Below are 121,896 nucleotides of genomic sequence, written 5' to 3' on the forward strand. Positions count from 1 at the left end.
CGGTGCCAGCTGGGGCTGCTCCTGGGAATATCAGCAGCCCAGGGATGAGGGTGCAGGGGAAGCAGTGAGACCATCCAAGACAGGCAAACAGCACAGGATTTCGATGTGGGAGAAGAAAAGTGCCTGTGTTTAATCACTTGGCTGTGCACAGTGGACACCAGCAAGCCTGGGTGCTTTTGAGGCAGCTGAGACCTGCACCCCTCCATGTGTCCCCCGCCCCGCACAGGAGGCTCTATTGACATAACTCCAGGGCTGCACCTATTTATGTTTGCGAAGCCTTTGAAGTCCTTGGGGAGAAGAGCAGGGCCTTCGGATGTGCCTGTGACTCAGGAAAATCCACCCCCTCTATGAGCAATAATTATCTCGAGCAGGAGCCAGGAGGCCGGGGGGGGCGGCGGGTGTCCCCCCACCCACGGGCAGCCCTGGGTGGCAGGAGGGACATGGACGGGCTTCCCCCAGCACGGGGAGGGGGGGGCTGGGAAAAGTCCGTGGGTTTGGGAAGCAGTGTTTCTCTTTGAACATGTTCCCTGTCAACTTTCACCAGATGTCAGAAATACAAATGGGAAGTGAAATCCCGCTTTTATAAAAATATTTGCTGTGAGCTGTAAGGAGGCTTATTAAGGGAAAGGGCTGGTTTGAGTTTCTTTTCAGTGTGATGCTCCCCAGGGCCACATGCTGGTGGCCGTGTCCCACCTGTGTCCCCACACTTCTACAAAATCCATCTGAGCCTGGGTGGGTGGCTGTGGGGGTCCTGAGAAGTGATCCCAGGACACCTCAGGGCAAGCTGTCGCTCGCAGGGGGTGAACGGTGCTTTTCTGCCCTGCAAAGCCCAGCCGGCTGCTCGGGGGTGTGGGGAGGTGCCCCCCGTCCCGCATCCAGCTTCCTCCAAGGAGAGCCGTCCCGCGGCGCCGGTGCCTCTGTCTGTGCCGTATCCTGCTGAGTAACGCCGGTCCACATCCATACATGGGGAAGAGCCGGGCGAGAGGCTTTCTCCTCTGTCAGACCTCTCCCTCGCTCAGTAAATAACATTCCTGCTAACACTGGTATGTAGAAAGCTTTCCAGCTCTCCGGCTAACGTCAGCGTCGCGGCTCCATCGCCTGCCCCCCCTGTCAGCAGGGTCTGTGCTCCCCTCGGGGCGAGGGCTGCACCCCACCCAGACCGTGGGGTGCAGCGGGGGTCCCTGCTCGCCCGCTGCTCCCGGCTCCACCTGCATGGGTGGCATTTTGTTTTGGGGGAAATGCAAATCTCTCAGACGATTTGTGGTTCCCTGTGCCCCATCGGGGGTTGATGAGGGGATGCCTGTGAAGTGATGAGTTTTCCAAGTGACTCATGCACCAGCAGAAAGCCTCAGCTTGCGTTAGCTCCCCCAGCCCAGGCTGTGCAGCCACCTCCTGCTGAACCCTGTCTCCCCTGCTCCTGCCACAGCAGCTCCCAGGGTTATTCACGGGGTGAGAAGGAGCCAGATAGAAGAGGCAGCGGATGCAGGCGTGGAGCCGAGCGCCGGCACAGGGCGACCCGCGTGTCCCTGCCCAGCCCTGCTTTGTGCAGCTCGTGGGTGACTCAGGAATGATTCCCTCCCTCCTGCCCTGCTTGAGCTCAGGCTCATTCACAAATCCTCTCCCTTTGTGTCTGGGCAGAGGGGGCTTCTCCATGTGCCCCTGGCCTCTGCCTGCCACCAGCTGTGACACACACCTGTGCTGCTGCCCTGTCCTGGAGTAAAGCATTGGTGTGGGCACCCGCAGTGCTCTGCAGGAGTGGCCCACTGTCACTTTGCTGCTCTATGCTTCAACATCTGCAGTAAACAACATCCATCTAACACAGGGCTCATGCAGCACCATCTCGGGTTACCCCGCAATGCTCTTTACACCAAGTTATGGCACTGGGTTGGTGCTGAGGTGTGATTTTGATTGCTAATTGAGGCAGCAACCTCTACACTCTCACAAAAAGAGGTTTTAGATTTGCCCAAGAATTACTTGGGACAATTAGCAGTGTTAACTGAAAGTGTGATCCATTCTGCAAGGCTGTCTTGAGGATCTGACAAGACCCAGCTCAGGTCTGGCACGCAGAGCGGCTTGGGGTTGCTCACCCTGTGCATCAACTAACCTAAACTGACCCCAGGCCTGTGGTGGTCTTAGCAGGTGGAGCTGGGCTGCAAAGCCCACACAGGATTCATCCATGAGCATCCTCAAAGCTTTTGGGTTTTGGTTCCAGGTTGACCCCTGCCTGGGATGCAAACATGCTTAGAAGCAAAGCTTTGGGCTGTCTCCAAATGCCCGGCACTGAGCATCCAGGCTGGGCTGGTCCCTGGGAGCAGGTGCCAGGACTTCCCTCCTCACCACTGGCAAGTATGGCCCCAGCCTTCCCTGACACCTCCCCGAGTCACTGCCACATGCCAGGGCCACCTCATAGACTTATAGAATGGTTTGGGTTGGAAGGGACCTTAGAGATCATCTTATTCCAACCCCCTGCCATGGGCAGGGACACCTTCCACTAGCCCAGGTTGCTCAAAGCCCCGTCCAACCTGGCCTTGAACACTTCCAGGGAGGGGGCAGCCACAACCTCTCTGGGCAACCTGTTCCAGTGTCTCACCACCCTCACAGTAAAGAATTTCTTCATTACATCTAATCTAAATCTGCCCTCTTTCAGTTTAAAGCCATTACCCCTTGTCCTATCGCTACATGCCCTTGTAAAAAGTCCCTCTCCAGCTTTCTTGTAGGCTCCCTTTAGGTACACCTTGGCTACGGAGCCAGTGCCTTTGGCAATTTGGGAAAGTCCCAGCCATGGGCAGGATGCCTCCTGCGGCTCAGTCCCACCTCATGTACTCCCATGGTTCTGCTTCCCTATGCTGCTTCGCTGTGCTGCCTCCCTCAGCACCCTCCTGCTGGGAGCCAGGAGAGGAATTTTTGCTCTTGTTCCTCAGCAGCCATGCGTTCCCCTAAGAGGGCACGGCATGCCAGCCACCTCCCCGCTCACCGGGCTGCTGGCACATGCTGCCTGGGAAAATCACACCGTCTTCCCAAACTGATGCAATGAGGCTCCCATCTCATTTTATGACCTCAAAGGGAACTCCAGGCTGCAAAGAGCTGGGGGATGAGTTCGTGTACAGTTGTATCACAGCCCCTCTTCCTTGAAGGAGGGTCCTGCCTGGTTATTCCCACTACAGATCCAGGCAGAGACTGTAAAAGGGGTGCTGGCAGCCCTTGGGGGCTGTGGTGCTTCGTGCACCTCCATGTGCCAAGGTGTGATGTCTGTGCTGGAAAACAGGAGTAGGAGCCAGAGTGCTGGGAATCAGCATGGAGACAGCCCTGCCATCCACCTGAGCTCTTCCCAGCCACTTGGCAGAGGAAATGTGTGCTGAGGGATGCTGGGGATGGGCCGTTTCCCCCGCCTGGGTTTTTCCTTCTCTTTCTTTAGAAAGATCAGTGGAGGAAAGCTTGGCTGGCATGGGGCAGGGGCCGTGCGGAGCCCTGGGTCCTGGTGTGGGACTGGCAGGGCTGTCCTCCACGCGTGGGGCCACCCTGCCCGCCCTCCTCTCTCTCCCTTCAGCCAGAGATGCTGCAATGCATCCGCGCAGCAGGTCCAACCCTGCACCAGCCCCAGAGCTGTGGAGCATCCCTGGCTCTGCACTTCCAGTTTGCTTCACATTTCCCGTGACAGAAAGAGGCCAGATCCTGGCATGGCGGTCGGGCTGCGCTCCCTCCTGATAGGCCTGTGCAAAGTCAGTAGTGCTTTAGCAGTGGGGATCTGGCCCTCTCCATGCGCCTCCCTGCCAGCTTCTCCATGAGTAATGACACAAACGTGCTTCTCACCCCGTCCCCAGCGCTGGGCTGCTCACTGGGACATTTGCAGGCTTCCTTCTCTCTTCCCCATCTCTGTTTTACATCAGAGCAGCTCCCACCCAACTGTCCTTTTCTCCCCCTGACGCAGCTTCCAGACGGTGTTAAATGCCCAAAAGGAGAAGCGAGCCAGGCAGGCAGGCTGTAGGCAGATCTGGGGTCAGGCAGCCCCCTGGCACTGCACCCCAAGTGCCAGGCTGGCCCTGCATCCCCACCAAGGTGACAATAAGGACATTTGTTAGTTGGCAAGTGCTGAGAGCTAATCCTGTCCCCAAGTGTCAGGAAGCCACCTGAGAACTCACCAAGAGGGTGAAAAGTATCGATGGGCTCCCCTGAATGTGGGGGGCACTGAGGGGCACCAGAGCAGCCTGCAGTTCAGTGGCACCCACTGTCACCTCCACCACTGTCAGCATCCTGCCCTGGCTGTGCTGGAGATGGACTGGCTCTGCTCGCAGTGATCCCGACAGTGCAGCCCCAACTGGGCAGCTGGTGGATAACACTTGGCCTGAAATTGGATGGAGGAAGGATACACTTGGACGAGAGAAAAGGGCTTCTCCCAGAAGGATGGGACTGCAGGTGAGAGCCCCATGCTGTCCTGAGTGCCACCTGCCCCCGCCACTGCCAGGTGTTAGAGGACAGATGTTACAGCTATGGGCATGACAGACTGACACATGGGTGGTGGGATCCCAGAAACTTTGCACTGGCAGCCTAATTGCTCGTTTGCTGTGGGTGTTCACAGTGAAATATTTGTCTTGAAAGCAGCCCCTGGAGCTGTAGGGTTGTTCTGAGACACACTTGGCTGTTCACACTTGAGAGGTGGGAGAGGCGCTGGGTTTCCATTGCCCCCAGCAATAGAATAGTTTGGACAGAGCAATGCAGCTGGTGAGGGGTGGCTGTGGGTGCTGTGGACCCCGCTGTGGCACTGCCCACATGGGGAGGCTTCACAGCTGGGAAGCGGGTTCATGTCGAGCTGTAGCTACGATGAAGGAAAATGAAAATAAAAGCGTGGTATTTCCAACCATCTCCTAACGTGCCCAGAAATGTGGTGGGATGGCTGTCTCCATCAGCACGCCTACAGAGCCTGCCCCACTCCTGAGCCCAGCCCAGAGAGGGAGGAAAATGGAGTGTTACAGGCAGGGAGGTATTAGAAGAGCTCAGAGATGAGGGGAGGTGGTGGAAAATGCCCTGCTTGTTTGGGGTCCCAGACCTGCAGAGCCTCGTGTTAGTGGTCAGTGCAACATGAGTAGCCCACAGTGCTGAAAAACAGCTCAAAGAATTTGGGGGGTGGGGGGGTGCAAAGAGGGACCCCAGAGCCTGGGCAGCCATGTAACCCAGAGCCATCCCTCTCCCCCAGACTGACTGGCACATTTTGGGATAGATGTTGAAGATGGGCTGCCACAGCCCTGAACACCAGACACCTCCTCCCTGAACCCCTCTGCGGGATGAGATTGGCGGGAGCTGAGCTTTGGACCCACAGCCTGAGGATTCCATCCTGGATCCTCCACTCTTGCCCCGGGGGCATCACAGGATCTGTGCAAGGTTCACCCTGTCTGGAAGGGGCATGTCATGGCTTATCCATACCCCGTGGGGACAATCCGGACAATGGGGCCAGTTCAGGGATGGTTTCACTGCTTCTGTAGCACTGGGTCCCCCATTGAGCTGAGAGTGAGTGCGACAGCACCCCGAGAAAGTATTTGTGCATTCACATCTTCAGCTGCCTGGGAAAGACCCCCCCACCCCATCCCTGGGAGCATACAGGTCCTCTCCCCAAGTCCCTCTTGCAGAGGGTGATGCTCAGCACCCCCAGGGAGCGGTGGTGGGGATCAGCCAGCCGGTGTCCACCCAGCACGGCGGTGCCAGTGGTCCCCGGCACAAGCAGCCCTTTCAGGGCCAGCAAGTCAGAACCAGGGAGGATTGAGGCACGCAACCTGTCGGGGCCACAGGCACCTGCGCCAGACCTGAGGTCATTTCCAAAGGTGGTATTTCTCTCCAGCCCTCCCTCTTAGAAAAATCAAACCCTTCCTGGCAGAAATGGAGGTGCTGAGCAGAAGCCTGCAAGAGGTGATGGTCAACAGCGCCCGCTGAGACGAGGATGTGGGACACTGGACATGGGACATAAGGACCCTTCTTTCCAACAGACCCTTTCGGATGCTGGAATGGCTGATGATGCTTATTAGGCCTAATAAGTATTAATCATTAATAACAATAATGCTTTGACAGCCTTTGTGTAAGATGCTTTTTTTCCCCAGCTTTAAACTGCGAAGCTCTTTAGAAAAAAACAGTCAGGTTCACTAAGGCTGTACTATAGATGGGGAAGCTGAGGCAAGGAGGGGACTGAGGCCGACACCGTGTCTGCCTGGCCAGCCCATAGCACCGGGAGAGGGCTGGCCTGCGGGGACAAGGCTCAGGGGCTCTCCTGGTGGCAGCAGAAGCCCCAGGGCTCTCACCCTGCAGTGGGACTAGCACTAAGCTCAGCTCACAGCCTCTTCTCCTAAGCCCTGGATCAGGCTGCATTTCAAAAATGCTCTTAAGTGCTGCTGCAGCCCAGCTAGCAGGACGAGGACTTGGGGGGAAGATGTGGCCCGGACCTGGCTGCAATCCCTGCAGGAGCCCAGGGATGCCAGCGAGATAATGAGAGGGGATGTTAAACATTACTACAGTCACAGGGCTATTTATCTGACACGAACAGAGGCAGCCAGGAATCCTCCAGGGTGCACAGCTCAACTTAGACCCCATTAAAGTTCCTTTTATTCCCTGTGTTTTGGCTGATGTTAAAACAGCGCCTGAATTGCTCCTGCGGGAGCCGGCTTCCACGCCTGGCGTCAGGTCTGCTGCTCACTCCGGCCAGTGGCCATGGGGCTGGTCTGCCACCGCTTTGCCCATCTCCCCTGCACCCCCAGGCAGCCCCAGCACCCAGCCGGGAGCAGGTGCCGTTGGGGCTTAGCGAGACCGGGATGGGCAGCTCCGAAGGGCAGGGGTCCGCAGGTGCATGCAGAGCACGCAGGAGAGGAGCCGATGGTCCCCTTTGACGCAGCCATCCCAGGACTTGGAGGGCTTCCAGCTCTGGCAGGGCTCTGGGGGACAGGGAAAAGAGCCCGAGCTAGAAGGGAGAAGCCAAAGAGGCCATTTTTGTGAGAGCCAGGCTTGGGCTGCCTGTATGCAGCCATCTTCCCAGTGACGGCACTGCCAGGAAATGATCCTCCTGTGCTCTGAGATTTTCTGGGGGATTTTTATTTTTTTTCTATTCTGAAACAGGAAAAAACCCGAAAAACCTCACAGAGATCATGATGTACCTGGGCAGGAGCACAGCAGACTAAGCAGAGCCTCCCACTAAAGAACTTACATTTCCAAGCAAAGTGTGTTGTGAATTAGAAACATGTTTAGTTTTGGAGAAGAACATGCCAAAATGAGACAATTCGGAAACTTTCCAAACATTTTTTGGACCCCTGAGCTCCTGCCCTATGCCTCCCCACCAGCTGCTCCTGGATGTGGCTTTGGAGCTAAAAAATGACCATGGTCAGGGACAGAGGTGACATGGAGCTGCCTTATACAGCCACGCTTTATATGGCCAAGCTGGCTGCCCACAGCAGTGCCGAGGAGATGCCCAGCGAGTTCAAGGTGCCACCACACCACCATCACCCACCGCTGCCCGCTGCCCACATAGGTGAGCAGGAGCCAGGAGCCATTCTCTGAGGCAGGGCAAGGCAGGAGGGCAGTGAGGCAGGCAGACGCTGGGGAATTCAGATCCAGAAGTGGAACAGACAATTTCCAAGCCGTCGTGTCGGTGCGTGGTGATGAGCCGGGGCTGCTTCAAAAGGAACCAGCTTTAAATGGATCAAGCCTCGAGCCAAAAGCATAAACACTAGGAGGAAGTTTGGCTAAAGTTAAATCATGTTTTATTTAAAAATCTCCCTCTCCCTGTTGTAAGATGGAAACTCTCCATCTGAAAAGTGAAACTAAGATTGGAAACAGTCTGCAGTCATTAAGTTTATGCTGCTTTTTTTTTTTCTCTCCAGCTTCTCAAGTAAAATATCAACTGGCTCCACTGTCAGGGACAGGAAACATTAGTAATAAGTTCATAGATTTACATTTTCCCCAGGGAAATACAGGAATATCAGAGATCAAAAGTTGGAGAAAGGAGTTATTTTTATACAGAGTGATTTGCAACCAGCATTCATTGGGGGGAGTAAATAAATTACAGGCCCTTCACTTTGGGGTTGCTTAAGTTCTTTTTCTTTAATGCTGACCCTTTTAACTACTGTAGAGAGTCTGTCAGGACTTACACAGAGCAGAGAGACTTCCCTGCCTGTGAAAAGGGCTGTTTTCCAGCAAAAAAACTTAGTCACTGCAATTAGTTGTCATAGGCTAACATCATGTACTGGCCTGTGGGTGGGTGGGCATCGGGGTGGCTCGGGGCAGGACAGGGGATGGGCCAGCCCAGCATGTGGGGACATGGGGTGATGGCTCTGCTGGCCAAAAAGGTGCGTTTTGGGGCTGTTAGACCCAGTAAGGTGTATCTGCAGGAGGTGACACTGCCGCTGATGCTGGGTGCAGTGGGATGCACAGCACTGGGGCTGTGTGGACCTCTCTGTCTCCGCCTGCCCGCCACGGGCAATAAGAGGTCCTGGTCAGGGCTGATTCGATCAGGGCAGGGCGATGGCCACGGGTGCCCTGCTCTCCGGGTGGGCAGGGCTGGCTCCATGGGCTTTGCTGCCACCCAGGCTTGTCCTTGTGCATCTTGACATGTGGCTTGCGGCATCACTGGCACCTCAAGGTGTCAGCTCTCTCCTAAGGGTTTCTGCACCAAGCTGGTGCCCCAGCCCGGGTACAGCCACTGCTCCGTGCAGGGACCGCTGCAGCAGCCCCTGCTCCCCTGGGAGCTGCACCACGGGGGAGCGGCGGCCATGTCCCCCTCAACCTCCCGGTCACCCACTGGGGCTGAACTGTGCTGGCAGGGTCTGGGGTGGCAGGGAGCCAGTCCCAGTTGTGGTGGAGACACTGGAAACTTTGACCAGGCATTTCGTCTGGTGTCATCAATTAAAGGTGAGGCACTCGCTGGCTGGGCAGGATAATGAATGATGGTTTTAAGTACAACTGGAAAAACAATAAAATACTCTATTAGGGTGACACAGCTGTGAACAATGAACATTAAACAACTTCACGGCTAGCAGAGCTGCCGCAGCAACACTTAGCCCTGGCGTTTGATGGATTCCTGTTTGGAGTGCGCCTCGCAAAGCGACTCTCCATCCACCCCAGGCACAGAGGGCTGGGAACTGCTCTTTCCTTCTCCTGCTTAAAAATACATCCACATAAAACGTGCTTTAAGAATCCCTTAAGGTTCATTAATGTCACAAGCAGGGGAGGAGAAAAGAGTTGGAAGGCCTTGAAGTACATGTCGGAAACACTCCAGAGAAAACTGTAAATGCTGCTGGGATGAACTGCAGGCTCTGGAGGATCAGTTGTGCTGGAAGACTATTTATTTTCCAGTCTATTTTAAACACTGGACTGTTTCAGATAAGAGTTGCCTGTGGTGGCAGACAGGATCGTGGGACTGGTGTGCAGGAACTCATGCCAGATTCATTTCTGGGGAGTATTTCCTCCCTGCCTTGATAAATCTGCCTTGTCTGCTGTACCAGGTTACTTCCTTTGGAGTTCTCTCTCCTTATTATTACTTATTAAAATTGCCTGCAAATAGCATTTGGGCTTCATGCAACATCCTGTACAAACAATTCATCCTTCTCGTTATCTTGAAGCTGACAATTCCCAACAGGGACACAGAGGGTAGGTGGAAAAATGCCTTGAGAAGAAACAGAAATGGCCATCCCTTATTGCTAGGCGGGAGAAACCGCACTGGGGAGACTGGCGAGGGCAGAAGATAAGTGTGGACTTCCCCCCTTCAGAGACAAAACCATGAAAGGGAAGAAAACGAGAAGAAACTAAGCCAGCAACACTGATGAGCATCTTCCCTTGCCCACTGGTGCTGGGGTCCTGAGCCGGTGTTCAGAGGGGTCAGCAAGCCCCCTGCAACCTGACCTTGCAAACTTCCCCCCCCCCCCTCCTTTGCCTAGATCTTATCTAGAAAATTGCTATCAGGTTACATGGCTTGTTGGTGAGGGCTTTTGACTGCAGACAGCAAACCCGTGTCTTCCCTCTGCAACTCCCAACACGGCTGTGCAGGAGAGGCCCGGCTCGGGTCACTGGCCCCTGGACTTTGAAACTCCGCTGCATCCCTTTCTGCAGGGAAGAGATACAGCATTTCAGTGACCTGAGGCCATGTGGAGGGGGAAGGTCTGGGGAGTCGAGCTGCTGGCTGGACTCTTTGGAGATGCTTGTTCCTCCAAGCCGGCTGCCAATGGCGTTAGTGCTGGGGATGCTGTGCTGGACTTGCACTGGGAACAGCTCTCCTTGCCCTCCTGGCCTTCAGGGCTTCATTCCTGGCAGCACAAGCCATCAAGGTGCAGCTCCCCAGCCATCATCTCACACAGTCCTCTTGGCCTGATGGAGCCACAAAGTTCAGCTTGGCTCCCACAGGCATGGCACATTGCCATCAGGGGAGCTGCACTTGTAGGAGACCATTTCCACCCTGAGCATCACTCATGGGGGACACAGAAGCAGTTTCCCTGGCTCCCTCCTGCCAGCCCACCCCAGCCCAGGCTGGCAGCAGCCAGGTTGCATCCAGTCCCTCCACTGAATCCCAGCCCAAGCCATCCCTGCCCAAAGCAGCCTTTGGTCCAGCATGTGCCCTCCTTCCCCTGGCCTGGGCACTGCAGGACGATGCTACCCTGTGCATGTGGGCTTAATCATAGAGCATCTGCTTCCCATTGCGGCCGCCCAGGGCAGGTTTCCCCTCACAGCCTCCTGCGAGGGTGCTAATTTTATATACGCAGGCTGCCTTCAGCGCGGCCGTCAGGAGAGCTGTGGGGCTGGGCAGCAGCGACGGGACAGGGGCTCTGCCCTGGGCAGGGGGAGAGGGGCAGAGCGGGGCCAAGGCAGTGGGGAGGGAGAGAGGCTCCTCTTCCCACTGGGGCTATTGGGAAGCTGGAAGCAAGTCTCAGAGATGCTTGGCCTGGCCCGGCAGTGTGGAGGGATGCCAGGGACTATTTTCAGAAACCTCGCTCGTGGTAAGATCCCAAGCCCAGTATCGCTGGCACAGGCTGACCCATCCGAAAGCTGGAGGGTTTTGTGAGACGACTCCTTGCTACTCGGTGATGGGCAGCCCCTGAGCCAGGCAGGCATCTTAACTAGCAGTTCCCGGCCACAGCTTGCAGAAATGGTAAAGGCTGCTGGTGCCAAACGATGGATATACTCCTCCAGACATTTTGGAGAAGCCTCTGGAAAACAGCCTCTTGAAGGGAGCTCAATTTTGGCTTTCTAAATTGAGGCTCCCCAAATTACTTTTGGAAGCATTAGCCATTATTATTTTCTTCTTTCTGTTTAATCACAGTATTCTCCCCAACAGTTGATGATAACAGGCGTCCAAGACCTTCATGCCCCCCAGGAGGGGCTGCACACCATCACCCTCTCCAGCTCCCACGCTGTGGTGGTCACCACTACTGTGCCAAGTGCTGGCATCACTCTCCATCCATGGGCAAGCACAGGCGATGCCGAGCAAGAGAGCCGGCAGTGCCTTAGTGAGGGGCAGGGCAGCGCTGCAAACCCCGGTACCGCGGTGGGCAGCCAGTGCGGGAGCTCGATGCTGAGGGTCTGCAGACCTGACCAAGTGCCTGCCCGCCTGCCCACGGGAGGAGCAGTGAGAAGGAGGTGGTTGTGACGGGATGGGGACAATCCCGTCCCCACAGCCAGGGGCTGTTGACAGCAGCATGTCACCCTCTGAGAGCACTTCAAGCTGCACAAGGGAAACCTCAGAGCACTTTGATCTGCGCTGGGGCTCCTTGATGTAAAGCAGGGACAGGGTGAAGGCGGTTGTGGGATGAGGCCTTTGGCTGTCGCCTCTCCCAGGCGAGAAGTAGCGGGGCTGGCTGCCCCAGCGGCACCGAGCAGCGAGGCAGCGCTGCCCTGGCCAGCGGGGACTGAGTGGGGACCTGAAATGAGTGTGCATGACTGGGCAGGGCTGGGCTGCACAGGGATCAAAGGTCCTGGTGTCGTCTGCTTTAGGGGATGCTTTGCATCTGTCTCTGCCCTCCCTCACAGAGCCACCAAAGGCCATGGCAGACCTTCGTGCTATGGGGCTGGGGCCAGATCCTGCTTGGCAGCAGACCCCAGGACCAGCACTAGGAGCCTGGCTGCAGGCTGACAGACCTTGCAGTGTCTGCACCCCATTTAATGGGGGAAAATGGGGCACGGGAAGCAAAGCAGCCAAGCCTGGTGCAGCTGAAAAAGCTCGAGTCTCTGCCTTAGCTAGAATGAGACCATGTTGGCAAGAGCCCATGCAGCCCAACAGCACATCAGGCCCTTGCAAAGAGTCCTTCATGGTGCACTGGAAATCCTCCCCCAGCATTGCACCCAGAGACTGGTTTAAATACCTGCTGGTAGCAGTTCCCTGGGTTACCAACCAGCTCTCTTCTCCATCCTCCACCAAGAGCCAGCTAAACCCTGGGTGAAAACACACCCGGCAAGCATGTGTGCAAAGCTTCGTCTGCAAACCTTCGGGCACTGCAAACCACCCCCTAGAAAGTTTTCATACCGGAGCAGAGCCTGGTGTGCAGGGCAGGCGGGCCACGCCACTGGCTTGGGGTGAGGCTGAGAACTGCGAATGAGAGCATCTTTGTGCGGCGCCTCTGACCGGCGTGGTGCATATGGTCCCTATTTATTTGACTTTTTGCTGCTGGATCACTTTCAGAATAGTTTTCTGCAATTACTTTAAGTTTCCCCAGTGCAGATTGGGAGTGAAGCTTGTGCTTCAGGAGATAAACTGCAGACCGTTTGGCATCAAGGGAAGCTGTTAATTTGCCAGCAGCAGAGACAGAGGGAAAATGAAAATGAAGAGAGATAATTCATTCCCATCGCAGCTTGGTTTTGAAAGAAAATAAGGTCTGCGGGCTGGAGAGACACAACTAGAGCTGGTTATTAATGGCTCAGTGCTGAGGCCAGGCCAGCAAAGAGAAACCCACAGCCATCAGAGCCCTCACCCGCAGGTATGCAGGGCCAATGGGTCCTGGGCCTCAACATGGGGCTGCTGGTGAGGATACTCTGGGAAGGTGCTGGTCCTGGTGCCCCTTCTCATGTCTTGGCTTGTCTGCTGGGTATGCCTCTGGGCTCAGAGAACTCCTTATGGCTGCAACTGCGGTGTGATATTTCCCACTGTGCGTGGAAAAGAGTGCATGTGGAGATTATGTGCCATGACCAAGGATGCAGAGTCAGTGTCAGAGCCAGGATGCAACACCCGCACCTGCCTGGCTGTTCCCTGTGCTGCTGACCTGCTCTCGCTCAGTGCCACAAGGTGGTTTTGCAGGTCCCTCCCATCCAAGGCTCCTGCTGAGGTGGGGAAACATCTCTGGGTGCCCAGGAGCCCCGACTTGTGTGTGGGACTCACCATGGGGACTGCTCTCAGCACACGCTGCCACGCTGGGCCGTCCAGGAGGATGCTCACTGGGACGATGCTCAGAGGGTGACAAGGAGAGGTCTGGGTGTGCCCCAGGCATGGCCATGTGTGAGCAGCTCCTTGGCATGGGTGTGTGCCACGGACCCTCGCTGCTCTTCCGTTTATTGATGTTATCCTCTGGCCATGAGCTGGAGCATGCCACGGAAAGCTTTCTGCATCTGCCTTGCCTGTGCTCGCAACCTCCCCCATGCTCCCTCCCACCTTCCTTTATTTATGGGACAGCTATTTCCTTTCAGAAAGAAGTAGCCAGTATTATGAAATGGCGAAAGGTTTTGAATGAAAACAAGGTGTTTGCTTAAATCCAAAAGATCTGGGCTTTCTGATGGGTGTTGGTGTGTGACACACCAGCCTTCCCTTCCTCCCTTGCAGCCAGTGAGGACCACAGTCCCTGTCCCTCAGGCACATGCCAGCTGTTTTTTTGGCTCCTGGGATGCTCTGAACACTGTTTGAGAGAAACTAGTTGCCAGTTACCATGCTGTCTGCATTTAAAACCCAGCCTTCGGGTCCTCGCCTGTGTCACAAGTACTAATAACTATTAATTTTTCCAGCAAATGGGGGCCCCATGTTGCTGCCCCCCCCCCCCCCCCCCCCCCCCCCCAGGTTTTGTGGGGGGGGAAATTTGGATGATATTGATCACAGATGGCAGCTGCTGTAACCAGGGCAGTAAACTTTCCTACCTCAGTACTTCTTTTGACCTAAAATAACTTCTGTGCTTAGGCTGCATCTTTCTGAAGTCTGAGCAATGGTTATTTTTTATGGGGGAGAGAAAACCCCCAAGCCCAGCTCGTCCCGTGGCAGCACAGCATGAAGGAGGCACCTGACTGATGGACACACTGGGGAAGGAGGACATGGGGTGAGAGAGGTGCCTGCGGGCTGGTTGATGAGGCCCCAAGCACCAGCCATGCAGCAGCCTCACACAGGGCTGTAGCTGAGGATGCTCTGTCGTGGTGGGGGGATTTGGGGGACCAGGTGTCTGGGGGGCACAGGACCCCACTGGCTTTGAAGCCAACAGGGTGGGCAGGACATGGGGAACACTTCCCAGCCCCGTGGTGCTGACCTGGCTGGGCACCTCTGCACTGGCTGGGAGCTCCCTGCACCTCCAGGTTTGCTCTATCATTGCCTCAAATAGAAGCAGATACCTTTATTTGTAGAGGAAGGGCACCATTTCGCTTTCTGCCCCTCTCATCGGTGAGTTGCCGACAAGGCGGGGGTAGCTCCCGTACCGGCTGTTGGCCTCTCGGTCCCACCACCGGCGCTGACATCCTTTCCTGACACACATCAGTTTCCTGCATGCGGCTCTCGTGCCACTTCCTACCCCGCTTCGGTTTCCACTGAGCACTGCATGTCACAGAGCGGAGGAGGAGGGGGGGAAAAAAGAGAAAAAAGAAAAAAAAAAGAGTAGCTTTTCGTTCTGCCCCCACCATGGACTGAAGCGAGGTGCAGGTTAGGCAGGTGGCTCCTGTCCCCGCAGACAGTCCCCCAGGAGCATCCCTGGCACCAGCTCACCCATCGCATCCGGCCGGGTGAGGAGGGGTCACGTGCCCAGCTGCGGTTGCCTATGGTTTAACACCAAAATTCTTTTGTTTCCTGGTTAACAGCCTGATTTCTGAGGTCAGTGAGAAGGGCAGGTGCACTGCATCCCCACACATCCCCGAGCTGCTGGGGCTGGGTGCTGCCACCCCTGTCTTGGTTTTAGGGTGGCGGGGGGCTGCCCCAGCCATGGCGGTGGGATCGCTCCCCCCACCCCGCCTGCTGCGGGGCCACTCAACAAACCCGCTTTCTGCCTCGTCGGGAAAGCGGGAAAAGCGATCAATGGCTCCAGCCCTGTCTTTAGAAAGTGGATTAGGGCCAGTGAATAGGAACTGTCTCTCTAATGAAGTGCTATTACCAACAGGCTAATTGAGTAATGACATAATGCAGGCCCTTGAAGCTCTTTATAACGGGCCATGACTCTGTGCCGCGACACGCCGCCACTTCCTCGCCTTGCCCCGCTCTGCCTCCAGCGCATCGCCAGCAAAGGAGGCTTAATGTGCAGCACCGTCCTCCCCGGAGCGGCCACAGACAAAGTGTCGCCAGCATAACCCTGCGTGGAAAATGCGGAGGTGGAGGGGAACCCGGATTAATTAGCTCAGGAGACGCCAATCTCCTCGCATGTGAAATGTGAGCCTTTTTATTGAGAAAAGTAAAACAGGCCTCGCATTGCTTTCAGGGAGCCCAGTAAAACAGAAGGTGATCCATAAATATGTATGTTATGCTGGATTTAAAATACTTTCTGATGATTTTCTAGGCAGATCTCCAATAAGTTACAGCACAGCATTGCTATTGTAAAGCTGTCGGCACAAGCTGGTAACTCCTGAACTTCTTATTGTGGGGAGGACGTGGGTCGCTGCCGTGCATGTGCTTGTGTCCCTTGTGCCAAAGTGTTCATCCTCAGGTGAAGAAATGAAATATAATGCTTTATGGCGTTCATTTTTAACCCATTGCTGGTAACGGAGTGGGTTGTAAAGTGCTTGGGGCTCTGTCGACGGTGTCTCTGCAGAGAGGGTCCATGGCTGCTCCGGGCTCTTTGCTCAGTGTTACCCATCTGCCTGCCCCAGCTGGGGGACAGAGACCTGCTCTCACCCCCCACAAGCTTGCACCCACCGCGGGGGCAGTGCTGGCAGCCCCCAAAGCTTTCACCATCATTGGGACCGGCTGAAGCGAGAGAGAAGAAACAACCACATCGGGCTTGTCCATCCCTCTGCAGTCTCCCAACCCCCCCCAGCTCAGCCAGGCGCTGCCTGTCCTCCCACCAGTGACAACATTGGTGTAGGGGACCTAAATAGTTGGAGAGTGAGACAGGAAGGGTGTTTCTCAACCCTGTGGGGTGAGTGGAGCTGCCCTGCCTGCTCAGGATGAGGAGTTTGTGCTCGCTTCGCCCTGGAGAAAGCCAGCCTCTGCCAGGAGGATTTACAGCCTGGTTTTGGCTGTTTTGGCAGGTGGCTGATGCTCCTCGGAGGCATGGTGCAGCCCTGGAGCATCGGCCCTCACCCCACCAGCGCAGGGGCAGGCAGGGAGGGACTCGCAGGCAGCGTGGCCAGAGAGAGGCAGTGCCCTCGGAAAGGCAAGTGCAGCTGGTAGCGAAACCACAGTGATGCTGCAACCCAGACCACCTGCATCCGCAGGGAGAAATCATCTTTATTTTAATCCTCCAGCCTCATGTCCCTTCCCCAGGTCTCCCCGGCTCCCTCTCTCCACATTTGCCACGTTCTTTGTCTCCATGGGAAGACTCACACCTCCCCAGCCCCACGCTATCAGTTCATCATCCGATTAAAGATTAATTTGAGATTATTGCTCATGTCAATAGCCCAGAGTCGGAAAAACAATAGCTACACCTGCAGCTTGTTTGTGAACCCCAGTCCTTATGGCGAGCTGTTAATGGATGGAGGCTTTCACCAGGACTGCCTGTTGACAGGGGCTCACAGAGCCCTGCACTGGCACCTGCTGCCCTTCTTGTCCAGCCAAAAATGAATGCACACATCTTCCAAGGCCTCCTGCAGTCCCAGGAATCTCAAGTGGGAAACCTGTGTTGTCTCTGCTGATCGCCCCGCAAGCCATCCCAGCTTGTGCCACAGAGCCCTGGTCATTCCCTTCCCCAAATCAGAAACAGCCCTCCAGTGATTGACTTTAATAACGGGCCTTCCCTTGGATCCTGCCTGGTTTCTGTTTGTTTATTCAGCTTTTTCTAGGTAAGGTAAGAGCCAAAAGAAGAATTAGGCTGCTACACTTTGTATGGGCTGAGCTTTGGCTGCCTTCTCCCAGGGCTGCACACTCGGATGCTGGAACTCTCCTCCGGAGGCTGCGGGGGATCCAGGAGATCACAAAGAGAACATTTCTATCAGACAGTTTTCCAATGACAGGAGAAGAAAGTGGAATATTTCTTCCTTCCTACTGCCCTGGAGGTGGGTGGGAGGCATTTTGGGAGGCAGTGGCAGGGCTGTCCCCCACCAGCTCCCTGCCTTGAGGTGAGCTCTGCAGGGAGCCCCCAGCTCAGCTGAGCGTGAGGCAGGCTTGGCACATTCCTTGTGTTTAAACACTTTCCAGCCCTTCTTCTTTTTCCTGTTCCTCTTCCCAATGCCTGGATGCCCCATGGGGGGTTTGCCAAGGACTTGTGTGTGCAGAGTGACCCTGGAGCTGCTCTTTGCCCTCACTGCACCAGGGCCAGGTGTGCCTCATGCCCATCCCCAAGAGAGATGGGGACAGAAAGGGGTGAAAGAGGTAGTTTTGGGAACTGCAGCCCCCAAATGACCAAGCAGATGAAGCTTAACCTTTGCAAAGGTGGCTGTAATCCACCCACTTCCCTTTTCATCCCCTCTGGGATGCTCTGGATGCCCACAGAGACAGTACAATTTCAAACAGTGGTGTGGAAACCTTAAAGCCCTTTTTAACGTGGTATCTCTGCATGGGTCTGCCCCAGCTCTCTGCCCCGCAGGACATCCCACGGCAGGGTGGGTTTCCAAATACCCTTAATTCTGCATCGGATCAGGGCGGGGGGAAAAAAACTAGTCCTCTCTGGGAAGAAAAGGCACTTTGTGGTTTCCCTGTGCCTTTGAAAGGGCTCCAGGAGCGGAGGGAACGTACGTGCTTGTTTAAAGGTCCTGTGGAGGTCCGTGGAAATTAAACGGCGGAGTTCAAACACTCGACGCCGTGGCCATGCTGCCGCCCGGGGAGCGCGGCAGCCCGGAGCCGGCACAGCCTGCACCCCGGCACCACGGCCCCTGCCAGCGGGGCCCCCCCGCTACCTGCCGGGCGCTTGATTGAATCCCGGCTTTTACGAGCACTGACACCGTAATCTGTTACAGATGGTCACACAAGGTGGTCACCAAATGGTTCCTCCCGTTAATCACCGGCTCCCGCCCCCGCTGCCCCCACCACTGAAACTGCAGCCTGCGCTACCTGGATGAAACAGCCCGGCTGTGGGCAGTGGCTTTACGGTGTGTTTAGTTCCTGTGGCATTAAAACAGAGAGGGGGAAAAAACAGGGAAAAAAACGCTGAGGTTTCACCATGAACCCTCTGGCTTTGCCGTGCAGCACTTGCTGCCCGGGCAAGCGCAGGGGACTGAGGGCAGGGGACCACGGCACTGCTGCCAGCTGCCCTTGCTGCCAGGGATGCTGCTCTGGGGCGCATCCTTCTGAAAATGAAATGAAAAAGCAATGGCATCCTCAGGTCCAGCTCCTGGGTGGAATTCTCCACCACAGAGCCCCAAAGGTGTATGGGGGCAGAGAAAGGACAGAGGGAGTTGCCCACATCTGCAGCAGGTTTGAGCTGGAAGCAAGGGTGTTCTTGTCATGGGCCCCAGTCCTCTGCCCACCCCAACAGCCCTCAGGGTAGAACTAAGAAATAGTTTTGCTGTAGGAAAATGAGCAGCCAGTCAGAAGAGGAAGGATCTGGGCTGTGTCCATCACCCTGCGACAGGGCAGCAGCTGGTCCAGACCTGAGCATAACTCAGGGAGGTCAGAGGCACTGCCCCAAGCTGCAGGACAGTATCTGAGCGACTGTGGGTCCTCAGGACGCAGGGTGCTTGGGCAGGGCAGGGAAGGAAGCAGATGCAGCAGTAGCCCAAGTGCCAGTGGGCTGTGCTTTTTGTGATTCAGAACAGGCAGCATTTCTTTTTTCCAGTGTTTTAAGGCTGCATTTGTGTTTGAATGCCAGCGGGATTTGTCAGTCGGAGCCTAGGCTGTCCTCCACCCATTTTATACCTTCTCTCTAAAAGCCTTGCGTTCCAGCCAGGCTCTGGACAAAGCCAGGAACACAACTGAGAGCAGGAAAGATTGCTAAGGAGGAGGTTTCTCACAACTCTCATCGCCTGCCTAACCAATATTAGTTGAAGCCCATTGAGAGGGAGCTGGCAGGGTTCCCCGGTGGGTGCCAGTGCAGGGACGAAGCAACAGCCTGAATGACGCGGGAAAGGGTCCCCCTCCGAATCGGTGACAGCCGTGACACGCATGGATGGGGTAAGGCTCAGCCTGTGTGGTGCGGTTGGATGCCCGCTGCAGGGCCCTAACGCTAAGCAGTAACCGAGGGCTCTTGTGTGTCAGAGCCACAAAGCCAACACCAACCCGGGCCAGTGGGACAGCCTGTGCCACCACCCCGACGGGCACAGCTCGGCCAGCTTCTGCTCCCCGCTTACCTACTCCTCGACCCTCCTTTCCAGCTCCTGCAGGTGGTCCGTTCTCAAAATTGGTCTTTTTTTAACTATTTAGCTGCTTTTGCGGCTCCAGGATTTTATGGATGGAAAGCTGAAAGTAATTAGTGCCCCTCCCCCGCTTCCTGTTGGGAAAAGGAAGAAAAAAGCACACACAAGAGCAAACCCAAAACTTCCTGCCCTGCTTAATAATCAAGTAATGAGTCCAACTCGGCTGGGAAAGTCAGTTTATACTGGGTGAGCTCTTAATTAAAGAAGGGCCTAGCAGCAGCTCTGCTCCCTTTTACAGCCACACACATCTTCCTGCTCCGTAACAGCCCCTGGGAGAGGCGCAGGGAGCCGGACGCCAGCGAACTGGAGGGGGGATGAGTGCTGGGGGGCACACGCTCTTATTCCCTGGTTAAAAGCGATGTCCTGGAGATGGCACTGAGGAAATGCAGGGGGAGAAGGACAAAATCCCAGGTCCTGGGGGAGGCAGGTAGCAAGACTGGCTGCACTGTCCCTGAAGCACCCCAGATTCAGACAGGGCTGGGAAGGTGCAAGGCAGGTGGTTTGGGGCATTGGGACAGTTTCATTATGGGAATCCTAGATGCAGGTACCTGGGGTATCCCGGAGCACCTGCCCCTCGGTCCCCTCCTGGCTGTAGGCATGCAGGGGACAGCCCCACCTGCGCTTGCTGAAGGGCTCTGCTGTGACAACAGGATGTGTCACCTCTGCTGCCACCCACCCACAGCGGGTCACCCACCCCAAGGCTCAGCTCAGTGAGGTGCCTGGTGCTTTAGCCATCCCCAGGGAGGCTCAGGAGCCTGCCAAGAGCCAGAGGCAGCCCCACCACCACAGCGGGGCCATCCCCCATGCTGTGGCACAGACCTGCTCCCCACGGAGCACTGAGGGACACAGCCAGGCCACGGGTGCTCCAGTAGCCCCTTGAGGAAGCCAGCACCCACCCAGGCAGGCTGGGAGGGACAGGGCAAGCCCCTGTGCTTTCCCATGGGGAGCCAAGGCGATGCACTGCACCCCCAGCAGCCTGATGCCCCCCCAGCCCGCATCACTGCACAGCTGCCCCAGCCCTTTGGCAGGAACTGACTCAGCCTGCCTTTTCCTCCCCTGAGAGGCAACTGCTCTGCAGATCCCCTGGTGTGAATGCCACTTGCCATTCACCTGCAGGCAGAGGCCCCGAGTGCAGGGTGGGAGCAGGAGAGCTGAGTCCAGCACCCTCACCCCAGCCCTCCAGTCCCCACAGCAGTCCCCACCGCACCGACTGCTGCATAAAACCCCATTATAAATTAAACATTTTATTGAATATCAATAAACTGTATATAATTATATAAAAAGTTTCATCAGTACAAAATTGTGGCACAAAAATATAAATACCAGTGTACCTTTGAAATGTAAACATCCTCTTTGTAATGATTCCATGAAAACAATGTCCAAAGAAAGATGCATTCAGGAGGCACCTGTCAATACCCATAAATAGGGCTTTTGGCACACACCTGTCGATGGGCAGCCCTGGGACAGGCCACCATTGTATCGGCTGACAAGTGCCTGCTATTAGTCACAGTTCTCTTGAAAAGCAGTTGTTAAGAGTCATATTAACAGGTGCTTGAGTGCATAGCTGCTCTGTAAACAGGGTTGGTGTTTGAAATGGCTACCCATGCCTTTTATGGACACTGTTAATCTCGCAGGCATTGCAAATTGTCATTGTGCTGGGGAGAAGCAGCTGCTTCACAACTACTGGGATACTGTATTATTGCATAGTTACACCTTCTACAGGCGGCATATATACACTCAGGGCAGGGGGGGTAATATTTTGTCCTTCATTAAAAAAATATTGGTTCTTAAAAGTTACCAAGTGGTTACAGTAAAAAAAAAAAAAAAAAAGAACACAAAAAACCAAGCTACATGGTCACAATTGTTTGATACCGGCGGTGGGGCCAGGGTGCAGGTCCAACCCTGCAAGGTGCCGAGTGCCTCCGGCAAGCGGGGGCACCTGCTGAGGGGCTGCGCCAGCAGCGGGTCGGGCTCAGGGCTCTGCCCCCCGAGTTTCACGCGCTCGCTTTGCACCAGAGTCCAATCCTGCACCCTCAGCCGCCGGGATGGGAGAAGGATCAGGCCTTCGCATTGCACAGGAGGCACCGAGCGAGGAGTGTGAGGGTCTCGAGGGCCAGAGGAGCTGCGTCCAGCCCGGCACACACTGCGATGGCGACGGAGGAAACTAACTCCTACAGAAACTAGTTATAATATAGGTTTTTGCGTGGTGAGAGGCCTGGGGGAGCGGAGTCCTCAGCGAGAGCCAGAGCAGCCCGTCTCCTCATGCTTGTGGAGCAGCGACATACGGGAGAAAGTCCGGGAGCAGGTTTTGCATTGGTACTTCTTTACATCTGAATGGGTCTGCAGGTGGGCTCGGAGATTAGAGCGGTCAGCGAAGGCCCGGTTGCAGTGTGTACAGGAAAAGGGCTTTTCACCTATGGGACAAAGAGAAACGCTCCCAATTAACCAGTGCATCAACACATGGGGAATATCAAAGAAGGAGCCATTCATTAGCCAAAGTTTGTGAAGAGTACAGTGAAAAGAAGTGCTGGCTGTTATTGTTTGGAGGGAAAGCCCAGCGAGGTATGTACAGCATTCACTTCAGGGAAAGCCACGGACTTGGGAATTTCCTACTCCCAGAAAAACCTCTCCTATGAACCACGGAAAATTAATGCTGGAAACATCTGCAAGCAGCTAGGCAGTTGCACATACAAACGAAGACACGATATTCATCTCCTGCCTGGAGCCAAGCGAAGCGTTTGCAGAGAGGCAGGAAAGCCAAGCACTATGTGTTAATTATATCATAGCAGGCAGCGGCTGAAAGGCGCCAGCGCCAGGGCGAGTATAGCTATTTCCTCCGCTGAACCCCGCGCTCCCCCTTCTCCCGCCCGGCTCGCATTGAAAAGCCTGGCCAGGGCGAATTCCTCCCAGAAAGACTCTTTTGGAGGAAACAAATGCGTATGCTCAATTTGGAAAGCACAATTAAGTCTTCCCAGCTTCCTTCAGCCATCATCTTTAGTACGTTAAGAGGGTGTGAAATCAGTGCCAAGTAACAATTACCCTATCCCCGCAGCCCCACAAAGGATGCTCGGGAGACGCATTGTGCGGGCGGCCGTGGCGGCGGGGTGGGCTGCAGCTGCAGCACCCGGACCCGCACCAACAGGTGCCCCCAGCACCTGCCCGCAGGCCTCGCCGAGGTGCATCTCGGCAGCGGGTGCGCTTTGGGCCGAGCCCACCGCTGGCGAGCGGGGCGGCGGGTTGGAGGCCACGGTGGTGGGCAGCCGGGTGCGGGGTGCTGCCCTCGGCGTGGGCAGGGAGGGATGCTTCGGGCATGGCGGCGCACGGGGCAGGAGCGCTCCAGAAGTCTCATCACCCCCTTTATGAAATTGGGCTGAAGCGTTTGCCATCACGCCACGGCCGACGGGGCTGGCTCGCGGGCAGGCGCGGCACTAACAGCAGCACACAGATTTACGAGCCGAGCCTTGACCCTGCGCTCGGTTCCAGCCAAGAGGATATTTAAAGGACATTTGAGAGAGAGATGTGCCAAGGGGGTTTGGGAAGCCCTTATCTTCCCAGATAACACCTGGCCCGCCGATTCGCTGGGGGCCGGGGAGCTGGGAAGCGGGAGGCGATAAGGGAGGGAGGGAGGGAGAGGGGCGAGCGCCGGCGTTACCGGTGTGCGTCCGGATGTGGCCCTGCAGCAGCCAGGGCCGGGAGAAGGCCTTGCCGCACATCTTGCAGACACAGGGCAGCGTGTGGCTCCGGATGTGCATCTTGAGAGCCCCCAGGCTCACGTACTCCTTCTCGCAGTACTTGCAGCTGAAGGATTTCCTGGCCTGGGCGTCGCAGTGCAATTGCTTGTGCTTGGAGAGCCCGGCGAAGGTGGAGTAAGCCTTGGCACACTGGGCGCAGCGGAAGCGCTCGGCTGCAGCGGGGGCTGAAGCTGGGCTGGGGGGCCCCGAGCTCTTGCCTTCATCCTCCTCACTGGAGAGCGCCGTCAGGTCCAGGGCGGGGGCCGTGCTGCCCGCCGCCTCGCTGCCCGGGCCGCCCGGGAAGAGACTGGAGAGCAGCCCCGCGTCCCACACCAGCGGCGGGTAGTAGGCACCGGGGCCGAGCACCTCGGGCGGGGGGATGACGGGCAGCGGGCACGTCTCGTAGAGCAGCGGGGCTGCCAGCACTGCGGGAGGCGGCAGCGCTCAGCGGGGGCCCGATGCTCCCCGTGGGAACGGGGGGCGAGGGGGGCCCCGACCCACCCCCGCGGGGCTCCACAGCCAGGGGAGCGGGGTGCCCAACCCACCCTCCCCCGGCGGGGCTCCGCACCACCCCCGGGGCAATGGGACCCGACCCCCATTTATCCCGTGGGAGCCCCGCGCCCCACCCCGAAGCCGGAGGGGCAAAGGGACCCCCAGCCCACCCCACGGGGGCCCAGAGCTCCAGCCCACCCCGGAGCAAAGGAGATCCGACCCACCCCACGCGGGCTCGGGCCACTGCCCGCCCTGCTGCGAGGGATGGGGCGAAGGGGACCCCGCGTCCCTGCCCACCCCCAGCATGGGGAGCTCCCCGCGCCCACCCCATGGGGGACCCCACCCCGGGAAACCAAGGGGCGGCTCCACATCCCGGGACACGGGGGATCCCGCGCCGCATCCCACTCGAGACGTACGAAAATGGAAAAATAAAAAACCCACCCCCACACCCCTGTAAAAAGTCAGTCACCCACCCGCTCCCGTGTGGGGACATAAGGAGCCCCCGCACCACCCCACGTGCGTGGCCCGTCCCGCCCCGTCCACGCACCGGCCTGGCTCTCCAGCTCGCTGTAGTTGGGCTTCTTGCTGGCCGAGAAGTGCTTCTTCACCAGGAAGGACCGCGGCATCTTGCAGCCCCGGTGCCGCCGCCCGCTGCGGGGCCGCCGCGCCGCCGCTCCCGTTAATATGGGCCCGGGGGGCGGCGCGGGGCTGGGAGGGAGGAGCGGGGCCGCCCCCGGGCCCCGGGGCGGGGCGGGGCGGGGCGGGGCGGGCGCCCGGCAGGTGTCGGCCCCGGGGCCCGGGCCAAGCCGAGCCGAGCCGGGCCGAGCCGTGGGGCTTGTCCACGGGGCTCCTCTCCCGCGGGACGACCGCGCTGCCTGCCTGGGCTCTGGCGTGGAAACCGCCGCCGCTGCTGACGATGAACGAGACATTTGTGGCTTCTTTTCGGACTGTTTCCCAGTGCCGCGGTCCCCGCGGGGACCAGACGATGCTCCGGGGGGAGCAGGGCGAGGAGCCATGCGACAGAGCCACGGCCTCTGTGCCCGAGCCGGGGACACCTGCAGCGGCGGGGCTGGAGGAAGGCGCTGGGCCGGGAGGGTGATGCCCGGGCCCCCACGCGTGGCGGTCCTTGCCCCTGCCCCACCTCGGGGGACTGCGGTGCAGATTAGGACAAGCCTCCACCTGCCCCGCTCACCGAAGCGCTGCTGGGACACACTTTGCCGCATGTTATTAATCCTCTGAGAAGAGGCAATGGCTTGTGGAGGAGCGGGATGGATCAAGCACAGCCCTTGCTGCCTCCCTCCCCCAGGCAGGGGTCAGGAGCACCTGCCCGGACATGCTTCTCCCTTCTGCTGCGCAGGTTTCAGGCAGCGCAGCCTCCCCTAGCACGCTGCTCCCTGGTTTTCTTCCCTTCTGCCTTCTCCTGACTCCTTCCCCACGGGCATGGCAGTGTGGGTCAAACAGCCCCAGTGAGGCACACACTCCTGTTGGCTTTCCGCTCCCCAGGGGACACGTGCCCACGGGAAGGTGCCCAGGCCTTGCTAGTGGGTGATGGAGCAGTGGTGAGCAGGACTGGAGCAGTCCCCCCAACCTGGCAGTTAAAAGGCCCAGCCCCAGCTTCCAGCTTGCCCCGTCCCTCTGGCTCATGTGGGGATTTTCCCGCTGGAAGGGCTCAGGGCACGGGTCCAGCCACCTGCTGTGGGAGCCACGCTCAGCTCCAGGCCAAGACAGCTGCTGGCAGCGGGTGGCTGCAGGAGAAGGAGAAATGAGACCTGCTGGGAATGCCTCCTCGCTCCCGGCCAGTGCCCAGCCCTGCCACTCGGAAAAGGGCCCGTGGTGCTGGACCACTCATGATTCACCCATCACACACCACTCTGCCAGCCCCCTCTGACCACACGTTACTGTTTAGCCACAACAATGCAGAAGTAGGGAGCAAAGCTTTCCGCTGGCATGGCTGCAGTGCAGGGGGCTGAGCTCACTGTCAGTGTTTCCTTGGGGCAGGAGCAGCTTGGAAAGCTTGTCTGGCCAGCTACGCGCAGTCCTGCAGAGACGAGATGCATTTGCAAACTCCTCCCCTGCAGCCACATGCTCTGGAGCTGGATCCATCCCTCCTTTGCTGCAGAATTACCCGTGTTTATCTGCACAACTCATCCCTGGATCAGCCTGAAGTTCAGGGCAAGACGTGCCCCCCAAAAGCCTTGGGGGATGCAAATCCCAGAGGCTAGACCCACTCCATTTCTCACGGGGGTCTGGAGGTGCAGCACCCCGCAGTGGGGGGGGGCAGTGGCCCGGGTGCTGCTGCAGGTGCCTCCCCCAGAACCTCACCAGTGCCCGCCTCGTGCTCCTCCACCTGCCGCGGATGTGGTTACACTGGGGACACTTGTACGAGGAACCCAACTAGGTGGTTTTCTTTCAAGAAGCAAAGCCTGCTCCTCTGTTCTTTCTGAAATGTTAGTAATCAGATTTGTTCCAACCACTGTGCACGGAAAAACTTGCATGTGCTAGAGGAAAAATCGAGACCAAGGGAGAGAGTGACCTGACCTGCCTGTGCCCATGAGCCAACAAGCTACAGGACGAGAGCAGGAGACCAGAGGGGAGGAGAAGCTCTGCAATGATTCACAGGCTGGAAATGGCAGTGGTTTCTCAGCCGTCCCACCCTGCACCACAGCACTGGGCTCTGGCAGCTGCTGAGCCCCAGGGTGGCCAGAGCAGCGCTGCCACCAGCCCATGGCATGGCTCCAGTCCCAGACCCACATGGGCTGACCCAAGGAGCTCACAGGCACACGCTAACCACCTCCAGGGTGCCAAGTCTGCTGCAAATTCTTCTTTTTACCTTCTTTGGCCCCATGGCTACATGAAGCATCTCAAACATCCTGCAGAACAAAGCTCCTGTTGCCAAGGGAGAGTGTGATGAGGCAAAGGGAAGGTCTGGCCATGAGGTGTGGGGAGGAGGTGTGCACCCTCACTGCAAGACCCGTGAAGCTCCACGAAACCCACCACAGGCCCCTGAGCTGGCTGGAGGATGACGGGGACCAGCACAGGGCCGGGAGGTGCGAGCCCCATTCTCTCCAAAATGCAAGACCTCCCTCTGCTGTCGGCGCATGCCGTGCCGGCCACCGCTCCAGCTGCTGCAGCACCCAGGGCGCGTTTATTCCCCCTGCGCTCAGGTTATGGAAGGGAAGCTCCAGAAGCTCCACTGTAATATTTTTTCAAAGCCCAGTGTCTGAGTACTAGGTAAAGACAGAACAAATGTGAGAAGAACTAGAAGACAGACCCAAGCCTGTAGCAACACTACTTATTTTCACTAAGTCCTGAGTATTTTCTGGAGTTTTGGGGAAGGAGTGGGGAAGGAAAAGTGGTTTCAACAGTCCTTGTTTGTATCACCTGGAGAATAATGTGGTTTACTCATAAAAAGTGAGTTACTTCTGAAGAATGAAGCACAGACCAATGCAACCGTGACATGAAGCTCTGCATTAGAAAAACAAACAAAAACCCACCCCCAAAATAGGCAAATGCCCCATTGTCATTTTAAGTATATTTAAATGAAAGAAAACCTTTAGGACCACGAGCACATCCCTCATTTGCTTTTCCGTGACTTAACATAGCCTTGATATTGTGTGAGAGGTTAATCCTTCTTACGCTGGTCTTACCAGTGACCATCCAGTACAGCTGGCCAAAGGCCTCGAAGCAAATGTGCTGTGCCTTTGCCAACCAGGTGACACGAGGACCCAGAATATACTGTTAATGCTTTGTTATAGATGGGATCCTTTACAAGATCTCATCCCCCCAGGGCAAGGAGACCAGGGGCATTTATTACTGTAATTCCAGATGAACCGATGCCTTTGTGTTAGGCAATTAATGCTGACAACAATTTATCAGACCTATTAAGGCCAATCTTTGACTGGAGACAGACTCATTTAAAAAAATAGCTCAATTGCAGGCTTGTCTCTTCCCATTTTGCCCCTCTCCTTCTGCACTAATCGTCCTTCTAAGGTTGACTCCTGTGCCAGACACAGGGAATTTCACCGGTCCGAGGGGGCCGATTGCATTATCACCAACAATGGGCACTTGGGATTTGCTGCAGCTATAAGATCAGCTGCTGATGAGGTGAGAGCAGCTCTGGCAGACTACTTCACTCTTCTGCAGTAACACCCCACTGGATTTAGAAGCCCAAACTAGTTTATTCTAACAAGACTTTTTTTCATCACAAGTTTCTGCACACAAATGAGATGAATCAAGGCTATACACAGAACACACATGCCTCTCAACAGAATGTCTTTTTAAATCGACCAGCAAATATCAGAAAGACATACCCCATGTAAACATGCTTGTGAAGTTGAAGAAGTCAGCAGCATAGAGACACAAAGCTCTTCAGCAGCTGGAGTAAGCAGAAGTCCATGGCCAGGTTTATCCATCTCTGTGGATGCTCGTGGCAGCACAGAAAGCAGTGCTGGGAATTCTGCTGTTAGCCAGCTGGCAGGTGCCAGGACATTGCTTCCGATTCACACACAAACGCAGTCAAAGTTAAAGCAGAACGAGCATGCATTTCCCAGTCAACATTTCTGGTCTGTACCTTCTGTGAAATAATTCCCAATTGATGCAAATCAAACCTAAGTTGTATAGTCAAGGAGTGGGTTGGCAGACAGTTAGGGTACAATCACTCCACATGAGCAGTTTCTGACCAGTCTGCTCCAAGCCAGCCTTCACCTCCTCATTTGGAGCTACCTGAACTTGAGGGCAACACAAGGAGGTAAACATCACACACCTGACAGCCAGAGGAGTTAAAGCTATAGCTTAGAGCCCTGCTGGACAGTTACACATTCCCCACTTCACGAGAAAAACAGCGGGGTTGTTCCTATGGCCTATAGGAGCATTCCCGTACAAGACTGCCCCTGCAGCATTCTGGCCAGCTCTAGCACAACTTGAGACAAACTATTTTTCATAACCTGCATGGGTCTACTGTTCAAAAGATTATAAACAAAGTTGCAACTAATCAGCACAAAATATTTAATGGAAGCCAAAAGCTGAAGTCTCTGTGTTTCTCAAGGTCTGCTGTGCTCCCTGCAGCCTTACACAGCCGACAAGAAGTGTTTTTAGGGAGGTGCTGAAATGAAACGTATGGCCCACGAGGAAGAAATGACAAGAGTGGACATGAAGATAGGATTTTATAAATTAAATGTCCTTTATTTGTAACTTGTCTTCAAAAGTCAATAACATGACAAAGTAATTGCTCGGAAGCTTCTAACTGCTCCTTAAACATTTTATCAGAATTGCATGGAAGTGCACTTAGAATAGTAGCAGAAATCTAGATTCTGGTCAATGGGTATCACCAAACTGCATTCTAGCCAGAACCCAGAAATCCCCATCCAACCACTAATATATTGTAATCTCTTTGCAGATCAAGCATTAAAAATAACCAACACCAAACACAGTACTTTTCCCACAGTACCATGAGATTAATATTTCCCTCCCCCCAAGACTGAGCTTCCAGTCACCAAGCAGATACTTAAGGATGAGTCTATAATAGCCCATACCAAGTTGGGGAAAACCTACTAAAACCAAGTTCAACGTAAATATGTTAGAGGTCTGGCTAGACACAATGCTTAATCAAGGTTTTAGCTGGGGTGCGTTTCATTGTTTCAAGGGTGAGGCTATGCTGCAGTCTGCAGAGTGTGATGATACTAAGTTCACTGGGCAAATAAATTAATTAGTACTCAATTCTGTGGTGGTGCAGGTCCACTGCTCCAATTAAGCATGCTTAAATTAGACTAGACATCTCAACACTAGTGTGATTTACAAGTTCGGGTCAGGTGTCTTAAATCATTATATCTCAGCATCTTGACCGTGCAGTTAATAAAAATGTTAAACTAAAAAGGAATCTCTATAGTAAAAGTGTAGACTTGAACACAGAGTATCCATTTACCATGTGCTGGAATTGCCATCTTGCTTTCCGGGTTATACTTTACTTTTTTCTTTGAAAGCTATACCTGCATACTATACATGTAATATTATATGGAAAACAATCTACGTACAGCTTCAGCTACTTCAGCAACATGAAGAACAGGAATTCAAAATACCTGTTAAAATCTGTAATGCAGAAAGGTAGTGCTATGAATTACTGGTAAGTTTTGCTACCAGCTTGCCTTGAGAGATGGAAAAACTAGGAATATATATGAGAACTTTAAATAGAAAGCAGAGGTATTGAAAAAAACCTTTTGAATTCCCCTATCATCATAATGCTTAAAATCACTAGAAAACCAGTTTCAAAACCACCAATTTAATCATAAAGCCAGCAAATACGATTAATATTTGCTAAGATAGTTAAAAAAATGATGCATTTTAACTAAGACCAACAGTAAAGTTTATTTTTTTATGGTCAAAGTATGGGAGAAAGTAATAATCATGCATAGAACTAAAATATTTTGAACTAGTTGTTTACACAGGTGCAAAGATTTGATAAGGAAGTTTGTAGTTTGAAGACTCATACTGAAGACGTTTTCCATATAGCTGAGAGGCTGCCTATAAGAATTTAAACACTGGGAAACATTATGAAATCACAGGCATCATAGGTCACTTTAAATGAGCGCTGGTCTGACAAGTACAGTTAGCACCTAGAGGTCTCACTAAAGGAAGAGAGAGCTACAAATACACCTCTCATACTATCATTTAAGATATGTAAATGAGATTGGGAAGAGATGTTTATTAACTAGTTCAGGCCATTCCATTTGGAATGTTTTTGGTTTTAGACAGTCAAATGAACACAATTGCAAAAGAAACCAAGAAATAGGCATTGGTAAAGGAAAGCAGATTTGTCTCCTCCATGTTGAACTACATGTAATTAAGCTTAGTATGAAACAAGTAAGAAAATTAGGCTGACAGGGTTGGATGGCATAGACTGTTAACAAGGGACTGAGTGGTACAGAAATATCAAACCAGAGTTTGAAACCAAGATAGGGATTAAAGTCTTCTGTATTTCTGGATGCCTGAGTTCATCTTGGGATGTACAGGGAGAAGTGCGAGGATGCTGGGCATTTCCCCCTCATGGAAGCTTGGTTTTACAGTTAAGTCTTCTAGTTGGTTCATTTATCCCGCAAAGAACGCATCAAAACCTGTGCCATCATATCATCTTCATCAGCATCATAATCCTATGAACAAAGGGTACAGAAATTCTTTTACTGCAACAGCCATGCTGGTTGATACAATCCCAAATAAGAACAGGCAAAAAGCTGTCTTTTCCTCTGACTTGGCAGTAACCCAATCTCTCTAATGATACCACCTGCATGGATGAGATTTCACAGTAGCGGCTATGTAAAAAATCTGGGGTTTTAGAGTCATCAGGCTGTATTCCAAGGGTGAGGAAACACATACCACAAAAGTATCATACGAAAAGCGGTGTCGTCTTTGAAGATGCTCCATGAAGTTAGCACTCCTGTAATTTGGATCTCCCCATGGCATTGAGGCACAAATTGGGCAAACCTTCAAGAAAAACCCAAAAAAGCCAATTAAGGCCCAAAGGTTAAGTGCTTTAACATTTACAATAGGAAGGGCAGGACAGACACAGCACAAAGACTGAAGTTCAAGGTTTGTGACAATCGCTATTCTATATGCAAAGTGATGTCAAATAGTTTGCTGGGACATTTAATACAAAAGCCTCGGATAAGCCTGAATAATTTTAATTCATGTCTTAGGTCTCTGAAATGGAATGGCTTACTCTTCTCCCTGTATTCTGAAAACCAGAATTCACTACAGCTGTTTGCTTTAGAAGATTTCAGCCTTTATTTCTCAGTAACAGAAAAGTTTTCTTGATCTCCTTTTAAAGATCACTTCTCTCCAAGAGAAAAAGAGAACCTTTTTTCTAAATAATTTGGAATTTAAAAAACCTTCCAAAAAAAGGAAAGTTTCAAATTCAGTTCCACGTTTTGCAATTCCTCTTATATGAGAGGGGGTATCAGCAGATAAAGATTACTAGAATGATATACTAGTTTTTGCAAGCATTTTCCCCAATAGTTTATAATATCTTCTTGCTGAAAATAGCAGAGGGGAAAGTTCAATGTCTGACTTTTTTGGAAATTACATTTTATTAATTTGATGTTTGGTACTGTGCCTAATTAACTTTGAATGTCTGCCATTTTTCAAATAGGAAAGGAGGATGTGACCTAGCTGCAACAGGAACAGAGACTAGTCACTTCCAGAGAATGTACTGAAAACCAACATCAAAATTATGTCAAAGTTAAATGCATGAACAGCATACCCACATTTGACTTTAACAGGAATAATTATAAATATGTACTTAACTTCAAGAGTAAGTCTCTAATTCATTGTTTCAAAGGGATTTAAGACTAGACTTCATTGCAATTCTTGCACCAAGACTTTTTATTACCACTTGTTTTGCATCCATGCTGTGCAATGTTTTGCAGTGTTCAACTAGTCCTTCTTGATCAAAGTTTTTCTCGCTGCAATATGGACAAGGAAACGTAAAGCGATTTGGGAAGTTCCTGGTTGGGGGGAGAAAAAGAGATTTTTTATCATTGAAGAAAGTTAAAAGTAAAAACTTTGGATTCAATACTCAAAAGCTGTTTTATCAGCTCTTAAGAATACAAATTATTCAAAGCAGTAATCTTATTCTATGCAATGAAGACAAGCTAGTTTTAAACAATCAGTTTGTAAATTCCTAACAATAGCTCAAGGAACTCTTAATATCATCCTTACTTACACAGAGGATAGTTCTTCTACAAATGCTATAAATGCCATTTATCAACTTTTTTTTTTTTTAAATGCACAGGGTACCCAGTATGCTACAATGCAGATGAGTGCACTGCAGTTAATTTTGACTTCCCTTCATTATAAGTTATTACAATCAAGAGACAGAAAGATAAAACCTTTATTTAAAAAATAGCTACTTTTACTGAGTACTCTGATCTTAAAGATCTGCTTTCTACTTAGTCCATGCACAAGAGAACAGCTTGCCTGTGCACAGTCAGTTGCAGGATTAAGGTTTAGCTTTTAACTATGTGAAAGGATTAAAACAATTGACACCCAAACTGGCCAAAGACATAAAGTCTGCTTTTACTTCAAAATTTGTTTTGTGACAAAAAAGACAAATATTTCCAGCAAAGAGCTAGTTACCTGGTGTTGTGAAGTGGTTCCTTAGTTACAGCCTTCACGCCTTCCATTATATAATTCTGGTACTTTGAACAAGAAGCTGCATGGCTACGCATCTTTGAGAGATACATCTGTGCAGGCAGGAATTGCATAGCAAGGTTAATTTAAACTACTTGCAGCTACTTTTACACTTTTAAGCAGAAGCAGTAAACATGTAAAACAAAGCAGCTTTCTGCAGACAGTGTTAAAGCAGGAAAACCCAAACACTTCAGCTGGCGAGGCAGAAAGCTTTGAGATTACAGATTAGTTAACCTGTAACTCTGCTGCCTGTAATATTTCACAAATACAACACTGTTCAGGACAGTTAACTTTTCTTAACCTATTCTACAGTATTAGAAAAAAAAGCTTCATATAAAGCCAGTTTACCTGATCACTGAGAAGAAGAGAGAGTATGGAAAATAATTTGGCTTTTAGATCTTGGTGTAGCTTGATTGCTAATTGTTCAATCCCATTAATGAAAATTTAAATTTACAATAAGGAAATTCAAGGCACTACAGTTTTCTGTCAGCTGGAATGAAGATACTACAGAGAAATAAGTGAAATTAACTGAACTGTCACCTTCACCTCAGTGTGTCTAATTGTCCTTTTCTTGCTGTTTTGCCATCTGCTAAGACATCTTCTTATACATTCAATTAACGCTAAGAAGCCCAACTTTACAAAGAGGAAGGATGCTAACATACAGGACACTAACTAACAATAAGTCTATGGAATACATCACCCATATAAGACAACTTTGACTCATAACTAATTCAAACGAAGCAAAAAAAGTTATGTTTAAGAGCCAAAGAGATCACTATCTAAACCCCACATCCACTGTTTCATTACAGCATTCCTCCCACAGAGACATGCTCACAGAAGCAACTTCAGAAGCAATATTTTACTGTCATTTTAAAATCAGTATCTTTCATTTGAAATTCACTTCCTGAAGAGGTAACAATAAAAAACTGTGGAAAGAATGTTAACATTTGGGTGCTGCCTATATAAAACATCTTTAGCACTTATCAGAACAAACATTTTGACCTGATTCTGCAGAAAACTGAAGAGGAAGCACTTTATTCCCCTCTAAGCAGTATGGCTGAGCAAGCACACCTCATACACTTAATCTGCAAATACTTTCATACTTTTTTATTGCAGCCATTACAAGTGGTTTCTGTCGTTTCAATTTGCTTTTCCAAGTCCAGAGCTCTGCTACCAGGCGACAGGGTGCTGCGGCAGACACCACAAAGTGGCTTTTTCGGCTTAAGACATTCCTGCAGGCACGGAGTACAAAAGCTAGGGTGGGAGAAAAACAGCAGGTGGTGAGAACAGCCCTCCTGGACAGGCAGCATGAATATCCAGAGCTCTTCCCTGTCTTTTGCCCTAAGTGTTAACAGAGTTTGAAGAAATTATATCTAATAAAACAACAGCCTGTTGATATTTGTGCACGGAGGAAGGAGTACGATTCCCGTTGGTCATGCTCAGCGTTATCAGCGTTTGGACAGTGCCCTGCTTCCTCAATTTATGGCATCTTTCAGGAGCAAAAGAAACCGAAAGTGAAAGAAGATTAGCTTTTTTCTCTGCTAGGTTATTTTCCCCCCTTTCATGGAAGCCCCAGGCCACCCATAATTCGCTGCTGAAGAGCAGAGCTGCCCACGGAGCCCCCTCGTCCTCAGGCTGCGCTGCCTGACCCCATCGCCCCCCAACCGGGCGCAGCCTGCGCCGCGCAGGCGGCGGCCTTGCCCACCGCGGCCCGCCCCGCTCCCGAGGGAGCGAAAGGGGAGGGCTACTAGCAATCGAGCCGTGGCTCCCTCCCAAGGCCTCGCAGCCCCCGGCCGAGGCGAGCGCCGGCGGGCCCAGAGCCAGCTCCCAGCTCCCCCTCCCGCCGAGGGCTGAGAGGGCCCCAACCGCCGCCGCCTCCGGCCCCCGCGCCGCGCCGCCAGCAGCCGCTCACACGTGTCCGCAGGGCACGCGCACCGGGCTCTCGTACACCTCCAGGCACACGGGGCAGGTGAAACGCGACAGCAGGTCGTGCCGCCGCTCCGGGGAACGGGAGGAGGAGGAGGAGCCGCCGCCACCGGCCACCGCCATCTTCCCGCCGCCGCGCCCCGCCCCGCCAGCCAACGGCGGCGCGGCCCGCGAGCAGGCGCAGCCCCGCCCCTACCGCCGAGACACGGCCCCGGGGGCGTGGGCAACGGCGGGGGCGTGGGCAACAGCGAGGGGGGCGTGGACCACGGCGGGGGGGCGTGGGCAACGGCGAAGGGGCGTGGGCAACGGCGGGGGGAGGTGGGCAACCGCGGGGGGCGTGGCCCGGCGCTACCCCGCCCCCGGGGCGCCGGTCCCTGCCCGGCGGCGCCTCCGCGTGTCGGTGCCGGCGGGAGGGGCTGCTCTCGGCGGGGAGAACGGGCAGCGCGCCTGCACCGCGCCTGGGAAACGAACGATTTCAACAGCAGCCCAGCGCCGCGGGGGAGAGGCCGCGGCCAGCGGCAGGAGGGTGGGTGTCCCACCGCGGGCTGACGGCCGCGCCCGCTCCGTGTTTCCCCGTTACACCGGTAGCGGCGCGCGGGTGTTCGCATGGGCGAGCAGCTGGGCGCGATGGCGCTGCCTCCATCCTTTACCGGTGAGGCTGTTCTGGCTCTCAGGGGAGGGGCAGCGCAGCTCTTCTCTGCGATTCCCAAGCCGAGGCAACACACAAACCGTTTATAAAAGAACGATTTAACAATCGAGCGTTGTTACCGCGAGCGCGCAAACGCATCCCGCGGAAGTTAAATGGCCGCTTCATCTCCTGGTGGCGTCCCCTCTCTCCGCCTTAGCCCGGGGACAGGCCCGAGGGCCGGCTGTCCGTGCATCGTGCTCCCGCGCACTGCAGCAGGTGGCGGCGCCTTCCCGGCGCTGGGGCCGAGACCGGCCCCGGCCCCGGCCCCGCGTGTGCGCGGCTGCCCGCGGCCAGCACCGCGCAGGAACCGGCCAAACTTCCCACCGACCAAATTCACCGCCGCGCTCTCGGGCAGACCCGCCCGCAGCCCAGCGCAGGGCCGGGAGGGGCCGCAGGCGCTGCCCGCCCTGGCTGCTCTCCCCCCGGGCCGACCCTGGCCTGCGCCTCCTCCCCGCGGGCCCAACCGGCGCCCGCCCCCCCGGCGGGCCCGGAGGCGATGGCCCCGCCCTTCGCCCCCGCCCGCTGACGTCACGCGGCGGAAGTACTCCCCGGCAGGAGGCGGTGCCCCGCCCCTCCCCGCCATCCACTTCCGGGGCGCCGCTGTCAGCCGCCCCCTCCCGCTGGCCGCCGGCAGCCCCCGGGCCGGTGCCGGGAGGTCGAGCCGTGAGGGTGGGTGTGCCCCGCCGCCGGCCGCCGGCAGCCCTTCCAGGGGCCTGGCCTCTACGGGGACGGCGCGGGAGCCTGTGAGGGGCCGAGGGGTCCGCAGTCCGCATCCGGGTCACCGGGCGCTTCCGGCTGAGTGGCGGCGGGTCCCGGGCGGCAGGTGCGGCCCGGCGCGGAGCGGTGAGGGACGGGCCCAGCTCCGCAGAGCGGGGGGCTCTGCCCGCGCAGGCTGCGGGCCCTCGGCGCGGGGCTGGCTGCTGAGGGGGGGGGGTGGCGGGTTTGACGTGGGCGGCGGGGTGGGTTGCGGCGGCCCGGCGGGTGCTGCGCCCCTTTACCAGTGAGAGGCGGGAGGAAACCCCCCGCGGGGCCGGCCCGGGGGCTCGGCGGTCAGCGAGTGCCGCTCACGCAGGGCAGGCGGGGGCGGTGTCCTGGGGCCGCGCCCGCGGCTCCTCACCGCCGCCAGCCCTGTCCCGCTCTCCCGGCTGGGCTGGGCGTCTCAGCAACAAGTGTCTCTGTGAGAATCAAGGAGCGAAACAGCTTCAAGCGAGTGTTAATTTATGTGTTGTTCCCTCTTTCTCCTGTGTTTTAGGGCCTGAAATTCCTCAGCGATGAGATGTGCTCTTGTGCTGTTAAATAGTCTTTGTATTCGGGATAATTTCCTTTTCAAATGTTCCGTGAAGGCCCTGGCGTTTCTAGTCTCCCTTAGTGTGGGTTAGAAGGTTGTACCTGTCCTGTGTTTCTCCCCTGCTGCTGTAAAGGTTTTTGTGTGACTGTGCCCTGCCTAGCTGTCCAGGGCAGGCAGAGTGGTTGGTTCCCTTGGCTGAGGTTTTGACCCAGGAGATGGATAGAAACGTTTTCATGTCTTGCCAGCAGAAACTAGACTCTGATCAGAACTTATTATTCATGCATCTCCATGAAATCTTGAGGGTTTGGGGCAATAATTTGCAGCAAAATGGCCTTGTTACCTTATCTGTTCTATCAGCCAGTGTGCTTGTTAAAACTATATTTATCTGTGCCTGCTCACACTGAGGTTTCTATCGAGCCTTGTAACCATGGTTGTTAGCTGTTCAGAGCCTGCCTGGCACTGGGTGGGCTGCCTGGGACAGGGATGTTTTGCTTCTGGAAGCTCTGTGCAGAGGAGCAGCTCTGCAAAGGCTTGCTGGGGTCTTTGGTTCGTTGTGTTTTGCTTTTTGGCCATGCAAATTCTGACCTGTGTACAAAGTGCAAGTCAAAATCGGAGCTGGCAGTGACTTTGAGTGTCACAGTCTGCAGGACCTTGATGAAGGACTTTGCTTTCACTTGGGGACTTCAGTAATCGTGATGTCCTCTACTTGTAACCAAGTGCTTTTGTTTAGTAGTTATTAATATTGGAGGTGGAAGAACGGTAACACTTAATCCAGCTCCTTGTCAGCACAGAATTATTCTTTGTCCTGGGGGTGCATTACTGATGTGCCAGACAAAGATCTTTCCCTGAAATTCTCTTGTGGAGCTCTTCTTGCTAAGGAACAGACATTCAGTTGTCTTTGTCCACAGACTTCATCTTGCACAACTTAAGGAGGAAGGATCTTGGGGAGAGAGAAGGGTTTACTCCTGTCCCTTATGCTCGGATGTTAATTTAGAACTCCACATTTCCTGTGATTCACAGCTTGTCTCTTGACATCAGTGCAATTTCTGAGTGTGTCTTTGAGCAGAAATTGAACTGCTAGTTAACTTTTCCCACACGGTGTTGTCATTAAGCACAGCCTTTCATCAAGTAATATTAACTGCTAGGCTATTGATGTTTTTGTTTGTTTGTTTTCCTGGCCTCTTGGGTGTTGGTTTGTGGTTTCCCCACCATGTATTTTGTGTTATGGCTCCTTTCATTCAGTTAATTTTGCTCTTAACAGTGATTTTCATTTTAACAGGAGTGTGTGGGGGCATTGATCAGTATTCTAGCAGCTGCAATTAATATTGGGTGGAAAGCCTTTTCTAAAGTGCTGTTTCAGACTGACTACAACTGAAACAGTGCATTGATTTCGCCTGCCTCCCCTCCCTTTGGTTCACAGTTGGGAAGTCCGTAAGGGTTGGATTGTGTTTTTATTTAAAAAATGAAGCCTGTGGTCTGCTTTTTGATTGCAAGTTCCTCAGGCAGTCGGGATAGAGTTTGTTGGCCTGTTAATTACCTTGGATTTGGTAAAGTAGCATTAGGAAGCTTCTTTTGTCACTAGCTTTTTCTGTGCAGTATGTGAGCTCAGTGAGGTGAAAATGCAGATCAGTATATACATAAAAGCAGCTATCCCTGGAAATAAAAGTGTACATGATGTAAAACCAGAAATGATTTTGCCCTGTTCTAATAAAGCAGCTAAAAATGGCAGGTGTAGCTTTTTTGCTGAAAAGATTACAATCTTCTTTGCAGCTGCCAGCATTCAGCTGAAACTTTGGCTGTAGTTTGCAGCAATCAGGGGAGGGTGTTCTCTGTAGGATGGCTGCAGAGCTCTCCCAGCACAGGGATGGCCTGGGTGTGCCATCAGGTGGAATGTGAGTGGCAGTCAAAAGCCTAGAAAATGTTAGAAATAGAAAGGCAAAGTTAATTAATCTGCTCAGTCTAGGGACAGTCCTGTGCCACTAGAGGGGAGAAAAAAAGAAAAAGATGCTTTCCCAGGTTGAGCAAAATTAAACCTCTTTTGGGGATTTTTTAATCTTTATATCACTGTAGAAAAGGGGGGAAAAAAAAACCCAGTGACTGATTAAAGTAATGTTTAAGGTTTTTTTTGAACTGAGAGGACAAAATAAGATGCAGAGAAGAGACCCTAAAAACTCATACTTCTCCTTTTTTTGCTGTGATTTACTTTTGCCTTGGTGTTCCCTAAGCCAAGGAACCCTCAGTCTGGGGTTGAGCCTAACCAGCTTTATTGTATCAGATTCTCAGTGCCTTGATGTAGGTTTGTTGTGCTGTTTTAGGCGGACAACTGGAAGAGGAGTAGAGAATGACAGTGAAAAGCAGGACAGCAGCATTTCTGTAGACTCTTGCGCTTTTTCAGAAACCTAAAGAGGCTGTTCTGGGAGCTGCTGCTTTGTGAACCATTTTATAGAATCCTCTGAAGCAGATAGATGCTGTGGACATCTGGGATTTATGCAACTGTGATGACTTGTCTTTGTTTTGAATTTTTATTCCAGAAGAGTTGTCATTACTGAAGATTCTTAATGCCAGATAATCAACCTACTGCTGAATAACCATGAAAGAGACGAGGTAGCTGCCCAAGTGTGAGATAAAAACTGATTTCAATGGATACAAAATATAAAGACGATTTATTTAGGAAGTATGTACAGTTCCATGAATGCAAACTGAATGCCTCTGACAACAAGCAGCGTCCTATTAATGATGAGTATTTGCGAGTGGCAGCGGCAGCCCTACTTTGCCTTCCCAAAATTGATCCCTTTTATAGATTCCGGCTGATAAAATTTTACGACATGGCTGAAAACTCACTGAGATCTGTGAAATCCTCAAGTTTACATTCTCTCCATAACGCATTCGGCATGCTTGAGACAGTTGGAATTAATCTCTTTCTTTACCCCTGGAAAAAGGAGTTCAAAAATATTAAGGTAAGACATTTTGTGTGGCCATAGTGAGAATATGATTTGGTTTTCTTTCTTTTAACACATTTCATGCATTTCCTTTACAGACTTACTTTTTTCAACTATTAGCATGATGTATGTATTTATCTCTATACAACTGGTAAACAGAAGTCATAGGAAAGTTCCTATGTAAAATAAGTGAAGTTTGTGCTAGTGAGAGTATCCCGAGAGCAGAAGTACAAGTCCTGTCTGCATTTATAATATTATAAAGTAGGAGGAAGAGCTTATTTAAGGTTTTTGTTCAGCCTACCCTGCTACAGTGTCTTAATTTCTACTTGGAGATGCTTTCACTAGGGTGAGCAGTCAAATTGTGTTTAAGCTCACTCAAAGTTTGATTTATTTTTTGTCTTGCAACAGCTATTAATGGAGCACAAGTACTAACCAATGCATGCTTTTGAGTGAATGCTTTGCTGAGGTTCCTACAAGTTTTATGATAATGATAAAGGAATTTCTCTGGAAGAATTGTTACCAGAATATGTTTTATCTGCTTGTCAGTTCTCAATTCATGAAGTTTTGATTCTAATGTACTTCCAAATTATGTACCTATGCCAGGATCTCAGAGGGAAAAGTAGGAACTTGTATATTGCTCATCTTGGGTGCTGGAAGTCAGATAGTGAGTTCTCTGCTGTTGATTTTTCTATTTTGTCTTTTACTTGTTCTTATATGCTTATTCAAAACTGCTGCAGCATTTCAGTCATGAATGCTGCAGGTGACTTACAAGAACAATTTTGAGACTTGAAAGCTGGACAAAACCGCTGCTGGTATAGGTGTCTAAAGTCATTTGCAGGTTGTGTGCACTAGTGATGGGTCTTTTTGTTTGTTTTTCTTAAAGACACTATTTCACTATTTAGTGGAGAATGTAAACATTATTAGAACGTTTGAGAGTTCTCCGTTTCCCCAAGGGGAAACTACCTTTCTTCAAGAACTCTCCATAAATATTCATCATCATTATGCTTCAGTTCTGGCCTTTGAAATGTTGGCTGGTCCATTGAGGATATCTCTTGATGCACTGCCGATACTGACTTTGGTTGTGCACTGTGGATCCAGTACCTGTTCTATACAAAGATGTGATGGGCAGGCTACTCTTGCCTGCAATCCAAACCATTTTGAACTGGGTTAAGAACATACCTCGGGTACGCCAGGTGCTAGAGGATATTTCAACTTGCACAGACTCGTATCTTTGGTTTTAGGTCTTTTTAGTGAAGTTCTTGACCTAATATAAAATTAAATAAAACGGACATTTGAAACTGCATAGTAATAGTACACAAAAAAGCATGCACCTCAAGTATATTTAAAGCTGAATTGAAGAGGACTTTGTTATTCCCACAGTAATTCTGAGTTCCTGTTGTTTCTAGCTAGCTCCTGTCCAGGGGCAATACGTGAAATCTCTGCCTTTTTACCTTTCGCAGTAGACTTGCTTGTAAATGCAAACATGTCCGGTATGCATAAAAGTTAATGTCAGTGTATAGCATAGTGATTTAAATCAACAAGGAGGACATTATGCTAATCAGGATTCAATTTGAATGAAAACTCTCCTACTTTGAATTTGCCTCATGTGGAATTTCCATCTGCTGAACAGGAGGGATGCAGAAATGGAGTTCATCTTGCCATGGGAGTTGCATGTGTTCACTGTCGTTATTATTCTATTTAATTATATAGTATCTGTCACTGAATTATCTGAACATCTAGTCCACCACTGAATTTATAACCTAGTTTTCCTTTTATTTCCCCCCCACCCCGCTTAGACCTACACTGGACCCTTTGTTTATTATGTAAAGTCTGCTCTAACTGAAGATGATGTAAGGCAGATTTTGAACTACATGGGCTATGTCCAAGAACTGGGAACAATGTATAAGCTCAAAGAGCAGGTTGATGCCATTCAAGTGAAAATGGTTTCATTTGAGCTCTTTTTGGCCAAAGTGGAATGTGAGCAGCTTCTTGAAATTCACTTGCAAGTGAAGGATAAAGGTTATTCAGAGATTGATGTCATAAATGAACGAAAAAATAGCAATGAAGATGTTAGAGGCTGCTCAGAAGCCATGAAACGGCGTGTAGAGTGCAAAGAAAACTTAAACACTTCCATGGCACGAATGGTACTCCAGAAATCAGCGAGTGAACGGGCCTCTAAAGATTATTTCAAGCCAAAGGTGAGCAAGCCTTCTAAATCAGTGGACACATACGATAATTATTGGGAAAGTAAGAAACCACCTCTGATGAGCTCACTGAGTCTCAGGAAAGAACCCATCTTAGTTGATGCAGAAGATGACATTAAAGATGAAATTATCCGTCCATCACCCTCTCTTCTGACAATGTCAAGCTCCCCACACGGGTGTTCAGATGAATTCTTGCCAAGTTCATCTCATCACAATGGCATGCTAAGAACAAATGTCCCTTACAGCTCCTATTTTTCTGCTCAAGAGGACTTAGATTTATATACTGATCCAGATTCTAGAAGTATGTTGAATTTTAAAAGACAAGAAGCTATTAAGCCTGATGTATGGGTGTTAAAAAATGATGCCAACCCTGTTTACCACAAACGCACCCACCTATCCAAAGAGACAGCTTCCCTCAAGTGCCAAAACTGTGGTGTACCTTGTGGCACTTCTGTTTGCCAAAAGTGTGACAATCTGTTCAACTCTAGGCAGGAATATCCAGCAATGAAACAGAGCACCTATTCAATCAAACCACTTCCAAGTGAAGGCTTGTCTCCTGCATCTGCTTTGAGGGAGAAATCTCAGTACACGTCACAGACTCAAAGTCAAGAGAGAGCTGCTCAATTCAGTTCAAAATCCAAATCTTCAGGCACCTCGCGCTGTGGCTTTTGTAACCGATCTGGAGCTGCAAACACTTGCACGTTTTGCTCAAAAGTCTCATGTGACACTTGCCTCAATGCTTACTATTATGATCCCTGCTGTAGAAAAAGCGAGCTTCACAGATTCATGCCTAACAATCAGTTAAACTATAAATCATCCCAGCTGTCCCATGTAGTTTATAGATAGACTTGATTAGTCGGTTTTGGAGGGGAAGGAAAGGGGGAGGGGAAAGGGCTATCCTAACTAATGTTCTGACTCCACTGATAAGAAAATACACTGACCTCTTACCAAAATGACATGTCCAAATATTTGGAACCGTGGTTCAGTGATCAGGTGCCAGTTCTTGATTTTTGTGGCTTCACAGATGCTGCAGATACATTAGATTTCATGCTGCTATAATTTAGGTAACTCCTAAATGATCATTACTTTTCAATTTAAATGGGGGAGAAGAGCACATTTTTCTTTAAAACTTGGCAGCTGTTGTATTTTAGAAAAGTGACATCACACCTTTCTATTACATTGCAGTCATCTCCTTGCCCAAATAAAACCATGCAAGGCTTGAAAATAAAGTCTAAAAATTAAGATTCTTATTTTTTATGAGTGGTGAATCTACTGCCGGTTTTTGATAAAGTATGACTTCAAAATGTGCAAGAAATATGTGAATGGCTTGTTTTGCCAACAAGGACTATTTTTTGAAGTGTGTCTGCATTTCTTGATCTCCAAAATGCAAACACCACAGCATCTCTTCCTTTTGTCTTTATGTTTCTTCCTTCTCCCCTTATCTTCCGGTTGTTTATCTCAAGCTTATATAATCTGAATCTGGACAATACGTGCTTTATTTTCTGGTGTTGCCAATATCATCCTACTGGTTTTTACTGTATGGTATTTTAAAAAGGTGAACCTGTATTCATGTCACTTAAATTATGCCTAGAGTGTTGTCCTTCCAGATGAGTACTGATTTTCTTTACTTTCTGTTGCACATGTATTAAGTACTGTTCTTTGTACTGTAAATAGGTAATTTGGAAACAGTTTATTTTTAATAAATATTTAATATGTTGAGTTCTTAAAAGTGGTAGAATCATTATAACTATGAAGTCTCTCTGGGTTATTTGTTCAGGTGACTTTTTGTTTTTCCTTGTACTGTATTTCATAGCTTCGTATAGTCACTGTGGCAGACTGATGTTTTTGGCTCTGATCAATTTTTGGTTTTTAATCTGACAATTTTTTTCCCTCTGATAAGGCTACCACTAGCTTAAGTGGAGTCTTGTCTAAGAATTGCAGGATTTTGGTTCTCGGTGCACGCTTTTCCTTTGTGGTTATGGAAATTGTAAGTATAAATGTTATGCTTGCTTCCAAATTCACTGCAAAGTCTGTAGTGTAGTCCAGCAAGTAAAGCACTGGCCTGGTTAAAAATCAGAGCTCATTTGTGACTCCTGTTAAAGTAAACCCATCACTTATGGATGTGAATCAGATAATAATATTTATCTGTATTACTGTAGCACATAGGAACCCTAGCCGAGGACCAGGACTCCGTTGTGCTAGGCTCTGTACAGTTTCACCCCCAAACAACACCTGATTATGAATAGACTTTAGTTTTTTATTAAAAGGAAACCCACAAGAATCCTTCTAACTTCCTTATTCCAACTAGCTAGTTAGAACAAAGTATCAGGCAACCTAATCTGATGTGCAGAATTAAATGTGTTTAAAATATCTGTAAAGAACTCTAGCTGAGATGTAAACTATGTAGTCCACTTTGCACTAAAATTATTCACTTAGGGTTTTTTTTTTAAACACTGTTAGAGTCTAGGCTTCTAAACTTAAATGTCCATTGATCCCTGTGTGACAGAAATATGCATGAATGATTGTTTGTCTTACATTTTTTGGGTGGGGGGAGGGCTTGAGGTAGGTAGAGGGGGAAACTATATAGGCTAACGTTGTAAAATAGCTAAAATAATTTTAGCCATAAATGGGTGTCAGAAGTATTATGGAAATAAGATGAAACCCGAGTCTTACAGAGGGCTGAGAACAATAAGTTACTGTACAGTTTGCACTAAGAAACAAAGCAAATGGTGTGTTTAGCAATCAGGGAAATTTCTGAATCAAGTGACTGCAACTGAACATAATGTTATAGGCATAATGCCTTGCTGACCCTGAAGGTTGGGGTGACTATTGTTTAGGTGAATGATTTTAAGGTTTTCAAAATCTTGTATGGTTTTTTTATAAATATATATATATATATATAAATATGACACAAATGTAGATACATTATGTATATAGTGAAGAATTTAAAAACGATTTTGCTATTAAAATACAGTCTAAGGGTGGTTTTCATTTCGGTGGTTATTTTGTTTTTGTTCATCTTCTGAAGTGTCATGCCTGTTTGGCTGCTCTACAGTGTATCTTCTAGTTCACTAGTTCAATTTCCATATGGCTACTCACACTACAGTGAATAACTAAAACTGTGATGCCACGTAATTTTTACGGTGAACATAGCAGGGACTATACTTGCTTTGAAAAAGAAAAGTCCTGTGTATATATGTCATGGAATACTGTAGTACAAAACTGTGTTGAATTGAAGTGATACCATGCTCTATTTTTGTGTATCTTACTGTATGAGGTTGCTGTGATTGATACAGTAAAATATATGCTAATTTAAAATGCAGGTGTTTTGCATCTGATTTGTTTAAATTTATGTTTTGAAGGAATTTAAAAATAAAGAGGCCTTTAAGAAAAGGCTTAAACTCTTTTCTTAAAGTTGAGTGCATGTAGCTGTCTGTTTCACAACTGCGTTTTGCATGCAGAAATGAGTTGGTGCACAAAGGTAATCTTGGGGGCAAAATGGGCAAGAGTGTATGTATCCGATCCTCGGCTTTATGAAATTGAATGTGCTGCCTGCAGAATGCAGAGCTTTTTTAAAAACGTTTATTTTCAAGTCTTAGCAGCATGACTCAGTTTGTTCCATAAGAGCATGTAAGCCAATATGTCAGCAGTCTGCAGCAGACAGACTAACGTGGGGTAGAGAGCAGGTTTCATGTGCGATGTGAAGCTAACCTACGTTGATTTCCAGCCTTGACTCTCGATGTCATACGCACTTTCTCTAACTAGCTTCCTGATGTAAGCTGCATCTCACAGAAGATGTGTGATACTACTGATGTACTTTTTGGCACTTGAGTTAGGCCTTCTGGCTCCTTTTTCATCCTGCTAGGTCTGGAGCAGGATAATTTCTCAAGTTCCAAACTAGATTATTTTTTTCGTTTGTTCTTTGTGTTAAAGCATGTCAGGTGAATGCTTAAATGCCTGAAGTGCCATTTCTACAAGTCCTCTAATCTTACGATCTGTTGAGCTTTCTGGAAGTATCAGGGGTGATTATAAAAATCAGGCTCAAGGTAACTAAAATATTCTTGCAGGAAATCTTATTTTACACCACTGTGCTTCTTGTACGGATGTATTTCTGGTGCATATAAAGCAAGACCTTATGCAGTTTTACTGTCTGACATTTCTGATTACAGGCCTATATGTGTGTCTGCTGTGTCTTTTGCTCTCAACAGAAGTTTAAAGGTTCAGTACGCTGTCAAGTAGTTTAGGTCTGATGGTTTAAACTGACAGCTCTTTAAATTTATTTTTTCTGGAAGATGACTGTGGATTAGAAGCATTTAATACATGTTGCTAATTACGCTGTAGAATCTTTTGAGGGGAAAAGATTCACCTTTCCAGTATTTGTTTAGAAACAGGAGCTAATCTGAGTGTGGTGATAAATGATATGTTGCCAGAGTGACTGAGAGAAAAGCAGGAGGTGACTGCAAGTTAAGGTAACATGTTAATGTACCTGTTTTGGCTCTAATTTAGTTACTTCTCTGAAATCGTGGGAGTTTATTAGGCCTTTTAGCATGGCCATTACTGTGGTATCTAAGCATCAACTAAGTTGGGCTACAAATGTTCCTGACTGTTATTTGTGAAGGATATTCCATGCTTCCTTCTGAAAAATCATGGGATGTGGTCATGTTTGTCTAAAGATTTTAAGTATGTAAATGTCTTAGAGCCCTTGTATAAAATTAAGTCAAATTGGACATTGCAGTTACTTTTACTTTGTTTCTACGGTTGATGATATTTCACTAGAAAGTATTTTCTATAACTTGTCTTGCCAGTCTGAAAATGTAGGGGCAGGGAATCAGTAATTAAGTAGCTTTCTGGTTTTGTACTCCTACACCCCTGCTGTGAAAAACAAACTCTGAGGGCAACCTTTTGCATTGAGCCACCATATGGAAATGAACAGACTAGTGCATCAGATCTTCTTATGCAGTGCCTAGGGGAAGGCAAAAGGTTAAAGTATGTGATATGGCAGCAGCTCTTAACGCTAAAATACTGCAGACGTGCCACATAATTGAAGCTCTTCTATCTGAGGAGAGGTGTAGGAGAGCCAGAGAGCAGCTGCTTTGTTTGACAGGCTTGCTGTACAGATTTCAATGTGCTAATGTGTGGAAAGCAAGGCTGTTCCTTACAGCATTGAAAGTTCTCTGCATTGAAAATATCTTAGCATATTTTATACTGTGTAGTTGGTCCTTGGTTCAGACTGGAATCTGGAGCCCCGTGACAAGGTAACCCGTGTGGCACTAGAGGTGGGCAGTGTGCTGGTGGGCAGCTACCTGCAGCCAGACTCTGTGCCAAAGTCAGAAGAGGCAGTTGTAATACCTGGCTGTCTGTGTAGAGCTGTGGGGATGATTGACCTGTAACCAGGAATTCAGGGTACATAGCAGTGCCAAAAGTGGAGCAATCCTTAATTCCTTTTTTTTCCCATCCTGTACTACTTTTGCTGCTTTTACAGTGTAAGACAGGGTATGGGAGCTCTGGCATTGCTACGAGTTGTTGCTTTTTTGGGACCAGCTGCTTTGCTGCCCTGACCTCTGCAAAAAGGATCTCATCTCCTTAGGAGTCCCTGCAGGAAGGGGAGACACTGCCTTGCTCAGGGACAGTGGGGTGCTGCCAGATGGTTTCTGCCATTTTGGAAGGCAGAGGTGCTCCAAGCTTTTTCAAGTGCAGGCAAAATGCTTCCCCTGTGTGGGCCATGCTGCCACAGATGCCTTCTCAGAGAGCTGGGTTTGCAGTTTCCTTCCCCTGAGGAGCAGCAGGGTCAGAGGCTATGGTTGCTGTTGGTCCACCGCTACAATGAGCTGCCCCTACTCCCGATCCTCTCTGGCAGCAGTGGGTCTGGCTTTCCACTGTGGTAAGAGAGGCAAAGGGGCTATGGAAATCTTCCTGACACCCAGCAGCTTCCTATGTTGCCTGTGCTTAAAGCCAAGCATGGACTTCCACTGAACTTGGAAAGGCTTTGTGCAGAAAAGAGGTGGGCAGGTGGAAATGTTCCAGATAAAAATGAAACAACCTGCTCTGATTTTTTTTTTTTTTTCTCCTTAGCATCAAGAAGAAATTTCTCTTCCAGCATTCAGAATCTGGGAGGCACTGAAGTCATATTGCAGGGAACTTCAGATGAGGTTACAGATTGCTTTAATTACTGGTATTTCTTGATGGGATCCTTTCAGTGCTGCAGATCCTGAGTGTAAGTGGTGGTGGTCCTGGTACGTCTGTTCAGGCTGGGCTCTGTCATAGCAGATCCTGCTTTGAGATGAGGATGTGAAATACCTTCTGACTTGAGTAATACCACTCTTATACTGGGCTTTTAGTTAGTTCTGCATCATGCAGTTCACTGTGTTGAAGACTGTGTCAAAGCTCCAAGTAGCTTTAGGTAGTGCAGGATCAGACCTGCAGTGTGTGGCTGACAACTTGCATGTGGCAGCTGCTTCTGCTGTTGTGGGTGTGGGGCTGTCATGCTTCCTGCTTTAGAAATCATTCTCATGATAGTCATACTGTTCTGAGATTTTTTTCATCATCAACCTGCTTTAAAAAAAGAAAAAGAAAAATCAACCCACAACTGCTCATCATCTCCTTAGTGAAAAATGTTGCTTTCCCCCAGAGTAAGTGAAATCTCTTTTGTAGCCTTGTGTGCAACATGCTCTAGTGTAACTGCCTTACCTGAAATTTTCACAGACCAACTTTCTAAAGCATGGCAAGTACTGGTGAACTGTCTTCACCAGAGTTAGGGGGGTCTGCGTGTCTCTCCATCATTGCACATGTGTGAACTCTGCTCTGCACTTTACCTTCCAGTTAGGCAAGACTGAGCTCCTGTAGTGACCCAGTTGTGGATCCTTGCCAGTGGCATATGTAAACCCCAAACCCTAATAAATGAACTGTTAATCAAAATAGATGCTACCAACCAGCAAGTCTAAAAAGGAGCAGCCTGTTTACATGTCTTAGTGTGTTTATGTGAACTAGTATATTCATGGTGAACCTTCCCACAAGGCAGCTCTGTGATGGAGAGGAGAGGCCTCTTCCTCTCCTGTGTGGTCTGTGTGTGTGTCCCTCGCACCACTGACAGTGGTGGGTGTGCATGTGGTCCCACAGCAAGGCCACAGAGGCTGGTAGAAGCTCACTGGATAATAACAAGAGTCTGTGTGGTCCCTTAAATGGCACAGAGGAACCCTGTTAGATACCCACATTAGCACAGGGTCGGAGGATGTCCTGAAGAGCTGAGTCCTGGCATGAAGATTCCCTCCGCGTTCGTAGGTGGAGCATGGCTGGGTGTCAGTACTGAATGCAACCCCTGGAAATAGCTGCATAACTCTTCCTTGGCAGTTTCTGACACTAGAAGCCAGCAGACACCTGACAGCGCTTTGCTGGCTTGGCTGGGACGTGTAGGTGGGGTTGTCTAGCTCTGAAGTGATGGGGTTTTTGTTTGGATAGGTTTTTGGGACACATTCTCCACTACAGCCAAGCATGCGGTGGAGCCAGTAATTACTCACGTAGAGAGGGTTGTGTTACGACCCCAAAGGGATGGTGGAGGGGATCGGCAGGGTGCCACTGACAGCTCTCTCTGTGCCTGGCAGCACCAGTGCTTGGGTGTGCCCAAGGAGGAGGGTGGTTGTATGGGTTTACTGGCCGTGGCTAGCACAGGCTGACTCAGTGGCAGAAGCAGAAGGGGACAAGGATGCCATCTGCCACATCACCTGTTCAAAACGTGTTTCCTCAGGCTGCGTTGCTGGGGTTAGCAATAAGCCTTTCTGTCTGGAGGGGTCAGCTCAGCACTGCTGTGTTCCTCCAGGAACTCACTTTCCCTTGGAAAGAGCTGGTGGTGGTGTCTCGTTTATTGGTCCTGGGATGTGGACTGGGGGGAGAATGCCATTTCCATCTCTTTTTGCTTTATGCTTGGTTCCTGGCCCTAAAAATACAAACCTGTTCTAGCATCTTTTTGCACAGTATTAAATGTGAAGATGTATTCTTATAGCTGTAACAAGCCTGTTTTATAAGCTGGCTTTGGGCCACCTCGGCAGAAATCAGTGGGCTGTATGCATATGCTCTGCATCTCCTTTTTAGGGGAGAGTGGAGAGAGGGGCTTTATTCCCCATGCTCTGCATCTCGCTCTGGGAGAAGTAAAGCCCCTCTTACAGCAGCTACTGTTACATCTATTTCTATGATTAAATTCTCTTATTCTTCAGACCTTAATGACAGAAGTTTCTCTGAGAGGCATTCCTAATGCCGGGAAGGGGAATGAGCATGCGTGTGCATTTTCTACTCTGCTGTGAAGTCATGTGAAATAGCTATAGATGGCACTCTGGTATTGGTTACTGCTTGTGCCTAGCTGTTTTCGTGCTGGGAGGACAGAGCACAATGAGACTCTGTCTTGGGAGAGAGTAAGATCAATTTGGCAAGCTTCTGAGAGAAGATTTATCTATAGCTTCCGCAGCAAACGTGCGGTGCGAGCAAGGGTATAGTTATGGATAGGAAGGGTAGAAATTAAATTTAAGGGATAAGATGAAGCCTAGTGGCAGAACAGCATCATATTATAGGAGTACTGTTTCCTGCCATACAGATTTTTATAGACTGCTTCCATGTAGGTGATCTGGCATTTTGGGTCTTGTGTTGATAAGGATTTAAGGAAACTTTGTACCTAGTTTAAGGGGATGTTTTCTTCAGTGTCTGACCAAGCTTTCCATGCCCTAAGAAACTGGTGCCGTGCAGTACCAAAGGGATGGACTGCAGTGCCTGTGATGCGCAGGGGGTTTGACTGTCCTGGTGCTGCTCCAGGACAGAAGTGGGGAGACGTTAGGTGAGCAGAGGATGCTGTTAGGCTCCATCTCCTGCTCCTAGGTCTCCAGGGGAGAATTTCAGCCTGAGAGCACAAAACATCTTTGTGTAAATCAGTAACAGAAATAAGATTTAGAATGGGTGAGTACTTGAGGGTAGAAGGGGGTGTTTGCTCTGTGTGTGGCCCTTGTCCTGCTGCAGAGGGTTTTTACATCTTCCGAGTTTGTTCAAACTTGAAAGGTGCTTTATGTGCACAGTCAGTCTCAGGGATCCCTTTCTTCCCCTTTCTTACTCCTGCATTTCAATATTCAGGTAGAGAAGCACTGATTCATTTGAAATGCACTTTACTCCACAGATCACTGCCAGGCTTTGTGAAGAGTCTGCCATGTCTAGGTTTTCAAAACTGCCTTTCGCTTGGACTATTTCAGTGACTTCTGACTGTTTCAGGAATCAGTCTGATTCACTTTCCATTGCGACTTGTAAAGTCTTGGACTACTTAGAGGCATATCAAAAATTAAAAGAATCTCTTCTGGCAGCATTGAAGCCTATGGTGTTTGATTCTTTGATATGAAGATTTCATCTTGGAGAACAGTTAATTTTAATGCTGTGGAATAGAGCATCATATCTGTGCTGCTGTATATACTACAGTGAGCATTATGTGTTGCTTAATAAAATGATGTTCCTGTCCAAGAACTTGTTTTCATAATGGGAGAGGGAAGGTGCAGTATTCAGATACCAGTAACTCACACCTAAAACTTTTGGCACAAATTCGTCTTTAGTATAGTTCTACTGCCTGCAGCTGGAGTTAAATTCTTTCTTCCTGGTTCAGAACTCGCTGCTTAAAATACAGCCTGGTAAATGTTGCAATGGTCTAAATACCTTTGGAACCAAGCGTCTGTCTCATCTTGCTCTGCAGGGAATTTGGTAAACAGAAGCAGGATTGAGACATGAAGATGTGTGTAGCCATCGTTCTACTTGCATTTGGCTGCAATACAATGGAAAGCTGAGGAAGAAAACAACTTGTTTTCTGTAAAGTCATTTTTGAGATGTCTTAAAACACTGTGAGGTCTATAAACATGATTTGGGGGAAAGAAAGATGAGAGATCCCAGGAAGCAGCGTACAGCTGCGGAAGTGCAAATCCTACGGGACTTTGCCACCAAGAACTCTACTTGCTAGCAATGATCAAAGTCAAATGTTCCTTGTTGTAGTACAAGCCTAGGGTATAATCACTGAATTTTGCTTCTTGGCTGTTCCTGAGTTTGTAGTCTTAGGGCAGGTTGTAGGCATCTTCTGGTACATTTCAGTTCTTGATTTAAAAATCCTCTTTTTCATTTCATTGTACTTTGTACTTCTTTTCAACAGGCTCAAAGCCTGTTGGCAAGATGACTTTTACTGAGCTCAAGTAAGATGCTCACATGTCTTGGGAGTGAATGTAAGTTTGACACTGATTTGATTCTGCTTTTTCTGCCTGCAGCTTATCACTCAAGCTCTCCAGTGAAGGACTTTATTTCCTCAGTCAAATATTTTCCACATGACTAGATAGTAGCTAGAGGCAGTGATTTTTCTGTCAATGCTCGGCGCTGTGGATTTTCTGTTCAGAAATCATATGGCCTTCTGAAAAGTAGTCTTCAAAACAAACACTGCATTTGTTCAGAGTGACAGGATAAAATGAAGTGATGGGGTATTTTTATTTCAATGGCACTTAAAATTTGTCTTTTTTCCCCAACAAAGCTTGAAGTCACAGGGAGGTTCATTCATTGTCAGCAGATACCTTCCCTGTCAAACTGAAAGTCATGTCCCAGTTTCTCGTTTTGTACTCCTTGGAATGTGGTGCTTGTGAAAAGCACCAGCTTGGCTGCTGGGGATGTCTGGCTTTCACCCACCTCCCCGATAGGCTAGAGCTGAAGAGTTTTTTCCCTCATGCACTGATGTCATGACACCCAACAGCTTTGCCCCAGAAGCAGCTTCGTGAAGGGGAGCCTGTTTTCCAGCTCTGTTCAGTCAACAGCTCTCTCATCGCCAGCAAACAAAGAGGTTTTTAAGTGGGTTTGTGATTAGGGAAAATTGTCTGCAAGAAACACTGAACTAGCTTATGCACCAGTCGCCAAGGCACTGTCTTTTAATCATGACTGACACAGTTTTATATTGAAAACAAAGCCTGGCACCGTAATCTGTGTGCCAGTTTTATGCTAGTGGAGGACCAGTGATTACAATGTGGTTAAGCCTGATCTGTACAACAGGGAGAGGAACTGAATGTACAGAATTAATAGCAGATAAAACTACAGGTGTGAAAGGCTCATTAAAAACTATCAAGCCATGGAGTAAAGAAATGTGGGAAATTATACCAGTGCCAAAGAGCAGTATGTGTAGGAAGATAAGGGGAGAAAGTTATTGGCCTGACAGTCCTTCAGAGAGGAGGAGAAAAAATTGGCTTAAAAATTGAGCCAGATAACGAAGTGGTATCTAATGACTCTGCATGCAAAAGTGACTTTTCCTTGAAATACTAGTTTTATATTCTAATGCAGAAAAGCTAGGTAGTAGCAAAGGAAGTTGATAGATTTCAAATTGAATGTTAATTAGGAACAATTTGAAAGTCCAGCCAAAATCTATTTAAATTGATGCATTTCTAATGGAAATTAATCCATCATGTGCTTTCCTAAAATAAAACAACATGATAAGATACTAAGTCTGCACGTGTTCAAAGTAGACTTCGAACATTAGAAAAGAAGAAAACAAAAATTAAAGGAATTCACTCCAGAGTGTGAAATGGCTGGTCTGCACCGCTGCCTGGTGCGGGGCTGGGTGGCTGCTTCTGTGCCAGGGTGCTGGGCGCACAGCCCTTCCCAGCAGTGCTGCTCTCGGGGCCAGGAAACATGCAGAGCTGGGAAACACGCACGAGGGGTTGATGCAAGTTCTTGTGTCTTTCCACGGAGTTTTCAGCAACAAGATACGGATTTTTTTGTAGCTTGTTCAGATACAAGTGAGCACAAGCTGTATGCTAAGGAGAATAGTACCTTGCAGTGTTTTTGTCAAACTGGTAGCTAACTTTCAGTTCCTGTGGAAGGAGCAGGTAGGGCTGGGAAGAACACAAGTATGTGACTTTTAGAGAAGAGAGGAGATGGTATTAGAGGCATCTGTGTGTGTGATACGGGGCTGGGAAGGAAGGATATTGAACAATAACCAGTTTTCTGGTTACATGTTTGCCTCTTTCTTTGATTTCATGTTATAACCCTTTGTCAGCTGCTATATATTATTCCTTTGGTGTTGATTAGAGCTATGTTTGATTTATGCCAGTTGAGAACCTAGTCCATAATTCCTAAGTATGAAGCCTTATTCACCACTACAGAGGTTATATTTCTTGTCAGGTCATTTCACACATGTGGAGCCTTCTACAAAACCACAGCACACAGGTCTCCGTGCACTTCCATTTGTGTATGTTGGAATGTGCTTGATTTGTCTTACAGCCATGTGGCATTTGCAAACTGAAGCATGATGTGCAGCATCCCTGTGCAACTGAGACCCATGTTCCCTTGCTGACCTCTGGAAGAGATAAAAGTTATTGAGAAAATCAGCCTTTGGAGTTGTTAACAAAACAGCCTTGCAGAATAGTTTAGTGAAGTGGCAGACCTAATTGGATTTTAAAATGCTAAATTTTTCCTTTCCTGGACCAAACCCAAATTCTTGGCACTGATACACCTTAGTGCCAGTAGGATTCTGTTCCTGTGTGCGTGTTGAAGGCCTTGAGACATGCACTGGTCTGCCAGTGCTGGGTGCACCAGTTCTACTTTGCAATGCAAATGTAATACATGGTGAATGTTAATGGATCTGTCTGCACACTTGCAGAGATTTTGCAGAAAATGAGTCTTATAGGCCTAAGGTGTTCAGTGTATCATAGGAGTCTAAAAGTGTGCCAATCTTTTCAGTTTTGTTGGGAAAAGCAGGCAGGTATGTGGCATAAAGGAGGTACCACAGTTGAAGGACACAAGGAATGGCTGAGCTGAAAGTGCTCTTTATTCGCAGCACGTCTGTTCCTTTGAGATAATTTCATGAAGCACATAGACCCTTCGCACCATCCCCACAGCTCAGCCCTTATCATTGCTATGAAATAGCTGTGAGCTGGAAGAGTTTTCTCTGTAGTGATGTTTAAAGATGACTGTCAGGTATCCCCCGCTGTGACCGGGATAACTACAATCTCTGTGGATGGTTCTTAGCTGGTCTGAGTGCTCTTTACTTATATTTGGGTTTTATGCCCTTTGCTTTTCAGGCTTTTGTGTGATCCTAGGAAAGTAACCCCAAGGCGTGTGCTAACCCTTGACTCGCAGCATCAGAGCCTGCTTCAGGACCTTCAGCTTGTTGCTCCACAGATGTCTGCCCCGCTCCCCTCTGCTTCGGTCTCTTCACTGAAGTTTGACTGCTGAGAAATGATGGCAAGGGGTGAGATGAGCTCTCTGTGGCAGGGCAAGGTGGAGAGGGAGCACCCTCGTTGCTGTGCTGGCTGTTCCCTCCTGGCAGTGCTGGCACAGGGTGGGATCCAGCCCTCAGAGTGCTCCTGGGGATGCTTTGCAGTATCCTGTCTGGGGCTGTGCAGCTGAACAGGGCTGATTTAACGAGAGCCTGGGAGAGGATCTTGAAAGTTAAGGGTTAAACTCTGGCCAGCTGGACTTTAAGTAGCAGGCAGCATTCAAAGCACAGCGGACAAGTGGGATGTGAGAAGCCAGAATATGCAGGCACTGGGAATTGTGGGTGGCATTGAAAAGCCAAATACAAGAACAGAAACATGTATTTTAATATATATTTCCATTACAGTCACAAGCACAAATTGTGAGGGGGGGAAGTGCATCTCAAGAGCAACATATGTGTTATCTCATGCCTCCATCTAAGTATACAAGCATGGGATTAATGTCTATTTAACATAAAACTGAAAGTTTGGTGTACAGATGGTAGGAAGTTGGGCAACAGCATGTGTAGCTTGTAGCATAGATCTGTCTTAAATGAATGCCATCACCTAGCGTTGTTTCTTGCAAAATGTTACCCTTCAAATCCATCCCTAACCCACTTGCAAAGATGCTGAGCTGCCTCTTCAGCACAGACGTACTCAGGAAATTATAGGCCAGTGAGTCTGACCTCAGTCAGGCTAGGTAAGAATCTAGTGATGATAAAAAGAAATGAGAACACAAAGCGGTGGGAGAAATATGAGCTGATAAAAATCAGCCAGGGTGGCTAAATCTTGTCAGACAAATGTAGTGGGGTTTCTCCCCCCCCACCTTTTAAGGTGATGATGCAGTGAGCAGTGTTACACACAGGCGGCGATGGACACAGACATCTGTAAGACACTTGACAGACCGAGGCACAACAGACTGATGGGTAGGATTAGTAGGTACAAAATGTGCCTGGGAGATACCAAAGGAGAAAATGTGACTGGCATGCTGAAGAACTCATTGCATGCAGTTTTTGGAGCCATCCACAGACAGGTAATAAGCAGAATCTCATACCATACTGTGTGCAAAATAAATACTATTAATGCTGTTTGCAGGTGGGGATACAGAGGCCCAGTGAGATGACGTGATTCACTAAAAGGGAGAGCAATGGAACTGGAAATAATGCTTTCCAAATTAATTTCATTAGTATGATGTACTGTGACTGTTTTGATACATCCCTGCTCTAGCCAAATAATTGTGGGGTACTGAGAGAGGGGATAAGGCTTTACAGAAAAAACTCACTTATGTTCTGGCAATTTTGCTTCAGAATTTTCTTCTGTGCCTATTTATGATGATTTTCTTTGTCTTTATGAATCTGACCAAGAGTATCTTGAAAGAGAACTTACCTTTCAATCTGCTGAGGTCAAATGTTAGGAGCATGCTTATAGGGAAATCTCTTTGACCTTGTTGATTATGTTGTAGCTCTGTCTTTTCTAAAGCTTAGGACACTGCTTTATGAAGGCAATTGAAATCAGCATGTTTATTCTCTGCTCTCCATTCGCTCTCTAAAATTAAATGCCCTTGTGGTCTGAGTGGAAGCCAAGAGTGGTAGTATGCAACACTTTAGCTGCAGCTGGCTGGCTTGGAGACCTCTTCACAAATTTTCTGCCAAGTGGGGACGATAATGCTTCACTAAGACACCCTGCTCATGCATGGCAGTGGAGCTGGGAAGGGACTTAGAGAGTATCTGCTGTGTTTAGTCCCTTTGAGCAGCTGCTTGAGCAGATGCAAAAGCTCTCTCTTCAGTTCCACATGTTTTATTTAGTGGATCAGTTCTGTGTTTTTCATTGTATTTAAAATTAATCTACTTGTAGATCCCTGGTTTTAGTTGAAATAGTCCCCAAGTTTTGTCCTTCATGGGCTCTATTTCTTCACAAATGATCCTCTTAACTCATCACTGCTTATTTTTATAGACCTTTCCTTATGCTTGGTAATTCTGTGAGATATTGGTCTGTCACTTACTGACAACTATAAATTTCTTTCAAAATAATTTTGTTGATTGTCCTGAATGAATTTTGCCTGGCAACTGCTGATATTCCTTTAAAATTTCCTGTGGCAGACCTGACTAAAACATCAGCGTGCCAGTAGCTTTGGGGTTTGGTATTCCTGGGCCAGTCATGGCTGCAGACAAGTCATGTCAGTTATCCATCCTGTTGAGTGCTTACCAGGAAAAGAGTTTAATAGCAGGGCTTTCACAAGGAGTTAAATACCAGCTCTGTCAGTGAAAGGTTTTATCTCTAAAGTAAGGAAGCACAAATGAGGATTTGTACTGACTTAACTCTTCATCTTAATTGTGACCACCAAAGCTTCGTATCACCCCAAGAGCTGCAAAAGGTGCATTGTTGGTGTTGCATGATGGAGGTAACAAGACAGAGTTTCAGTCGCTTGCCTGAAGTTACAGAGCAGTTCAGAAGCAGAGCTTGGAGCTGTTCCTGTGGATGTGAGTAGCGAAGTCTGTAGCTTGCTGCACAATGGGCAGGACAATACAAAGGCTGGAAGAAGGTGGCTGGGATAAATGTCTTTGTTCAGGAAAATGAGTTCCCAACACAGGCTGAGGAATGCTGGAAAAAGGGGATTGTCCAGTAGTTATGTGGAGGTGATAAATGTTAGTGGGAACTTGATGTAGTGCAACCTCTAACTCAGAGAATTATGAGGGAGATCAATGTCCAGACAATATTTTCTGTGCTTGTATAGCTTCAGAAATGAAGGCTCCACCTTGGCTTTGTCTGGTGGGTGGTGTTGCCCACCATCTGATCTCTGTGGACCTCTGTGCTTTGAAAAATAAAAAAGTTTTTCACTGTTCTTTGAGACAGGATGTTTTAAGGATGCAATTTGTCTAGAGACTGGAAGAGGCACCTAGGACCAGGGACTGTCAGAGGTCTAAGCCAGCTGTCTCATGGTGGGGAGGTCATTAGCCCACTGCCAGCCACATTTTCTTTGTGTACAGGCATTGACTTTGGTTACACCACAGGAACAGTATGTGAGTAGGTAAGTAATTGTTTAGAATGGCTTGTTTGGTCTCACGTAGCCTTTTTTGCTCATACAAAGTGCTGACAAAGGAGCAAGTCCTCCTAAGGGTTACTGTTTCCTTCAGCTTCCACCTGGAGCTTCTCCATTAGCCCAAACAGGTTTGGGCTGCAGTTGCACTGATGCCCATGTATGGAGAATGTCAAACAAGGGCAGAAGTGAATCCCTCGCAAGGATGTCGTGCAAGATTCACCCTTTGGTTCTGACACTGCGCAGCATTGTGCTCTATACGCGACTGGCAAAGTGGGTAAGTGTGTCCATCTGCACATCAAGACCTTTCTACCCCACCCATGACCATTTGGTTGCTGCCCCTCATGCTCAAAATAGAGCTGTCTCTTAGGGAACTCCCCTTCCTCCAGCCACTAGCACTGGCCTGCACGGTGGAGATAGTGTTTGCATCTGGTACTGAGCCTTTTGCTGCCTGCAGATAGCCCTGGTATCGGACACAGCTGTTTGGACAGTTCTATGAGTCATTAATCCAGGAGAGTATTGAGATAGTTTCCTCCCAATTGTCTCTGCGCTCCCTTGTCCCATGAATACATCCACGGACTAATTTTTCATTCGACTGAAGGACAAGGCTCCTTTCAGCTCCCTGACAATGCAGGATGCAGCAGCATTTGGCTTGGGCAGCGCAGTGCAGCTGGCGGACTCGTAGTCTTCGTGACCGCCCCTGTCCTGGCGGTGAGACCCTTTCATGGGGCTGTGCTATTTCTAGTCACTCTCAGATTCGTGACTCTGTCTCCTTTTGCACAGGAGTTTGAATTTCCATCTCCTGCTGACGTGCTGTAGTGGGCTGCCTGCTCCTGCACACGTTTGCTCTGCCTCCTCATGCTGTCTCCCCGAGCCTCCCGCTTCACAGGTGAGCGACTGTGGGGCATAACAGCTCTAATTCCTCCTCTCCATCCCATTACCCTGCTGCTCACCTGCTTGGGAGATGATGGAAAGGACTCATGTCTGAAACACCATGAAGGGCAAGGCCACCCCCAGAGGCTCCGTCTTCCCCGACCAACACAAAGTGATTATTCAAGCCTCTCTCTCTCACGAATAGTTTTGATATCATGGTTTTTGAGCACAACATCCTCAGAGCTTTTTTGCCACTTGAGCCCTGGATCCCTGCTCCCTGTCACTTTATTTTTGCCTCTCCTGGCTTGATTATTGATGAGAGCAATTTGCAATATGTGCTACTCTATTCAGCAGGAACAAACTAGGTGTATAAGAGAGAAAAATTCTCATCCTCTTTGTAGGAGATTGAGCAATGTGCTTCCAAATCTCTGCACACATGTACTGTCATTGATTCATGTTTCTGTGGACAACTCTGTCATTTGCATATGAACGATCGTGGTTCTTCCAGGCTTCACTACACCTCAGGCTGTGGCTGGTCTTCGTGTTCATGCTATGGAACATGTTCCCAATCTGTATCTGTCACTGCTACTTAATGAAAAAGCTAAACATCGCTTCTCTTGCAGCCTCCTCTAATGGTTCAATTTTAATCTGCGTGTTGCTGACTGATTTTCTGTTCAGGCTATGATAAATAAAAATTAAACATTCAGAACAGATCTCTAGCTAGTGATGTCAACACATTTTGCAAATTTAAATTATGCCTCACAACATCCCTGCAATCTGTTTTCTTCTGAGAGGGAAGCTGAGGCAACCAGAGGTGACCAAGGAAACTGAGAGTCCTAATGCTGGAAGCAAATCTGTTGCTGCTAGCACAGGGTCACTGGGCATGGTCCAGGTAACATCTCTGTGCCAGCCAGGGGCTGGTCTGAGTTACCAAGGGCATCTACTGAAAGCTCTGGAAAATCTAGTTGTAGTGGTCTGAGGCAATCCCATCCATGACTGTCTTCTCTGTTCCTCTGCTGGACACAAATGGACTGCAGCAGAGACTGCAGGAAGCAGCGTACTCCTGTACATCAGCCTCTCCAGTCTGAGCCTCATGTTTCATTATAAACCTTCTAGCTGAAATGGTCGACTTTGCAAAGAAATTATTCAAGTGTGGGAGAATGTCGTCTTTCCTGGCTTTGTGCTGAGGGTCTTCTCAATTGAGAGGTTTCTGTAAGACTGTTCCTGGAAGTCACTGGGATGGAAATGAAATGTTTCACTGGACATTTAGATGTGTCACTGCTGCCGTGGTGTGTGCAGGTGATGCATATGCACAGTTATCTTCTACTGACATCAATGTTCAGTCTGTTAAAATTATGTTAATGTTCAAACTCAAGAATTTTATGCTGAAGGGGAATGATATTTTCATGTGCTGCTGAATACCTGAGTTTCTAACATTCCCAGATGTTAGTAAGTGTTATATAAGTGTTGTTTCCTTACAGTTTTCTAATAGTGTCATTTCCTTACAATTTTTCTAAATGCCTGTCCCTTTTTAAAACTGAAATGTGTGATTAGAAGAGTCGTATGGGTTTAAGTTCAAGGTGTAGGCTGCACCTTTCATTGCCCTTAAAGGTCACTCACATAAGTAGGAATAGCTATTTGTAAGCAACATTATATGCCAACAATACAGGTTTCATGGATGTTTTGCCTGAATAATAACCTGTGTTGATACTGTGTTCTCTGCCATTGCCAGAGACCTTTAAAATGGCTGTAAGCATGTCTGTTTTCATAAAAAGGAAGAGAAACACCATGGTTTAAGACTAAGGGCAGAATATTGGGATTCAAGACTCAACTTAAGCCAAGGAGATCATTAGAGTTGAATTAAATGCTGTTACTAATCAGGAACAGGCCACTTACAAAATTGCTCAGACCCTGGAAGTCCATGGATTTCAGGATGGTCTCAGTCTCGTGATTGACCATAACAATTCTGCCTCTTAGTCCATCAGTGCTTTTATCAATGATGGAAACGCTCACTGGATACGCTTACTGAAACACTTACTGGATAACCTAATCTAATTTTAAAATAAAACATTTGTACCACCAAAGCACTGAAATACAATAAATTCACAAATGACCTCCCAGCTCTACTGCTGTAAAAATCCTAAATGGAAATCTGAACTTCATCAGGGCTTAAAAACTACTTAGAAACAAAACGGATAAATACATTGAAAGAACTAATAACAGTTTGGGAACGTAGGAGGTCTGTGTGATAAAACTGGCACTTGCTGCCTTGGCAATGGATCAGTAACAAGGAAAAGTCTGATAGCATTTTTATATCGCTGAAGCAGCTTGTGGATGCATGTAGCACATCCACAGAGCTTTCTGTTCAAAAGGCAGAGGCCAAAATCTCAGCCTTGGTCATTAAAGCAACTGTCACAGACTGGAAGGGCTGCTTGATTCACTCTCCGAGCAGCACAGCCTGTAAAGGAGCCTGTCTACCTACAGCTCACCCTCAAACCTGTCACGGGTGCCAACAGGCCCATCCTGCCATGGGACGCAGGCCGGCTTGGCTGCTGAACGGCAGAAGTTCACGCTCACCAGCAGCATCCTCCCAAGAGACCGACTGGGGGCTCCTGAGCCTGGGCTGAATTCCAGGCTGAGGTTGGAGAATTGCTATGGGTTGCGCTCTGAAAATGGCAAGGGTGAGGCCCTAGGGGCACTTGGTGGGGGTGTAACTCAGGTCTGGTTGAAGGCATCATCCCTGGGTGACAGTGACTCCATTTTACTTTGTTTGCATGGCCTTTGATGGAGGAAGAGCAAGATAGGAATACGGGTATAAAAATTTCAGCTTTAGGTGCAAGGTGCATAGTTCATGCTGCCTTCTTAGGAATGCTGGTTTAGTTAGACCTGTCTGCGGTCATGGCAGGTCTAGACTTTTGGTTATTGAGGAAATTAATGGGTAATTAAAAATTCTTTAGTTAGATTAGTACCAGATGTTTCACAAAGCACTGTTATAAACATCTGTCCAGCTGCATTAGTAAAATCCAGTTTGATAATGCGGAGTCCTACTGATCTTCAGTTTGAGGAAATACACTTGACAAAAGTTTTCATTTTTGGATCAAGTTTATGTAAATATTTAAAGATATATCGGATTAATAGGACTTTACAATAACTCGAAGTATTTTTACACTTCACGAATACAAGTAGTGTCTTTCTATACACAGCAGCAGCCTCTGAAGATGGATGACAGCTCTCAGTTTGATTGTCAATTACGTGTTTATACTCAGTTTGACAGATAATTTTTTCGTGGTGATTTACTCTTCCTCATAATTAGATGTAGCAATTAGGATATCTTATATATTATGCTGGAATTTTCTTCTAATGATGCTGTAGCTAGATGGTCTCTCAGACACCTGTTTCACAGCAGAGCAAGCATGGGAATTAACTCTCCACCACACCAATCTATTTTGGGGTTTTTTTTCCCTTTGAATCATTTTAATCTCCTGGTATTGGGGAACTTCCACTGTTTTCCCAGGATATTCCCTATCCCTAGTTGATGTTTGTTTCTCTTATCTTTATCTAAGTTACTTGCTTACAGATCTGATCAGCTGGCTTGCCATCTTTTGCTGAGCAGCAGCATCCCTCCTCCTTTGTCTTGGAAAACAGATGCTCTGCCATGTCCCTTTGGTACCTCAAGGAATGCTTTTTCATTTCACCATCAGTGCAAAAAAAATAGCCAGAGATGGAAAAAACATACAGAGAACTGAGCACCTGGCAACACTGGCAGTACTGCCCGCAGCCATGTATCCTCTTGTCCTTGGCCTCTTAAAACCAGCTTTCCCTGCTCACTATCACAAAGCACGTACTGCAGTAAGGAGGAGAGTTCCCAGCCAGAAATTGCTGCTGGGGCAGTATTCAGTGTTGGGGTTGATATGCAGAAGAGAGGCATGGCTGTGTGTCTATTTTCCATGTACAATTATTACACAAGTAAATTAACTGCAAACACACATCTCCATAATGAATGCTTGTGTGTTGAAATGCCCACTTTGCATGGAAAAGATTGTAGATTTTGCACATACAAATTAGGTGCAAAATTATGTAGTTTAAATGACTGAACGCACTGGTAGCTTATGAGTTCCTGCAGTCAGTGTCTCCCAGCACAGAGGCAGAACCGCAGGGAAGGAAGTCCAAATGCAGCCAGACTGGTGGTTCTGTCTCATCTCCTCCTTACCTCCAGCACTATCAGCATTGTGCTGCCAGCATTTTAATGGGGGGCTCCCAGGAAAGGGTCCTGTATCTGGTGGCGAGCTGGTAGTTTCTAAAAGGCAGAGGGATACGAGTTTCAGGTTACTTCCCACCATCTGGACTTCAGGAATGCTAAGCTGAGGCTGGGCAAGGACACAGCGCTGCAAAGCACCTCTGATGGGTAGCAGCTGGGCTGCACTGTCCCTTCTTCACCCTGCACAAAAGTGATACCAGCATCCTCGCCGGGCCAGCTGGGTAGCAGGAGAGCCGGCCCCACGGGGGAGAGCAGCCACGACCTGCCCTGAAAGGCTGAAAGCCTGAGCAAGCAGCCGTGAATATAACGTTTCATTGGCGCAGCTGCAAAACAAGGCAACTTCTGTAGATTTGTGTCACTGTGTGTAGAGCTGGTTGAAAGTTTTAGGAGGTGAGCCACGCTGTTGTTTGGCTATAACGTGCCTTGTTAGGTTCCTCTGGGCAGGAAGATGTAGCATGTGCACTGCATGTGCATTTTCTTCCCCTACCAGCTTCCCTTGGCTGAAGGAGAACCCAGATACCCATTTTGAAGAGCCATAGTAATTTGATTTTGTTTGTTTCATTTTCAAGTTCTCTGAAGGAAAAAGAGCCCATAAGCTTTATTTCAAAGGTGAAACCTGGAACGCTTGCTCCTGGGTCCGGAGGCTGGCATTAAAGGGAAGGTCCTGCCAGCTGCTGCAATGTCCTTCTGGATCACTGGTGAGCAGGAGAGCTCCCCTGTCCCAGTGCTCACTGCCATTCCCCTCAGTTTTCTGCAATTGCGCTGTAATTTCTGTGGTTGTATGCTTAAAAACTTCATGTATAATTATATGAAAGAGCTTGTTTGATTTGATTAGCACAGACTTACAAAAGCATCTAGAGAAAGTATCTTCCCACAGGGAAGCTGTTCTTGACAGAAGAACAGGATTAAACTGGCATTTAGAGAGTTAAACCCTGGTCTTTTTTTGAGGTATAGCTGGAACAGAGACCTTAGACCAACAGGATCTGCTGTACAAAGCCACCTCAGCTGTGCAAAGGGGCTCTGGTGGATTAGGAGCAAAACCAAGTACTTACAGTCTCGAGATTTAACACAGACAATGTAGACGTCTTCAGGATGTGACCAACAAGGAATCAAAAACTTCTGGTTAGCCTTTGCCTGTGGCCCATGGGGCAGAGAGGGACAGAGAAAAATGAAACAGGATTACAGTCCCAATGCTGTGATTAATGTTGGTGTTGAAAGGGGAACAGGACTCTCCGAGTTGCCTGCCTAATCACAGGCTGGAACCTGCTTGGCAAGTCGTCTCCACTTGAGACTCTTCTGGCTGGCAGCCAGAAATATTGTCTGGGACAGGTGACATTGTGTAGGTTTGACATACCTCTTCTGTTGTCCTTGTAATGCTGCCAGCATCCTGTGGTCATTTTTTGTCGATTAGGCTCCTGTTCCTTTGGGGAATTGATAGCTTGAATATTTATTCTTTCTTTCTGGTTGTTTGGGGGGGGGGGGGGGGGGGAGGGAGGAAAAAGAAGGGAGAGCTTAAAAAACAAAATTAGATGGTTGAGGTAACACAGGCTATACTGAAATCTTTAGGATTCACAGCAAAGAATTATGCTTCAGGTCAATTTTGATTTCTAGAAATCAACTTGTTGGTTAAATCCCTGTAGAAAAGTGCTCCTTTAAAGACTCGCTCTGTGCCATGACCATTGCCATAAAAAGGCAGTGTTGAGAGAGTGTCGTAGGTCTGGTGTAAGCACGGCTCGCCATGTGCTTAGGCTTTAAGAAAAAAGCTGCTCCATGAACAGCTGACCTTATGAAGTCTAGTTTCCTGCAGGTTTGGTTTTCTCTCTCGTAAGCCCTGGCTCCTCCATCTCTCTCAAGAAATCTCTTGCAGACAAGAAGGGAGGCAGCAAACGGGGTCTGTGGGTGCTGCTCAATCAGCTGCCTCTCCATGGCGTCCTTGCTGAGCTTTCTCACCTTCTCAGCCAGCTCCTTTGGGTCTTCCCCCACTGCACAAACCAAGCGGGAACTAAATTATCTCAAATACATCAATCCCTCTTCCAAATCTGGGTGAGAATGGCTGATGAATGAAGTGCTATTGGGGAGCAGCAGTGTTGCTGAGGAAAGACAGACTGAGATGGAAGTCTGTTTCCCAAGGAAACTATGCTAAAAAAAATAATGCAATTGTGCAAACATACCCACAAAGTTTAGTAACTATTTGCAGTCCCTGCGTACAGCGTGGTGTGAAGTGGAAAGTGCTGCTGCTCCTGTCTGAGCTTGTGACTCTGCTGAGGACTCTCTGGGTCCCTTGGCATGTCACTGAATGTCGTGCCTCTGGTCCATCCCAGGTGAAAGGGAGGAAATGGGGCATGTTCCCTGATGGATGTCGGGCTCTTTGGGTTAACTCTGGCCATGTGGAGGGGACTGCACAACGGGGCCTCAAACTTGGCCGAGGCCTTTGCGTTTCTGGAACACAAACAACTCAGTTTATAATAATCTCAGTATGTATCTATTTACATAGCTGTTTAGTCCATAAATGTTTCTCGTGAAGGCTCTTTCCAAAGCACATAGAGTACATAAGGCTATTGCTGTGCATTTCTCCAGCTTCAGGGTTCCTTTCTGAAACAAATTTAAGCACTGGAATCCAAGCTGACCAGCAGTCCTGACAATATTTGGAGCTCTAAAAATGAAAACTAGGATTTTTGATACTGTTCCCATTTCTAACTGGCAACCAAGGGAAAGCTCTTGGTGTGGAGAGAATTAACAAGACGCACGGTTAAGTGATGGTCGTGACTCGTGTTTTGCCAAGCAGAGACAGGTCAAATGATTTGGGCGGAAAACAAAACCCAGCTCCGATTGGCAACAGGCTCAGCACAGCGATCCCCACCTCCTCGTCTCCTCTGTCACTCCGAGCATGTCCTTGGAGCACCTCTCAGCGCAGCATGGGGTCGTGCCGGGTGGCCAGCCGGACCTGCAGGGAGAGGTGAGTGAATTACCAGCCTGGTCCCCTTGAGGGGGCATGAGAGGAGGTGACCAAGGGGAGGGAAAAGTGAGCCTGGGGATGCTGAGGCCACGGGCTCCAGCTTTAAACCACGCTCTCCGTGCCTCAGTTTCTCTCGCTCTGCAAAGAGCGGCCCCGAGGCCGGTTAGTGGGGATGTGGGGCTGGGGAGGGGGTTCCTGGGCTGCGTGCCCGCTGGGCAGCGGAGTGCGGGGGGAGGCGGGTGCCCGGGCTGAGCTGGCCGTGCCAGCCCCGCAGCACAAGAGCTGCCCCGGCCGTGGGGACGGCGTCCCGCAGCCTCCCCAGCCCGGGGGCTGTGCCCGGCGCGGCGGGAGCGGAGCTGTCCGCGGGAGCGGAGCTGTCCGCGGAGCGGAGCTGTCCGCGGCCGCCGGTGCTGAGCCGCGCTGGCAGCCGCCGAGCTCCCGCGGGCGCGGAACCTGCGCCCCTCCCGCCGCTACCGCCGCCCCCCCCCCCCGCCCCGCGGAGCTGCCGCGGGAGCCCCGGCAAGTTTCTGGCGGCGGAGAGCGGAGCGGGCTGCGCCGGGGGGGCTCCTTCGGGAAAGGTAAGGGGGGGCCCGGCCGCGGGGGAGACGCTGCCCCGGGCATCCCCGGGAGGGATACGGTGTCCCCGAGCAGCCCCGGCCCTGGGTGTGGGGAGGACACGGTCCCCGTGGTGTCCCCAGCCCCAGTAGCTGTGTCCCCGGCGGGGGGTGGAGCGCAGCGCCGGGGCAGTGCGTGTCCCGGGGTGGGCATGGGGGACCGGCAGCGCCAGCCCCGGGGCGACCTCAGCGCCCGCCTGGGCAACCTTGGGCGCTGGTGCGTGGGGGTGAGCGACACGTCTCCCTGAGAGCTTTGGGGTGCACGGGGGGCATGGGGTTGCACCCCCACAAAGGGACTTGCAGGAGTCCGGGGTGGCTGACAGCGGGAGGCGAAAGCAGACTTGGTTTGTCTGTACCCGGTGGGGATGGGCAGCCCTGGCACAGGAAAACTCAGTCATCTACAAAGTGATTTCGGGTAGCGGACCAAGGGCTGCCTTTCCCTACGCTGCAACCTGTCCTTTAGATACCGAGCAGTCACTCAGCTACGCTCTTTCACTCTTCTATGACTTTTTAAGGCTTGCTTTATTTGCTAGGCAGGCAGCAGTGTCTAAGCTTCCCCTGGGTTAGGAATGCCAGAAATCGATTCCTGCTATTTACTATTGAAAGAGACTGGAGGTCAGCTGAGTTTCCAGGCTCATCAGGTTTCCTCCTCCTCTCCAAGAAAGGCTTTGTGGCACGTTGGCTGAAGAAAAGCAACTGTCCAGGTCTGGAGACAAGAAAGGCAAAACCGACAGTCACACAAAATAAAAAGTATAGTTTTTCAGGTTGACAGAATGCATGTGATCAGGCCAGTCCAGCCAGGCCAGTGTCCTCCCAGGTGCCAGACAGGGACATGGGATGTAGGTTTAGGTTTGATTCTTCCTGTGAACACAAGAGTAGGGTTTGGGATGCAGAGTACAAGGGTTTCCTGGTAATGTACCTGTGGCAGCAGCTGCTTGGAAAACTTCATCTCATTTTGAAGTCTGATTAAATTGAGGGGAAAGTAGCTTTTACAGTCTGTCTCTTCTCAGAACAGAGTCTGAGCGATGGAGCTTAAATCAAATTCAACAGCAGCTTTGTATGCCCAAAGACTACGTGGCCAAGCAGTTTGATTTTAAAGGGCTGCATTGTGCTGGCGGGGTAGCCCCTGATGAGACATTCTCATGTGAAGTCCCTCCCAGAGGAGTTACAGATTTAGTCTTGATTGAACATAGTCATGTTTTTGAAATGTTTTTGAGCTGGAAGAAAATCCAGCAGCTGTTTCTGTCAGAAATTAGTGTGAATGTGTTTAGTACCTGCACTGATATTTCTACAGCTTGTGACTCTCCACTACACGTGACAGCAGAGGGAGAGGCTTGTGCAAGCTTCCCCCTCTGTCGCACGCTCACCTGAGAGCAGCTCGGAGAGAGGGAGGCCTTTGGGCAGGTTTCCAGCAGGCAAGCAGAACCAGAACAGGTTTGTGAATTGGCAGGGAAGCAGGTTACTCACTGTCTTGTTTCCACAAAGGTAAAGATGATGTAAGCACCTCCTGGGGCCAGGTGTGGAGAGGTCCCAGCATCCCCCTCACAGAGATGCTCAGACAAGCGCACCACCTTCTAATTCATCTTGGGGGGGGAAAAGCTTTACAGGCCCCCAGTGAAAGCAGCAGGGCAAAGTCTGAGGTTTCTGCAATAGTTTTTGTACTGATCCTAGCTCCGCTTGCCTGTACTCTGCACATAGCTACAGTAAGTTTACAGGATCTAGTTTGTGATTTACTTTCAGACACAAAAATGATAGCTCTCCCTATTTCTGTAAAACTGATTTATTGTCCATGTGTCAATGACATCAGCATATCTATCAGTGCAAGAGATGCATTTTTATCATTTTCTGTAGTACAATGAGAGATGTGTGCTTTACAGATAGCTCAAGCACAACCATAAAAATAAGGCCTATCCCCAGTAATGTGTCAGAAATAGAAGTTCCTCGCCCCTGGATTATTGTTACTTTTTGCCAGCTTGATCTCACAGGACACTTGCAGCTCCCCTAATCTATTGCAGGATGGAGACCTGCCAGGGATCTGAAGGAAATAAAGTCCTGTAAGCTTTGCCAGTTCTCTCCTTTTGCTGCGTGTGTGCGTGCACGCTGAGGAGCAGGAACAATTCCTTCCAGACTGTTTATGCTGGGCCTTGCCCTGTCTCGTCACCAGTGCAGCTGTGTGACCACAGTCCCTCCTTTTTCCCAGGCTCCACGTTCTTAATACACATATGCTTTGCTAAAGCATCTCAGAGAGGTGGTGTGCATGTGCTGTGTTCAGCATGTCTTGAGGAAGAATGAAAGTTGGCCTAGGGGGGGACTATGAATTATGAGAATTTCAGGACTGATTTGCTCAGCCCTAAATGAAGGTTGTTTCCAATTAGGTTAATGAAGGACGTCATTCTCATGGCCAGAGTCACTCAGTCTGGTACAGGGAGGTATAAATCACCTGTCCCTGTACATGGACACTCTTTACCCTCTGAAGAGCACAGGAGAGTAAGGGAGGTTATTCTCACTGGGCTGTGAAGCATTTAGCATCCAGGGTGCTCTGTGGAGATGAAGCCAGCAGCTCCCTTTCACCACCAGCGCCGTGTCCTCCTGCCCACCCACAGCACAAGGGGCGGCACCTCCACATCCTCCGCTCCTGCTGGATTCACTCTCCTCTGCACCAGCTTTGCTCCTGAGGCGAGTGACTCCCTGTCCCATCCGCGGGTGCCACTCTGCAGCCTGGGACATCGCTCCAGCACTCTGACCCCTCGGCTGGGTCTTGCCCAGCCTGCACCGTCGCAGGGCTCTCGTCACCAGAAACTGCTCGTCCCTTCCTTGCAGTCTGTTGCATATAGGGACGGTCAGAGCAACAAGCAACACTGAAGGCACTTGTGTGGACAAGTGCTGTAACTCGGTGCCCCAGACAGAGCTATAACTGCCCGACAGTGTGTGCATTTATCTCAGTGCACACATCCAAAATGTGCCTGTGGGAGCTCTGCCCATTTTTTATCTGTTTGTGGTTAAGGAGAAAGAGTCACTTTCTCAAGAAATTCTGAAGACAAACTTAAAAGCTGATGAATATGTAGCAAAACCACCTCCCTCCTTCCCTTTTCACAGCCACAGTTTCATACTGTGGGTCTAATAACTTAGTGGTTTTCTAATAAATTTAACCTTAGCATCAATTAAAATGATTTGGCACACAAGGAAGGGAGAGGTGGGCTCCTAACAACATTCATCATAGAAAGCACATTGAGATTAGATTTTCGTTAGCTGTGAAATTAAATACTCTGAAGCAGCTTTTTCACCCTGACAATTATGAATATGCATCAGAGTGATGTTCGCACCCTGCCCTGTCTGCTCCTGCATGTGCTGGTGAGGAGGAAGGCCCATTTCCTCACAAACCTTTGAGAGGGTGTCCTGAAGAATGGAAAATTTGGGCTCCAACCTTTTCTGCTCCCTTGTGATGGAGAAATCTCATCAGAGAACTTTTCTGCAGTGTCCCATCAGTTTTGCCTGCTCTCTTCAGTTAAAGCCTGAGATCCCCTAGTTGTCTGTCTTGCAGCCTGATAACTGTTTTCCACTAAAGCCCGGATTTGCCACTGCTGCTTTTTCCTAAGATAAAATGACTCACAAGATTTTAAATAAAACCTGAACACAAGCCCCATTTATTTTACTATTCATTATGAGTCAATGCGTAGTATGGTGAGGATTTGAGGCTACGGACAAGACTGGCACAGGGCAGGTAAAGAAAGGTTGGGAAATATTTCCCTTTTCCTCCTAGGGATTTCCAGCACTCGTGTCCAGCAAGTCGGGATTGTCGGTGAAAATCTCAAGGGAGAAACTAAGTCTCCACTGAACAGTCAATAAAGGGAGAGATTCAGCTTGAATCCTGGGTGTGAAGCACTTGGAGTGCTTGCAAGGGGCTCACATCACAGGGTCAGTACCAGGTATCCAGGAACATCCCTTTATTGAAATGATTGATCATGTAAAGTGAGAAAACAATCATCGCCCACCCCTGGAGCTGCTGTGCTCCCCTCCTAAGTGATTTTGTAGTTTCTCTGCAATCAAACAGTGTGTACTCGATGCCCAGACCTTGGCTTGCGCTGATGTGGAACCTCACAGGAGCGCAGCCGTTGGGCTGCTTTCCGCAGGCTGCCCTTGCAGGGGGAGCACACTGAAGTCACAGGGCCTGGGGCTACCCAGCTCCCAGAACAGGTAACGACAGTTTTGCTATTGCTTTAATATCTGCTGAAAGATGGGTCCTGCACAGACCAGACCAGGAGGGACAGCTTAAAGCTGCCTGGCATCACCTCTGTTCTGGTGCCTCTGCCTGGCATTCGTGGGCCCTGCTCAGGATTCCTGTTGATTCGATTCCCCAAGCTCCTAGGGAGCAAACGGGAAAGGCCACCCCAGCTGGACACCAGCACGTCCCAGTGCCTTGGCTGGGCAGGCGGGGAGGAGCTTCCCAGAGCTGCAGGTGCCATCAGTCATGCTGAGGACACAGAGAGGGGACAGTCACCTTCAGCATAAACCTGTAAGTGAAAGCCTGCGAGCAGGTGACGAGCTGAGCAAACCGAATTACTCTGGGATGATTTTAGTGTGGTGTGAGTGCAGAAAGATCAGGCAGTGAATTGCTTCCCTGGGTATCCAGCGCAGGCAGAGGACTGGCGGACAGCTTCCCATGTTAATATCAGCTGGGATAATTTTCTGCCTAAACCCTTTTCCCTCTAAGCAGAGCTCAGGTTGGATCTTGGCCCATTGCTGCTCAGACTCCAACCTTGTGTGCCCTATAATTACGTTGTGTAGACATTTACAGGGACAGCCAGGGAGTTTCCACTCTGCCCAGAGCAGCTGGAAAGCCCAAGCGAGTGGATGGCGGTTACAGTGACTTCTCATGAGCAGCATCTGCTGCTGTGCTCTGCACTGCTCTGCACTGTGACCCAGCAAGATGAATAGGGAGAGGGTAGGAGGGGTGTAAAGCAAGCATCTTGTGAATGATGTTGGTTAAGAAAAGCAAACTGATGCAGCTGAACTATATCATGCAAATGAGGTCATTCAAATATGTTAGAGTGGCCCAAGGCTACCCCAGTGCCAAGGCAGAACTGAGAGAGCAGTGTCCACCAGCCAGGAAAGCATAAGGAAAAGCAGAGCAGGGGAGTGTGCACCTGCAAAGTGTGTGCTGGGCTGGCAAGGAGAAGTCCTCCAAGTCAAGTTGCTGCTGTGACACCAACACTATATTATTTAAAGTAGGAAGCCTCTAAGATGCAAATGTTAATATTTTCCTTACATATTTTAGCAGGCGATTATTAAAAGGTAATGAATTTTTAAGACTGAACATCAAAACTGCATGTACATAAATACAAGTAATGATGTATGAGAAGCTGCCATACTGTATTTGTACGTACTGGTAACAAGACAGGGGACATTTGGTATGTTCAAGTAACAACTGACTGTGTGGCAGTCAGCCTGCCTGGGCACTGCTTGGTGCTTTTTCCTATAGGTGACTTGCATATCAAACCCTAAGGGCTAGCAGCCTCTTCCAAGCCAGCAGATAATAGCTGGGGCTTAGTTTCTTGGCAAAGCACATGCTGTTGTTCAATGTGCCTTGTTTTGCACAACAGAAGATTGGAAAAATCCCAGGTGTGGTGGTCATTTCCCTGAAGTGAAAGATTGGAAACCCAAGCAGAAGTGGTTAGACCTCCTGGCTGTCCATGTTTGCCTTCATGATGTCCATGCAGTGCCACAGACCAGACTTTCCAGACCCAAGCAGGAGAATGGGATGTTTCAAAACAGAACAGTACCTCTTTCTCATCACCAAAAGCCAATAAATGAGTTGGGGAAGGAGGCAAGCATGCTCCTGAGAGCCTCTGTCAGTTTAGCAGGAAGATGTAAATGGAGCTTAATTTAAAGTCATATTTGCATCAAGCTGTCAAACTAGTAACTTGGGCAAAACATGTCTCAGGGATGTGGGAGTCTGCCAGCAGCACAAGGGCTTTGGCCATGTCTACCAGGGTGAGCGAGCCAAAACCTGGCTTGCTGTTGCTCCTTCTGTCCTCAGTGCATGACATCTCTTTCTGTGCAGCACACACTTGCTGGGACTGTTTTGCACAGACCAATTCTCTTGCTTTCTACCGTCTTTGTTCATGAGGGTATCAGGAACCATCCAGAGAGGCCAGAAGTTCAACAGAGTGAATTAAGAACTGTGGATGAGCATTGCTGCTCCCATTAACTAAATTAACCAGCATCCTGCCTGGCCTGCAGAGGCAACTCCATCATACTCATGGTATGTAGGCACCAGCCATAAAAATATTTGATTGATTAACATCAGATGCTTGAGATACTCCCACTTACTACTTTTCAGTGAGCCTATGTAAGCTGTAAACATTCCACAGGCTGTGTACCCACCTAACCCAAGAAAGCCATGAAGTAGGCCAGAGGAACCATGGTCCATCAGTATTTGGCTGTATGGGCCAGTAACACAGAGAATGAAGAACTATTGGCAGGATCTCCTGGCAGTTTAACACCAATTAGTGTCTTAAATGTATTCATTTACACTCAAAGCTAATTTACTCATTACTTCAAGTAATTAGCTCCATCTGTCTGAATGCAGCCTTGGGTGTGAGGCAGGCATTTTCACCTGGGTGCGGATAACAAGGGTAGTTGCTCTGTTTGTGAAGCCTATGTCAGCAAAACTCATGAAAAGACAGGCTCCCTCCCCCACGGCTCCTGGCCCATGCGGCTGTAGCTCCCAAGCCGCCTCATGGCAGTTAGAGGTCAGGTAGGGATATGTGCTGGGGATGTTATTGTTATTCACCTCCTCCCCATAAGGCCAAATCTGTTCCCTGTTCTGGCTCGCAGCATGGCCCTGTGAAGACTTGGCTATGGGGCAGGAATAAGCAGCCCCTTGCTGGCCCCAGCTGCCTTCCCCTCCCCAGCCCCTGCTTCCTGGCAGGGCACTGGTGCAGTTCTCCCACAGCATGCAGGTAGGGACCTTGGGGAAGGAGGCAGGACTACTGCATGCATTAAACATCCCAGCAAGCAAGCTAACAGCTATCGAAACATATAATTAAACCATTATTTTCTCTCGCCCCCTCTCTTTTTTTTTTTTTTCCTTCACCTGAACAAAATATTTTTCCATTTATTTGTTATCAGTGAAGGGAGTGAATATACTGAAATGCGTCTGCTGTTCTGCTCTACTACCCTCTATTAACTTCCTAAGCACTTGGGAACCTTTGCCTCAGCTGCGTGAAATAACAGGGAAACTAATTAGGCCGATAAAACTCAATGATTGAGTCAGGCACCCCGAGAAAGGGGATGACTTTTTACTACCTTTTTTTTTTGTTGTTGTTAATACATGTGTTCACCCTCAAGTTCTTCACTGCCTGCACTGCTGGCAGCACAGATCAGATTTAGTTACAACTGAAGAAGGAAGGTCCTAGCCAGGAGCAGTGATGATTGGGGTGACAATTCCTTTCTGTCCCCAGTTGTGGGGTTTCCTGGGCCAGGGTTTGATGAACAGCTTGTTGCAAGTCCCCTTGTCTGCATGGGCCCTTCTCAGCACACACAGCGCACGTCTCGCAGTAGAGGCAATTAATCTGCTGCTGGGATGGCATGTGAACAGGTCTCAGCCACATTGCAAAGAGAGTTTGGACAAAGTCTCTCTCCTGATGTGGACACAGGGACAGGTGGAGGCACGTGAAGGATGGGGCAAGCCTGGAGGAGGTGGAGGACTTTGCAAAACTCAAAGCCTCCAGCTCTGAGCAGCTGATCCCCACGTCCAAACGCACAGCGCCTGCACCAGTCAGCACATGGCCGAGACTTGCAAAGAAAATTTAGATCCAAAGGCTAATGCTAATCAGTAGAATCTAATTGAAGAAGTGGTAATCAAGTGAGATTACCAGCCTGATCCTATTATGGGCCCCCTGCCCAGCCGTTAGGTCAGTGCTGCAGGCAGTGTTCACAAAGCCACCTCCCGTAGTGCTGGGGCCGGGGGTTGCTGGCTGATGGCTTGGTTGTTGCGCGGTGCCGGGAGCGTGTCGCAGAGGTGTCCTCCCTGCGAGCCGAGCGAGCAGAGCGCTCCTTCGTTAGCCAGAATTCGCTCTCACTTGTATTTGTATCTTGCTTTGCAGATGGGAAATGTGTCCAACACCTCAGTGTTCATCTCCACCTTATCGGAGAGAGAAGACCTGATTTTTGGCACGCTCTACTTAGTCTTTGGTAAGGAAAGACAGCCAGTTATACCTCTCTCCCTGCTGCGGGCAGTCCAGGTGCCTGCCTGCCAGAGACGTTCAGGCCTTGTGCAGTCACTGATGCTTCCAGAAGCGTTCAGTCATTAGCAGAATAATCAGACTGGGCCCTTCCCATGTTAGCCCTCCCCACATTACTCAAAAGGATGATCTGGACAAAGCTTGGTGATTGCATTCCCTTCTCAGGGGAACTGCAAGTACCAGTTATGTTTTTAAATATTTGGAAAGTTGAAGAACAACCTTTGAGGAATGTGCTGTAACTTCTTCTGCAGCCACCTGATGTGAGATGGATAGAGACTCTCTGTTATCATTGCCAGTTTCATGACTATTGAAGGTGATTTCGATGTCCAGCTGGCCCTTGCTTTCAGCAGAAGATTCTGATCAATGTCCTGTGATTTAGAGTTAGTGGCACTGAAAAGCCAGCAGGCAGAACTGAGGGGCTGGGATGTGCTCTGAGGTGGCCTAGACCTGGTTGGTGTGGGCCAGAAGTGAACGATGGGCAAAGAAAAGCCTGCCAATGTGCTGAGCCCTGAGTAAGTTGTCTCCCAAATGCTAGAAGAGTTTTTCACGCCTGCGAGGAGGGGGAACCCAAGGGATGCTCACGCCTCTGGGACTATCAGCAATCCTATAGGCACCTACAGATCCTAGGAGTTAGTAAAGCTACTAAAATGTACTTAGTACAGATGTGAGATTAGATTGGTGGGAAAAATGCCTCATGATGCTGGGAAGATGGACAGACATCTCAGTACTCTACCCTTCAGCAACTCCAGAGCCTCCAAATCTCTGGATTTGGCCAGGTCCTGAGTGGGAATCCTGTTCCTGAGGGGAACTTTAGTGTTGGCCATTCAGCGGCTTTGGAAGGTGGTTCTTACCATGGTAGTTCATTTACAGCCTAATCCTTTAGGGAGAAACTCTCAGACTACCCAACCTGCCCCGAGAGCGGCAAAGATTCCCCTTCTGAGGATACTGAAACCTCTTTTCAATGAAAGCACTATTACGTAACAAAAAAAAAAAGAGAGAAAGCCCTTGTTATAAAATTTGAATCACTACTGTTGTTTTAAATACACTAATAGCAAACAAAGAGTGGTCTTTTGTTTAGTCTGGATTTTCCTTGATCTTCATAAATCCTTTCTTCTTGTTTATTTTGTTACCGTGGTATTGGACAACACAGACTCACAGGAGTGACATTGCCAGGAAGAAATTAAAAAGGCAAAGGGGCCCAGGTCCTTGGACTCACATCAGAAGAGCAATCGCACAAAGCTCCTGTTATTTATCTAGCTGGAAGGAAGTGCCCCCCTTGCTCCTTCCAGCTGGAAGTGGTGACTCTGGCCAGATACTGCACCCGGAGCCCATTGCAGTCTCATCCCATCACTGCCCTCCTACCAAACGCCTCTGTAGGATCTCAGGAAGGGAAAGGGATCAAATTCAATGTAAAGCAGCTCCAGATGTGCTCACAGAGCTCTGCAGGTCCCATGGGCTCCCCTGCTCAGCTCGCTCCGGAGGGGGAAGCCTGGAACCCTTTCCACCCTCTGTGGACATCTCCGGTGTTTGCTTCCAAACATCTCAAGATGATCCTGGCTCCTTTCCCGACTGTTTCATACAGCACTGTTCCTCTGCCTTCTCCGCAGGCATCGTGTCTCTCTCTGGGAACTCGCTGCTGCTGCTGGTGGCCTATCAGAAGAGGTCCATGCTGAAGCCTGCCGAGTTCTTCATCGTCAACCTGGCCATCAGTGACCTGAGCATGACAGTGACGCTCTTCCCCCTGGCCACCTCATCCTTCTTTGCACACAGGTACCTTGTGGAAGCGGTTCTGCACTGGCCGACAGCCCTGGCTGCAGTTTGCAAACCTTGTCTTGAAACGGGGAGATCCCTGACAGGAGCTGCAGAGGGGCCCAAGGGGTCAGTCTGGTGGCACTGGGGCACTGTGTAACCTCACAGACATCCATCCTGCAGCAGGGTGCTTTTGCTGTTCCCTGTCCCTCCAGTTTATCACACAGACGTGCTGTAAAAGGGGTTTGGTGGTGGGTTTCTGAGCTGGCACTCTCGTGGCGTGGGCGCTGCAGTGGTGTGCAGTGGTGTGGGTCTGGGCAGCTCCCACACCTGTGGCTCCATCTGTGCTTGTCACTGGGATGCTCAGGGAACAAATTAGGGGTAAGATCATGCCCATGTTTTCTTGGGTAATCAGGTGCTGCAGCCTGTTGCAACCACCCCATGCATGGCCAGCTTTGCTTCTGGTGTGGCACCAGCAGCTGAGGCCCCATCGCCAGGAGAGCAGCTGGGAAATACCCAGCCTTCCCCCAGAGCAGGAATCATGGAGAAAATGCCCATCCAGCCGCCTGGCAGGGGTGTCAGGCAGCTTCCCGGGGCAGAGGGGAAGGGCTGGGTTTACCTGCAGGCTTTCCCTTGCAGGTGGCTGTTCAACCAGGCGGTGTGCACCCTCTACGCCTTCTGTGGGGTCTTGTTCGGGCTCTGCAGCCTCACCAGCCTGACGGTGCTCAGCACGGTTTGCTGCCTGAAGGTCTGTTACCCAGCATATGGTACGTGCTGGGATGCGTTATCTGAGCTATGCTCACACCCCTCTCTGTTTACATAACCCTTTGTTTTTCGGGCCAGATCCACCTTTTCTGGGAAAGCTTTGCCGCAGGGCAAAGTATTCCCAGGTGCAGCAGACTCTGAAGGCTTTTACCGCTTGTGTATTCACCTTTATACTGAAGTCTTAGAAAATTAGGGAGTTTTAGATTTGATGGGGATTGGGACAAAAAGGAGAAAACCCGCCTCCCCCAGTGCTTCAGTCTGCCAGAGAGGAAAAGGTCCTTCACATGACAGTGTCTGGGGTGGCTTTGAGCAGTCCCTGCCCCATGCCCAGGCTGTTGCAGCCGGGCAACCTCCCTGCCGGCCCCATGGGCCGTGGGTGCAGCCACGTCCCCACGGGGCTGTGGGTGCAACGTCCCCCCCCATGCCACCAGCAGCCACACGACCTCCCAGCAACTCCCCCAAAGCCGAGAGAGGCTGCACCACCGATCCTGCCACTTGCTGCGTGGATTGTGGCAAACCCTTACGTTTCTCTTGGCTCCTTGCTCTGGCCGCCTGCCTGAGGGGACAGGAGGATACCCGTGCACCCTGGGGCCCTGGGGTGAGCGCTGGTGTGGCTCTACCCACTGCCGTGCTGTGATCAGCAGCTCCTGCCCTGTGCGGGTGACCCCAGCTGTGTCCCAGGGTGGCTGGCCTCGTCCCCGGTGCCTGGAGGTGTGGGGAGCTTGGGGTCACAGCCCCTCTCTCTGCTCCCCCTTGCCTATGGGAAACCATCCTCACCCCAATCCCTTTGCCACAGGCAACAAGTTCTCGCCCTGCCACGCCGGAGTGCTGCTGCTGTGCGTCTGGGCATACGCCCTGATGTTCGCCACGGCCCCCTTGGCCGAGTGGGGCAGCTATGGCCCCGAGCCCTACGGGACAGCCTGCTGCATCACGTGGAAAGCCTCGAGCAGGGAGGCCACACTCTACATCCTTGCCCTCTTCATCTTCTGCTACCTTCTCCCCTGCCTCCTCATCCTCATCTCCTACTCGCTGATCCTCTGGACAGTGCGGGTGTCCCGAAGAGCCGTCAGGCAGCACACGTCCCCCCAGCGCAGAGCCCGCAGCGTGCACAGCCTGATCGTGAAGGTAGGGGAGGCCTTGGGTCGCTGTGGGGTCTTGGGGTGCCCCCTGACCCAGCCCACCGCCCCATGGGCAGGCGAATGCGGCAGGACCCCTTCTGCCAGGGCGTCTGCTGCTCCCGATGAATTCTCCAGGTGTCTGAATCAGTGTGGGTAATAACACATGTCTCCTCGTTTAAAGCCATCAGGTGGAGGAGTTTTAATTTTAAATTACATTGGAAAAGATCATAAAAGGAGCTTGCATGAGTCATTGTTCCCCAGACTACAAGCTAATACTATACTTTACCAAGGATATGTCAAAAAAAAAAAAAGTGGATACCCTTTAAAAAAAAAAACCAAACACAAAAGAAAACAGCTTGCAAGCCTGGTGTAGAAGGAAACATTCATGTCTGCTTAGAGGAGGGGGGGTCTGAGCATGGCCCGTTTCCAGAGCCTCCCGGTCGGTCTGCGTGCCGGCACACAGATTGCTGGAGAGATTTTGAGTGCTGCCAAAACGCTGTTGGAGTCCAATGCTGGCCTGGTCCCAGCCAGGTCGCTGGGTGCTTTGTTCCCATCTGCCGTGGTGGACTGAGGCAATTCCCGAGTTTCCCAGGTGGGACGGGGTGTGAGACGCTTGACGGTTTATGCGCCCACGCTGGGACATGCTGAGTCGCTGCCCTGATGTCTGACACCCTGATGCTCCAGTGTGATGGGTCTGGAAGGCTGAGCACCTTTCCCTGGGGATGTGACCGACTGCTCGGGGTCTCATTGCACATGGCTGAGATTTGGGGGGTGGGTCAGCATCCTGCCTGTGCTGCAGGAAGCTCACAGCACCACCATGTCCATCTGCTTCTCTTCCAGCTGAGCATTGCTGTGTGCCTGGGGTTTCTGGGTGCCTGGACCCCTTACGCTGTCATTGCCCTGTGGGCAGTCCTTGGCGACGCCAGCCAGGTGCCAGCACTGGCCTTTGTGCTGTCAGCCGTCTTTGCCAAGTCCTCGACACTCTACAACCCGCTGGTGTACCTGCTCTTCAAGCCCAACTTCCAGAAGTTTCTCTCCAAGGACATGGTGCTCCTCCAGGCCATCCGCACCCTCCTCTGCTGTGGCTGCCCGAGCGCTGCGCTCCCGCCCTTCCCATCCCCGGGCTTCGGTGACCACCCTGGGGCTTGCAGAAACTGCAACGACACTTTTGAGTGTTTCAGTAACTACCCCAAGTGCTACAAACTCCCCCAGGTGCCCGGCAGCTCGCCCCGGCATGCTCCCCTGGCTATGCTGGCCGATGGAGCTGCTTGTCAGCCAGGGCTGAAGAGGACGGTGCAGGTGATGGTGCTTGTCACACGGAAAAGGTCAGGCCTGGGCACTGCGAATGTGGCGGGGGAAGCTCTGCCATCAGATTTCATGAAAGACCTTCTCTGAGCCCAGCCATGCCTGGCTGTGTCCTACCAGCGCACTGGAAGACAAACCCAAACGCACCATTTCTCTCACCTACATATCTGATGGACCCCCAGCATGTTCTGCAGATGAAGTGACATGAAAACTTAAGACCAGCCTTGTGTCCCCCTCTGGTTTGCCTCTTGCAACTCTGAGCCTAGTCTTTGTACTTGCAAAAAACCCCAAATGTAATAGACCCCCAGTGCCTGAAACCTGCCCAGGGTGCAAGTCCAGGGTGAAGTTTCTCCTGCAGCTTGCTCGCTGGGCCCTTGGCCTTTGGTTTCCATCCTGGTGCTCTGATGACCAAGTAGGAACTTGGTTGTCTTAAGAAACTGTGCCTCGCAGGGAGGGCTGGGGGCCAGGAGGCCCCGAGAGGCATCCCACCTCCAGCGCCAGCTCCTACAGCCCCCACTGACCATGTCCTTTCCTGTGGGGAGCAGGACCACGCCGCTCAGCTACCTCACTTGGGATTATGAAGCATCTTTATATACCTCTCAAGAGACTACTCTCTGCGCGGGCTGGGTTACCCCACTCCCTTGATTTGAATGCAAACCCAGCACCATCCTATAGATCGAAATGGGAGCTTGTCTTTAGAGTAAGGATTTGGGGTTAAAATAATCCCAGTGTGAGTAATAGCAGTCCCAGGTCGTGCTCTCCAGGCAGGGAATGGCAAATCTGTGGCCGAGCACCATCCTGGCAGCGGGGCTGTGGCTGTAGGGTGTCTCCCAGCAGCTGGGACGAGGGGGCAGCTCATGCCATCTGCGCTGCTGCGCAGGGGAGCAGCTGCCTGGGCAACAGCATCCCGCGGGCTCGTAGTCAGCGTTTGGAGACCAGTGTGGGCAGTTCTGTGGGCAGTTCACCCACAGGAAGAGCGGGATGAAAAGGACCAAGAAGCTGTGAAAGGGCCCGATGCAAAGCCATCAATAGAAACGTCCCCACGTTCTCCACCGTGGCAGGCGCAGGGCAGGCTTGCAGCCATCTCTCTCCCGTAGCCTGCTGGTAGCCCCGTTGTGAAGCTCCCCTGGGGCTGAGCTCGGGGGCTCCCCGTCCCACCCCAGCACCAAGCTGCCTGTGTGCCCAGCCTTGGGCACGGCGGGAGCTGGTTCTGCTTTGCAGGGCCTGAATAACAGAGCCAGGGTGCCCAGAGAGGTTGGTTATGCCCCAAAAAATTAAAAGATGCATTCAAGGTGACGAGAAGAGTCAGTAGCAGAGGTGGGAAATGTGCTGCCCTTCGGCACCCAGCCAGCTCGTGGGAGCACTTTATGTTGTCACTGGTTAACGAACAAAACCACGCCACAACCCATCGCCAGAGCTGCAGCATTAAATCATGGCTGTGCTAAACAGGAATAGGGAACCGTTTTCTGCACCGAGTGCTGGGAAACAGCCGCTGCCCTCGATGCCGTCGCCGCCTGCCAGCTCTGCCTGCCAGCTCTGCCTGCCAGCCGCTCTGCCTGTAAGCTGACCCTGAGCTCTCCCTCCTCCCTCCGCTCTCCAGATACAGATATTGCTATTTTTAGCAGTTGCTCCCAGAACCGGGATGTATCACTGCCTTTTCTTAGCATGGATAGAGCAGCCTCCTCTCTTCGGAGGACACACAGCACTTCTTCACAAAAGACCCGCCAGCTGCAGGGGTGTGCAGAAATACAGAGGGGTGGGTGTGCTCCCCGGGGGCAGACGGCCCATCCCCACCACCAGTCATTTAAGCTACTAACTTGATACCACTGAGCCTAGGCATTAAAAATATCGAGGTTTTTGGCCTCAGTGTTACGGCCCAATTCCAGCATAGGTGGCAACATGGCCAGTGTGGGCTCTGCGGTGGGGAAAGAGGCACCCAGCAAAGCAGCTCAGGGTGCTGGGGCACAGGCAGTCCTGCTCTTGCTTTCCCTGTCTGTGCCATCGTTACTGGCTGCTGCTGCACAGCTCTAATTAGCACACGACAGCATGGCAGTCGTGGCACTTGCTTTTGTCCCTTGGTCATTTCCACTTAGCCACTTTAACTAGCAGTATCCCCGTGACAGGAGAGGACCTGTGACAAGAGAGGATCGTTGATGCCTCTGGGGTGCACTTGCATCTTCCTGGGATGGTTTTGCCCAGGTGTGTGTGATACCTACAGGTGCAGACAGTTGGGGCAGGGCAGGGTTTATGCACAAGAGCCAAGTAATAACTGAAAGGCCACGCAGGGAGCGACGCTCCTGCCTTCGCTTCCTACTCCTGCTATGCAAAAAACCCCACCCAACCCAAAGATGTCCAATATTTGCAAAATGCTGCAAACAAACAAAAATCAGGGCAGCCAGTGAAGAGAGAGGACAAAGTTTCCAAGCTGGGTGCAGGTTTCTAGGAGGGCCAGTCACCACCCGGCCCGGGGCATGGCTGCTCAGCCCCTTTGCACCCCGCAGCTTGGGGTGCTGCTCCCCATGCCCTGTCCCAGGCACCCCAGTACACGAGGGAATCACAAGCACTTGGTGTCTCTGCTGACTAGTCATCGTGTTCCAGAAACTCTACATTTTTAAAGTAAATTCACTCATGCACAACCGGTGTTTGACTTGGTTCAATTATGTGTTCGCGGCCGCGCTCTGGGATGAAGGGGAGTACTGGTGCTGTGCCTGCCGCTGCGCGTGGCCGGGGCGGGAGCGTGGGCAGCTCCGTGCTGTGGGTGAGCGGGGCACAGACCAGGCATGGCCCATGGGCCCTGGGGCAAGCAAACCTCTCCTGCCCCAGCAGCTGAGCCTTCCTCCTGCCGGGGTGAGGCAGGGCCCTGCCGCACCGCTGCGTGCTGGGGCAGCCGGGCCCATGGGCTGCACCCCTGAGCTGCCACCTCGGCCAAGCGCCGGCTGTACCCGCTGCCCATCGCTGCCCTGGGAGGAGAGGAGCGCCCAGAGAGGTGGCCAAGGGCCCATTTCCCACCGGAGGGCATGAACACGAAGGGCTGCTGCCATCTCCTGGGGACTCTCAGGGCATGGCCACCCTGGGATGGCTCAGGGGGCTGAGGACATGACCCCGGCCGGGCTGGGCCTTCGGGCTGTTACGGGCTCAGGGACATGGTGTGGTCCAGCCACTGATGCAGCGTTGGGTCCCCGCTTTGCTGACCAGCCCCCCTGGCCTGCCCCTTTGTCCCCTGGTAGCTAAAAAATACTGTGGTCCAGAAATCACCTAAAGGAGACAGGAAAAAAAAATTTGCAAATCCCCCGGGTCCATTATTACTCCAGGAAAACCCCAGATCAGCACCTTCATCTTTAGTTTGGTGTGAAAATGCGTAACATTGGGACCATGTAATACTGAGTATACTTTAATCTACATTCATGCAAGACAGTCACGCTGCTGGCGAGTCCCGGCAGCGACACTGCAGCCACTTAGCAAAATTAAAATCAATTTAATTAACTCCCTGCACTGTGGCCAGGCCAAACAGCAGGTCCAGGCTCCCTCCCCCAACACAGCCCGGGGCTGCCATGACCCAGGTACCTGCCAGGCCGGACCCAACCCCTGGGGCCTGGCCCAGCTGGTGCCGATTTAATCGGTGTCCCCAGCTGGGAATGGTGCCATCAGCTGCCACCAATTACCCGAGGACAAGAGCCCTCCCTTCAAGGGCAGCTCCTGGGGCTGTGAGGAGGATGGTGGCTTCACCCCCGGGGCTGCGGTAGGGTCTGCGCTAGCTGCTGCGGTTGGGCAGCGCTTGGGAGGTGGTTGCTGGTTGTGAGAACTGATTTCTTTAGCTTTTGGTGCTGCCTCTGCCTGGTCCTCAGTCCTGAGTCGGATGGGGAGGAGGGGTTGGGGGCTGCAGTGCTGTGGTGCTGCTCTGTCAGAGTCTGGTCCTGGTGCAGGGAAGAGGCCAGGGCTGCCTCGCGTTGGGTTTGGGGCCTGGGCAGGCGTGCTGTGGTCCCTGTGCTTCCCACTCGGTGCTGGCTGAGTGAGAGCACTTGTGCCTTTTACCAAGCTCAGTCAACCTCTTGAGGCTGAAGATGCTGAGGCAAGTGCAGACGTGTATGCTCCACTGATCTGCACATAAGCAGTATATAGTCACCAAAAGCCCAGCCTGAACCAGAAAACCTGCAGCAAGAAATCATTCTCAAGGAGACTCCTTCCCAAAGGCAAGCTGGCAGAGGCCAGTTACAACCATAAGGCAGATCCAAAAGCTCTATTTTGGGGATTATTTTCTGCCCAAATCTCCCATGATTTCACACCCATCACTGTCATAAAATCACTTGGGTACCAACCTGATTGTATAGGGCAATAACCCTTGGCATTTCTGTGTTCCACCCCGGCAGTACCGCAGGGCTCTGGGCTATGCAGTTTGCTCACTGTGACTCCATTAATAACCTGCAAAGCAGCAGCATTTCCAGGACACCTTCTCCTTTGCTGCCTTACCTTGAAAGGTAAGCAGGTGACTCATGCACTCCTGCTCCTCTCAGGAGAGCCCCAGCCTGGCGGGGGTTTAGGTTTGAAGAGAATTTAAGGGTGAACTAAAGCAGCCAGTGTGTGTCCACACAGCCTTCCCACTCATCCTGGGGACACAGGCACACTGCTCAAATCATAGAATCAGTCACAGAATACCAGGTTGGAAGGGATCTCAAGGATCATCTGGTCCGACCATTCTTGGCAAAAGCACGGTCTAGACAAGATGGCCCAAGCACCCTGTCCAGCTGAATATTAAAAATGTCCAGTGTTGGGGAATCCACCACTTCCCTGTGGACATTATTCCAGTGGCTGATTGTTTTCGTTGTGAAAAATCTTCCTCTTGTGTCCGATTGGAATCTCCTCAGGAGTAACTTGTACCCATTACCCCTTGTCTTTTCCATGTGACCCCTTGTAAAAAGGGAGTCTCCACCTTCTTTGTAGCCACCCTTTAAATACTGGAACACGGTGACAAGGTCTCCCCTAAGCCTTCTCTTCTCAAGGCTGAACAAACCCAGTTCTCTCAGTCTTTCCTCACACTGGGCTGACTGCCCAGTCCCTTCATCATCTTTGTGGCTTTTCTCTGGACCCTCTCCAGCCTGTCCATATCTTCTTGTATAGCGGGGAACAAAACTGAACACCGTATTCCAGGAGTGGCCTGACAAGTGCTGAGAGTGGGATAATGACTTTATCTCTGCTGGCAATGCCCTTGTTGATGCAACCCAGCATCCCATTGACTTCCTTTGCAGCTGCAGCCCACTCTCCTATTGAGCTTGTTGTCCACCAGGACCCCCAGGTCCCTTTCCACAGAGCTGCTCCCCAGCCGGGTAGATCCCAGCCTGTGCTGCACTCCTGGATTATGTTTTCCCAGGTGCAAGACCTTACACTCGTCCTTGTTGAACTTCATAAGGTTCTTGTTAGCCCACTCTTCCAGACTATCCAGGTCTTCCTGCACAGCAGCTGTCCCGTCCAAAGTGTCCACTTCCCCACTCAGTTTAGTATCATCAGCAAACTTCATCAGGGTACACTTGATCCCATCATCCAGATCACTTATGAAGATATTAAACAGCACTTGGACCAGTACTGATCCCTGGGGACCCCCACTTGTGACAGGTTGCCAGTTTGAACTCACAATAACTGGAGGTGCCCCATAGCCAGGGTACATCAACCCAAATGTCTGCAGAGCCCACTGTGAGCTGTGTTCCACCAAAATGGGATCACTTGGGGGGTCTGAGGGCACAACAGCACACTCCAAGGTGGCAGGGGGAATCCATGTGTCCTAGGAAAGGAAAAACGGGGAATAAGATGACTGGGAGACAGCACTGGGAGCAGGACCAGCTTCCCCAGCACTCTGCACTCTGGCAGGTCCCGCACAAGCTTGTCCAACTCCTGCTCAAATTCAAAGTGGGAATCACTGATGAAGAATCCCAGCAGCTCAAATCAGAGCTGCCCTCACCTTGCACCACTATTCCAAGAAATGGCCAGCGACCCCTCGCACCCAGACCCTTCGTACCTCCAAAATCAGCGGTTACACAAAGTTGACGGTGCACATTCCCCTCTGGTATCTGTGCTTGAGCTGTGTCACCTCCTGGGGCTCTGTTCTTCTCGATGGTTGGGCAGTCCTCAGCCACAGTCTGTGCCATCGACCTTTAAATGCAGCCCCATGGGTGGAAACATTCTCTGCAGGGTTGGTGACCTCACCTACAGACTGCACAGTCACTGGGAAAAGGTGAAGGGTATTTAAGAAGCAAAGCTCAGAGCCCTGGTCTTTTTTTCCAAAAGTTAAGCTCCTGAAGAGCAGATAATGACTATTGCTTTCTGTCTTTTTATGGCAGCTTTTAGATTAGGCTGTAGAAACAGCCTGTAGGTGCTTTAATGTTTAAAATAAATGAGCGTCTCTTGGTGTGGTTGAGTTAAAAATAACATCATCATGATGAAACCAAGGCAGGGAAAGCTGGAGGTGTTTGCTTGCATTTGGCTGGTGAGTCACGAGCAAGCTGGGGCCGGGGTCCGGCTTTTGGGCACCCAGGGCAGAAGTGGGGCTAAAAGATGGTGCAGGTTGGATGCAAACCAGACCCTGTGGTAACGATCACCTCATCTGTGGCTGTCACACAGCTGTCTTGGGACGCAGGGTGCCCCCAGACATGTCCCTGTGGGGGACAGGAGTGGTGGTGGTGTGTCTGCAGGGAGGACGCGCTGGAGGCCCATCGTGTGCTCCGTCATGTCTCAGGGGTGAGACCTGGGAGCTCTCCCCGGCTGAGCGGAGCTGGACGCCACCTGGCACAGGGCTGCTGTCAGGCTGGCCAGTCTGAGCGTAGTTTTAGTAGCCCCAAAAACCAAGCGGCTCAGAGGCAGCTTTGCAAGGGAGATTTTGGCTAGTGGGGAAACTGAGGCATGGAGCAGGCACATGAGCTGGCAGCGGTGGCAAGGCAGCACAGGTTTGCTGTGGAGTGAAACCTGGCAAAAGCCCCCGCTGTCCTGGGGAAGAGGCTCTGCTCCCTGCAGCCCCCGCCGTGGACCAGCCTGTCACAGCCACCCCTGGGGGACTTGCCTGCCGTGCGCTGACCGATGGAGGAGAGCTGCTGCTGACAACACCTTTTTCTTGTTTTCTGTTGCATCCCTCATCACGCAGGGCCGCTGAGCTTGGGGAAAGGGCAGCTCTGTGCCAGCACCCCAGGGGCAGCTGGGGAGTTTCAGGGACTCCCCTCGCTCCTGGGTGAACACCGTGGAACTGGGGCTGGGCTCAGCTCTGCCTGGCAGTGGGAGCTTCTGGGAGCCGTTGCTGTTCCCACTGCGGATGGTGGGTTTTGCCACGAACAGCCAAGGCACCTTGTCACAGGCTGACACAGGGCTGTGGGACAGGCTGGAAGAGGGGAAAAAAAACCCCAACTTCTGGGAGTCTCTGAGCTGCCAAAAGCTGTGCTCCAGGTTCCCTCTGCCTCTCCTTTGCACGGCTCCTTAGCTGTCAAGAGAAACAGCCACTGGGTTAGTGCCCTGGCAGAAATTCGGGGCTCTGTAATTAGGAACATTGTACTTCCTGGTGGTTCCACATTTAAAAGAGCAGAAAAAAAAATCACATTTACACTTCCACAAACTTGCAGATGACACCAAGTTAGGATGGAGCTGCTAGTACTTGTGGAAAGAGGATTAGAGTTTAATATTGGCCTAATAAAGTAGGAAATGATCTAAAGTAACTGCAAAGCAAGTCAATAAGGAGACAGGTAATTTTTCTTTTCTAAGCATATTAATTTAAGTGAAGAAATCCAAACTGTGAAATGACTGTCACAGAAAAGTCAACATATTGATAAATTAATATGAAAATTGGTCACTGAAATAGTGGTAAAAACTTTTCTACTGGTTCCAAAATAAGGAAGTTAGTGCGTATTTTGAGGGAGAACAAAGCTGTTTTAATTCCAAGTTTTGACAAATGTAATATTTTCTTAAGCTTTAGAATGGTTGCTTTTAAATTAAACCATCCAAATTTTTTTCAATTTAATTGCTTCAAAGTGATTTCATTAGTTCTAGCTATATCAGTTAATTGCTTCGATTTCATGTGTAAAATTATTCCCAGCAAATGGCTCATTAGCTGTCGGAGCGCTATCACTAATTGCCAGCAGAGGGCAGGAAACGATCAATTTACCTTGATGAAGTTACCAAAGAGCTGATCTAGTGGTACAGACCTCTCTGTACTCCGCAGGTGACCTATTCCACTGGAATAACAATAGAAATAAGAGGCTATTTTGTATTTCAGCACGACTGTCGCATAACACTAAGCCCAGTGTAATAGCATCTCGATCAATGTACACCTTCCAGTGACAGGAGAAGCATCCAGAGACCTTCCAGCCAGCTTAAAATGTGCAAGTAAAGAAACCCAGTAAAATGAATGGGTAACTAAAATGTAATTAAGTCTACCATTGTCTATAAGGGTGAAGAAAAAGTCTGATTTTTATACAGGTTCTCTCCTAAGGATAAAACAAGCACCGACTGCTTTCTGGTCAGCACCAGAAGCTGAGTTCATGCCCCATTCAGGCTCCCTCCCGTGCACGTTTCAGCTCTGGGAGTAGCAGAGAGATCTCTTTGAACCAACAGGGAAAGGGAAAAAGAGGAGAAGGGAGTCCTGCAGCAAGATGTGTTATTTTGGAGAAACTGCTCAGACAACACAGGTTCACGATTCTAAATACATTCTTAAACCTTTATTCCTCCCAGCAGGTAAGCAGATTAAAAACCTTAGTAGCAAAACCAGACCAAAAATATCTCACACTTTCAGAAACAAGCATGTGCACTTGCACGTCCGATTTACGTGCAGAACTACAATCCACATTTCAACAGTGAATATGCAAATGATCAATGAGGAATTTGGGTTGGCAGCAAGAGCAAACTGCTGCATGTGTAACCATGGCAAAAATGCAACAAACACTGCGTGTTTGTTTAGGTGTACGCAGTTTTGAGCAAACTGACTAGGCCATGTAGACAATGAAGTGAAATGATACTGCTGATTTTGAAACAGTGTAAGGAGAAGAGAAAACCCCTATTAACAAACAGGACAGCTTAATGAAAGCTGTTTGGCACTTCCCATCTGAGGCTGCTTCAGCAATGTGCAATATTAACCCTTCTGTAACCAGATTAGATTTTGTAGACTCTTCTTCCTGATGTACACACTGCTTTTGCTTCCACTAGAGCTTAAAAATTCCACTAGTGAATTCTGGAGTGTTAGGGACACTTCATGAATTAGGCAAAACAAAAGCTGCTGTTTTCTAAGATTTGAAGCCAAAGCGCCAGCAAGGAGCAACTGCCAATTACAGAAACCCAACTGCAACTGGCTTTAGCCAAAGAAAAAACCACATTAAAACTAGAATTTCAAATGCAGTTCTGTACTGTGTCACACAATCCCCCACTCGACCAAACCATGCTATAATCAGTACTGTGGATTAGATACCTCAGTATAAAAAAAAAATCCCATAAAATAGAAATCAAGAATTTCTTAAAATGACAAAACCACCAGTTTTCAGGAGTGCTTCCTTGTATGTGCAACATCTGCTTTTTGTCAAGGTATGCATCTTTTCTGGATTCATAATGTGCAAATCCCATAAATTATACATTTATTCCAGTCAGATTCCCTTACTAGTGCTGAAACAAATTCACAGTATAAACTGTCAAGACTTCCCATGCTGTGAATGAATACATATATATATATTTTTTTTAAAAAAAGTAAAGTGCAATTCATTCTGTTTTGCAGAGTCACACAATGGCTCTGTACTTCAGCATGTTTACAGCAGATTTCAAAATAGGAAGAAGAACCCCCATTAAACAATGTCATAATTTCGTGGCAGGTGTTTTTGCTCTTCAATATGAAAACTTGCTATGCTGTAAAACCTGAATGAAAGGTTCTTCATTCAGTCCAGTGTCTGACTTAGGGGCTTCCATCGCTGACTTGTACTATCAAGCACAGCAGATCTGTGGTTTTATACCTAAACGTGTAGCACAAGACATGTCTGAAATCAGAAAGGTCATTCTTAGCTTTCCAGCTTTTGTGCAGTCAGACTCCTGATACTTAAATCCTCCTTCTAATGCTCCAATGATAAATTCTCTGCGCTCCTGCCCAGGTCTGCTATAGCAGCTCCTGCTCATCATCTTCAGATCCTGAGGGTCCTTGTCGTACCTCTTCATACCATTTGTTTGTGAGGGTTTTCATCTGTATGCGCCCATTATGCAAGTCCTAAGGCAAGAGCAAACCAGAACAGTTTGTTACTTAGCTACAACACCACTTGCATTACAGCAAAAGAGAAAGTCTAGTTTAACATATTCCTTAGGAAATAATCCACTTCTGGTCTCTAAGCATGCAAAGCAATTCTGTTTCCTACCAGAAAATATTTATCAAGTGTTCAGTCAGTAATTATTTCCACGGACAGCATTTTCAATGACAGGTATTTCTACCTGTGTTTTCTAGACAGTCCCGCTCTCTGGGTTTCAGCAATCTTAATGCTGTCTGGACAGCCTGGCTTTGAATCCTCTCTACACCTTCCCAGGGACAGTGGGAAGTTTGTGGCCTGCTTTGGTGATTCGCATACTACTTCTTCTAGCCTTTGGTTGCAATGTGGATGGCAGTCGGTGCTTTTGGCTACCAACTATGAATCAGATGCTTACTCTGGTTTTTGATTTCTTTTTGGTTTTGGAAAAAAAGGCCTTTAGCTTTTGTTGGAAAGTGCTGAAAGCATTCTTTTGAAAAGAAAAGCACAAAACAAGAGGAGAAACAGTACGTTTGTGCAGGCTAGCAAGATGGAATGCGCACACTTTACACAAAACTACCAACCCCACAGCAAAAATGCTTCATTCTATGGCAAACTGGTAAAACAGTGAATTATGTGGCTAAGGAGTCTCAGGCTTCTGAGGCATGGGAGTGAAAATAGCATAGTATTTGCACCTCTTGGAGCCACTCAAGTGTTAAGTTACATGTTCAGTCAGGTGTCATTTTGCATTTACAGCTTCAAAGCCTCGGTCTCCCAGTGAAGAAGTCTTGAAAGTGAAAGTTACAGGGCTGGTGCATATTTCCAAGATAAAAACTGCACTCTGCAGAAAAATGGCAGGTCCAGAATTCACAGGACCATATACTTAAAAGGCAGGAACTTTGTGTGATAGCGCTTTAAAAACTCTGCATGAGGGGCAGCAGCTTCTTCTAGCAACAGTAGTAACTCCTGATACTCTTCATGGTACTCTGCAAGATTAAAGGCAAGTTCAATAAATCCATACACCTTTTAAAGTTTAATTGTGGTAGCCCTGAGAGATGCTCATTTAATTCAACCTGCAATTTTGCAGTGCAGCTTTTCATTACAGCTGCTCTACATATGCACAAGTATTATATGAGATGGCTCACTCTTCCTAATGTAGCAGTTCCATGGCCACACTCTGAGCCTTGAATGGTACAGCGTGAAATAACAACCAACTCTACCACGGTTTCTTTTCATCAAGAAAACAAGAAAGACTTACTTCTTGTGTGAGTCTTCTGGTGAAGAAGGGATTCAAATACTTGGCATCAAACCACATAAACCCTTTGAGGTCCTGGCGTTTTATGTACTGGGCTTCATATTCCTCCTCTGTGAGCTCTGATAAATGTTCCGATTCTATGGTATTTCCCTAGAGAGATCACAAATATTGGAATAACCTGAGAAATGTGGCAGGCATCTCTCCAGCTTGCTTCAGCCCCTTGCTCTCTGCTCTCTCTTCTAACAGCCAATTCCCATGCTGGAACAATATGGAAACTACCACTCCAGCCTGCCAGGGCTTGTGGCTGTATGAATCTGTCCAGGTGTGGATTCCCAGAGCCACTTAGCTTCCATTTTCATGCTGAAAGGTAAAAGACCTCAGATGTCCCATATTTTGTAGTGTTACTATCGCTGAGAATGGTTCTAGTGTGCAGGTTTTCTCTTGTGAGCTGGACAATGATTTTATCCAGCAACACTAATGTGATTGTCTCACTGAAAACAAGCCCTGTATCGGAACACACCCTGTCCTCATGCTCTTCCTATACACACCTCCCTGCGCGGACAGAGTAAGATAATTCTGAAGACTGCAAGCTTTTTCAAACCTCACGCCAAGAGGAGCTGTTTTTCAGATCCTACAGAACAATACTCCGCATGTATTGCTCAGTGGTTTAGGGAAAAACAGGCAAATACTGGGATACTTTATGTACTCCAGCCTCTTGCACATGAAGTTTCAGCCTGGCTGTTAGTTTTCTTCAGTGCTCTTGCTTAGCCAGAAATTGCTTTAAAATAAAACCCAGTCAGAGGGGTGCTGTTGTTACCACCTTCTCACGGCCTTTGCTTTGACTTTTTCAAAATAATTCCCATCTGCCTTTTATGATTAATTCATGACTCACACTGTACTAGCTACTTTCCCTCTCTATATGACTCAACCCTGTATCATCTGCTTTATGCTTTTGCAGGGTTTACTTTAATTTGTATGGATCAATTTATAATTAGATTGAGTTAAGAGACTATTTCTCCTCCCTTTGTCCAGTTATTTTGTGTGAACACTAACCAAGTTCTGTCTTTGGGATATTTTAAAATTATATTGCTTGGCTTTTTCCTACCACCTCGGCTTTTTTCATTGCTTTCATTTCACTTTTTAGTAAAAATAACTTTTTAGTAAAAAATAACATACTAGTCTTGGAAAATGTAAAAATTACCCCCCCTGCCCAAACAAAACCGTGATCCTCTGAATAAAAAAATCCAAACAAACCATCTTCTCTGTCTTGCTAAGATTAATGTCCTTCTTGTTCCTCTTGCGTGCTTTGGAGTCCTCAATGTCAATCAGTCTGATGAGGGGCATGGTTCCTCCTCCCAGCAGCAAAATTGTGAAGAGTACTATGATGATTGTTGTTGTCCCAATGAGCTGCCGCTTCTCTATTGGTTCCAAGCCCAAATGGAGGCTGAGGGCATAGGGAATTGCACCACGTAAACCTTATCAGAGAGAACAGTAAATTAATGAAGAGAATCAACAGCTACATTGGTCCTCAGCACCCTGATAACTCAACAGGAATTCTCCATCTTTAAAAGATTTTTACAATCCTATACCATGTCCACTTATCTATCATTTAGTTACCGCCTAAAATGAATCCGAGCTCTTCAGATACTGTTGTTCAAATTGTGAAGTTGCTAGACCTAGAAAGAAAAGTAGACTCTTTGCAGAAAAGCTTTAGTGGGCATCACCACTGCGCAGTTCTCTAGCACCAAGGGGAAAGAGAACATATCTACTGCACTTGAGTTTGTGCAAATGTTGAGTTTTGCTCCACAGATGGAAAACCAGTTCTTCCCAGAGTAGCCCACACAATGAAAAAACTAAAACACTTTTCCAGTTCTCCATACTTTAAGCTTTAACTTACCACTAAACCACATGATAAACATCATTTTGGGGGTGATTTTATGATCACGGAAAAAGTTGAGTAGGTAAGAAAGTGGGAAAATATTCACTGCTCTACCAAACAGAACAAGCACCTGGAAAACAGAAATAAAAGCAAAAGACCATTTGATGTGTTACGCTCACGCAGGCTGCAGTTGCAGGGTACAGGGTAAGATGAACACACTCTTCTCCCTCACAAGTCTTACAAGTAGGTGTGCTGCTAAACTAACACAAAGAAATCTCTCAGCATAGGTCAGTGTGGAATGTAACTTTTTGAAACATTTTGTCTGCTTAACTGAAACTAAACCAGACTTGTCACTGACAGAGACCAGACACTACTTTACTTAAAATAAATAAATGAAACCCAAGAGGCACTCCAGGGAGATCAAGAATTACTTTGGGTAAAAGATCTCCTCAGTTCAGTCAGTTCAGCTCCTTTAATCATTCCCTTGGTGCAGCAGCTAAGAGGCAGTAAGATATTTCTATGGTCTCCCCATGGATCAGTTCCTCAGAGAAAAAGGCCAGAAGCCAAACAAATAGCGTGTAATTTGGTTCCTCAACACTTCCCTCTGTATGGTTATAAAATATACCATACACTGAAGCAACATTCGGGGGCGGGGGGGAGCGAAACCAGTACTATTGATTTAATGGCAGACATTAACAAATACAGTGAAAACTTTTAACTCAGAAAAACATAGGTTTTCACAATGTCATTGCTTTTAAGCTCCACCACAAACAGACCTTGATAAGGTAAATATCCTAGAATTAGTCAGCAGGATCCTTGAAGGGCTGTGCTGTTTTCTTTTATGAATCACCCCAAAATTACACAATTTGCATTACACCTGTGAGGGCAATGCTACATAGAAGGAAGTGTCACACCTTAGATATATATTAGATAAGGAAGTTGGGTGTAATGCAGTGAGAGCAGTTCCCCATGCTGATAGCACTATCTGTAAATTGTAGATAATTCTTCCCTTGAACCACGGAATAAAATGTGCTAGTATACACTGCTGTACGCAACTGGAAATGGATTCACATTTCCCTCTTTTGACTCATACTTTGAACATACTTTTCATGTCTATATTAAACAATTGCAATAGCAATAGATGTGGGTAACCCCCATGTGAAATGTAATTCAAAGTGCCACTACATAAAGCTACAGTGAAATACAGAGTGAAAGAAAAAGAAAAGAATTAAGAATGGAGTCAAAGAGTGAGTACACACTGGAGAAGGTTTGAGTAAGGACTTCCTCTGAAGAAGGTGAGCTCAGAGTGAGCAAGTCATGTACGGGCTAAATTGGTTTGTGTAAACAAACTGCAATGATATATGAGAGAGAGACTCAAAAGCTTTAGTCCTGGAGAGATGAAATAGAGCAGAGTTTGATCCGAGTTTGCACTGTAGCTTCTACAAACTGCTCATTCATATAAATTGTTTATATGAGGCTAAAGATACATGAAAACTCAGGATTGTTTTCTGGTAAAGTAACTTCTGGAATAATGTGGCGTGTATAATAATCTCAACATGTTTTGAGATTTATTTTAATAAATCTAATAGGGTCAAAACAAGCAAGGCTCTTTTCCTTGTTTTTAATAATCTTATACAGAAGGGCTTCAAAATAACAGCAAACTGGAATTCCTTAAAGAATACACCAAAGTGCTGAGAACAAGAATAATAATTTCATGCTATTAGTGAGAGTTAATTTTGTCCAATATGAAAAATATAAAAGTATTTTAATAAAAACCTATAAAACATAATTATTCTAAAATATTTTAACTGTAAGGTGTTTTCCTCCTTCCCAATACCAAAAACACACCTAAACAAGTATGTAAGAAAGTAAATACCTACTATGCACCAGATGACAAAGGACATTTCAAACTTGTGAGGAAAACTAAAAATTGACAGGCCAAGAAATGCAAAAACACATGTTTCTGAAAAAGAGAAATCACATTTTAAATAAACAGTTCTATAAAATCTTTTCTTCTCTTATTATAAGTTACTACATACGGTACATAAAATAATATTTCCTGACTTCTGAATGCACAAAACAGGCACAAATGCCATTACGCAAAAGGCCAGATTCTTTCACTCTCGCTGTCAGTGGACAGCGCCTTACTCTGACTGTGTAGGCCGTAAATTACTCATGAGTATGAACAAAGCTAGCAAAACTTTGTCCTAAAGACTGGGGAATTTTTTACTTAATTTATATAGGACAAGCTACAGGAGCGACTACTAACGACTTCTGTAGCTTTGAATCAGATTCTATATAAAACTGAAATGTCAGGCACAATCTCACATACTGCAAGTTGAGCACTATTACAAAGTATTTAATTCATTAAATTCTTATAAACAGCAGCAGTTCATAGCTTCCTTTGCAATAAAATACTGCACTGTATGATCTAACAACCCTTGTATATTCTAATGACCTCTAGAAGTGATGTTGGCAAATCTGAAATAGCACCACCAACGCACAATGACTACAGCAATCCAAACATTTTATTTCGACAGCACCAGCCCATTACCATCAGAGAACTGAAGAGTCAAGATGTTTCACCAGTTCACTGCTGTCCTAGCAAGGTACATTCCTTATCATAAAGGCAGTTAAAAACAGGACAGTTTTGGACCCAGTAGCAAACCTGAGTTACTGCAGCACAGGACATTGTTTGGTCAGGCTTTGGGTACTGGATACTTATATTTGCATGTTCAAAACCTGCTGCAAACGTGTACAAAATTGCACGGTATCTTAAACAAACTCCTTTACAGTGACCTGAATGAAGATGTGCTTTTTTGGCATTTATCATAGATTAAGACCAAATCCTGATGGTGCTCAGGTAATGAGTGGTTAAGTTCAGTTTGCAGCAAGGCCACTCCCTGACCATGTTCCAAATGTATCTTCCTGCAAAAAATACCCAACACTTTCATGTCATCCCCAAAAAATCAGGGATATATTTGTAATACAGAAGCATGTAACTTCTTCAAAAGTTTGGCTTGTAAAAGGAAATGGAGAGACTATGGGACTCTGAGCTCCTTGTATCACTACTTCCAAAAACTTCTCAATTTGTGAAGCTATTGTTTTTGCAAGTAGCTTTTTATATCCAAAACCATTTAAAAAAATACCACTAAAAATCCATCTCCTAAAACTAAAAATAGACCAGAGTCTAATAGGAGTCAGAGATCTCTATTCAGTTATCAATCTTGTGGCACATCTTAGCAGGAGCCTGCAGGATGGGAGAGAGATTTACTGTATGTTTTATCCAGTATGGCAGGAAAGGTGACTTTTGACTGCATTCCAGCCTCCACTATTAGGAATTCTTCTCTCAAAGATATGTACTACTGACATACAAACGGCTAGAAGAAAATTCACACCTCTGCTGCTCCCATCAGAATCACCATTTCAGGCAAATAACATTTTAAATTATTAACATTATATATTAATACTAGGTAGCACCTACCACACATGAAAGCAACAGTTCTCAGTGTCTGCTGCATTAAAATCTGTGTAACTGGGGACAAGTTATGGTGTGTATAGTGAGACATCACGATGCCAGAGAAGAGGATTGCCATGATACCTGTAGATAAAAATGTGGCAGTCAACAGAAGAAGAATAGCTTGCCCTCTGCAAATATTTGTGTTTATAGCCCTTACTAACGCAAAAGCTTTTGAAGCAGTAAGAGGGGTTTCTATTACCATTCTTGTTCATACTGGTCTCACTCCACTGGTCTTATTAAATACTAGGTCTAGTATAGGTCACTTGCAAGCTAGAATAAATCCCTGTTATGTCATGTTTTCCCATTGCAGTGAGGGAAATAAAAAGGCAGTTCTTGAGTGTCTTCCCTGGTTTTCACTCTCCTAATAGGTAGAGAGGTGAGATCAAAAGAATAAAAACAATTTGAGAATAGCAGGGCTACAGAAATGTATGATTCACTTCTCCCAGAGAGTGTGTCATTCTTTCCGACCTGCTGATCTGCCAGGCCCAATCACACTACCAGAAGTAGAATGAGACCAAAAGGGCACGGGTGTGAATCCACTCCAGTATGGTGCACCACCTCTAATACCATAAAAAATTATGAACAAATAGCACACCCTGGTGTATCCCCAATTTTCTATCAATCTGAGAATCAGGAAAGCTATTAAGACTTGAGAATTCAGGGAAAAAATTACCTTTGTAGGAATCACAGAATCACTTAGGTTGGAAAAGATCTTCAAGATCATCGAGTCCAACTGTAAGGAAGGTACAGCCTGATATGTAGGGCCTGCAAGGAATGCTACTGTGCAGACTGTCCCTTGCCTCCAGCAGAAAGGGTCACCACACCATCTGCTCTAAGTTACTACAGAGATTAATCTCAGCTATCATCTATGGAAAAGCCACCAAATTTTCCATTATAGAGTTCAGTTGCCCTAATGACATGCACGATTTGGACCGAAGTACAGCAACTGATATCACAGGCCAGAACAGCTACCTCAGATTTCACTATATTTCACAAATCTTTGATTTGTGTTAGGGATTTTTTCCATCTTCCCAGCTCTTTGTTATTTATGGGAAGAATCTGAATTTTAACCTATTTTGCTAACTGCTCAAGACGTATCACAGACACTGTCACTTGTTCATAGGGAGCTGGGTGTCTTAAAGGAAGTCAAGCCTTTCCACAGCTGCTGCACAGACTTACACCTGCGAAGGATGTTACCTGAAATGATGGTTAGGATTGTGAAAAAGCTTAGCAGTCCACTTGAAGAACAACTACAGTACTACTTGTGAGAAAATAACTGACCAAAATTGACACTATAACCCGAAAGAAATCAATTGCAATGCAGATCTTGAGAGGACAGGATGACATGTGGGAGTGTGCCTGCTTTGTCCAGAACAAAGGAAGTTTAAAAGATCAGAAATCTTTGGCTGGAGCTACGTGCCCAGGAGTGGCCCAGATGAACACAACTGAAAGGATCACAATAGCTGAGGTACAGTCAAAAGAATCCTTTGTCTGAAACACAGAGGTGACCTGACTAAGGTCATTCAAAGTTTATGTTTCTTAAGAAGTCATTCTTGAAGGCTCTTGAGCAAATTAGAGAGGTTGTTACAAATAAAATGACAAAGAACCTCTATCATCCTGAGAGTAACTAACAAGGAATCTTACTGCAAATTCTTTTTCATTGTATACCAACGTACAGATGCATTGATTATATAATGCAATGGCACTGTAATTCTGTAATGTATTATAATTTTATATTAATAAGCAATATAAATTAGAAATAGAAAAGGCCACATGCTGAGACCCTCCAGAATAATATTCTCACAAGGCAAAACTTGTTTTTACAGCAATACAAATATTTTAACGTATCAAACTGTGTGCTCAGGTTTCATACAATTTCATTCCCCTACATATGTGTTGGCCTATACACACATACAGAGTAGTTCTGGATGCGAGTGGGCAGAATTGAATGTTTGCATTAGGATTATACATCTTGATTGTGTAACTACCATGAATATAGGCCACTTCTTCATACATATAAAAAATACAACTCCACTGACATCAGTGAAGGTATGTTGATATACACTGCTACAGATCCATTCCCAAATATTCACTTTAGCTCACATGTACATTTCCAGGAAGTCTGATTTCATACCTGCAGCTCATCTACAAGAAATCTAGTCCTGCTGCTACTCCTCACAAACTTGTAACATTCTTATATAGTTCAAATTGTAGAGCAAATATATCATTTAATGCACTTAAAATTTAAAAAAAAAAAAAAAAAACCAAAAACCAACACCCACCCCCCCCGCCCCCCAAAACCCAAGCAGATTCCCCAGCTATTTGAATTATACTGTTTCATCCCTTCCCACTTTCCTTTGAGAAATGAGAAAGGAAGCTGATTGGCTTAAAAAAAACACTTAAATCAGCAAAGGTCAGAGATATTGGGCATCCAGCAGAACGGGACCCTGTCTTTGTACTTGATTCTACATAATGATGGAAGAAGGCCACCTGTAAGCCTCCCCTCGTGGCCTTCAGCAAAACTTCTACCACGTATTCAGAGATACATACAACACTTGGTGGTCTCAGCTGATTTCCCCAATGGCACTGAGGACAGGCAGAAAAACAGCTACAGGGTAGGAGGCTGGACATTATTTAAGTTAGCTGACATGGCTGAGATCGACAGCATGCAGCTGAAATTTTAATTCTGTGTTAGGCAGAGGTAACTGGGGAGAATACTAATATTTACATTGGCTAACTAATGCTTTTGAAAATGCAGTTACCTTTTCTATACTTTTATAACATGAAGTAGAGAATAACTGTTTCTTTACAGTAAGTCAAAACTAAAAGCAAGAGCATAGGTTAAATGAGAAAACACGTAAAAAACCAGAGGCCCTCTTAGACACAAATAATACCCACTCCCTAAATTTATCAAAGAAACTTGCACATGCTCATTTTGCTACTCACCTGAAAGTGAGATACCTTCTGCAAGTCCATAAGGAAGGTAAGCAAAGATAATCATCATCCCAAACTCTAAGGAGGGTGTCTTCCTTAAATCAATTTGCTTTAGCACGTACACACAAAAATGTTATGGAAAAGTAAATTTTAAAAAATTCAAAGAAAAAATTCAATCTGGGTCATTCCATTACAAGACGATGATTATGCTTAATGTACTTATCTACTGAATAGTAATAAAGTCTACACATTGGCCTTTGACTCAAGTATGGAAAGATGAATAATTTCTTATGAGGAGTGTTTCTTATAGAAGCTACTGCTGGTAGAAGTCTATCAGAATGGACAGACCTAGAGACAGAAAAGATCTGCTACTGATGTACCTATACAGTATGGATAATAACACGCTAAATTGTTTGTTTGGATCTAGCAGGGCCATTTCCCTACATGTTCAGTCTTTGAAATCTCTGCTCCAAAACGATTCCAGAAAATCCACAGAGAATCATTAAATAGTAAAGGCTTTTCTAAAAATAGGGGAGAGCTATGAAACAGCAAATTAAAATAGATCTCATTTGTGTTTTAACAAGAATAACGTCCTTCAGATACCCAAGATATTTAAACTTAATTTACATTTGTAGTCATAAAAGTAGACATTTGTCAGGGGCTGCAAGTTCTGCTTTGCATCTCATGCACAGTTCTGCAACACAGCTGCCAAGTACAAGTAGATTTTGCCTCAAACATTGTTATTTGCCACACTAAGCATGCAAGCAATCTCTTCTGTTCAGTCACTAGACTTCTAGTTATTTTCAAATGGGTATGACAGACTTGCAGTAACATTAGCAGTGAGGAATAGTCCTTCAATCACATCCTTAATGCTTAAAATACTCCACCTACCATCTTTGTTAAAATTCAGAGGATTATATGCCTGTGACATGGAAGTTCACATTCCTCCTGGGTCATGAACCAGCAACAACCTTCAACTGCATTTATCTGCTGGCAACTAGTAAGAAATGTCCTTTGCTTCACTGAAATTTTGCATGCTTAGGGTAAATCCAATATTCTGAGGCACAAATAACTATAATAGGGCAAATAAGCTGCTTTTCTCTTTGTCTTAATATCATTTAGATATCAAAAAAGTGTTGAACATCTGTCTCCCTCTTTTGTTGTGATGTATGGAATAATTTAAAAGTTCATGGAATCAGGCTAATGAACCAAGAGAGGAAATATGTCTATATTTAATCAAACACTCTGTTCTTGTTATTTACAAACAAAATGCTTAACAGTACATCCCAGATGACATGAATAACTGTTGTACAAGCCTAACACAAATGATTACCTACAGTGAAGTCAGCGTTAACATTAAACAAGCACAGAACGGTAACAAAGGTGTCTGACTACAACGAATATCCTTCCTTACTGCAGCAAAGAAGCTTCTGGGTTGTTTAGCAACCAATTCATGGAAGTGGAAGAGGCAAAATATAACTCAGTGTAAATCCAAACAGAACAGTATCTGTATTCAGCTGTCTGAATATGATACATAGGGACAAATGAGCTGGTCTGACTCAAAAGCCCTCAGGAAAAGCAGCTTTTTTTTTCTTTTTAATTAACTGTTTTATGTATGTAAAAAAGGAGCCATATGCTTGCAAAAATGGATCAGTATTGAAACGGAATTAATATATTTTGAATTTACAAAACAATTATCATATTTTATAACGCTCCAATGCACATAAGCTACTATACAGCATTTCAGACCTTAATTATGTTCATAAAATTTTGATGCAACTTTTTAATACACACCCATGAAGACTAACATAAAACCAGAATGAACTTGAGAAAGTCCTCACCCAGCAAAATAATGTCTAATAGGAAATATCCCCTAAGAAATGCTGGAGAAGCTGGAAAAGAAAGATACTATTGGAATGTTGAATTTCGCCAATTTATACAAGTATATCACCAAAATTAAAAAAGGATATTAATGCAGAAATAAGACCAGTAAGTGTGCCAAGTGCTGCTGAGCCAAAGAACATCTTAAGAAAGTATCCCAGTGCCTGCAGAAAGGTTTGCCATCCACTTACATCTGACATATTTTCTCTTGTCAAACCTTCTGCTGTGCTAGATGTAATTAAAAAATAAATAAAAAGAAAGTTATAAATTCTGAGCCTGGATCCAAAAATACCAAACATCTTTTGAGAACAACAACAAAAAAGACTTGCATTTCCTTGTTGCTACCACTCTTTAAAGGCTTTTACTGTAATATATATAACAAGAGGAATGTCAAAAGATGTTAAATCAAGTCTTAGTGTAATCCCCAAAGGGAAACCTAATTCTGCTAAAAATCTGGAAACCCAGCATTGCTCTTCTGAGAAATCCCCAGAATGGCATAAATAGGCTATGATAATGCCCAGTATTACAAAACAATTTTCAAACTTTGAAAAGGAAATGAAAACACATTTTGCAGTGGTAAAAATTCAGGGCATGAAAAAGAAAAGACAGATCACGTGATCCTCAGGGAAGAACAAATGAACAGGAAGACTTCTCATCAAATATTTAGGTGTGGATGAGAGACAACAAGGTCACTGAAGAAAAACAAGGAAGTTCTTAGGAGGAAAGGGGAGAAATCTCTTTGAATTTCAGGAATGTATTTCATAGAATTCCTTGTAAAGACGACATGGATTCTAACCAGCGTTCCTCTAGATTGCTGTTAGCTTTCATGGTCTTCCATAAAAGAACCATGACTGTATTAAAAGCGATTAGTTTATTGAAAAATTACTCCAACTTCACTATAGTCTTAGTATATCTACTCCTTTTATACATTCATAGTTCATCTACTGACTTCAGCAATAACAGGAAGATATATCTGTATTTCTTTTTACTCTTTCAGACCCAAAGAATTATCATGGGCAAAGGATAAGGATGTTGGATGTTACTCTTCCTTGTGAGAGCCCCAACATAAATATAAAACTATTGCATGGATGTTGATGTATCTCCTGCCCCAAACTGAAGTGTGACTCTGGGTATAAGCCAATGATACAGGAGACACAGCTGTGTATTTGGCAAGGTAAATATTTTTGTGCGAGCCTGTTGGTTTTCTGTTGCCAGGACCTTCAGATAGAAAGAGAACTGGTAAATGTATAGACTTAGAAAGCAATCAATTATCTGGGGTCAACGAGATGAGGCACTAATGTAGTGGTAATAAGACATCCATTTACTGTCTTCTGCCTATGCAGTTTATGTTATGGATTGCTTTTAACAAAGAAGGATCATACAAAATTCAGCTTTACACCAGAAATACATGATTTGTTCCAAATGGAGATGGAAGAATTACTGTATATCTAAATAACTAATTAACATAACATAATGTGGATGCTGTTTCCATAAACATATGTAGTTCAAATGCACTTACTTGGTCAAGACAATAGAGACTGCATCATTGAGAATGCTTTCTCCAAAAACCAACATGTTAAGTACAGGATCCACATTGAGGGCATTGAAAATGGCAATAGTAGCCACAGGGTCAACTGCAGATATTAAAGAGCCAAATGCAAAACTGGGAGAACACAAAACAAAGAAGAAAACTAGATGAAAGAAAAATAATGAACTTATATGAACAACTAGTAACAAAGACTTTAAATGTTACAGTTTCTACACAGTGAAAAGTTATGCTCTCTTCCCATTCATAACAACTTCAAGTGACAAAAGGGAAGTTTGTGGTTTTCATTTACTGATACACCAAAGATATACTGATATACATATACTGATATACCATTCATTTACTGATATACCAAAGCCAGAAGAGATGTTGGAGAAATACCTATCTCCCAGCTCTCAACAACAGTATCAATGTCTTACTCCAACTAAATAAGAAAAAAATCAGAGGAATGGGAAACCAAACAACTTTACAGACACAGACAAAACCATGCACAGTGCTACATGTTCGGGAGACTAGAGAGGAACATTTAAAGGGAACTGCTAAAACTTCATTACTTTGGAATCCAAAGACAGACAATACAGAGGCAATAGGATTGCTCAGCTGCATAAAGTCAAACACTGGAACCAAGTAAGGAAGATTTTTGCTGTTCATGCACATTTTACTTGTTATGTTTCTTGCTTGCCACCCTATTTCTTTGTGGATTTTAACAGAAAACTGCTGTATTGGCTATACAATAAACAAACACACACATATCCCAAGTAAACCAGGAATGAACTTTATTTAATGGTAGGGTGGTGTGCTCCTAAAAAACTGATTAGATCCTTTGCCAAGTTATTGAAAAATCTACATCATTGATACTGAAAAACTCATTCAGTCTTTTAAGAGAAGATTTGGACAAGGAAGTTATGCCCTTATCATAGTCTACATATTTTAACTTTAAAGGTTGGTTAAAAAAAACAGTATCTTTCCTATTTAGAAAAATCACTGAGCACAGAATCCTGTTTGGAAATAAGGGTGTAATAAATAGGATTTAAAAGTTTTCAAGCTATTTATTAGTTTCATACACCATGTTGAACTTGAGCAATCTAAACAATAACCAGAAGAGCTGGCCAACTACAGTGCATTTCCCATACACAATTATCTTGAAGAATGCTTCATTTCATATACTACACCATTTCCCCAAGAGCTTACCTGTCTGTCATGTTGAGTTTATAAATTACATCAGCCTGAAAGAATAGGTAAAACATTAAAAAAAAAAAAAAAAAAAAAAAATCACAGTCAACTGTGTTTTCTGCTGTTTTTAAAAATGAAACTATTCATCAAATAGTTCATAAAACTATTCATCAAAATTCATAAATTGTTATAATGAAAAAAATCACAGTAGTGATGTTACCCAGTCAAACAGTGTCCTCCAACAGTGATCTACTGCTACAATTCTGGTCACCCAAAATCAGGGAAGACCAGATGAAACTGGAACAGGTGAGTAGAGTAACTAAGGCATTCAAAGGAAAGGAAATCTGAGAGACAAAGAGGAAAGTATGGATTGCTTGGGCTACCAGAATGAAGTCTGAGAAAAAATATAATTATCTATGTTTACAGCTAATAAATGAGGAAACACCAAAGCAGAGAAGCAAAAAAACCCCAAATTGTTGACAGAAGAACAAATAAGTTTAATACTGGAAGCCAGAAGATGGCTCTAGAGAAGACAGGTTCTGGAACAGGGTTCCAATAGGAAGATTGAGTAAGTAAAAAAAACTAAAACCCAAATCAAGTCTTAACTGCTTTTAACATTGAGCTTGCTTACATAACATGGAGCATGGTTATATAACACTGCCTCTGTCATAGCAGAGAACTGGAGTTAGTGACCCATGAATTCAGTTTCACTACGTTTGTCTGCTCTTGAAAAATGGACTTTCAAAGAGCAAGCTGGATAAGTGTGCTTCTAAGCAGTTATTCTTACCTGGCCCAGGAAATAAATTCCTCCACCTACAATGAAAGCTGATATTGCAGTGCCAAATACAGAAAACAGCGTGATGGAACCAATGTTCTGAAAAAAATTACCCTGAAACACAATAATAAAGTGAGTAAATTAGTGAAAATGATCTGAGGGAAAGGTCTTGTTTGGGTTTGCATCTAAATTAGATTCTGATTCACAACTGGGTTTCTGATTACAAAGCATCATTTGTTTGGTTCCAGGTACCCCAGGACATACATCCACACCATATGCTCTCCTGAGGACAACAGCAAATCCCTCTGACACCCAGGACAAGATGTCAGTCTGGTACCCTAACAACAAACAATCCTCAGACGAACAGCTGGATATTCACCAGCACTTTTGACAGAGTCCCCACCTGACAGAACTGTAATTTAATCCATTTATTGTAAGACAGGGCATGTGAAAAAGGCTTGTAAACTTCCCAGTTGCTTGTCCATTTCTTAGGTTCTGATTTTGTATGAAAAAATCTTCAGTGTTGGTACCAATTCATGATATTACTATCACCTGCTGCTCACTCCCTCTCCTGCAGCACAGCTCCAGTAAAAAGGCAGCACACAGGGAGGACCAAAACCACTTCAGCCAGGAGTAGCGCTGTGCGAAATGTCCATGGAAACACAGGCTCCCAGGCAAAGGGTGAAAACCCTTGTAAACATTTTCCTCTTCTTTAGCTATGGAGTGACCCACATTTCCCACTTCGGATCCCACTCCTCCCCATCTGCCTCCTTCACATCAGCCCTTGTACGGCTCTGATGAGGTAAGAAACCTCTCCAAGCAAGGAAAGCAACCCCTGTGCAGCACCTAACACCTTGCCAACATTCAGTTAACAGTAACAAGCTACATTCCCTGCATTCTGGGTTGAAGAGGCTTAGATTTTGCATTCTCAATTCCCTGATGATTAATATGATGGAATTTAATGCAATTATTCTAAACTTAATGAAGATAACTAAAAGCAGAATGTGTTCTAAACAAAACCTCAACATGTAAATGAATGTCTGGCAGGAGCTAACCTTGTGCAATGAATATCCAGATTCAAATATAATAGGTGGAAGCAAAAGCAGAAAAAACATATTTGGACGAAACATTTCTTCTTCCTGCAAAACAAAAATTAAGTATAATTTCAAGGATATCATAATTATTGAAATAACATCAAATCTTCCAAAAGGGAAATTATTTAAAAAACCTACCAATGAAAATGGCATTAATACTTCTTCCTTCTTATCACAAAATAGAAGACTGAAGAACGGTAAACTACTCCAGGGTTGCTACTTCTACTGTTTTTTTTAATCCAGTGACAGAAATCTAGGCATTACTTATTTTAAATTACTGTCTCCAAATAAACTGCACAGAAAACAGGTTATTTATGGCAAAGGAAAAGTCTTTGTTTCCACAAAAAGTATTCCCATTTTATCTCACAGTCTCAAAATCTGTAAGGACTGTTGAGGAACAGTCACTTCTTAGCCACTGGTTTGCATATAATCTAGGTGACTGTGACCAAGTACAGTTTCACTAGAAAACTCATCACCTGACAAGAAGAAATCAGATCATCATCTTGCACACTTGCAAGTGAACAGGCTTAAGATATATACTACCGTGGCTTAAGATATATACCACTGTTAAGAGTCTGAGGCCTGATTCTTCTTGGCAAATGTAATTTATGTGTGTAATTCAATGGTACTATTCTGATGGTTCCTTTTAGCATCAGAGTGATATAAATGAAACCTACTGTGAAGTAAGATGTTATTTTTTGGTGACCTTACTCTTTGTCACCTATCTCATCACTTGGCTAACACTACTTTATGGAGTTGTACCTTCAAACTGGCACCCTGTTTTTTTCTGATGGCAGATTAATGACAGATTGACCACAGCTGAATGTGCCTCTCTCTTTACCCATCAGGCTCCCTCTCCTGGTCCCCACAGTTCTGAATACAGCAGAAATTGTCACCTTTGTAAGCAACGATTAATTTGTTTAAATCCAGATTAAACAGCTGATTGACTGTTCTGTTAAAACACCAGCTTACAAAAAAGTAGTACTCATCTCTTTAAAGTCTCATTCCTGTCTGTACCGGTGATAATCATCTTAAAGGATTTGTGGGACTTGAAAATAGAACTCATCCTTTATACTGCAATGCTCTAGTCCATTATTCTGTATGCACAATTCCATGCGTCGATGGCTAACACTAGCTAGTTTCTGTCAATACAGTAACTGCACTAGAACAAAAACCCCGCCTACCTGATTAATTACACTGGTTAAAAACCCCTGAAAGCAGAGCTGGACAAGGAGGTGAGAAATAATGAAAAGGAAGGACTGCTTTTGTGCTGCATTGAAGCAGAGACCAGGGAAGTAAAACATGAGGACTGCAATTATCAGCCATGCTAGCCAGCTAGAATCACCAGCAAGTACAAGGCCTACTGAAGACTTAGCAGACATGATTTAAGAAATTACATTACAGAGTTCTTAGGGTAGGGATATGATCCAACATTTGCTTTGAACACGAATATAGCCTGCAATTAAATATTCTATTTTTTCCATATCAGATAAAAATTATCTAGTAAATTTAAAACCATTTTATAAAGTACGTAATTATTGATTAGAACATTTCACATGTAAAATTATGACAGCCTATGTTAAAACCTAAGCTTTAATACAGTGAAAGTAACTTAAATAAGCAAGTAATAATGTGGTATCTGTGACCCTTTACTTTAGCTGATAATGTGAGTAACCAGACACAGCATCCCCAGTGCCTCCCAAGATCTAACCAGTGCTTACCAGAAATAAACCACGTAATTCACTAGCTATGATCAATATTTCCTGTGTTTATAGAATCAGTGCTCAAATCAGAGCATGCTTTAACCTTTCTTTTTTCTTCCTACATATGTGACCTTCTTCAGATTATTTAATTTAACCAATGAGAAGCTATTTTAAAATGCTCATTTTGTGGCTGTTTAACTGACTTTCAAGTCAAATCCAGTTGACACAAATCAGGAATAAAAAACTAGTGCACCACCCACTGTTTCTAATAAGTAAATATGTAAAAATGAAATATCACAACATGCTTCTTGAACTATGTAATTGCTTAAATGAATGTACACAGAATTAGTGTAGTTAGTTGACAAAAAAGAAGTATAATACATAATTTAAAAGCTACATCTGATTGAAAATCTATGCATTTTAATGTATTTCAACTACAGAGAAAAAAAAATAATCTTCCTTTAGGGAAATAAATGCCAAGAAATATTAAGCTGCAAGCTAGGATTAAAATTCACTACTCAGCCCAAGATTTTCAGCTTGCTAATACAAATCCCGTTCAAAACTGGCGATTCAAATCACTGTGATTTCAATCAGTTCACTGATCTAATCCTAATAAACTGTTTGATCCTATGAAACAAAATCACAATTTAAATACTGCAACATTTTAAATTAAAGCAGGAATAGTGAAGAGTTCATTGCTTTGATGACATGGATGAACTGCAGGAGGCAAAATCCTTGCTTCACTGTTGACTTCACCTCTTGGGAGACACTTCTGACAGAATTCTCCCTCCCTGGGGAAGCTCTGTAACTCCACACATGCACAGGGAAGACCTCACACCATCACACACTAATTCAGGTTGGAGCAGACCTCTGGAGGTGTCTGATCCAAGCTCCTGCTTAAAGCAGGGCCAACTCAGAGCAACTTCAGCTGCTCAAGGCTTTATCCAGCCCAGTTTTGAATATCTTTGTGGATGGACATTCCCACCATCTCTCTGGTCACATGTTCTTATGTTTGATTGCCATCACTGTTAACATTTTCTTCCTACTATCTAAGTCCATAAAGCACTGCGCACCAGGACAAGGACAACCTTCTGCACAGAAGCTCTGCCAGTACTTCCGGCTGAAAATGAAGCTCAAATCATGCTTCCATTGTCCCAGCCACGTGAAAAATGCTGCTGCTTCAGGCCCACTGGTTTGAGCAGTCTTTCCACAAAAAGTAATAGGAGTACCCAGGAAACATGCCACGCTGAATGGATTGCTTTGTGAACTGCCTGGTCTTAGCACCACAACTTGTTGCAGTTTTAAGTATAAGTAAATAAAATAAGTAAATAATGTGACTTTTAGTGCAGCTATTCTGAAGAAGTGCTCCTTTTTACCTCTGTGAAATCTATGTTAACATGTTCAGGTAAAACATGTGGCTTTACAACCTGCCAAAACATATTTTTTTCTATGAAAACACCTACAAAATTAACTTCAAAAGGAGGAAGAGGGCTAAATACAGTCAAAAAGTATACAGGACAAATAACTGAATTGCTGTAATTTTTACTGTAACTGATCCCAAAGATGCCCAGTACCACCTTCTACCATGTATCTAACAGGAATAGTTTTGGTACCATAAAAAGGATTACTCAGGCAGAAAAAATACTCCATAGAAAGCGTTCAGCAGGAACAGGACCTCAAATTGGTTGTATTATTATTAAAACAATCCCAAACTTTGGCATCAAATATAATATAGGTAAGTTTTTTGAAATTACATCTAAAGAAACTAATATTACAACCAGTCTTGTTGTAAACATTTAAGGACTGTTCTACAATTAAAAATTGTTTCAAATATACCTTCCAGTTGGCCAGCTTTTGAGCCTCTATGATTTTTATAAAAGCTCCCATAAGGATACCTAGGAAAGAATGAGATAACATTCTGAAATATTCACAAAACACATCACTGTTGCCATTAGCTGTTTATCGATTCTCAGTCAACAAAGTTTTTAAAGTGAAAACATGGCACTACATAAAGCAGCAAGTCTTTCATTCCTAAATCACAAAAACACAAAGTGGTTTTGGGTCTGATATATGAGAGTTTCCAATACGTTACATAATTACATAGCTTGCCTACACAAAAGATTGTCACTTGGGATATCCAAATACTGAACACGCATATCGAGAGTGCTGTGTTCATTGGTTCATAAAGGTAACAGGTTTAAGTACTCAAAAACCCTTCTCATCTGAGCTCCGATCAAACAAAATTCTACCTTTCTTGCTAAAGAATCAGGGATTTATGAGCTAGATATCTGTGTAATAGCATAACACGTTCATGTCACTTCAACGCTATTTGCAGTGTTAACGCAGCTTAAGTGAAATCATTCTTCTTCACCACAGTGAATTTTGTCTTAATGAAATCATAGCACTTACTGGCAATGAAGTAGACAACAAATTCTGATCAGGGTGGAGACACTATCAGAACTATTTCCCAAATGAATTACACATCTTTTAAGTCATGCAGAAATACTAATTTGACTATAAAATTTTACCAAGGGTGCTGCAAACTCAATGGTTAAAGGTTACTGTGCTCTTTCCTCCTATACCTCTTCAAACACATAAGACAGAAAACTCCAAACTAACAAGATTTCTTCTGGAAGTCATGAGGATAATTCATGAACTGTCATTAATTGCTTTCAAGGAGTTATGAGAAATTTGTCTTTAGTCGGATTCCAGATCTGTGGTTTTGCGTAGTTGTGTTTTATTACAAACAGAACGGAGACTTCATAATCAAATACTGGGAAGCAGAAGTGGAATTCACTGAATGGAAGGTAAAAAGGGGCTGAGAAGCTTGAAGTATGCTTTCCTGTAACTCATGTGTTTTTATTCTCTCATGCTGTAGCTATCAAAAGAGTCTTACAAAATAGCATCACATGGATTACTGCTGATGGATGTGTCATACACACAAAGCCATGAGGCTTAAGCCTTCTTTCATACAAAAATATGTGAAGGCATCGGTCCCAGAGGATAGAAGTAATTGTTCCATGAAATGGTTTATATGAAAAGGAAGGGCAAAACATTAATGGAGGAACATCAAAGATCTGCTGTTCTTTGAAGGAGGACAGAATGCAGATACAGCCACTCACATTGCCATATAAACACAGGTCTCAGTACTAACAGTCAGGCTTTCCATTCTGGGATGGAAGCTGTGTCAGAAGCCAAGGACTAGAACATTTCTAAGTGTCGCAGAGCAGCAACATTGTATTCAACCAGTACAGGCAGCACTTGTATTACTTAACAAGAAGTTTATGTCAGTAAAAAACAAACCACAACATTCAGAGCCTATAGATCCTAAGGCACAGACTTCAGGAAGTGTACTTCCTGAACAAACTTTGAGTATTTTATGAATTAACATTGAGACCCCCCACATAAAACTTTGTTTTGAGGGGATTTAAAAGAAAAGAGAATCCCTTAACTCACTTCTGCTGAGGTGGAAGGGCTCCAGCGTGACTTTGTGAAATTGGACCCCTGTAAGTAGGCCAACCATGGCCTGTGGGCTACACACTGGACATCCCTATTCTATGAGCTCAAGGCTGGTCTGAATTTCTTTTTTAGAGGAAGAGCTAATCACAAACTGACCCCAACAACAGTGCCATGGACAGGCAAGGTCCTTTCATGACATCAAAAGTTAAATGAACAACAATATAAATGTAAGGCAACAGCAGAGGTTAAGGGAAAAGGATGAGCCTGAATCATACAACTTACACCTTTATATAGCACAAATTACTTCTAGCTACATATTACACACAACAGTACTACTAAACTAAGATTACCCTAAGTAAAGTCATGAAACAGAGCTGCACAAAATAATGCACTACCAAGGGGATTTAATCAAGGGCAGAATCAAACTTTGATGCTGTTTTTTAAAACCTGGCCCACACATCTTTACAAATGACTCTTCTTTTATTACTAGATTAATGAATGCAGTATTTGTTCAGCTGGTTCCATCTATCAGATGGTAGATCAGTTTTGTTAAGGGGCTAATTGGAAAGCTAAGCCTGTAAGAGTTAATCCAATCCTCATTCTTCTGAAAATGTTATAGGAATCTTCTTATTACAACCGACCTTTATTTTCCTGAGAACAAGTTAAAACTCAGTAACAAATCAAAGAGAAAAACTTTTCTGGCAAGTATTTTTACCAGCAAAATTCCAGTAACTTTTAAGGACAAAGATCAAAATCCTGCCTTAGAGAATGCACTCCCGCCCTGTCCACCAGGAGACTAATATCCCCTAGAAACTGTAAAACAGAAACTTCTGAGCAGCTTAGGCAACAGGAGGAAAAACAGTTGTGAAAATCATACTTATCTTCTCTGCTACCATTTTTATTAGCCCCCAATAACTGTCTGAGAACATTTGCTTAATTTACAAGTCAAAATAGGATACACCTCACTTCTGGCACTGCCAGCAAAACTGGATACTTGAAACTCAAGCTGTGCTCGTGCAGCTGTGTAGATCATTACCAGTAACAGAGGTTCACTGACCAGCAATTAGCTGGCAATGCCAATGATTATACAGATGCCGCGTCCTGTCAACAGAGCTGACGGTATTTAAATATGACTGAGTCAATAAACTAAATAAATAAGGCTTAAGTGACACAGGACATCTGTTAACTGGGCTGTTACTGGGTATAACACTTCCTTGACTTAGTGAAATTGCATTTGCTGGTGTCTTGTCTGGTTTGGGAGACAGACTACAGCTATGCTGTGGCTCACACCAAAAACTGAACTGTGCAAGTTTCCTACATGCCCTCTATGGGAAAATACAAGAGATGGGATGCTGCTCCTTCTTACTTATCCTGAGTAGCAGTGACAGCCCCAGCATGAAAACTTACCAATTTAATGAACAAGCTGGGACTGACAGGAGGACAGCACATACCAGCATAGCTAAAATCCTTGTCCTGCTGCTGAGATGCCAAGAACAAGAAACAAAAAGAGAAGAATGTCTGTGCCTCTGCTGCTCTCTGCAAAGCTCAGCAGGAGCAGTGATGCAAGCTTGCTTAACACCTCAGCTCAGCACTGCCCAGGAGTTGGTTTGGGCAGAATATAAGGAATGATAGTAAAGAAAATCCAAAACTATGCCAGCAAGAGCTATCAATATACTGCTGCATTTTGAATTGGGGATTATGCTTAAATTTAGGTTAGCGATTTAATAACAATAGTAACTAACCCAATTAGAAGCCAAATTAACACCTTTCACCTGCATTTTTGTGTACAAAGAGGAAGAATACTGAAGGGATAGTAACGTCCTTTTGGAACCTTTCAAGAGACTGGAAGATATACTACACAAGACATCTCACCTGTCCACAGCAATAATCTAAGGAGGGAAGGAAAGAGGAGTGTGTCAACAGTGAATCAAACACTGCATGGTTTCTATGGGGATGACAAAGTCGGGATGATCAGCAGCAGCTCTGATCTTTCTATGTCATACTACGGTAGACAGAAGCACAAATGCACAGAAGTCTGATGGATGCTGCTCCTATACAGATGAGGTGTGCATGCAATACCCAGGAAATCCATACCAGCAATATGACAGATTTCTTAGAGGTCTGTTTGTTTTTCAGCTGCACAGAAACATCAAAACTCAATTATGACTTTGCAAGTGAATGTCTCTTTAAGCTTCAACACTTTCTACTATGCTAGTAATGTGATGTGGGCTGCATCAAATAGTTACCTAAAAATTCAGGGAGTCACGCCTGTAGGAAAATGTTTTTCTTTCTGCTAAGTAACAGCTCTAAGATCTTCTCAATCTAGCACCCAAGATGAAAGAAGATTCCTATTTTCCAGAGAGCATAAGGCACTGACAAGCACCAGAAATCTTATTTCCTCACGCTGTGAAACTGTGTGAAAATACAGTTAAGAGAGATAAGAGAAGAAGGTACCAGAAAGTACAGCAGGCAAAGCCCAGGAGAAAGACAAAAATTTACCTGCTCAACAAGTATTACACTCTTCCATACTATGTTAGGATTACAGCTAAGCATCCTTCTTTTTGTTGTATTTTTAGAATCACTGCCAGTGAAATTGTCACTAGTAACAGAAGCAAAAATATCACAGATTCTCATAAACTAGTTACAGAGACAGCTGAAAATCTGTTGCTGGGAATAGTTAGACCAGGTTCTTTGAACATTATGTTAGACAGTATGTAAAGAAAATAATAAATGCATTTGGCCTGATTTCCTCCTCACTTACAAATTCATAAATCAGGAGCAACAGTGTACAAATAAATAAAACTACAGGCTTAGGAATACTCCAAATTTAATTCAAATTAAGTAAGCACTCAATCTTCATTAAGGGTGGCATTCTTATAGCTCAGGTCATAGGAAGAGCTCTTGTCATGGTACCCAGGGATAGTCAAATATCTGGCAGTCCAGGCAAGTTTTCAGGATACAATTACAGTCCCCAGCTAGATTAAAATCACATATACAGACATAATTCTACCAGAACTAATACAAACACATGTACCACTTCAAAGGGAAGGCCAGAGTCTCGCTGCCAGGGACTGCTGCAGTATCTGGTCCTACAGTGCAGATACAAAAATAGAGGAAACTGCCAAAGTACTTATATAGTGACATCCCTATAGTGCCCACATGGGTCATTTTACTGGGGCAGTCTCTGCACATATGCTGATTTCGTGATTTCTTCCATGAATCTAATTCTATGGATAGGTTGTTTTCTTCACTGCATCTTTCCAGTGACGGTTAACATACAACAGAGCATTATTTCAAGTACAGACTACTGAGAGTCCCTGAATTAACACAAATTCAATATAAAAATGTCATGGTTACTCACCTAAAGAAACAACAGCCACACTCTCTGGTAAAAAATGAAGTCGGTATTTTATCAGTAAATGCACCAATATGATGCAGATAGCTGTGAAGGGAAAAAAATAAATTGTAGATTTAGAGGTATTAGAAGAGAATAAAATATCTTTTTAAGTAGTATTTCTCCTAATGATTTAGTAGAAATCCACTAATGCAAGTAACCAAATTCTAGTTTGAAACTAATTCTCACTGAAGTATGTAAATGGATCTACAAATGACATAAAATAACTCAGGCAAATTTTAGGCCTTAAAATTATCTTCTAAAAATACCGGTATTATTACTGTTAGAGACTGATTTAGCTTACAAGAAAACCTTCTCTGAGCAGTAGCTGTAAAAAATGCCAGTTATACAGAATACACTGTTTTAATAAAGTTTTTGGTAAACATTTCGTATTTTTTAAATAAAACATACATGTACACATGGCCTCAATTAAAATTTCAAAGTTACACACTTTCACATCTGAGTCCCTCTGAGCGGATGGGCTTTACTCAAATGGATAATCACAGAATCAGAAAAATTACACTGGAAGGGATCTCTCAAGGTCACCTAGTCTAACTTCCTGCTCGAAGCAGGGCTAACTTCAAAGTCAAAGAATGTTGCCCAGGGCCTTGTCCAATCAAGTTGAAAGATAAAGAAGTTACAACCTCTCCCAAGCCCAGTTCTAGTGCTTAAGTGTCATGGTGAAGAATTTTCTTCTCTCCAATCCACATTTCCCTTGTTGCAAGTTGTGACTGGTGCTTCTTGTCATTTTGTGCACCTCAGAAAAGTCTGGCTCCATAGCCTCTGTAACTCCCATTCAGTGGGGCTACGAGGTTGCAGAATGGGAAACCATTTAAATATCCTGGTTCTCATAAGAAGCATCAGCCAAATTCTTATCCAAATCAGCATGAGAAATTTACTGCTGAGCATTCCTAAAAGTTAAACCAGTAAGGGGAAAGGACCAGTGTAGAAAAACACAAAACAGATGTGGCCTGAAGTTAAGAGAATTTAAATCTGAGGTAACATCCACTTACTGTTTTTAAAAATTCAATTTTGTACTTTAGTAATGTATTTCACCCAGTAGGGAGAAAGTCTATGTCTCATAACAAAAACTAAGGTTACAGTAATATGAAAATCCCATCACAGCCTCTATGCCAATGGTAAAGGCAAGTTACAAAGGCTCCATAGCAGATCTGGGCACCATCTGTGGATATGGCTGGAACACCTCTTGATTCTTCTAGAACTACTGCAGACGGGAAAATTATCTATAAAAACCAAATAATCCCGGATTATTAAATTCATAGCAATTTTGATCCGAATGTTCCTCGCATTGAAAGTACCACAATTCTCCTCCCATTTTAATTTAGCTCAACAAAGGGTCAAACAAAAACCCAACATCTGGCCTGCATGCTGGTAATACATGTATTTCACTCTATTTGCTAACAAATCACTACGCAGCAGCCTGGGATATAAGCAGTGTTACTGCTCGCATTTTGTCAGAAAGCAACTGAAGCTCAAGCAGTCAATAGCATTTTATATACTGGAATCAAATTGTGGCCAGTTAATCGCAGCAGAGACTGTTTTAAACTGTGTATTTGGCAAACCTAATCACCATAACTGCAATGGGAATCTTCATTCTCCTTACTCTGGGCCTCGTAAGTGTCTGAGCTCTCACCCTCTTGCAGTGTGGGCAGCACAGTGCCAGGCCACACTACAACGGCACACATTTTGAACTCGGGAACAAACTAGCTTCTCAGAACTGCTCTTAGTGATTTGGTTTAACAGCTCCTTCTAGTTAACTAAAAGCCAGAAACAGCCACTCGCAGATGGTTCAGAAGAGCATTGAAAAGGTGCAAAATGGTCCACAAGTATTTCTGAGCACTGGCATGGTTTGCTGGATCACACCATCTGTAAACTACTGGGGTCTACAACATGATCTGTATCTACTATACAGCATCAGAAAAAAGAAGTACAAACCTCATAAATACAAATATAATTTGTCATTGTTCTGCTCTCCAATACGGTGCCCAGGAATGGATACAACACTGATGCCTGCGTTCTCCTACTTGTTGTCTCGTATACCCAGTTATACACAACGTGGTGAGCATTTCATTGATGTGCATGTGAATAGATGAATGGGCATATGAACTGAGCAAGGACTTATGAAAAACTAATATTTGCCCAATTACTGGCATGTAATTTGTTCAGGGCCAAAGCTACGGGTTTGATGTAATGAGCAGGGATGGCTCCACTCACGACAACTGGCAGCAACAACTGAAACTTCCCCACATATTTAGTCCACTTCCACTCCACCAATCTTTATGATATCAATCAATCAGTCCTTAAAACACCCAAGTTTACAGTACAATACTTCAATGTCAACTCAAACTGGTGTTTACTTTAAAATGCTGTCCTAGAAACTGCAGCAGTTCAGAAGCTGACTAACAAGCAACTCAGACATTTGGCCTCCAACTGCCAGACAATGGGAGCAATAGCTTCATCATGTATCCCAAGCCATGTTTTTATTCACCTGTCAATCAGTATTATTGCATTTCATATCAATTTCCTGCCTGTTAAACATGAAAAATATGCATCCAGTAAAGACATCCAGGATTACTCTGTTAAAAGCATTCTATACTGCTCTTTGGGCTAGATCCATAAAGGCATCTGGACATTATGGATTTCCAGCAAACTCCAATACGAGCACAAACATGCTTTCTGTTTAGCAGATCTAATGACCAGCTTCTTTCTACCACCTTTTGACTAATTTGCTTTGGCAATAAAACAAAAAGCAACCAGTCTAAGAATTGACTCCCACCATCATAAATATTATGACAGAGTGGTATTTTCTTTAGCTGTTGGTCACCCATTCCTTGTGTAAGACTGCTCAGTTTGTATCTGGCAGCAGATCATCTGCTCCAGGCACCTGCACTATCAGGAATATAACAAACCAGCAAGAGGCTGGAAAAAACAGTGTTCTGGACAGGCTAAAAGAACATCTGAGTGTTCCCTTAAGGAAGAGCACAGTAAAGGCATATAACATAAGAGAAGCAAATTCATAGATCACATCAACATGGCAGAATAGAGGTATGACTTTGAAAGTGAAGTGGTGTTTGAACAGATAAACAAGCCACAGAAATCTGGGGTCAGAGACTAACTCATGCTACTTCAGGCCCTTTAAATGTGGGGCATGGCTTTGACACAACACAGCTCCGAACAGAATTGCTTCTGGGTCTATTCCAGTTTAGAACATTTTACAGCTCACGATATCCATATTTAAGAGTATGGTATACACATGCATTTTCAACCTTCCCACACTCTTAAGCCAGAGATTAGGAATGGGAATAACTATGAACAATAAAGTTTTATACTGGTTTTACTTTGTTCAGGGCACACCCCTGTCATGAGTGTGATGCTTTTAAGATCCCTTAACTTATCAGACTGGCATAAATAGGCCGGAACACAGCCAAAAAAATCATAGCTCTGTTCTTAAGCCCTATGAATACAATTTTACCATGAATGGCCCTTTTAAAATCCATGAGACACATATTCAGAAATTTAATTTTTATCTTAGAAGTCTTCTGATCTACTGCATTTTGCTTTGGTCTTTTGTTTCTGTTCAAATTCTAATACACCATTGACCTCTGGGAAAACATTAACCCTCTCTGAGGACAAATAGATTCTTTAGAAATAAGCAGAAGCCTTCTACTTTTTGCTTTTGAATATTTATAGGAGACAAAATTTATTTCTTTTTAAACCCAAATGATTTGCATAAATTTCTGCATTTCTGTCATCTCCATACCTATTATTTTCTCCATTTGTTACTGGAAAAAATAACCACTTAGAAGACTAGGTGACCCGTCTGTCACAGAAAGGTCTCCCAGTGTAGCTTGCTTTGGAGGAACCAAGCATGCAAACACACAAAGAAAAACAGATAAACCCTTAACCCACCATGAAAGTTTTGTTATTGTTACAGTTTTGACTACAGCATTGCTCTAAGCAGATAGTGAAACATAACTATATTCTGTTACAGAAAAGTAACAGCCCAGGCTTACAGAAAAGTTGGGCATTCATCTGCCATTCAGAACATCTATATATGTACAACAATGTTAATATAATTATGGCAATCTGTATGTTTTTATTGCACTCTTGTAGGAATGTAAGGAGAGACAGAAAAATAGATACTGAACTTTAGTCCTTGTGCATGTAAATCTGATTGCCTTCTATTGGCTTATATAACAAAATATGAGGGCTGTCCAGAAGTGCTAGAAGTAATTAAATTGACATCTATCTAGTACACTGTCTGCAAAGACAGCTGCAAGCACCATAGACTAGTCTGTCTTTTTCATATCTGAACACAAGCCCGTGCTTGATAAAGAAGATGAAGACAATTAAACATGTTCTTTGCGCTTTGAGAGTACGGTGAAAAGGTTTGCTATGGTCCTCAGCTTTCCACAGGTTTGAGAGGTTATGTAACAGGGAGTTACACACCCAACTTTCTAAACCCCTGTGTCTGTACAATATTCCACTTCACAGAGAGAAAACCAGAGAAGAAATAAAATGCTATGATTTCAAAAGTTGGCTTATGTCCTCAGATACAGAGTACAATTAACAGATATTAAAAGACTTCCAGTTCATCATTCACCTAAAACAAGAAGACTAAAAAAAATCGTCATGCCACTAGATTGCTCCTCTTGCTGTGCTTGGACTCCAGTCTGAACTGGAAGGATAGGTTTAGCAGGTGTAGGTACCACCAACTTGGTAGTAGCAGCCAGCGTAGTGTGGAGGGTGACATTGATGACTTCATGGGTGGCATTTGCAGACCTGTCAGGATAATACAATATGTGATTATACTGGGTGAGAGCAGCATGATAAAAAGTTAGCCTACTAAAGACATGCATACATGAAACAACCAGCACATCATACTGAATTTGTACTAGTGACCAACACATTAAGGTTGCTTTTAAAAAAGTGGCCTCTGATCACAGGCAAATACTGGAAGTTCAGGTTCAAGGAGTTGATTATTGTCGAGTTCATGCACTGCACACACAACATTCTGCACTGCAGCTTGGGATGCAGGTGAAGGCCTGACACAGAGCGAATGAACTAACCCACTTAGCGTGTCGAGCCTAACAACCCCGCTGTGTCAGACCAATGGCACCCGCAGGGACTGCACCTGCCAGCTCTTACAGCCCTCCCTGCCGCCCAGGGCCGCTTCAGACCTGCCCCCTCCCCCCCACCCGCTCCCGTGGGCAGGATGGTCCTGGACCCCCTCCAGGGGCCCGCGCTGCCGCCCTCAGCCCAGAGGTAGGCACAGCCCCGCTACACGGCGGTCACCCCGCAGCCCTCAGCCCCAGGCGCCGCGCTGAGCGGAGGGGCCGGCACCGAGGGGGTGGGGACACTGCCCACCGAGGGGCTGGGGACACTGCCCACCGAGGGGCTGGGGACACTGCCCCCCTCCCCCCCGCAAGCCCCTGCTGAGGGGAAAGGCACCCGCGTCGGGCACGCGGCAGCTAGGCCCTGCCCCGGAGGCGACGCCTTCCCACCAGCAGGGCCCGGAAGGAGCGGAGCGGAGCGGAGCTGGCCGACCCCAACCGCCGCCCGCGGCCGGCCCGCCCGCCCGCCGCCACACTCACTCCGCCATCTTGCCGGCCGCCGGCTTAAACCTCCCACCGCACTCCTGCGGGGCCGCCCGCACACAGCCACTTCCGGGACTCCTGGGCGACACTCTAGCGGGCGCGGGCGCAATCTCTATGGTAGGACCGGGGGGAGGGGGAGGGGGCGGGAGCGCGCATGCGCGCACGGCGGGGCCTGCTGCCCGGCGTCCCTCGAGCGGGCGCGTGACTGGGGGCGGGGGTGTCACGTGAGAGCGGGGGCGGTGGCGCGCGCGCCGGGCCGCGAGCTGTCCCGCCGTTGCGTAGCGACGCGGCGTCGTCACGCGCTGGTGCTGTGGCGTGATGTCACCTGCGCGCGCTGCCCCGCACGGGGGGGTCCTGCCCGCGGGGTCCCGCCCTGCGTCCTGCCCTGCGGGGACAGGCCGTCAGCCGCCATGGCCCAGCGCCTCCTTCCGCAGCCATTGCTGCCTGCTGGCCTGTCCCTCGGCCGCCATCACCCAGCCACTCCTTGTCCCTCAGCCATTGCTGCCTGTTGTCCTGTCCTTCAGCCACCATCACCCAGCCACTCCTTGTCCCGCAGCCATTGCTGCCTGGTGTCGTGTCCCTCAGGGCTGCGATCGCCCAGCGGCTCTTTGTCCCTCAGTCGCCATGGCCTTGCACCTTGTCCTTCAGTTGCCACTGTCTGGTGGCTCCTTCTGCTTCAGCTGCCATTGCCCAGCAGCTCCTTGTCCCACAGCTGCAGTCATGCAGTAGCTACTTGTCCCTCAGTCGTTACCTGGCAGCTCTTTCCCTGACACTATTGCCTGGCTCATTTTCCCTCAGCTGCCATCACCCAGCAGCTTCTCGTCCCTCAGCTGTCATTGCCTGGTGGCTCCTTGTCCCTCAACTGCCATCAGTGAAGCTCAAAAGTAACCCCTTGTGCTTAAACAGAGACTGAGGTCATGGTGGCACAGGGTTATTGTTTCAAAGATTGTGCTGGAAACCTGTGTATAATGACTGCAAAAGTGTGCTGAAGCATCACGTCAAAATATTCTGTGGTGCCTAAAAGCAGGAAATGGATCCTCAATTTTTAAATAAGATATGCTCAACCTGCAGCTCCCCTAACCCTTTGCGGCTGGCTGAGCAGAGCTGGGTAAGTTCACAGCTGATCCGCAGTCGGCTCCCACTGCTCAACCGCAGACTGAGAACCTAGCCTTGGAACAAAAAGAAAGCGTCAAATCAGCATTTGTCCGG

General features: G+C 47.4%; 5 protein-coding genes across 14 annotated transcripts; 2 read left to right on the plus strand and 3 right to left on the minus strand.

The window, feature by feature from the left end:
* Positions 1-20,863: 20,863 nt before the first annotated feature.
* Positions 20,864-24,487, minus strand: SNAI1 (snail family transcriptional repressor 1). Its single transcript, XM_074843035.1, has 3 exons — positions 24,406-24,487; positions 23,288-23,791; positions 20,864-22,049 (listed from the first exon to the last, which is right to left on the minus strand). The coding sequence occupies exons 1-3, from the start codon at positions 24,482-24,484 to the stop codon at positions 21,868-21,870; spliced, it is 765 nt and encodes a 254-aa protein (XP_074699136.1). The 5' UTR covers positions 24,485-24,487; the 3' UTR covers positions 20,864-21,867.
* Positions 24,488-29,013: 4,526 nt separating this feature from the next.
* RNF114 (ring finger protein 114) lies at positions 29,014-35,143 on the minus strand. Its single transcript, XM_074843126.1, has 6 exons — positions 34,948-35,143; positions 34,139-34,289; positions 32,982-33,088; positions 32,236-32,350; positions 31,224-31,331; positions 29,014-31,000 (listed from the first exon to the last, which is right to left on the minus strand). The coding sequence occupies exons 1-6, from the start codon at positions 35,082-35,084 to the stop codon at positions 30,935-30,937; spliced, it is 684 nt and encodes a 227-aa protein (XP_074699227.1). The 5' UTR covers positions 35,085-35,143; the 3' UTR covers positions 29,014-30,934.
* Positions 35,144-36,253: 1,110 nt separating this feature from the next.
* On the plus strand, positions 36,254-45,402 carry SPATA2 (spermatogenesis associated 2). 2 transcript variants are annotated; one of them, XM_074842744.1, is made up of 3 exons: positions 36,254-36,492; positions 39,469-39,894; positions 41,673-45,402. In XM_074842744.1, exons 2-3 carry the CDS (start codon positions 39,577-39,579, stop codon positions 42,924-42,926), a joined length of 1,572 nt encoding a protein of 523 aa, XP_074698845.1. In that variant the 5' UTR covers positions 36,254-36,492; positions 39,469-39,576; the 3' UTR covers positions 42,927-45,402. The 2 variants fall into 2 exon arrangements, with proteins under 2 accessions (XP_074698845.1, XP_074698844.1); XM_074842743.1 differs by having other exon boundaries at positions 36,254-36,472.
* Positions 39,814-82,872, plus strand: LOC141931074 (opsin-5-like). 7 transcript variants are annotated; one of them, XM_074842745.1, is made up of 9 exons: positions 56,825-57,795; positions 58,303-58,343; positions 58,450-60,674; positions 66,269-66,439; positions 75,162-75,249; positions 76,907-77,069; positions 77,688-77,815; positions 78,610-78,938; positions 79,772-82,872. In XM_074842745.1, the coding sequence occupies exons 4-9, from the start codon at positions 66,371-66,373 to the stop codon at positions 80,324-80,326; spliced, it is 1,332 nt and encodes a 443-aa protein (XP_074698846.1). In that variant the 5' UTR covers positions 56,825-57,795; positions 58,303-58,343; positions 58,450-60,674; positions 66,269-66,370; the 3' UTR covers positions 80,327-82,872. The 7 variants fall into 7 exon arrangements, with proteins under 7 accessions (XP_074698849.1, XP_074698846.1, XP_074698847.1 ...); XM_074842748.1 differs by lacking the exons at positions 56,825-57,795; positions 58,303-58,343; positions 58,450-60,674 and adding an exon at positions 39,814-39,894; XM_074842746.1 differs by having other exon boundaries at positions 56,825-59,241.
* A 6,022-nt stretch (positions 82,873-88,894) lies between these two features.
* SLC9A8 (solute carrier family 9 member A8) lies at positions 88,895-120,852 on the minus strand. Of its 3 annotated transcripts, XM_074842766.1 has the most exons (16): positions 120,685-120,852; positions 119,694-119,872; positions 115,037-115,117; positions 110,053-110,111; positions 106,475-106,558; positions 105,432-105,533; positions 104,663-104,697; positions 103,445-103,588; positions 102,015-102,153; positions 100,057-100,162; positions 97,075-97,191; positions 95,471-95,553; positions 93,609-93,720; positions 92,966-93,186; positions 91,715-91,861; positions 88,895-90,446 (listed from the first exon to the last, which is right to left on the minus strand). In XM_074842766.1, the coding sequence occupies exons 1-16, from the start codon at positions 120,690-120,692 to the stop codon at positions 90,339-90,341; spliced, it is 1,725 nt and encodes a 574-aa protein (XP_074698867.1). In that variant the 5' UTR covers positions 120,693-120,852; the 3' UTR covers positions 88,895-90,338. The 3 variants fall into 3 exon arrangements, with proteins under 3 accessions (XP_074698867.1, XP_074698868.1, XP_074698869.1); XM_074842767.1 differs by lacking the exons at positions 115,037-115,117; positions 119,694-119,872; positions 120,685-120,852 and adding an exon at positions 113,922-113,940; XM_074842768.1 differs by lacking the exons at positions 110,053-110,111; positions 119,694-119,872; positions 120,685-120,852.
* Between the last annotated feature and the right edge of the window lie 1,044 nt (positions 120,853-121,896).

The sequence above is a fragment of the Strix aluco genome, chromosome 17 (genome assembly GCF_031877795.1).
Source record: "Strix aluco isolate bStrAlu1 chromosome 17, bStrAlu1.hap1, whole genome shotgun sequence".
Lineage (NCBI taxonomy): Eukaryota > Metazoa > Chordata > Aves > Strigiformes > Strigidae > Strix > Strix aluco.

What these genes read in the sequence shown, in the direction of transcription:
- SLC9A8 (XM_074842766.1), bottom strand. An exon ending in AACTGTTGCTTTCATGTGTG is followed by an intron (nt 95,554 to 97,074) that starts GTAGGTGCTACC and finishes TCTCTTTTTCAG; the next exon opens with AAACATGTGTTTTTGCATTT. An exon ending in TTAGCAAGACAGAGAAGATG is followed by an intron (nt 91,862 to 92,965) that starts GTTTGTTTGGAT and finishes TGATCTCTCTAG; the next exon opens with GGAAATACCATAGAATCGGA.
- SPATA2 (XM_074842744.1), top strand. Translation starts at nt 39,577, where the DNA reads ATGGATACAAAATATAAAGACGATTTATTTAGGAAGTATGTACAGTTC. An exon ending in AGGAGTTCAAAAATATTAAG is followed by an intron (nt 39,895 to 41,672) that starts GTAAGACATTTT and finishes CACCCCGCTTAG; the next exon opens with ACCTACACTGGACCCTTTGT.
- LOC141931074 (XM_074842748.1), top strand. Translation starts at nt 66,371, where the DNA reads ATGTCCTTGGAGCACCTCTCAGCGCAGCATGGGGTCGTGCCGGGTGGC. An exon ending in TCATCCTTCTTTGCACACAG is followed by an intron (nt 77,070 to 77,687) that starts GTACCTTGTGGA and finishes TTTCCCTTGCAG; the next exon opens with GTGGCTGTTCAACCAGGCGG. An exon ending in GGTCTGTTACCCAGCATATG is followed by an intron (nt 77,816 to 78,609) that starts GTACGTGCTGGG and finishes CCTTTGCCACAG; the next exon opens with GCAACAAGTTCTCGCCCTGC.
- RNF114 (XM_074843126.1), bottom strand. Translation starts at nt 35,084, where the DNA reads ATGGCGGTGGCCGGTGGCGGCGGCTCCTCCTCCTCCTCCCGTTCCCCG. An exon ending in GAACCACTTCACAACACCAG is followed by an intron (nt 32,351 to 32,981) that starts GTAACTAGCTCT and finishes CCCCCCAACCAG; the next exon opens with GAACTTCCCAAATCGCTTTA. An exon ending in TTTCGTATGATACTTTTGTG is followed by an intron (nt 31,001 to 31,223) that starts GTATGTGTTTCC and finishes CTTTGTTCATAG; the next exon opens with GATTATGATGCTGATGAAGA.
- SNAI1 (XM_074843035.1), bottom strand. Translation starts at nt 24,484, where the DNA reads ATGCCGCGGTCCTTCCTGGTGAAGAAGCACTTCTCGGCCAGCAAGAAG. An exon ending in CGAGCTGGAGAGCCAGGCCG is followed by an intron (nt 23,792 to 24,405) that starts GTGCGTGGACGG and finishes CGCCTCCCGCAG; the next exon opens with TGCTGGCAGCCCCGCTGCTC. An exon ending in CCACATCCGGACGCACACCG is followed by an intron (nt 22,050 to 23,287) that starts GTAACGCCGGCG and finishes TTTGTCCCATAG; the next exon opens with GTGAAAAGCCCTTTTCCTGT.